General features: G+C 43.9%; 7 protein-coding genes and 1 pseudogene across 10 annotated transcripts; 4 read left to right on the top strand and 4 right to left on the bottom strand.

The window, feature by feature from the left end:
- Positions 1-54332: 54332 nt before the first annotated feature.
- Positions 54333-55865, top strand: LOC117189619 (DNA methyltransferase 1-associated protein 1-like). Its single transcript, XM_033394736.1, has 4 exons — positions 54333-54522; positions 54583-54972; positions 55035-55624; positions 55680-55865. The coding sequence occupies exons 1-4, from the start codon at positions 54422-54424 to the stop codon at positions 55781-55783; spliced, it is 1185 nt and encodes a 394-aa protein (XP_033250627.1). The 5' UTR covers positions 54333-54421; the 3' UTR covers positions 55784-55865.
- Positions 55866-55913: 48 nt separating this feature from the next.
- Positions 55914-82100, top strand: LOC108158840 (protein slit). 2 transcript variants are annotated; one of them, XM_017291560.2, is made up of 6 exons: positions 55914-57034; positions 78891-79296; positions 79368-80555; positions 80622-80768; positions 80835-80920; positions 80982-82100. In XM_017291560.2, exons 1-6 carry the CDS (start codon positions 57018-57020, stop codon positions 81583-81585), a joined length of 2448 nt encoding a protein of 815 aa, XP_017147049.2. In that variant the 5' UTR covers positions 55914-57017; the 3' UTR covers positions 81586-82100. The 2 variants fall into 2 exon arrangements, with proteins under 2 accessions (XP_017147049.2, XP_033250625.1); XM_033394734.1 differs by lacking the exon at positions 55914-57034 and adding an exon at positions 59445-60794.
- LOC117189620 (lysozyme-like) lies at positions 70929-76277 on the bottom strand. Of its 3 annotated transcripts, XM_033394739.1 has the most exons (4): positions 76158-76277; positions 75702-75813; positions 71293-71445; positions 70929-71229 (listed from the first exon to the last, which is right to left on the bottom strand). In XM_033394739.1, exons 1-4 carry the CDS (start codon positions 76185-76187, stop codon positions 71033-71035), a joined length of 492 nt encoding a protein of 163 aa, XP_033250630.1. In that variant the 5' UTR covers positions 76188-76277; the 3' UTR covers positions 70929-71032. The 3 variants fall into 3 exon arrangements, with proteins under 3 accessions (XP_033250630.1, XP_033250629.1, XP_033250628.1); XM_033394738.1 differs by lacking the exons at positions 75702-75813; positions 76158-76277 and adding an exon at positions 75483-75518; XM_033394737.1 differs by lacking the exons at positions 75702-75813; positions 76158-76277 and adding an exon at positions 74490-74583.
- Positions 77400-78498, bottom strand: LOC108158845 (lysozyme). The gene is made up of 4 exons (XM_017291566.2): positions 77983-78498; positions 77840-77928; positions 77693-77756; positions 77400-77634 (listed from the first exon to the last, which is right to left on the bottom strand). The coding sequence occupies exons 1-4, from the start codon at positions 78134-78136 to the stop codon at positions 77501-77503; spliced, it is 441 nt and encodes a 146-aa protein (XP_017147055.2). The 5' UTR covers positions 78137-78498; the 3' UTR covers positions 77400-77500.
- Positions 82101-83458: 1358 nt separating the features above from the next.
- On the bottom strand, positions 83459-85831 carry LOC117189618 (annotated as a pseudogene).
- A 5799-nt stretch (positions 85832-91630) lies between these two features.
- LOC117189617 (maternal protein exuperantia-1) lies at positions 91631-94674 on the bottom strand. Its single transcript, XM_033394735.1, has 5 exons — positions 94515-94674; positions 94037-94190; positions 93797-93949; positions 92545-93742; positions 91631-92243 (listed from the first exon to the last, which is right to left on the bottom strand). The coding sequence occupies exons 2-4, from the start codon at positions 94175-94177 to the stop codon at positions 92573-92575; spliced, it is 1464 nt and encodes a 487-aa protein (XP_033250626.1). The 5' UTR covers positions 94178-94190; positions 94515-94674; the 3' UTR covers positions 91631-92243; positions 92545-92572.
- A 5584-nt stretch (positions 94675-100258) lies between these two features.
- LOC117189621 (MIP18 family protein galla-1-like) lies at positions 100259-101920 on the top strand. Its single transcript, XM_033394740.1, has 4 exons — positions 100259-100581; positions 100632-100743; positions 100813-100924; positions 100995-101920. The coding sequence occupies exons 1-4, from the start codon at positions 100304-100306 to the stop codon at positions 101090-101092; spliced, it is 600 nt and encodes a 199-aa protein (XP_033250631.1). The 5' UTR covers positions 100259-100303; the 3' UTR covers positions 101093-101920.
- A 1268-nt stretch (positions 101921-103188) lies between these two features.
- On the top strand, positions 103189-105000 carry LOC117191320. The gene is made up of 2 exons (XM_033396221.1): positions 103189-104501; positions 104572-105000. Exons 1-2 carry the CDS (start codon positions 103419-103421, stop codon positions 104599-104601), a joined length of 1113 nt encoding a protein of 370 aa, XP_033252112.1. The 5' UTR covers positions 103189-103418; the 3' UTR covers positions 104602-105000.
- The last annotated feature ends 38167 nt before the right edge of the window (positions 105001-143167 follow it).

Raw genomic sequence — 143167 nt, 5'->3', positions numbered from 1 at the left:
GTCAAGGGTGCGTTGGAATATTGCCGGTGCATTTTTAAGTCCAAAGGGGAGACGTGTGAATTCGTATTTACCGTTGTTGATGGAGAATGCAGTTTTTTCGATATCAGATTTTTTTAATAGAATTTGATGGAAACCACTTTTAAGATCTAGTACTGAAAAGAACTTGTTGTTTCCTAGTTGTGCTAAAACTTCATTTATATTTGGAATGGGATATTTATCGGCAACAGTAACTAAATTTAGTTTCCTGTAGTCGATAACTACTCTGAATTTTTATACCCGATACTCAAAATGAGTATTGGGGTATATTAGATTTGTGGTAAAAGTGGATGTGTGTAACGTCCAGAAGGAAACGTTTCCGACCCCATAAAGTATATATATTCTTGATCAGCATCAATAGCCGAGTCGATTGAGCCAAGTCTGTCTGTCGTCCGTCTGTCCGTCCGTCCGTCTGTCCGTCTGTCCGTCCCCTTCAGCGCCTAGTGCTCAAAGACTATAAGAGCGAGAGCAACGATGTTTTGGATCCAGACTTCTGTGATATGTCACTGCTACAAGAATATTTCAAAACTTTGCCCTGCCCACTTCCGCCCCCACAAAGGGCGAAAATCTGTGGCATCCACAATTTCGACGATACGAGAAAACTAAAAACGCAGAATCGTAGAGGATGACTATATCTTATAGAGTGCAAAATCTGAACCAGATCGTATAATTATTATAGCCAGAATCAAGAAAACAATTTCATTCTTTCTCGTTCTGTCTCTCTCTAACACACAGGTTTCATGGTCGGTTTTGCCAATTGCAAATAATGAGTTCAAGGATCTCAGAACCTATAAGAGCGAGAGCAACCAAATTTGGTATCCACACTCCTGTGATATCGGACCTTTACCATTTTGTGTCAAAATTTCGCCACACCCCCTTCCGCCCCCGCAAAGGACGAAAATCTGAGGCATCCACAAATCTCAGAGACTATTAAGGCTAGAGTAACCAAATTTGGTACACACACTCCTTTAAGATGTCACTATAAAACGTTTATCTCAGAATTTCGCCCCACCCCCTTCCGCCCCCACAAAGGACGAACATCTGTTTCGTCCACAATATTACAGATTCGAGAAAACTAAAAACACAGAATCATAGATAATGATTCTATCTATCAGATTGCTGAATCTGGATCAGATCAGATCATTTTTATAGCCAAGAGGAACAAATCAACACGCTCAGACTGATTTTCTGTCTCTCTCGCACGCACTCTTTGTCGTGTCGTTCAATATTAGCGGTGTCTGCCGGAGGAGAGCCATACTGACTTAGTATCGGATATAACTGTAGAGTTGCGGTGTCCACTGCAACTCACAACGTTCCCCCTCGTTATTATTGAGACCGACGGCTGCAAGTTTTTGCAGTTTTCGCGAACGTACTAAACTTTTTGCTGTGTTGTTCACTAGTCAGGTCCCTGCTCGGGCGCCAAAATAAAAGATTATTTTGATTCTGTTCACTTTAGCGAAGTGCTTTTATTGAATATCAGAATGTGACTGCTTAAATCTAGAATTATAATTCTTAAAGAAACCTATCGATGAACGCGGCAGAGGAACTTCGGCAGAGGCCGAATTGTTGGGGTCTTCAGAATTATTGTAGGCGGCGGCGTCAGTGGCGACAGCGGAGTTGCAGTTATTGACCGGCAATTATTGGGGGTGAAGAACAGCGGAGTCATCAGAAATGCATTGTCGACATTATCGCAGTCGCGACGTCGAAGACGGGGTGGGGGCGATGGTTTCTCGTGAAGTGCTGACTTGAAGTGGAGCGCATAAGCACTTCCAGAAATACAATGTTTCGGTTCTTGTTTCAGGCAGGAAATGGTTTTTACTTTTTGTGTAAATTGTGACAGATTTCTTGCGCATTGTTATTACAATTGGGTAATAAACTATTGGGCAAGAATTTTTATACTTTTTTCTGTTTTAATTGGAAATAAGAGTATTGAACTCTTAGGGTGTTAACTTATATGTATATAATATATAATATATCCATATTATTTCAGCGGCGGTGAAGATGAAAATACCCAACGAGCCAGCAGAAAAAGTGATTCGGAAGGCTATTCACAATATTAAGAATAGCTATTCTCAAAAGGGCGCAAGGGACAAAAAATACAAAGCTCTGGCATCCTTAGACAATAATTAAAAATAATTTTTAATAAATAAAACTAATTGGAAAAATAAACAATTGAATGTATTACTTTTTTATATTAAATGCATGAATTTTCGGGAAAAATCATCACCTAAAAAAAGCATGATTTTTGGGTAAAAATCATCGCTTATTATGTGCATGATCTTTAGGCAAAAATCATGCACGTACTCTTCCAAAAATGTTCTCCATCGTTTTATTCTCGCGTTTCCATTCCAATCGCTCATGGAATGGGTTAAGGGTTGGTGGTCGGTGTAAATTTTTACCTTTGCTCCCCCATAGAGATAATTTCTCAAAGACTTCAATGACCATATTATTGCTAGCATTTCTTTTTCGTTTGCTGCATAATTTTCTTCGGCTTTCGAAAGGGTTCGGGAAATGAAGGATATTGGTTTGTCATTTTGAGCAAGAACTGCTCCTAATGCGAAATTTGAGGCATCTGTTGTGAGTTGAAACTCTTTATTGAAATCTGGGTATTGTAAAATGACTTCTGTCGAAATGAGGGTGTTCTTGAGTTTTTTGAAAGATCAATTGCCTCTGGGTTGAGGTGAATGATTTTTTTGCTCGAATTGTTTTTAGATACGCGACCATCTTCCCCTCTTAATAATGAGGTAAGTGGTTTGGCTAGCATTGCATAGTCCTTTATGAATCTTCTATAGTAACCGGACAATCCTAGGAAGGATCTGAGACCCTTTAATGTTTTCGGACAAGGATACTTGGAAATGGCTTCCACCTTTGCAGGATTGGTTTCTATGCCTCTATCGGAAATAATAAATCCTAAAAATTCTACTTTATTTTTAAAGAACTCGCATTTGTCGAGTTGGCATTTAATATTGGCTTGTTCAAGGGTATCGAATATGGTCGCGAGATTGTAAGCATGTGTTTTTTCATCTTTCCCAAAAATAATTATGTCGTCAATATAAATATAGCAGATTTCACCAATATGTGGTCGTAGGATATCGTCAAGGGTGCGTTGGAATATTGCCGGTGCATTTTTAAGTCCAAAGGGGAGACGTGTGAATTCGTATTTACCGTTGTTGATGGAGAATGCAGTTTTTTCGATATCAGATTTTTTTAATAGAATTTGATGGAAACCACTTTTAAGATCTAGTACTGAAAATAACTTGTTGTTTCCTAGTTGTGCTAAAACTTCATTTATATTTGGAATGGGATATTTATCGGCAACAGTAACTAAATTTAGTTTCCTGTAGTCGATAACTAATCTGAATTTTTTCTTTTGAGAGGCATCCATTTTTTTCGGAACCAGCCATACGGGGGAATTGTACGGGGACCTAGATGGTCTAATTATCCCGTCATCTAGTAGTTCTTTTATTTGTTTCTTTACTTCTGTTTTGGATCCCACTGGTAGGGGGTAACATCGTGAATAAACTGGAGTATCAGAGGTGGTGCGGATATCTGCTTTAATGTTTGTGGTGTAAGTAAGTTTTCTGTTTGGATCTGCGAACAAATTAGAGTGTGTTTTAAAGAGGTTTTCAAGGGTTAGTTTTTGTGTTTCTGTTAGATGTTCTGTCCTATTGAATATGACATTCACTGCTTCCATGAATTTTTCCTTTATCGGAATAACATGACCATTGTTTATTGTTAGTGTTCGTTTTTTTATGTCAATGACTGCTCCTAATTCTTAGAGTTAGTCATTTCCTAGTATGGCGTCAAATGATTTTAAGGTGGGTAACAGAAAGAATTTTACATTAATATTAGGGATATTGAAAAGGTTTGCAATTTTATGGTGTGTTATTTTTATGCTACCACTAACGGTGATAGCGTTAAAAGGTTTTTGGTTTAAAATTCGGTTATTAACATGTTGGGGTTGAATATAGCTTTTATTAGAGCCGCTATCTACTAAGATTTTTAAGGTCTGTCCACTCCTCAATCTACACTCTATATAGGGTAGTGAGGAGTTTTTATACCCGATACTCAAAATGAGTATTGGGGTATATTAGATTTGTGGTAAAAGTGGATGTGTGTAACGTCCAGAAGGAATCGTTTCCGACCCCATAAAGTATATATATGCTTGATCAGCATCAATAGCCGAGTCGATTGAGCCCTGTCTGTCCGCCCGTCTGTCCGTCCCCTTCAGCGCGTAGTGCTCAAAGACTATAAGAGCTAGAGCAACGATGTTTTGTATCCAGACTTCTGTGATATGTCACTGCTACAAAAATATTTCAAAACTTCGCCCCGCCCACTTCCGCCCCCACAAAGGACGAAAATCTGTGTCATCCACAATTTTAAAGCTATGAGAAAACCAAAAACGCAGAATCGTAGAGAATGACCATATCTTTTAGACTGCAGAATCTGAATGGGATCGTATTATTATTATAGCCAGCATCCAGAAAACAATTTCATTTTTTCTCGCCCTGTCTCTCTCTAACACACACGTAGCATAGGCGGCTTTGCTTAGAGTAAAACATTAGCGCCTAGATCTCAGAGACTATAAAAGCTAGAGCAACCAAATTTGGTATCCAGACTCCTAATATATCGTACCGAGACGAGTTTGTTTCAAAATTTCGCCACACCCCCTTCCGCCCCGCAAAGGACGAAAATCTGTGGATATTCACAAATCTCGAAGACTATTAACGCTAGAGTAACCAAATTTAGTATCCGCACTCCTGTTAGATCTCACTATAAAACGTATTTCTCAAAATTTCGCCCCACCCCCTTCCGCTTACACAAAGGACGAAAATCTGTTGCATCCACAATATTGCACATTCGAGAAAACTAAAAACGCAGAATCATAGATAATGACCATATCTATCAGATTGCTGAATCTGGATCAGATCAGATCATTTTTATAGCCAATAGGAACAAATCAATTTGCAGTGGCTACGCAGCGCCCGACGTCACGCTCAGACTGATTTTCTGTCTCTCTCGCACGCACTCTTTGTCGTGTCGTTTAATATTAGCGGCGTCTGCCGGAGGAGAGCCATACTGACTTAGTATCGGGTATAACCGTAGAGTTGCGGTGTCCGCAGCAACTCACAACGTTCCCCCTCGTTTATTATAAAAAATGTAAGTCACTTAGTTGTTCGAGATTCGAGTCGTTATTGTCTGTATCTGGTTCTTGAGCATACTCCTCAAGGGTTTGTTAAAAGTCATTTTCGTTTTCATACTCATCTTTCAGTTGTTCGTATTCAGCCAAAGTTGCGTAATTTATTGCATCAGGCGAAGAGTTCGTTTGAGTTTCGTCGGTTTCGCCAGTTTGGATATTGAATTGTCTTTGTCTTTTTATACCCGATACTCAAAATGAGTATAAACGCCACGTTGGGCGCCAGTTGTAACGATCCGTTCTTTTCCCGTCTGATGCAGCTGGGCTGGCTCAGCGGTCGGTAGGCTCGCTGCAACAATATTTGTATGTTGCCCCGACGACAAGTAAGAAGGCACGGGTTGGGTCTTGTACTGGTATGCTTATAGGCTTTGTTGGTATCTTAAGTCTATCTTACGCTATTCCGACTCCGGTGCTGGTTCTCCTCTGGGTTCTCCTCTGTGGTTCGATGAGCGTGTCGCTCCCTGGGCCCTCCACGGCGTCGCCGAGCGTGGCACCGCCGGCTCTACTGACTGGGGCTAGCGATTCATGGCACGTGGCCCAAATCCGCCTCTCAGTCAGGCGCCTGACGCGTTCGCTCTCACTCGACTCACTTGGCTTTTCGGCCCGAGGGTGCCTCACTCCTGGTGGGATGCGCGTCAAGCGTGGCACCGTTGGTTCAAGGGATTGGGGTCTTTGGCTCTTGGCTGCACGCTCGAGTCCGCCTCTCAATCCTCACACAACGCGTTCGCTTTCTAAAGTTCTTTTCCCTTCGCTTGGTCTCACTCTTGTGGTTCACTATTCACTTCACTCTTGCTAGCTCCGTTTGCTGACTGTTCCCGTTCCTGGTCGCGGCCCTCCTCTTATAGGCTCGCTTCTGCGTCGGTGCCGCCGATGCCGCCTGGCGCTAACGGCACTTTCCGCCATGCGGTGCCCGGATTTTTCCATCGGCGTTCCTTCATTCCCTTGTCGCTTTCCAACGGGACCTGGCTGGTGGCGTGATCGCATGACCATATTTGGTCATACGCTGGGCCACTGCCGGCCCGATCCCGTCATCCCGCTGCTCTCTCTCCAGGGGTCCTCCGGATATCCCCGGATAACGGCCGTTAGCGCTTAACCCTATACTGCCCCCTACGTGTGGGAATAACTTTCCTCACACTTCCCCCTATCTTTTATTGGCGGAAAACCCCGGTTTTCCGCGTCCCAGGTTTGGGATGCTTCAACAACCCCACGCGACCGGCGCGCGCGTGCTTTGTTCTCGACCCGGGTGCCCCCTGGCGCCCTCTTTCGGCCTCACGCCTTGCGGTGTTGCCGTATCTCTCCGATGATCGCGATCGATTCGATTCCCCTTATCGATAGTTCGCATAGGAGCTTCTTTTGCCCCGCCCGATATAGGGTACGGTCGCTATTCTGACCTACTCGATATGACACAGCGTTGCCCTTACGCTCCACTCGATACAGCGTAGGGTCGTTTTTGTGATCTACTCGATATGTCGCAGCGTGCGTATTCTACTTCCGGATCGCGAATTCCTCAATGGACTGGAAACGTACTATTTTCTCGCGATGCCGGGTGTTTTCTTTGTTTATCTTGTGCGCGTCTGGTTTTCCCTACTACCCTTCGCTGGCGCGCATGCCTTCCGCCGACCCACTGGATGCTTCGGGTAAGTTTTCCTCCCGCTTTGACGCCTTCCGCCGCCTTCATACAAGCTTCACCGAGATCCCGCTGTTCCTCTGCTGCAAGGTAAGACTATGTTTTTTTTTTTTTTTTTTTAAAACACCCCTTTTTTGGTTTTTTTTTTCTTTTACTTGTTCTTGTTTTCAGTTACTTTTTTTCCCATTCTTCTTCTCTACTCTTCTTTTCTCCTCAATACCTAGCCCGGAATACCTCCTGCCGATCGGTGGACACCAATAGCCGGTACCGGACGCCCCCGTCGTTGACCAGACGCTTCACCCTCCTTGCGGTTGGCGCGAGAGAGCGCGTGACGACAGCCGGCCACTCCTCGCGTTTGACGGACCGCCACCGTGAGTTGTCCGCCGACCTCGTCTGGGGCCACGATGCCTGGCGCTGGAGCTCGGGCCGGCGCGCCTCCGCCCGCTCCCCTGGGCACGACGCCTGTCGGCCCAGCTTCGGACGCTCGCCCTGGACCTCTCCCTTGGCTCAGGTGAATGTTGTTCCGCGGCCTCGTCCTTCTTCGACACCTGTGGCCGTGCCCGCCGCCTCGGGTCCCGCTCGTCACTGGCGCGTGGTGCCTCCTCCCACAGTCGAACCTCCCTCGCCTCTTGCCCGGGCTGCTGGGGCGCGGGCCCAGAGGCCCACGATATGTGCAGCGTTTGCACGTGCCACATCATGCCGTCTCGTACCGCGGAGCGCACCTCCTGCGAGACGAACGGCCCGATGGCGGCTCCCTGTGGCCCGTGCCAGTGCTGCTGCTGCTGTTGATGCTGATGCTGCTGATGCTGCTGCTGCTGACGCTGCTGCTGCTGCTGCTGCTGCTGCTGACCCCCTTGACCGCGCGCGTTGTCAGCCGGCGGCCGACGCTGGAACAGCTCTTCCTCTGCCCCCGGTGACGGTGGGGCCTCCTCATCGCTGGAGATTACCGCCTGCCGCGCCATCCGCTCGCGTCGCCCTTGCCTTCTCCGCTTCCGCACGCAGACGCGCCATCTCCCTTTGCTCCGCTGCGTCGATCCGGCTAATACACCGACATTGGTGCGCGACGTCCCGTTTGTGGCGCTCCGCCTCCGCTTCTTGCGCCGCCTTTTCAGCCTCCTGCGTGGCCTTCAGCCTCTTTGCCAGCGTCAAGGCGTCCTCCCATACACGCCGTTGCCTCCGCTCCTCCGCCGCCGCGGCCAGCGCGAACCGCCGGTGCCATTCCGCGAGGCGTCGTGCCTCAGCGGCCGCGTTGTTTTCCGCGATGTCGGCCTGTGTTGCCTGCGGCTCTTTGACCGCGGTTTCGGTCGGCGTTGTCTGCGGCTCTTTGACCGCGGTTTCGGTCGGCGTTGGCTGCGGCTCCTCGACCTGTGGGCCTGTCGGCCGCTGATCCCCTCGCCGCGCCGTCGACCTCCCAGTTGTGCGTGCCGACGACTCCTCTTCCTTGGCCGTACGCCCCCTCCTTCCTCCCTCAGGCCGCTCCTCGCGCTTGCTGGGGTGGGGCTTCTCGCGCTTGCCGGTGCGGGACTCCTCGCGTCTGCTGGTCCGGTGCTCCTCGCGCTTGCCGGTGTGGGGCTCCTCGCGCTTGCTGGTGCGGGGCCCTCGCGCTTGATGGTGCGGGGCTCCTCGCGTCTGCTGGTCCAGGGCTCCTCGCGCTTGGTGTGGGGCTCCTCGCGTCTGCTGGTCCGGGGCTCGCCTCGCGTGCGCGTTTTCTCCGTGGCGCCGGCTCCCAGCTCACCAATTCTAGGTCACTTTCCGCCTCGGTGTACCCCGGCGATACCACGGGGGACACCGTCGGTCCGATGGATCCCGCGGTTCACACTAGCGGTGAGGCCAACAACTGTAGCTCCGGGGACCTACTCCTACTCGCCCTACGTTGGTAATATGCTAAATCTGAAAATCTGTTGCATCCACAATATTAAGGATACGAGAAAACTAAAAACGCAGAATCATAGATAATGATCATATCTATCAGATTGCTGAATCTGGATCAGATCAGATCATTTTTATAGCCAAAAGGAACAAATCAACACGCTCAGACTGATTTTCTGTCTCTCTCGCACGCACTCTTTGTCGTGTCGTTCAATATTAGCGGCGTCTGCCGGAGGAGAGCCATACTGACTTAGTATCGGGTATAACTGTAGAGTTGCGGTGTCCGCTGCAACTCACAACGTTCCCCCTCGTTTCTATTAAATTTTGAGTTGTTGGGGGTCGTTTTCCTGCTTGAAAATGCGGACGATTCATATAGTTGACATATCTAGTATGGAGATTTGGATCTATCTCCATTGGTTCTGGTTTTGGCATTGGCTTTGGTGGGATCGGACGATTCGGAATGTTATTCTGAGGGAATTGTTGACAAGGATAACTCTGTGTAACTTGAGGTGTTTGGTAATTATAGTTTTGTCTGGGAGGAATTGAAGGTTTATATTGATTATACTGGTGGTACTGAAGAGGTTGCCTAAAGTTATTATAGTTGATATTTGATCGGGGTGCTGGAATTGGTTTTTGGTTTGATTCCTTAAATCCAATAGTGGGTGCTTTGGCGTTAGCATAATTGGAACGATAGTTCTGGTTTTCTAATTTTAAACAAAGGTGTAGAGCTGATGGGAGGTCTCTAATGCTTTATCGCTGTATAGTTTGGTCATTAATTGTTCTGCTTCCCTTCCTAATTCCATGCAACCTATTTTATTTAGAATCAGTGACATTTGGTGATAAACGACTTGATGATAATCTTCCACTGACTGTTGATTTCCCTGCACTAGCATGGTCATCTGGTACTCTAATGTACTCAGGTCTCTCTTGTCACCATAGTGTAGGGTTAAACATTTGGAAATAGCATTCCAATTAAGAGGAATGTTGTATGATTCTAATGCCGTATCGGCATTTCCGACAATCTTGTATCGAATGACTTGGAGGATCGCGACGTACTTTCGGGTTCCTACTATGTCTGCAAAGTCATCTAGAATCCTATCTACTCCCTTCTTCCAGGAACTAAATTCGTTTAAGCTTCCCGAAAATTCCCGAATACTTTTCACTAAGTCTGGGATTTTGTCGTAGTCACTCGCATTGTGAGGAAGTGCAGGGCTTACTTCTTGATGAGGGTTAGGGTTAGGTGAGGCTCGTTCGAATAAAGTGTTCACTAAATTGGTTACCAAGGATGTAATTTCTTGCCTACTCATATGTGTACCAGCATTGGGGTCTTGAACCAGAACGGCAGGTCTGATTTGGTTATTAGGATTTGCCATTATGTGCAAGTATTAAGTATTTGTAAGATATGAATATGGTTTTTGAAATATGTGAATAGGTATTTTGTTTGTTTTAGCTTTCGTAGGTTTGGGTTTTTATTTTCTTTTTCCCTTTGGGGTTTTTGTTTCCCGTTTTATAATTTTTTGTATTGCGCGGAAAATTTATTTTTTTAATTGTTTCACTTTTGTGAATTTTTTTCTTCACTTTATTTTATTTTCACTTGAAAAAAATGTTTTTTTGTTTTCCTTTTGGCTATAAAAATGATCTGATCTGATCCAGATTCAGCAATCTGATAGATATGATCATTATCTATGATTCTGCGTTTTTAGTTTTCTCGTATCCTTAATATTGTGGATGCAACAGATTTTCAGATTTAGCATATTACCAACGTAGGGCGAGTAGGAGTAGGTCCCCGGAGCTACAGTTGTTGGCCTCACCGCTAGTGTGAACCGCGGGATCCATCGGACCGACGGTGTCCCCCGTGGTATCGCCGGGGTACACCGAGGCGGAAAGTGACCTAGAATTGGTGAGCTGGGAGCCGGCGCCACGGAGAAAACGCGCACGCGAGGAGCCCCGGACCAGCAGACGCGAGGAGCCCCACACCAAGCGCGAGGAGCCCCGGACCAGCAGACGCGAGGAGCCCCGCACCAGCAAGCGCGAGGGGCCCCGCACCAGCAAGCGCGAGGAGCCCCACACCGGCAAGCGCGAGGAGCACCGGACCAGCAGACGCGAGGAGTCCCGCACCGGCAAGCGCGAGGAGCCCCGGACCAGCAGGCGCGAGGAGCCCCGGACCAGCAAGCACGAAGAGCCCCGCACCGGCAAGCGCGAGAAGCCCCACCCCAGCAAGCGCGAGGAGCGGCCTGAGGGAGGAAGGAGGGGGCGTACGGCCAAGGAAGAGGAGTCGTCGGCACGCACAACTGGGAGGTCGACGGCGCGGCGAGGGGATCAGCGGCCGACAGGCCCACAGGTCGAGGAGCCGCAGCCAACGCCGACCGAAACCGCGGTCAAAGAGCCGCAGACAACGCCGACCGAAACCGCGGTCAAAGAGCCGCAGGCAACACAGGCCGACATCGCGGAAAACAACGCGGCCGCTGAGGCACGACGCCTCGCGGAATGGCACCGGCGGTTCGCGCTGGCCGCGGCGGCGGAGGAGCGGAGGCAACGGCGTGTATGGGAGGACGCCTTGACGCTGGCAAAGAGGCTGAAGGCCACGCAGGAGGCTGAAAAGGCGGCGCAAGAAGCGGAGGCGGAGCGCCACAAACGGGACGTCGCGCACCAATGGCGGTGTATTAGCCGGATCGACGCAGCGGAGCAAAGGGAGATGGCGCGTCTGCGTGCGGAACCGGAGAAGGCAAGGGCGACGCGGGCGGAGGGCGCGGCAGGCGGTAATCTCCAGCGATGAGGAGGAGGCGGAGTGCCCACCAGCGCCGAAGGCGGCTCGAGTCCAGTCGCCCGAAGAGGAGTGGCAGGAGAGGCTACGACGAGCCGAGGTGGAGGAGGAAGAGCTCTGACAGGCACCCTTTGAACACGTCGAGTCCGAGGAGGAGCCACGGCCGCAGGCCCCACCGTCACCGGGGGCAGAGGAAGAGCTGTTCCAGCGTCGGCCGCCGGCTGACAACGCGCGCGGTCAAGGGGGTCAGCAGCAGCAGCATCAGCAGCAGCAGCGTCAGCAGCAGCAGCATCAGCAGCATCAGCATCAGCAGCAGCAGCAGCACTGGCACGGGCCACAGGGAGCCGCCATCGGGCCGTTCGTCTCGCAGGAGGTGCGCTCCGCGGTACGAGACGGCTTGATGTGGCACGTGCAAACGCTGCACATATCGTGGGCCTCTGGGCCCGCGCCCCAGCAGCCCGGGCAAGAGGCGAGGGAGGCTCGACTGTGGGAGGAGGCACCACGCGCCAGTGACGAGCGGGACCCGAGGCGGCGGGCACGGCCACAGGTGTCGAAGAAGGACGAGGCCGCGGAACAACATTCACCTGAGCCAAGGGAGAGGTCCAGGGCGAGCGTCCGAAGCTGGGCCGACAGGCGTCGTGCCCAGGGGAGCGGGCGGAGGCGCGCCGGCCCGAGCTCCAGCGCCAGGCATCGTGGCCCCAGACGAGGTCGGCGGACAACTCACGGTGGCGGTCCGTCAAACGCGAGGAGTGGCCGGCCGTCGTCACGCGCTCTCTCGCGCCAACCGCAAGGAGGGTGAAGCGTCTGGTCAACGACGGGGGCGTCCGGGACCGGCTATTGGTGTCCACCGATCGGCAGGAGGTATTCCGGGCTAGGTATTGAGGAGAAAAGAAGAGTAGAGAAGAAGAATGGGAAAAAAAGTAACTGAAAACAAGAACAAGTAAAAGAAAAAAAAAACCAAAAAAAGGGGTGTTTTAAAAAAAACAAAAAAAAAACATAGTCTTACCTTTTTTTTTTTTTTTTTCATGTGGAAAATTTGTATTTTATTGTAAACAAGTTTACTGCTACCTTTCGTGGCAACTTAATCTAGTTTTACATTTAATGGAAAAACAATTGATCACAGGAGATACATACTTAAACTTAATGTTACATATATGGAGTAGGTACATACATTATTTAGAATATTTACAAAAAGTTAATGACATGTTATAGGAGGGATCTAGTAGGGAGATCCAGTGGATGACTCCTTTTGAGTCTTCTTTTCCTTGGCGGGTTAATTAGACGTCTGGCTAGCGCATTAGGGTGACCACCAAGTCGTTGCAAGTACCTTGCTGCATGTAATTGTATAACATCGCCCACTTTGGGAAGCTTTAGGTCCCTCTCGATGGCGCTGGTTTGTATGTACCATGGAGCATTGCATATTCGTCGTAGAATTTTTGACTGAGCAACTCTAATTTTATTTAAGTTGGTTTTTGCCGCGATGCCGTAAACTTGAAGTGCGTATTTCCATATGGGGCTGAGGATGGACTTGAATATCGTGACTTTGCTGTACAGCGATAGCTTATTTCTTGGTGCAAGTAGCCACGCCATCTTTCCCGCTTTCGCCATCACAGACTGTCGAACCATGGTAGTATGGGTTTTGAAATTTAGTGACCTGTCGAGTACAACACCCAGGTATTTGTACGAGCTCTTGTGCGTAAGTGTGGAGCCCAGCATATTAATGCCTCCGCAAGAAAGTGTTCTCGTAGCAAAAGTAACATTAGCACATTTGCTGCTGTTGATGCCTATGTTCCATTTCTGAGCCCAGACCTCAAAGCTGCTCACATATTGTTGCAGAGCTTCCGTAGCTAGATTTATGCTTGGACTTCTGGTCAGCACTGCAGTGTCATCCGCGTAGGTTGCTATCAACACATCGTCCTCGTCCAACCCAGTTATTACCCTTGAGGAAGGCATATCGGCTGTATATAGGGTGTAGTCTTACCTTGCAGCAGAGGAACAGCGGGGAATCGGTGAAGCTTGTATGAAGGCGGCGGAAGGCGTCAAAGCGGGAGGAAAACCTACCCGAAGCATCCAGAGGGCCGGCGGAAGGCATGCGCGCCAGCGAAGGGTAGTAGGGAAAACCAGACGCGCACAAGATAAACAAAGAAAACACCCGGCCTCGCGAGAAAATAGTACGTTTCCAGTCCATTGAGGAATTCGCGATCCGGAAGTAGAATACGCACGCTGCGACATATCGAGTAGATCACAAAAACGACCCTACGCTGTATCGAGTGGAGCGTAAGGGCAACGCTGTGTCATATCGAGTAGGTCAGAATAGCGACCGTACCCTATATCGGGCGGGGCAAAAGAAGCTCCTATGCGAACTATCGATAAGGGGGAATCGAATCGATCGCGCTCATCGGAGAGATACGGCAACACCGCAAGGCGTGAGGCCGAAAGAGGGCGCCAGGGGGCACTCGGGTCGAGAACAAAGCACGCGCGCGCCGGTCGCGTGGGGTTGTTGAAGCATCCCAAACCTGGGACGCGGAAAACCGGGGTTTTCCGCCAATAAAAGATAGGGGGAAGTGTGAGGAAAGGTATTCCCACACGTAGGGGGCAGTATAGGGTTAAGCGCTAACGGCCGTTATCCGGGGATATCCGGAGGACCCCTGGAGAGAGAGCAGCGGGATGACGGGATCGGGCCGGCAGTGGCCCAGCGTATGACCAAATATGGTCATGCGATCACGCCACCAGCCAGGTCCCGTTGGAAAGCGACAAGGGAATGAAGGAACGCCGATGGAAAAATACGGGCACCGCATGGCGGAAAGTGCCGTTAGCGCCAGGCGGCATCGGCGGCACCGACGCAGAAGCGAGCCTATAAGAGGAGGGCCGCGACCAGGAACGGGAACAGTCAGCAAACGGAGCTAGCAAGAGTGAAGTGAATAGTGAACCACAAGAGTGAGACCAAGCGAAGGGAAAAGAACTTTAGAAAGCGAACGCGTTTTGTGAGGATTGAGAGGCGGACTCGAGCGTGCAGCCAAGAGCCAAAGACCCCAATCCCTTGAACCAACGGTGCCACGCTTGACGCGCATCCCACCAGGAGTGAGGCACCCTCGGGCCGAAAAGCCAAGTGAGTCGAGTGAGAGCGAACGCGTCAGGCGCCTGACTGAGAGGCGGATTTGGGCCACGTGCCATGAATCGCTAGCCCCAGTCAGTAGAGCCGGCGGTGCCACGCTCGGCGACGCCGTGGAGGGCCCAGGGAGCGACACGCTCATCGAACCACAGAGGAGAACCCAGAGGAGAACCAGCACCGGAGTCGGAATAGCGTAAGATAGACTTAAGATACCAACAAAGCATATTAGCATACCAGTACAAGACCCAACCCGTGCCTTCTTACTTGTCGTCGGGGCAACATACAAATATTGCTGCAGCGAGCCTACCGACCGCTGAGCCAGCCCAGCTGCATCAGACGGGAAAAGAACGGATCGTTACAACTGGCGCCCAACGTGGCGTTTATACTCATTTTGAGTATCGGGTATAAAAAGACAAAGACAATTCAATATCCAAACTGGCGAAACCGACGAAACTCAAACGAACTCTTCGCCTGATGCAATAAATTACGCAACTTTGGCTGAATACGAACAACTGAAAGATGAGTATGAAAACGAAAATGACTTTTAACAAACCCTTGAGGAGTATGCTCAAGAACCAGATACAGACAATAACGACTCGAATCTCGAACAACTAAGTGACTTACATTTTTTATAATAAACGAGGGGGAACGTTGTGAGTTGCTGCGGACACCGCAACTCTACGGTTATACCCGATACTAAGTCAGTATGGCTCTCCTCCGGCAGACGCCGCTAATATTAAACGACACGACAAAGAGTGCGTGCGAGAGAGACAGAAAATCAGTCTGAGCGTGACGTCGGGCGCTGCGTAGCCACTGCAAATTGATTTGTTCCTATTGGCTATAAAAATGATCTGATCTGATCCAGATTCAGCAATCTGATAGATATGGTCATTATCTATGATTCTGCGAATGTGCAATATTGTGGATGCAACAGATTTTCGTCCTTTGTGTGGGCGGAAGGGGGTGGGGCGAAATTTTGAGAAATACGTTTTATAGTGAGATCTAACAGGAGTGCGGATACTAAATTTGGTTACTCTAGCGTTAATAGTCTTCGAGATTTGTGAATATCCACAGATTTTCATCCTTTGCGGGGGCGGAAGGGGGTGTGGCGAAATTTTGAAACAAACTCGTCTCGGTACGATATATTAGGAGTCTGGATACCAAATTTGGTTGCTCTAGCTTTTATAGTCTCTGAGATCTAGGCGCTAATGTTTTACTCTAAGCAAAGCCGCCTATGCTACGTGTGTGTTAGAGAGAGACAGGGCGAGAAAAAATGAAATTGTTTTCTGGATGCTGGCTATAATAATAATACGATCCCATTCAGATTCTGCAGTCTAAAAGATATGGTCATTCTCTACGATTCTGCGTTTTTGGTTTTCTCATAGCTTTAAAATTGTGGATGCCACAGATTTTCGTCCTTTGGGCGGAAGTAGGCGGGGCGAAGTTTTGAAATATTTTTGTAGCAGTGACATATCACAGAAGTCTGGATACAAAACATCGTTGCTCTAGCTCTTATAGTCTTTGAGCACTAGGCGCTGAAGGGGACGGACAGACGGACAGACAGACAGGGCTCAATCGACTCGGCTATTGATGCTGATCAAGCATATATATACTTTATGGGGTCGGAAACGATTCCTTCTGGACGTTACACACATCCACTTTTACCACAAATCTAATATACCCCAATACTCATTTTGAGTATCGGGTATAATAAATGAAGTTTTACAACTAGGAAACAACAAGCTCTTTTCAGTACTAGATCTTAAAAGTGGTTTCCATCAAATTCTATTAAAACGAGAGGGAACGTTGTGAGTTGCTGCGGACACCGCAACTCTACATTTATACCCGATACTAAGTCAGTATGGCTCTCCTCCAGCAGACGCCGCTAATATTAAACGACACGACAAAGAGTGCGTGCGAGAGAGACAGAAAATCAGTCTGAGCGTGACGTCGGGCGCTGCGTAGCCACTGCAAATTGATTTGTTCCTATTGGCTATAAAAATGATCTGATCTGATCCAGATTCAGCAATCTGATAGATATGGTCATTATCTATGATTCTGCGAGGAGTGGCCGGCCGTCGTCACGCGCTCTCTCGCGCCAACCGCAAGGAGGGTGAAGCGTCTGGTCAACGACGGGGGCGTCCGGTACCGGCTATTGGTGTCCACCGATCGGCAGGAGGTATTCCGGGCTAGGTATTGAGGAGAAAAGAAGAGTAGAGAAGAAGAATGGGAAAAAAAGTAACTGAAAACAAGAACAAGTAAAAGAAAAAAAAAACCAAAAAAAGGGGTGTTTTAAAAAAAAAAAAAAAAAACATAGTCTTACCTTTTTTTTTTTTTTTCATGTGGAAAATTTGTATTTTATTGTAAACAAGTTTACTGCTACCTTTCGTGGCAACTTAATCTAGTTTTACATTTAATGGAAAAACAATTGATCACAGGAGATACATACTTAAACTTAATGTTACATATATGGAGTAGGTACATACATTATTTAGAATATTTACAAAAAGTTAATGAGATGTTATAGGAGGGATCTAGTAGGGAGATCCAGTGGATGACTCCTTTTGAGTCTTCTTTTCCTTGGCGGGTTAATTAGACGTCTGGCTAGCGCATTAGGGTGACCACCAAGTCGTTGCAAGTACCTTGCTGCATGTAATTGTATAACATCGCCCACTTTGGGAACCTTTAGGTCCCTCTCGATGTCGCTGTTTCGTATGTACCATGGAGCATTGCATATTCGTCGTAGAATTTTTGACTGAGCAACTCTAATTTTATTTAAGTTGGTTTTTGACGCGATGCCGTAAACTTGAAGTGCGTATTTCCATATGGGGCTGAGGATGGACTTGAATATCGTGACTTTGCTGTACAGCGATAGCTTATTTCTTGGTGCAAGTAGCCACGCCATCTTTCCCGCTTTCGCCATCACAGACTGTCGAACCATGGTAGTATGGGTTTTGAAATTTAGTGACCTGTCGAGTACAACACCCAGGTATTTGTACGAGCTCTTGTGCGTAAGTGTGGAGCCCAACATATTAATGCCTCCGCAAGAAAGTGTTCTCGTAGCAAAAGTAACATTAGCACATTTGCTGCTGTTGATGCCTATGTTCCATTTCTGAGCCCAGACCTCAAGGCTGCTCACATATTGTTGCAGAGCTTCCGTAGCTAGATTTATGCTTGGACTTCTGGTCAGCACTGCAGTGTCATCCGCGTAGGTTGCTATCAACACATCGTCCTCGTCCAACCCAGTTATTACCCTTGAGGAAGGCATATCGGCTGTATATAGGGTGTAGTCTTACCTTGCAGCAGAGGAACAGCGGGGAATCGGTGAAGCTTGTATGAAGGCGGCGGAAGGCGTCAAAGCGGGAGGAAAACTTACCCGAAGCATCCAGAGGGCCGGCGGAAGGCATGCGCGCCAGCGAAGGGTAGTAGGGAAAACCAGACGCGCACAAGATAAACAAAGAAAACACCCGGCCTCGCGAGAAAATAGTACGTTTCCAGTCCATTGAGGAATTCGCGATCCGGAAGTAGAATACGCACGCTGCGACATATCGAGTAGATCACAAAAACGACCCTACGCTGTATCGAGTGGAGCGTAAGGGCAACGCTGTGTCATATCGAGTAGGTCAGAATAGCGACCGTACCCTATATCGGGCGGGTCAAAAGAAGCTCCTATGCGAACTATCGATAAGGGGGAATCGAATCGATCGCGCTCATCGGAGAGATACGGCAACACCGCAAGGCGTGAGGCCGAAAGAGGGCGCCAGGGGGCACCCGGGTCGAGAACAAAGCACGCGCGCGCCGGTCGCGTGGGGTTGTTGAAGCATCCCAAACCTGGGACGCGGAAAACCGGGGTTTTCCGCCAATAAAAGATAGGGGAAGTGTGAGGAAAGGTATTCCCACACGTAGGGGGCAGTATAGGGTTAAGCGCTAACGGCCGTTATCCGGGGATATCCGGAGGACCCCTGGAGAGAGAGCAGCGGGATGACGGGATCGGGCCGGCAGTGGCCCAGCGTATGACCAAATATGGTCATGCGATCACGCCACCAGCCAGGTCCCGTTGGAAAGCGACAAGGGAATGAAGGAACGCCGATGGAAAAATACGAGCACCGCATGGCGGAAAGTGCCGTTAGCGCCAGGCGGCATCGGCGGCACCGACGCAGAAGCGAGCCTATAAGAGGAGGACCGCGACCAGGAACGGGAACAGTCAGCAAACGGAGCTAGCAAGAGTGAAGTGAATAGTGAACCACAAGAGTGAGACCAAGCGAAGGGAAAAGAACTTTAGAAAGCGAACGCGTTGTGTGAGGATTGAGAGGCGGACTCGAGCGTGCAGACAAGAGCCAAAGACCCCAATCCCTTGAACCAACGGTGCCACGCTTGACGCGCATCCCACCAGGAGTGAGGCACCCTCGGGCCGAAAAGCCAAGTGAGTCGAGTGAGAGCGAACGCGTCAGGCGCCTGACTGAGAGGCGGATTTGGGCCACGTGCCATGAATCGCTAGCCCCAGTCAGTAGAGCCGGCGGTGCCACGCTCGGCGACGCCGTGGAGGGCCCAGGGAGCGACACGCTCATCGAACCACAGAGGAGAACCCAGAGGAGAACCAGCACCGGAGTCGGAATAGCGTAAGATAGACTTAAGATACCAACAAAGCATATTAGCATACCAGTACAAGACCCAACCCGTGCCTTCTTACTTGTCGTCGGGGCAACATACAAATATTGTTGCAGCGAGCCTACCGACCGCTGAGCCAGCCCAGCTGCATCAGACGGGAAAAGAACGGATCGTTACAACTGGCGCCCAACGTGGCGTTTATACTCATTTTGAGTATCGGGTATAAAAAGACAAAGACAATTCAATATCCAAACTGGCGAAACCGACGAAACTCAAACGAACTCTTCGCCTGATGCAATAAATTACGCAACTTTGGCTGAATACGAACAACTGAAAGAGGAGTATGAAAACGAAAATGACTTTTAACAAACCCTTGAGGAGTATGCTCAAGAACCAGATACAGACAATAACGACTCGAATCTCGAACAACTAAGTGACTTACATTTTTTATAATAAACGAGGGGGAACGTTGTGAGTTGCTGCGGACACCGCAACTCTACATTTATACCCGATACTAAGTCAGTATGGCTCTCCTCCGGCAGACGCCGCTAATATTAAACGACACGACAAAGAGTGCGTGCGAGAGAGACAGAAAATCAGTCTAGCCACTGCAAATTGATTTGTTCCTATTGGCTATAAAAATGATCTGATCTGATCCAGATTCAGCAATCTGATAGATATGGTCATTATCTATGATTCTGCGAATGTGCAATATTGTGGATGCAACAGTTTTTCGTCCTTTGTGTGGGCGGAAGGGGGTGGGGCGAAATTTTGAGAAATACGTTTTATAGTGAGATCTAACAGGAGTGCGGATACCAAATTTGGTTACTCTAGCCTTAATAGTCTCTGAGATTTTTGAATATCCCCAGACTTTCGTCCTTTGCGGGGGTGGAAGGGGGTGTGGCGAAATTTTGAAACAAACTCGTCTCGGTCCGATATATTAGGAGTGTGGATACCAAATTTGGTTGCTCTAGCTTTTGTAGTCTCTGAGATCTAGGCGGTAATGTTTGACTCTAAGCAAAGCCGCCTATGCTACGTGTGTGTTAGAGAGAGACAGGGCGAGAAAAAATTAAATTGTTTTCTTGATGCTGCCTATAATAATAATACGATCAAATTCAGATTCCGCAGTCTTAAAGATATGGTCATTCTCTACAATTCTACGTTTTTGGTTTTCTCATATCTTTAAAATTGTGGATGCCACAGATTTTCGTCCTTTGTGGAGGCGGAAGTGGGCGGGGCGAAGTTTTGAAATATTTTTGTAGCAGTGAAATATCACAGAAGTCTGGATCCAAAACATCGTTGCTCTAGCTCTTATAGTCTTTGAGCACTAGGCGCTGAAGGGGACGGACCGACGGACAGACGGACGGACGGACAGACAGACAGGGCTCAATCGACTCGGCTATTGATGCTGATCAAGAATATATATACTTTATGGGGTCGAAAACAATTCCTTCTGGACGTTACACACATCCACTTTTACCACAAATCTAATATACCCCAATACTCATTTTGAGTATCGGGTATAAAAACTCCTCACTACCCTATATAGAGTGTAGATTGAGGAGTGGACAGACCTTAAAAATCTTAGTAGATAGCGGCTCTAATAAAAGCTATATTCAACCCCAACATGTTAATAACCGAATTTTAAACCAAAAACCTTTTAACGCTATCACCGTTAGTGGTAGCATAAAAATAACACACCATAAAATTGCAAACCTTTTCAAAATCCCTAATATTAATGTAAAATTCTTTCTGTTACCCACCTTAAAATCATTTGACGCCATACTAGGAAATGACTACCTCAAAGAATTAGGAGCAGTCATTGACATAAAAAAACGAACACTAACAATAAACAATGGTCATGTTATTCCGATAAAGGAAAAATTCATGGAAGCAGTGAATGTCATATTCAATAGGACAGAACATCTAACAGAAACACAAAAACTAACCCTTGAAAACCTCTTTAAAACACACTCTAATTTGTTCGCAGATCCAAACAGAAAACTTACTTACACCACAAACATTAAAGCAGATATCCGCACCACCTCTGATACTCCAGTTTATTCACGATGTTACCCCCTACCAGTGGGATCCAAAACTGAAGTAAAGAAACAAATAAAAGAACTACTAGATGACGGGATAATTAGACCATCTAGGTCCCCGTACTATTCCCCCGTATGGCTGGTTCCGAAAAAAATGGATGCCTCTCAAAAGAAAAAATTCAGAGTAGTTATCGACTACAGGAAACTAAATTTAGTTACTGTTGCCGATAAATATCCCATTCCAAATATAAATGAAGTTTTAGCACAACTAGGAAACAACAAGTTCTTTTCAGTACTAGATCTTAAAAGTGGTTTCCATCAAATTCTATTAAAAAAATCTGATATCGAAAAAACTGCATTCTCCATCAACAACGGTAAATACGATTTCACACGTCTCCCCTTTGGACTTAAAAATGCACCGGCAATATTCCAACGCACCCTTGACGATATCCTACGACCACATATTGGTGAAATCTGCTATATTTATATTGACGACATAATTATTTTTGGGAAAGATGAAAAAACACATGCTAACAATCTCGCGACCATATTCGATACCCTTGAACAAGCCAATATTAAATGCCAACTCGACAAATGCGAGTTCTTTAAAAATAAAGTAGAATTTTTAGGATTTATTATTTCCGATAGAGGCATAGAAACCAATCCTGCAAAGGTGGAAGCCATTTCCAAGTATCCTTGTCCGAAAACATTAAAGGATCTCAGATCCTTCCTAGGATTGTCCGGTTACTATAGAAGATTCATAAAGGACTATGCAATGCTAGCCAAACCACTTACCTCATTATTAAGAGGGGAAGATGGTCGCGTATCTAAAAACAATTCGAGCAAAAAAATCATTCACCTCAACCCAGAGGCAATGGATCTTTCAAAAAACTCAAGAACACCCTCATTTCGACAGAAGTCATTTTACAATACCCAGATTTCAATAAAGAGTTTCAACTCACAACAGATGCCTCAAATTTCGCATTAGGAGCAGTTCTTGCTCAAAATGACAAACCAATATCCTTCATTTCCCGAACCCTTTCGAAAGCCGAAGAAAATTATGCAGCAAACGAAAAAGAAATGCTAGCAATAATATGGTCATTGAAGTCTTTGAGAAATTATCTCTATGGGGAGCAAAGGTAAAAATGTACACCGACCACCAACCCTTAACCCATTCCATGAGCGATTGGAATGGAAACGCGAGAATAAAACGATGGAGAACATTTTTGGAAGAGTACGTGCATGATTTTTGCCTAAAGATCATGCACATAATAAGCGATGATTTTTACCCAAAAATCATGCTTTTTTTAGGTGATGATTTTTCACGAAAAATCATGCATTTAATATAAAAAAGTAATACATTCAATTGTTTATTTTTCCAATTAGTTTTATTTATTAAAAATTATTATTAATTATTGTCTAAGGATGCCAGAGCTTTGTATTTTTTGTCCCTTGCGCCCTTTTAATATTGTGAATAGCCTTCCGAATCACTTTTTCTGCTGGCTCGTTGGGTATTTTCATCTTCACCGCCGCTGAAATAATATGGATATATTATATATTATATACATATAAGTTAACACCCTAAGAGTTCAATACTCTTATTTCCAATTAAAACAGAAAAAAGTATAAAAATTCTTGCCCAATAGTTTATTACGCAATTGTAATAACAATGCGCAAGAATTCTGTCACAATTTACACAAAAAGTAAAAACCATTTCCTGCCTAAAACAAGAACCGAAACATTGTATTTCTGGAAGTGCTTATGCGCTCCACTTCAAGTCAGCACTTCACGAGAAACCATCGCCCCCACCCCGTCTTCGACGTCGCGACTGCGATAATGTCGACAATGCATTTCTGATGACTCCGCTGTTCTTCACCCCCAATAATTGCCGGTCAATAACTGCAACTCCGCTGTCGCCACTGACGCCGCCGCCTACAATAATTCTGAAGACCCCAACTATTCGGCCTCTGCCGAAGTTCCTCTGCCGCGTTCATCGATAGGTTTCTTTAAGAATTATAATTCTAGATTTAAGCAGTCACATTCTGATATTCAATAAAAGCACTTCGCTAAAGTGAACAGAATCAAAATAATCTTTTATTTTGTCCTTCGAATAAGGATAAAATTAACTGGCGCCCGAGCAGGGACCTGACTAGTGAACAACACAGCAAAAAGTTTAGTAGGTTCGCGAAAACTGCAAAAACTTGCAGCCGTCGGTCTCAATAATAACGAGGGGGAACGTTGTGAGTTGCAGCGGACACCGCAACTCTACAGTTATACCCGATACTAAGTCAGTATGGCTCTCCTCCGGCAGACGCCGCTAATATTGAACGACACGACAAAGAGTGCGTGCGAGAGAGACAGAAAATCAGTCTGAGCGTGTTGATTTGTTCCTTTTGGCTATAAAAATGATCTGATCTGATCCAGATTCAGCAATCTGATAGATATGATCATTATCTATGATTCTGCGTTTTTAGTTTTCTCGAATCTGTAATATTGTGGATGAAACAGATGTTCGTCCTTTGTGGGGGCGGAAGGGGGTGGAGCGAAATTCTGAGATAAACGTTTTATAGTGACATCTTAAAGGAGTGTGTGTACCAAATTTGGTTACTCTAGCCTTAATAGTCTCTGAGATTTGTGGATGCCTCAGATTTTCGTCCTTTGCGGGGGCGGAAGGGCTCTTATAGGTTCTGAGATCTTTGAACTCATATTTTGCAATTGGCAAAACCGACCATGAAACCTGTGTGTTAGAGAGAGACAGAACGAGAAAGAATGAAATTGTTTTCTTGATTCTGGCTATAATAATTATACGATCTGGTTCAGATTTTGCACTCTATAAGATATAGTCATCTTCTACGATTCTGCGTTTTTAGTTTTCTCATATCTTTAAAATTGTGGATGCCACAGATTTTCGCCCTTTGTGGGGGCGGAAGTGGGCGGGGCAAAGTTTTGAAATATTCTTGTAGCAGTGAAATATCACAGAAGTCTGGATCCAAAACATCGTTGCTCTAGCTCTTATAGTCTTTGAGCACTAGGCGCTGAAGGGGACGGACAGACGGACAGACGGACGGACCGACAGACAGACAGGGCTCAATCGACTCGGCTATTGATGCTGATCAAGAATATATATACTTTATGGGGTCGGAAACAATTCCTTCTGGACGTTACACACATCCACTTTTACCACAAATCTAATATACCCCAATACTCATTTTGAGTATCGGGTATAAAAACTCCTCACTACCCTATATAGAGTGTAGATTGAGGAGTGGACAGACCTTAAAAATCTTAGTAGATAGCGGCTCTAATAAAAGCTATATTCAACCCCAACATGTTAATAACCGAATTTTAAACCAAAAACCTTTTAACGCTATCACCGTTAGTGGTAGCATAAAAATAACACACCATAAAATTGCAAACCTTTTCAAAATCCCTAATATTAATGTAAAATTCTTTCTGTTACCCACCTTAAAATCATTTGACGCCATACTAGGAAATGACTACCTCAAAGAATTAGGAGCAGTCATTGACATAAAAAAACGAACACTAACAATAAACAATGGTCATGTTATTCCGATAAAGGAAAAATTCATGGAAGCAGTGAATGTCATATTCAATAGGACAGAACATCTAACAGAAACACAAAAACTAACCCTTGAAAACCTCTTTAAAACACACTCTAATTTGTTCGCAGATCCAAACAGAAAACTTACTTACACCACAAACATTAAAGCAGATATCCGCACCACCTCTGATACTCCAGTTTATTCACGATGTTACCCCCTACCAGTGGGATCCAAAACAGAAGTAAAGAAACAAATAAAAGAACTACTAGATGACGGGATAATTAGACCATCTAGGTCCCCGTACTATTCCCCCGTATGGCTGGTTCCGAAAAAAATGGATGCCTCTCAAAAGAAAAAATTCAGAGTAGTTATCGACTACAGGAAACTAAATTTAGTTACTGTTGCCGATAAATATCCCATTCCAAATATAAATGAAGTTTTAGCACAACTAGGAAACAACAAGTTCTTTTCAGTACTAGATCTTAAAAGTGGTTTCCATCAAATTCTATTAAAAAAATCTGATATCGAAAATACTGCATTCTCCATCAACAACGGTAAATACGAATTCACACGTCTCCCCTTTGGACTTAAAAATGCACCGGCAATATTCCAACGCACCCTCGACGATATCCTACGACCACATATTGGTGAAATCTGCTATATTTATATTGACGACATAATTATTTTTGGGAAAGATGAAAAAACACATGCTAACAATCTCGCGACCATATTCGATACCCTTGAACAAGCCAATATTAAATGCCAACTCGACAAATGCAAGTTCTTTAAAAATAAAGTAGAATTTTTAGGATTTATTATTTCCGATAGAGGCATAGAAACCAATCCTGCAAAGGTAGAAGCCATTTCCAAGTATCCTTGTCCGAAAACATTAAAGGATCTCAGATCCTTCTTAGGATTGTCCGGTTACTATAGAAGATTCATAAAGGACTATGCAATGCTAGCCAAACCACTTACCTCATTATTAAGAGGGGAAGATGGTCGCGTATCTAAAAACAATTCGAGCAAAAAAATCATTCACCTCAACCCAGAGGCAATGGATCTTTCAAAAAACTCAAGAACACCCTCATTTCGACAGAAGTCATTTTACAATACCCAGATTTCAATAAAGAGTTTCAACTCACAACAGATGCCTCAAATTTCGCATTAGAAGCAGTTCTTGCTCAAAATGACAAACCAATATCCTTCATTTCCCGAACCCTTTCGAAAGCCGAAGAAAATTATGCAGCAAACGAAAAAGAAATGCTAGCAATAATATGGTCATTGAAGTCCGACCACCAACCCTTAACCCATTCCATGAGCGATTGGAATGGAAACGCGAGAATAAAACGATGGAGAACATTTTTGGAAGAGTACGTGCATGATTTTTGCCTAAAGATCATGCACATAATAAGCGATGATTTTTAGCCAAAAATCATGCTTTTTTTAGGAGATGATTTTTCCCGAAAAATCATGCATTTAATATAAACGAGGGGGAACGTTGTGAGTTGCTGCGGAGACCGCAACTCTACAGTTATACCCCGATACTAAGTCAGTATGGCTCTCCTCCGGCAGACGCCGCTAATATTAAACGACACGACTAGGAGTGCGTGCGAGAGAGACAGAAAATCAGTCTGAGCGTGACGTCGGGGGCTGCGTAGCGAGTGCACATTGATTTGTTCCTTTTGGCTATAAGATCTGATCTGATCCAGATTCAGCAATCTGATAGATATGATCATTATCTATGATTCTGCGTTTTTAGTTTTCTCGAATGTGCAATATTGTGGATGCAACAGATTTTCGTCCTTTGTGGGGGCGGAAAAGGGTGGGTCGAAATTCTGAGATATACGTTTTATAGTGAGATCTAACAGAAGTGCGGATACCAAATTTGGTTACTCTAGCCTTAATAGTCTCTGAGATTTGTGGATGCCCCAGATTTTCGTCCTTTGCGGGGGCGGAAGGGGGTGTGGCGAAATTTGGACACGAAACGGTCAAGGTCCGATATCACAGGAGTGTGGATACCAAATTTGGTTGCTCTGGCTCTTATAGGTTCTGAGATCCTTGAACTCATATTTTGCAATTGGCAAAACCGACCATGAAACCTGTGTGTTAGAGAGAGACAGACCAAGAAAGAATGAAATTGTTTTCTTGATTCTGGCTATAATAATTAAACGATCTGGTTGAGATCTTCCATTCTAAACCATATAGTCATCCTCTACGATTCTGCGTTTTTGGTTTTATCGTATATATTTCAAAATGTGGATGCCACAGATTTTCGTCCTTTGTGGGGGCGGAAGTAGGCGGGGGGAAGTTTTGAAATATTTTTGTAGCAGTGACATATCACAGAAGTCTGGATCCAAAACATCGTTGCTCTAGCTCTTATAGTCTTTGAGCACTAGGCGCTGAAGGGGACGGACGGACGGACGGACGGACGGACGGACGGACAGACGGACAGACAGACAGGGCTCAATCGACTCGGCTATTGATGCTGATCAAGAATATATATACTTTATGGGGTCGGAAACGATTCCTTCTGGACGTCACACACATCCACTTTTACCACAAATCTAATATACCCCAATACTCATTTTGAGTATCGGGTACAAAAAGTAATACATTCAATTGTTTATTTTTCCAATTAGTTTTATTTATTAAAAATTATTATTAATTATTGTATAAGGATGCCAGAGCTTTGTATTTTTTGTCCCTTGCGCCCTTTTGAAAATAGCTATTCTTAATATTGTGAATAGCCTTCCGAATCACTTTTTCTGCTGGCTCGTTGGGTATTTTCATCTTCACCGCCGCTGAAATAATATGGATATATTATATATTATATACATATAAGTTAACACCCTAAGAGTTCAATACTCTTATTTCCAATTAAAACAGAAAAAAGTATAAAAATTCTTGCCCAATAGTTTATTACGCAATTGTAATAACAATGCGCAAGAATTCTGTCACAATTTACACAAAAAGTAAAAACCATTTCCTGCCTAAAACAAGAACCGAAACATTGTATTTCTGGAAGTGCTTATGCGGTCCACTTCAAGTCAGCACTTCACGAGAAACCATCGCCCCCACCCCGTCTTCGACGTCGCGACTGCGATAATGTCGACAATGCATTTCTGATGACTCCGCTGTTCTTCACCCCCAACATCGACCAGCAACATTGACTTCCTATTGCCGGTCAATAACTGCAACTCCGCTGTCGCCACTGACGCCGCCGCCTACAATAATTCTGAAGACCTCAACAATTCGGCCTCTGCCGAAGTTCCTCTGCCGCGTTCATCGATAGGTTTCTTTAAGAATTATAATTCTAGATTTAAGCAGTCACATTCTGATATTCAATAAAAGCACTTCGCTAAAGTGAACAGAATCAAAATAATCTTTTATTTTGTCCTTCGAATAAGGATAAAATTAACTGGCGCCCGAGCAGGGACCTGACTAGTGAACAACACAGCAAAAAGTTCAGTACGTTCGCGAAAACTGCAAAAACTTGCAGCCGTCGGTCTCAATAATAATTACCGGTGTGACTCACAATATTTCGTAATATTGTCCGGTATAACCCATCGGTGACTCCAATTCCTGAAAGTTCCGTACTCAGGAAAACCAACCAAAAAGGAGCGAAGTCCAGGAACCTTAGTAAGGTGATACCATCATAAAAGGGACCAATTCCGGATCGCCCGTTGGAGGAGCCACATCCAACATGTTAAGGTAAGTAAAACAAAAATAAAACGACGAAAACCAAAAAACATTTTTTTCAAGTGAAAATAAAATAAAGTGAAGAAAAAAATTCACAAAAGTGAAAAAATTAAAAAATAAATTTTCCACGCGATACAAAAAATTATAAAACGGGAAACAAAAACCCCAAAGGGAAAAAGAAAATAAAAACCCAAACCTACGAAAGCTAAAACAAACAAAATACCTTTTCACATATTTCAAAAACCATATTCATATCTTACAAATACTTAATACTTGCACATAATGGCTAATCCTAATAACCTAATCAGACCTGCCGTTCTGGTTCAAGACCCCAATGCTGGTTTAAATATGAGTAGGCAAGAAATTACATCCTTGGTAACCAATTTAGTGAACACTTTATTCGAACGAGCCTCACCTAACCCTAACACCGACTTCCTCAACGCAGTTTATCAAGAAGTAAACCCTGCACTTCCTCACAATGCGAGTGACTACGACAAAATCCCAGACTTAGTGAAAAGTATTCGGGAATTTTCGGGAAGCTTAAACGAATTTAGTTCCTGGAAGAAGGGAGTAGATAGGATTCTAGGGGACTTTGCAGACATAGTAGGAACCCGAAAGTACGTCGCGATCCTCCAAGTCATTCGATACAAGATTGTCGGAAATGCCGATACGGCATTAAAATCATACAACACTCCTCTTAATTGGAATGCTATTTCCAAATGTTTAACCCTACACTATGGTGACAAGAGAGACCTGAGTACATTAGAGTACCAGCTGACCATGCTAGTGCAGGGAAATCAACAGTCAGTGGAAGATTATCATCAAGTCGTTTTTTATTTATTTATTTATTTATTAAATTAACAAATTATCTGTTAATAATGGTGCTTAGTTACTAAAGGCGGAAAAAGATAAGTTAAAAGTTAGCTAAATTTAAATGATTATAAATATTGCGTGCAATTAGTTTAAGAGACAGTTCAGGGGATAGGGTTTGACAGAGGGAGTTATAATTATGGCATAAAACCCTAAAAGGTTCATGATCAGCATAATTAGACCTACATATGGGTAGACGGATAGGCCTAAAAGTACGGGTAGGTCTAGATGGAACGGCCAAGTCAATCTGACCCAAGAGAGTTTGGGAGTCAACAGTCCCAAGAAGGAGCTTGTGCACGAACATTACGCCATTGCATATTCTGCGATGGTGCAACGACGGCAGGTCAATAAGATTTAGCCTAGACCGGTAGGGTGGCAAGATTCTACCCGAGTCCCAGTTAAAGTTCCGAAGGGCAAAAATTAAAAATTGCTTTTGCACGGATTCAATAACAGCCTGCTGCTCTTTATACTGCGGGCTCCACACACAAGAACAATACTCCAATATAGGACGTACTAACGAGATGTACAGTTGTTTCGTAACGTACGGGTCGTCAAACTCCTTGGACCAACGCTTGATGAACGCTAAAACACCCTTAGCTTTATTTACAGTTGCAGCTATATGGGTGTTGAAACACATCTTATGATCAAAAAGGACTCCGAGGTCATTTGAACTCGAAATTCGCTCAAGGACATGATTTCCTAGAACATAAGAGACAAAATGAGGAGCGCGACGGTAAAATGTCATAAGTTTGCATTTGGAAAGGTTCAGAAAAAGAAGATTAGTTGAACACCACAATAGTAGTTCACTTAGATCAAGTTGAAGGCGTGTGTGTAAATACCAATCAGAGTAAGAAAGACAGATTTTGACATCATCAGCATACATTAGTGTAGTAGAGTATGTTATAACTTGAGGAAGGTCGTTCACAAATAAAATAAACAGAAGCGGGCCCAGATGACTTCCCTGTGGCACACCTGAAGTAACATTAACAGTATTTGACAACACGTTAGAAAACAAAACACGTTGAGTACGGTTAGAGAGATAGGACAAAATCCAATCTAGAAGATTCGTTGGGAACCCTAATAAAGAGAGCTTTTGAATAAGCAGAGCATGGTTCACAAAATCGAATGCCTTGCTGAAGTCCGTAAAAACTACATCCGTCTGCAAACCAATTTGAAAACCACGGTGGATTAGGTTAGAAAACTCAAGAAGGTTAGTCGATGTTGAACGATGTCTGAAAAAACCGTGTTGCGACGGAGATATCAAGCTGCAACAAAGATGTTGCAGTTGCCGGGTGACCAGGAACTCAAGAAGCTTCGGGATGGCGGAAAGCTTTGCGATACCACGATAGTTTTCAATGTTTGATCTTGAACCTTTTTTGTGAAGCGGAATGATGTAGGACTCATTCCAAATTATCACCAAATGTCACTGATTCTAAATAAAATAGGTTGCATGGAATTAGGAAGGGAAGCAGAACAATTAATGACCAAACTGTACCGCGATAAAGCATTAGATACTTTTGTCAGAGGACTACGAGGAGATCTTCCTCGACTCCTGGGTATGAAAGAACCAGCAGACCTCCCATCAGCTCTACACCTTTGTTTAAAATTAGAAAACCAGAACTATCGTTCCAATTATGCTAACGCCAAAGCACCCACTATTGGATTTAGGGGATCAAACCAAAAACCAATTCCAGCACCCCGATCAAATATCAACTATAATAACTTTAGGCAACCTCTTCAGTACCACCAGTATAATCAATATAAACCTTCAATTCCTCCCAGACAAAACTATAATTACCAAACACCTCAAGTTACACAGAGTTATCCCCGTCAACAATTCCCTCAGAATAACATTCCGAATCGTCCGATCGCAACAAAGCCAATGCCAAAACCAGAACCAATGGAGATAGATCCAAGTCTCCATACTAGAAATGTCAACTATATGAATCGTCCGCATTTTCAAGCAGGAAAACGATCCCCAACAACTCAAAATGTAATAGAAACGAGGGGGAACGTTGTGAGTTGCAGCGGACACCGCAACTCTACAGTTATACCCGATACTAAGTCAGTATGGCTCTCCTCCGGCAGACGCCGCTAATATTGAACGACACGACAAAGAGTGCGTGCGAGAGAGACAGAAAATCAGTCTGAGCGTGACGTCGGGGGCTGCGTAGCCAGTGCAAATTCATTTGTTCCTTTTGGCTATAAAAATGATCTGATCTGATCCAGATTCAGCAATCTGATAGATATGATCATTATCTATGATTCTGCGCTTTTAGTTTTCTTTTATCCTCAATATTGTGGATGCAACAGATTTTCGTCCTTCGTGGGGCGGAAGGGGGTGGGGCGAAATTTTGAGATATACGTTTTAAAGTGAGATCTAACAGGAGTGCGGATACCAAATTTGGTTATTCTAGCCTTAATAGTCTCTGAGATTTGTGAATATCCCCAGATTTTCATCCATTGCGGGGGCGGAAGGGGGTGTGGCTTAATTTTGAAACAAACTCGTCTCGGTCCGATATATAAGGAGTGTGGATACCAAATTTGGTTGCTCTAGCTTTTATAGTCTCTGAGATCTAGGCGCTAATGTTTTACTCTAAGCAAGGCCGGCTATGCTACGTGTGTGTTAGAGAGAGACAGGGCGAGAAAAAATGAAATTGTTTTCTTGATGCTGGCTATAATAAAAATACGATCTTATTCAAATTCTGCAGTCTAAAAGATATGGTCATTCTCTACGATTCTGCGTTTTTGGTTTTCTCGTATCTTTAAAATTGTGGATGCCACAGATTTTCGTCCTTTGTGGGGGCGGAAGTGGGCAGGGCGAAGTTTTGAAATATTTTTGTAGCAGTGACATATCACAGAAGTCTGGATCCAAAACATCGTTGCTCTAGCTCTTATAGTCTTTGAGCACTAGCCGCTGAAGGGGACGGACAGACGGACGGAAGGACGGACGGACGGACGGACGGACGGACGGACAGACAGACAGACAGGGCTTAATCGACTCGGCTATTGATGCTGATCAAGAATATATATACTTTATGGGGTCGGAAACGATTCCTTCTGGACGTTACACACATCCACTTTTACCACAAATCTAATATACCCCAATACTCATTTTGAGTATCGGGTATAATAAATGAAGTTTTACAACTAGGAAACAACAAGCTCTTTTCAGTACTAGATCTTAAAAGTGGTTTCCATCAAATTCTATTAAAACGAGAGGGAACGTTGTGAGTTGCTGCGGACACCGCAACTCTACATTTATACCCGATACTAAGTCAGTATGGCTCTCCTCCAGCAGACGCCGCTAATATTTAACGACACGACAAAGAGTGCGTGCGAAAGAGACAGAAAATCAGTCTGAGCGTGACGTCGGGCGCTGCGTAAAAACTGCAAATTGATTTGTTCCTATTGGCTATAAAAATGATCCGATCTGATCCAGATTCAGGAATGTGATAATGTTAATTGTCTCTGAGATTTGTGAATATTCCCAGATTTTCGTCCATTGTGGGGCGGAAGGGGGTGTGGCGAAATTTTAAAATAAACTCGTCTCGGTCCGATATATTAGGAGTATGGATGTAGGAAACGAAGGAAAGAGAGAGACACGAAGCGGTCGTGTTTTCGTCGTGTCGTCGGGATAGAGCAGTAATCGGCTCTGAGAGAGCCGATAGCAAGAGAGAGAGATCAGTCAGTTGTCAGTTCAGCCACGCATCAGACGTACACGCATATAATTAGTCCCAAACATACTTGTAAAACTTGGAGCTGTTATAATTTTAAGTCCAACATACTTATCAAATAAATGTTACTCGTTGCTATCAAGCAACTTAAACTACTACAAATTGGGGGCTCGTCCGAAAATAAGCCCAAGACAACAACATTTGCAAGTGAGATTTGTGCGTGTATTTGGAAATTTTGGCGAACACGAGACTGGTGACACAAGAGATCGGTCGCGGTGCGAAATTGAATTGCAGTCTGGCCTATAAGTGCAAGAGAGACACTTGTCGAAGAAGGCGCATTAGTGTAAGCAGGCATTCAAGAGAGCTGAAGCGACAAAACGACGGCAGACGGCAGCAAACACAGCAAGAATCAAAACCTTCGTTGTTGTTGTTGTGCATTGCGTCTGAGAGGCTAGAGCTACAAGGAGACAAGCGGCACAGAGACGACAATCTGAGCGCGTTCGTTCCAAAGAGAGCAGAAGCGACAAAACGACGGCGGACGGCAGCAAACACAGCAAGAATCAAAACCTTCGTTGTTGTTGTTGTGCATTGCGTCTGAGAGGCTAGAGCAACAAGGAGACAAGCGGCACAGAGACGACAATCTGAGCGCGTTCGTTCCAAAGGAAGCAGAAGCGACAAAACGACGGCAGCAAACAGCAAGAATCAAAGAACATTGATTGTTGTTGTGTTGCACTGCGTCGGACGGAGACTACAACTACAAGAAGAGACAAGCAGCAAGGAGACGACCATTTTGTAACAGCAGAAGCAGCGACGATTCGGGAAGCGACAACGAGTTAACGGCGAACAGCGAGAGCAAGGCAAGGCAACAAAGAGAGGACGGCAACAGCGACATCGACAGGCAAGCGAGATCTGGATGTGGTGGTGTGTGTGCGTCAAATTTGGAGTCTGGAAAGTTCTGCGCAGAAGCGAGAGTTAACAAGGGTAAACCCATAGTAAGGTGAGCGTTAACAGAGAAGCGATCGTTAACAGTGACGACTTTAAAGGCGTTTTCGGAGTCCATGTTAACTGGAAAATTGTTAACAGGCCAGCAGTAATAAGGTTGTTTAAGTTGATTTAATTACATTTTCTTAGATATAAGCTAATATCAATTATTTTGTATTTAAATCGTCACGATGCAAGTTGAAGAGATAATGACACTGAGAGTCGCAGATTTGCGAGAGAAGTTAAGAGAGCTTGCGTTGCACACGTCTGTTCCAAAGCGCGATTTGCAAGATAGACTATTAATACATCACGGCTTTCCAGTTGAGAATGAAGAAGAGTCAGAGGATGAGTCCGTAGTAACAGCAGTTGATGATACCGTAGCAGTTCAACCAGGTACGCGACAGGCAGAGTATAAATCTTGGTTTACGCTAAAAGACGTGGAAGGTAGTGTGTCACAATTTTCTGGTTCTAATAACCCCGACATCAATCAATGGATAGAGGAATTAGAAGAATGCGCAGCTACTGTTCAATGGAGTCAATTACAATTATTCATTTATGCCAAGCAGTTGTTAGTTGGTGCAGCAAAATCTTTCGCTCGTAGTTTGCGTGATATTCGTAACTGGAATTCGTTGAAGGCAGCTCTGTTGGATGAGTTTAGTGTTAAACTGTCGTCCGTAGAAGTACATAGAATGTTGCAAAAGCGCCAGCAGAAAAAAAGAGAGTCGTTGCATGAGTTTTTGTATGCGTTAATGGAGATAGCCAAGCCAATTAAACTAGATGATGAGAGTTTAATCGAATATTTTGTGGATGGTATACCAGACGCTAGGGCAAGTAAGGCAATGCTGTACCAAGCTAGAAACTTAAAGGAGCTTAAATTTCAGATCGATGTTTACCAGAAAGCTAGAGGCGGATCCAAGCCGATGAGTAAGAATTGGCCGCTGAGTAATAAAAGTGAGAGTTCGGTGAAAGGGTCGATGGCAGAGAATTTTAGGAAATGTTTTAAGTGTGGAGACAAATCGCATTTGAGGAAAGATTGTCCCAAAAATGATTTTTGTTGTTTCAAATGTGGCCAACCAGGACACCGTGCTGCAAGCTGTAATGTCAAGGTCGAAACCAGACAAGAAAAGAGATCGAATACGAACATTATTCGAGATAAGGAAGTCGTTGATAAGCCGTCAGGTATTTTCACTCCATCAGGTTTGGAATTAAAGGATATTAAGTACGCGAATTTGGTATTCCAAGGTTTGATTGATACTGGAGCAGATTTGTGTTTAATTCGCAGGAGGGTATTTTTGAAATTTGGAAATCTTGAACTGATCGGCCAGGAGAAATTTTTAACAGGTATTGGAGATAGTCAAGTTGTAACTTTTGGTAGCTTTTCGATACCAGTGAAAATCGATGAGATTGAAATGGAGGTAGAATTTCATGTCATTCCAGACGAGGATATTGGTTTTCAAGCCATTTTAGGAAGGACTATTCTGGATCATGTGGACATGCAAGTTTCTAAGACAGGAACAAGATTTGTTAGTAGAGTTTGTGGCGAGGATAAAGATAAGAAACTTGATCAGGTAGCATCGTCCTCATGCGTGGAATTGTTTAATGAATATAAAGGCATTTGCATGTCAAGTATTGACGAAGTTGAGAAGGAGTTTTCAATTGATGTTGGTCATCTCAGTGAAGCACATGCTAGAGAGGTTAGGGGTATGGTAGGAAAGTACCAACCTCAGAGAAATGTAGATGCGCCGATAAAAATGAAAATTGTATTAGTGGATGAGATACCAGTTTTCCAGCATCCGAGACGATTACCGTTGTGTGAACAGGAAATCGTGGACAAGCAAGTGGAAGAGTGGCTGGCTCAGAAGATTATAAAGCCAAGTACATCGGAGTATGCATCACCAGTAGTGTTGGTACCCAAAAAGAACGGTAGCAAGAGACTATGCTGTGATTACCGAAAGCTGAATGAGAAAATAGTTCGCGATAACTTTCCAATGTCACATATGGATACAGTGTTGGAGAAACTGCAGGGTGCAAAGTATTTCACCACGTTGGATTTAACGAATGGTTTTTTCCATGTGCCTGTATAAGTCGAGTCTCAAAAATATACGTCTTTTGTGACTCAGAATGGTCAGTTCGAATTTTTATATGTACCATTTGGAATTTCAAATTCTCCAGCGGTGTTTACCAGATTTATAATGGCTGTGTTGAGAGATTTGGTAAGGAATAATGAAGCAGCAGTCTATATGGATGACGTTATTATTTGTAGTCAAGATATAGAAGAGGGTTTGTTAAAGTTGAGAAAAGTATTGAAGATAGCGGAAATGAATGGGCTACGTATAAATTGGAGAAAGTGTCAGCTGATACGACAAAAGGTTAATTTTCTGGGGTATATAATAGAAAAGAATACGATAAGACCAAGTGATGAGAAGACGAGGGCAGTCGAAAAGTTCCCAGTGCCAGTTGATAAAAAAGCAGTGCAGCGTTTAATAGGATTGACTTCTTATTTCCGAAAGTTTATTGAGGGTTATGCTGTTATTGCAAAACGATTGACAGATCTGCTGCGGAAGGATGTTAAATTTGAATTTAAGGAGATACATCAGGTTGCGTTTGAACAACTAAAGGTAGCATTGATTAGTAGACCTGTTTTAGAAATGTACAACCCGAAGTTGGAGACAGAAATCCATACTGATGCATCAAAATGGGGGTATGGAGCTGTGTTACTGCAAAAGAGTTTGGAAGACAGCCAATTCCATCCAGTTCAATATATGAGCCGTAGGACTAAGCCATGTGAAGAGAAATATCCTGCTTATGACCTTGAGGTTCTGGCAATTATCGAAGCTTTAGCGAAATGGCGTGTATACGTTTTGGGTATAAAGTTCAAAATTGTCACAGACTGTAATGCATTTACAATGACGATCAAAAAGAAAGACGTTCCTTTGAGAGTAGCACGTTGGGCCATGTACCTACAAGATTTTAATTATGTTATAGAACATCGCTCAGGAACGAAGATGAGGCACGTTGACGCGTTGAGTCGTGTATCTTGTTTTATGGTGACCGAAAGTATAGCTCATCGTTTGAAAGAAGCTCAGCTAACCGACGATTGGGTTAAGGCTGTTAAAAGTATTGTGGAGGACAAGGAATATGAGGATTATTATATTCAGAATCAGATTTTGTTTAAGGATCCGGATAAGGAGCTTATCGTAGTACCAGCTCAGTTGGAAAATGAGATTATATCAATAGCACATAAGCAAGGACATTTTTCAGTTAAAAAGACACAAGATATCATTGAAAAGTCGTATTATATTCCGAAGTTAAAAGACAAAGTATGGCGCGTAATAAATAGTTGTGTCGAGTGTATCATTGTCAATGACAAGACAGGAAAACGTGAGGGTTATTTGCAACCAATAGACAAGGGTGATAGGCCGTTACAAACGTATCACATTGATCACGTTGGACCTATGGAAATGACTAAAAAACAGTACAATTATATACTGGTTGTCGTTGATGGATTTTCTAAGTTTGTTTGGTTATATTCTACACGTAGTACAGGCGTTGAAGAGGTCGTTAGTGGACTAGTTTTGGTAATCCGAACAGAATAGTGACGGATAGGGGTGCAGCGTTTATGTCCAATTTGTTTCGTGAATATTGTGAGAGAGAGAAAATACAGCATTTAATGATTGCCACAGGCGTTCCACGTGGGAATGGTCAAGTCGAAAGGATGCACAAGATAGTGGTGCCTATGTTGTCGAAATTGTGTCAGGGTAATTCCGGTAGTTGGTATAAGCATCTAGGAAAAGTACAGCAAATGATCAACAGTGTTGAGCCGCGAAGTACCAAGGTAACACCTTTCAAGATATTGACTGGGCTAGACATGCGTATAGGAATGGATCCAAAAATAAAAGAAATATTGGAAGAATCACTTATCGAAGAGTTGAACAAGGACCGCGAAAAAATTAGAAAGGAAGAAGTTGAAAACATTGCACGGTTACAGCAGGAAAACAAGAAGAGTTTTGACTTAAAAAGGAAACTAGATAGACAGTATGAGGTTAATGAGCTAGTAGCTATCAAGCGTACTCAGTATGGTACTGGATTAAAGCTAAAAGGAAAGTATCTATGGCCGTATAAGGTGGTTAGGGTAAAGAATCATGGAAGGTACGAAGTCGAGAAGATTGGGGATACTGAGGGTCCCTATAAGACCTCTACAGTTTCAGAATATATGAAACCTTGGCTAGACCCATCCGAGGCGAATGGTCCGTCAGGACAGCCGAATGTAGGAAACGAAGGAAAGAGAGAGACACGAAGCGGTCGTGTTTTCGTCGTGTCGTCGGGATAGAGCAGTAATCGGCTCTGAGAGAGCCGATAGCAAGAGAGAGGGATAGTCAGTTGTCAGTTCAGCCACGCATCAGACGTACACGCATATAATTATTCACAAACATACTTGTAAAACTTGGAGCTGTTATAATTTTAAGTCCAACATACTTATCAAATAAATGTTACTCGTTGCCATCAAGCAACTTAAACTACTACAAATTGGGGGCTCGTCCGAAAATAAGCCCAAGACAACAACATTTGCAAGTGAGATTTGTGCGTGTATTTGGAAATTTTGGCGAACACGAGACTGGTGACACAAGAGATCGGTCGCGGTGCGAAATCGAATTGCATTCTGGCCTATAAGTGCGAGAGAGACACTTGTCGAAGAAGGCGCATTAGTGTAAGCAGGCATTCAAGAGAGCTGAAGCGACAAAACGACGGCAGACGGCAGCAAACACAGCAAGAATCAAAGCCTTCGTTGTTGTTGTTGTGCATTGCGTCTGAGAGGCTAGAGCTACAAGGAGACAAGCGGCACAGAGACGACAATCTGAGCGCGTTCGTTCCAAAGAGAGCAGAAGCGACAAAACGACGGCGGACGGCAGCAAACACAGCAAGAATCAAAACCTTCGTTGTTGTTGTTGTGCATTGCGTCTGAGAGGCTAGAGCTACAAGGAGACAAGCGGCACAGAGACGACAATCTGAGCGCGTTCGTTCCAAAGAGAGCAGAAGCGACAAAACGACGGCAGACGGCAGCAAACACAGCAAGAATCAAAACCTTTGTTCGGAGCAGAACCCAGCCGATTAGCTGCTTGCCAAATAGCACCTAATTCTTGGCCCTCAGCCGCTTATTTTGTTTGTTACTTATGTCTATGTCACTCATTTGTTTGTTAAAGCTTTGCGCTTGCTTGCCCTGCTAAACGCTCTCTGCCAGCTCGCTCTTCGCTATCTCCGCTTTGCGTCTGCCTACCGACGTCGGCCGAGCGAAGCTGCGCTTAGCGATCGGAGCGGCAATGTAAAGGGCAGGCAAGCCACACTTGCAATTTGGATGTCACGCATTAAAGAACATATCGTAATTTTATTTCTGCGCCGAGTTTTGTTTAATTCGAAATAATTAGTCGGCCGATTGGGGATAAAAAACATTATCTCCACATAAAATTTGGTGACCCCGACGTGATCTCTGAGTTGCAGTGTCAATTAATAATCATTCGCGATCGACATTCGTTAGCCCTAGCAAATTTTCGGCGGTTAAGCACAATTCGGTGCTAAAACACACTTACATACACCTACATACACGCATTGCTGGCTATTAATTTCTCTGTCGCGACAATTCGGTCAGTGCAGTGCGGTAGGCAGTGCAGCGAACTCACTAATACACACAAGCGGAGTACAAAGCGGAATCGGACAGCTCGCACAGCCGCACAGCTAAAGGCATTAGCTGTAATCCCTTTGCTTTCGGTTCCCACGTTTATACGTATACAGGGTGTCTTTTTCGGTCGTGCTGAGTGACTCTTTTAAAACCTCAACATGGCAGCACCTGAGCCTACCAATGTCGCGAACGCAGCAATGCCGAGTGATGTAGATTTCTACAAGCACAAGGCCGAGTCCATCGCGCGCCAACTAAAGGCCATGGATCGCTTTCTCACCAAGGAAGAGCTTGCCGAGTTAGATGAGGCAGAACTTCAAGCTCGCTTAGAGCAAATCGAGCGAATGAATGCGGATTTCGATGCCGCTCAAACGAGCCTTGAAAGGCTGGATTTCCTGCAGTTAGCCCATGATGCCCGGCTGGACTTTTCGAATGTTTATGTCAAGGTTAGGTCCAGGCTGTCGCGGGAGTTGATGGCTGCTCGCACGGTAAATGTTGCCAATTCAACGGCTCGGCATACTCTCGAGGGGAATTCGTCGTTGTTCGCCTATAATAGTATAGGCCGTTCTCGAATGCCCGAGTTGCAGCTTCCGCGATTCGGGGGAACTACATGGATTGGCCAGAATTCCACTCGATGTTCTCGACAATGGTGCACAAAGACCATCGTATACCAATCATCGAAAAATTCCAATATCTTCGTGGATGTCTAGATGGTGCTGCGCTGGATACGATTCGTTCCTTGGAACTTTCTGAGGAGAATTACGACAAGGCGTTGAATTTGCTAATGTTGCGATTCGATAATAAACTGTTACATTTTCAGGCACACGTCAAGGCTATTTTCGGGCTGCAAGGGGTGGAGAAGGGCTCAGCTATCGGCTTGCGCGCGCTCAGCGACAAAATCAATTCGCACTTGCGTGCACTTCAGACCTTGGCGACCCCGCAGGAGATTTCGGATGGGTTGCTGATCTTCATCATAGGCACGAAACTGGACCACAAAACAAAGGAGAAATGGGAAGAGAACTTGCCGACGTCAGGATTGCCTCGGTGGTCAAGCATGGCCTCATTTTTGGAAGCGAGATGTCGGATGCTGGAGAATTTGGGATCAGCCATGGCAACAAGTCCTAGTCAACAGGTGGGAGAAGACAATCCTGTCACCCTTATCACCTCCAGTAACGACCATCCTAACCCCATATGTAACCATTGCAATTCCTCCGAGCATTACATATCTAGATGTCAGGCATTCCTGAATCTCTCTGCGTTTGAACGATACAAAGAAGCAAAGAAGAGCCGCTTGTGTTTGAACTGCCTCAACAAAGGCCATGAATTGCAGAGGTGCAGGTCAGGACTTTGCAGGCATTGCCAGGCCAAACATCACACGCTACTCCACATTCCATCGGGAACTGGTGCTTCATCTTCCTCTTCACCGGCCGAGGAATCGATCCAGCAAGAGGCCGCGACTGTGCTTCTAGCAAGCGGGTGTTCTAGCCCTCCCCCCTCGATCCAGAAATCTCAGCCTAGCCAGAACGTGTTGCTACCTACTGCCCTCGTCCATGTAACAGATCGTTATGGAGCACTTATCCCATGTCGTGCCATTTTGGATTCTGCATCACAGGCAAACTTTGTAACATCTAGACTGGCTGATCAGTTGCAGTTGGATCATCGCTCGTCTTATGTTCACATCTCTGGAATCGGAGATTCCATTCTACCTTCGAGCAAGTCTGTACATATAGTTGTACAATCCCAGGACGCAAGCTATCGAGCTTCCTTCGCTGCAATTGTCACCAACTCAATTACGGAAATGCAGCCTAACTTCGGCGTAGACGCAAAGGATTGGCCAATGCCGAATAATCTAAAACTAGCTGATCCTAATTTCTCCAAGCCCCAACGTATCGATCTGTTGATAGGTTCTGGTTTGTTCTTCGATTTAATGTGCGTCGGACAGATTCGACTATCAGCCCAATTGCCAACATTGCAGGAGACTAAACTTGGTTGGATAGTATCAGGAAGCATTGATAGCTCGGAGAATAAGCGTGCAGCTTTAGCCGCTTTTGAAAATTCCTCGTGCATCTCTATTGACGATTTTCGACCCACAACGCTGGAGTACCAAAACTTAGAGCAGCAATGCAGGAAGCAGCTGCTCGAGTGCCAGGTGCAAGTGGAAAAACTGCGATCGGAGAATCAGGAACTGCAGCGCGAACTTTTCCATATATTAAAAACCTACATATCCACGCTAAATGAAATTCAACTTTCAACAATTTCTACATTGCCAAATTTCCTGCCATTCTATGCAATTACAGAGGTTCCCGATGATCAAGACGTAATCACGACAAGCCGCCTTCGTAAAGAAGCGCCGATTGCTGCGTTCGACGATCATCCCAGCGTAGCCGCCAGCTGCGCCCAAGCAAGCATCTTCAAGAGGGCCGTTGGAAAAATAGCGGTTCTGCCCCTTCAGGATGGATCTGTTGAAAGCCTTTGCCTTCCAACGGGGGGTGAATGTTCGGAGCAGAACCCAGCCGATTAGCTGCTTGCCAAATAGCACCTAATTCTTGGCCCTCAGCCGCTTATTTTGTTTGTTACTTATGTCTATGTCACTCATTTGTTTGTTAAAGCTTTGCGCTTGCTTGCCCTGCTAAACGCTCTCTGCCAGCTCGCTCTTCGCTATCTCCGCTTTGCGTCTGCCTACCGACGTCGGCCGAGCGAAGCTGCGCTTAGCGATCGGAGCGGCAATGTAAAGGGCAGGCAAGCCACACTTGCAATTTGGATGTCACGCATTAAAGAACATATCGTAATTTTATTTCTGCGCCGAGTTTTGTTTAATTCGAAATAATTAGTCGGCCGATTGGGGATAAAAAACATTATCTCCACAACCTTCGTTGTTGTTGTTGTGCATTGCGTCTGAGAGGCTAGAGCTACAAGGAGACAAGCGGCACAGAGACGACAATCTGAGTGCGTTCGTTCCAAAGGAAGCAGAAGCGACAAAACGACGGCAGCAAACAGCAAGAATCAAAGAACATTGATTGTTGTTGTGTTGCACTGCGTCGGACGGAGACTACAACTACAAGAAGAGACAAGCAGCAAGGAGACGATCATTTTGTAACAGCAGAAGCAGCGACGATTCGGGAAGCGACAACGAGTTAACGGCGAACAGCGAGAGCAAGGCAAGGCAACAAAGAGAGGACGGCAACAGCGACATCGACAGGCAAGCGAGATCTGGATGTGGTGGTGTGTGTGCGTCAAATTTGGAGTCTGGAAAGTTCTGCGCAGAAGCGAGAGTTAACAAGGGTAAACCCATAGTAAGGTGAGCGTTAACAGAGAAGCGATCGTTAACAGTGACGACTTTAAAGGCGTTTTCGGAGTCCATGTTAACTGGAAAATTGTTAACAGGCCAGCAGTAATAAGGTTGTTTAAGTTGATTTAATTACATTTTCTTAGATATAAGCTAATATCAATTATTTTGTATTTAAATCGTCACGATGCAAGTTGAAGAGATAATGACACTGAGAGTCGCAGATTTGCGAGAGAAGTTAAGAGAGCTTGCGTTGCAGACGACGGGACGAAAGCGCGATTTGCAAGATAGACTATTAATACATCACGGCTTTCCAGTTGAGAATGAAGAAGAGTCAGAGGATGAGTCCGTAGTAACAGCAGTTGATGATACCGTAGCAGTTCAACCAGGTACGCGACAGGCAGAGTATAAATCTTGGTTTACGCTAAAAGACGTGGAAGGTAGTGTGTCACAATTTTCTGGTTCTAATAACCCCGACATCAATCAATGGATAGAGGAATTAGAAGAATGCGCAGCTACTGTTCAATGGAGTCAATTACAATTATTCATTTATGCCAAGCAGTTGTTAGTTGGTGCAGCAAAATCTTTCGCTCGTAGTTTGCGTGATATTCGTAACTGGAATTCGTTGAAGGCAGCTCTGTTGGATGAGTTTAGTGTTAAACTGTCGTCCGTAGAAGTACATAGAATGTTGCAAAAGCGCCAGCAGAAAAAAAGAGAGTCGTTGCATGAGTTTTTGTATGCGTTAATGGAGATAGCCAAGCCAATTAAACTAGATGATGAGAGTTTAATCGAATATTTTGTGGATGGTATACCAGACGCTAGGGCAAGTAAGGCAATGCTGTACCAAGCTAGAAACTTAAAGGAGCTTAAATTTCAGATCGATGTTTACCAGAAAGCTAGAGGCGGATCCAAGCCGATGAGTAAGAATTGGCCGCTGAGTAATAAAAGTGAGAGTTCGGTGAAAGGGTCGATGGCAGAGAATTTTAGGAAATGTTTTAAGTGTGGAGACAAATCGCATTTGAGGAAAGATTGTCCCAAAAATGATTTTTGTTGTTTCAAATGTGGCCAACCAGGACACCGTGCTGCAAGCTGTAATGTCAAGGTCGAAACCAGACAAGAAAAGAGATCGAATACGAACATTATTCGAGATAAGGAAGTCGTTGATAAGCCGTCAGGTATTTTCACTCCATCAGGTTTGGAATTAAAGGATATTAAGTACGCGAATTTGGTATTCCAAGGTTTGATTGATACTGGAGCAGATTTGTGTTTAATTCGCAGGAGGGTATTTTTGAAATTTGGAAATCTTGAACTGATCGGCCAGGAGAAATTTTTAACAGGTATTGGAGATAGTCAAGTTGTAACTTTTGGTAGCTTTTCGATACCAGTGAAAATCGATGAGATTGAAATGGAGGTAGAATTTCATGTCATTCCAGACGAGGATATTGGTTTTCAAGCCATTTTAGGAAGGACTATTCTGGATCATGTGGACATGCAAGTTTCTAAGACAGGAACAAGATTTGTTAGTAGAGTTTGTGGCGAGGATAAAGATAAGAAACTTGATCAGGTAGCATCGTCCTCATGCGTGGAATTGTTTAATGAATATAAAGGCATTTGCATGTCAAGTATTGACGAAGCTGAGAAGGAGTTTTCAATTGATGTTGGTCATCTCAGTGAAGCACATGCTAGAGAGGTTAGGGGTATGGTAGGAAAGTACCAACCTCAGAGAAATGTAGATGCGCCGATAAAAATGAAAATTGTATTAGTGGATGAGATACCAGTTTTCCAGCATCCGAGACGATTACCGTTGTGTGAACAGGAAATCGTGGACAAGCAAGTGGAAGAGTGGCTGGCTCAGAAGATTATAAAGCCAAGTACAACGGAGTATGCATCACCAGTAGTGTTGGTACCCAAAAAGAACGGTAGCAAGAGACTATGCTGTGATTACCGAAAGCTGAATGAGAAAATAGTTCGCGATAACTTTCCAATGTCACATATGGATACAGTGTTGGAGAAACTGCAGGGTGCAAAGTATTTCACCACGTTGGATTTAACGAATGGTTTTTTCCATATGCCGGTATAAGTCGAGTCTCAAAAATATACGTCTTTTGTGACTCAGAATGGTCAGTTCGAATTTTTATATGTACCATTTGGAATTTCAAATTCTCCAGCGGTGTTTACCAGATTTATAATGGCTGTGTTGAGAGATTTGGTAAAGAATAATGAAGCAGCAGTCTATATGGATGACGTTATTATTTGTAGTCAAGATATAGAAGAGGGTTTGTTAAAATTGAGAAAAGTATTGAAGATAGCGGAAATGAATGGGCTACGTATAAATTGGAGAAAGTGTCAGCTGATACGACAAAAGGTTAATTTTCTGGGGTATATAATAGAAAAGAATAAGATAAGACCAAGTGATGAGAAGACGAGGGCAGTCGAAAAGTTCCCAGTGCCAGTTGATAAAAAAGCAGTGCAGCGTTTAATAGGATTGACTTCTTATTTCCGAAAGTTTATTGAGGGTTATGCTATTATTGCAAAACCATTGACAGATCTGCTGCGGAAGGATGTTAAATTTGAATTTAAGGAGATACATCAGGTTGCGTTTGAACAACTAAAGGTAGCATTGATTAGTAGACCTGTTTTAGAAATGTACAACCCGAAGTTGGAGACAGAAATCCATACTGATGCATCAAAATGGGGGTATGGAGCCGTGTTACTGCAAAAGAGTTTGGAAGACAGCCAATTCCATCCAGTTCAATATATGAGCCGTAGGACTAAGCCATGTGAAGAGAAATATCCTGCTTATGACCTTGAGGTTCTGGCAATTATCGAAGCTTTAGCGAAATGGCGTGTATACGTTTTGGGTATAAAGTTCAAAATTGTCACAGATTGTAATGCATTTACAATGACGATCAAAAAGAAAGACGTTCCTTTGAGAGTAGCACGTTGGGCCATGTACCTACAAGATTTTAATTATGTTATAGAACATCGCTCAGGAACGAAGATGAGGCACGTTGACGCGTTGAGTCGTGTATCTTGTTTTATGGTGACCGAAAGTATAGCTCATCGTTTGAAAGAAGCTCATCTAACCGACAATTGGGTTAAGGCTGTTAAAAGTATTGTGGAGGACAAGGAATATGAGGATTATTATATTCAGAATCAGATTTTGTTTAAGGATCCGGATAAGGAGCTTATCGTAGTACCAGCTCAGTTGGAAAATGAGATTATATCAATAGCACATAAGCAAGGACCTTTTTCAGTTAAAAAGACACAAGATATCATTGAAAAGTCGTATTATATTCCGAAGTTAAAAGACAAAGTATGGCGCGTAATAATGGTGTAATGGTGCCTTTGTTGTCGAAATTGTGTCAGGGTAATTCCGGTAGTTGGTATAAGCATCTAGGAAAAGTACAGCAAATGATCAACAGTGTTGAGCCGCGAAGTACCAAGGTAACACCTTTCAAGATATTGACTGGGCTAGACATGCGTATAGGAATGGATCCAAAAATAAAAGAAATATTGGAAGAATCACTTATCGAAGAGTTAAACAAGGACCGCGAAAAAATTAGACAGGAAGTAGTTGAAAACATTGCACGGTTACAGCAGGAAAACAAGAAGAGTTTTGACTTAAAAAGGAAACTAGATAGACAGTATGAGGTTAATGAGCTAGTAGCTATCAAGCGTACTCAGTATGGTACTGGATTAAAGCTAAAAGGAAAGTTACTAGGGCCGTATAAGGTGGTTAGGGTAAAGAATCATGGAAGGTACGAAGTCGAGAAGATTGGGGATACTGAGGGTCCCTATAAGACCTCTACAGTTTCAGAATATATGAAACCTTGGCTAGACCCATCCGAGGCGAATGGTCCGTCAGGACAGCCGAATGTAGGAAACGAAGGAAAGAGAGAGACACGAAGCGGTCGTGTTTTCGTCGTGTCGTCGGGATAGAGCAGTAATCGGCTCTGAGAGAGCCGATAGCAAGAGAGAGAGATCAGTCAGTTGTCAGTTCAGCCACGCATCAGACGTACACGCATATAATTAGTCACAAACATACTTGTAAAACTTGGAGCTGTTATAATTTTAAGTCCAACATACTTATCAAATAAATGTTACTCGTTGCCATCAAGCAACTTAAACTACTACAAATATACCAAATTTGGTTGCTCTACCTTTTATAGTCTCTGAGATCTAGGCGCTAATGTTTTACTCTAAGCAAAGCCGGCTATACTACGTGTGTGTTAGAGAGAGACAGGGCGAGAAAAAATGAAATTGTTTTCTTAATGCTGGCTCTAATAATAATACGATCCAATTCAGATTCTGTAGTTTAAAAGATATAGTCATTCTCTACGATTCTGCGTTTTTGGTTTTCTCGTATCGTTAAAATTTTGGATGCCACAGATTTTCCTCCTTTGTGGGGGCGGAAGTGGGCGGGGCGAAGTTTTGAAATATTTTTGTAGCAGTGACATATCACAGAAGTCTGGATCCAAAACATCGTTGCTCTAGCTCTTATAGTCTTTGAGCGCTAGGCGCTGAAGGGGACGGACAGACGGACGGACGGACAGACGGACAGACGGACAGACGGACGGACGGACAGACGGACAGACAGACATGGCTCAATCGACTCGGCTATTGATGCTGATCAAGAATATATATACTTTATGGGGTCGGAAACGATTCCTTCTGGACGTTACACACATCCACTTTTACCACAAATCTAATATACCCCAATACTCATTTTGAGTATCGGGTATAAAAATCTGATATCGAAAAAACTGCATTCTCCATCAACAACGGTAAATACGAATTCACACGTCTCCCCTTTGGACTTAAAAATGCACCGGCAATATTCCAACGCACCCTTGACGATATCCTACGACCACATATTGGTGAAATCTGCTATATTTATATTGACGACATAATGAAAAAACACATGCTAACAATCTCGCGACCATATTCGATACCCTTGAACAAGCCAATATTAAATGCCAACTCGACAAATGCGAGTTCTTTAAAAATAAAGTAGAATTTTTAGGATTTATTATTTCCGATAGAGGCATAGAAACCAATCCTGCAAAGGTGGAAGCCATTTCCAAGTATCCTTGTCCGAAAACATTAAAGGATCTCAGATCCTTCCTAGGATTGTCCGGTTACTATAGAAGATTCATAAAGGACTATGCAATGCTAGCCAAACCACTTACCTCATTATTAAGAGGGGAAGATGGTCGCGTATCTAAAAACAATTCGAGCAAAAAAATCATTCACCTCAACCCAGAGGCAATGGATCTTTCAAAAAACTCAAGAACACCCTCATTTCGACAGAAGTCATTTTACAATACCCAGATTTCAATAAAGAGTTTCAACTCACAACAGATGCCTCAAATTTCGCATTAGAAGCAGTTCTTGCTCAAAATGACAAACCAATATCCTTCATTTCCCGAACCCTTTCGAAAGCCGAAGAAAATTATGCAGCAAACGAAAAAGAAATGCTAGCAATAATATGGTCATTGAAGTCTTTGAGAAATTATCTCTATGGGGGAGCAAAGGTAAAAATTTACACCGACCAACAACCCTTAACCCATTCCATGAGCGATTGGAATGGAAACGCGAGAATAAAACGATGGAGAACATTTTTGGAAGAGTACGACTATCAGCTAATCTACAAACCAGAAAAAGCCAATGTAGTAGCTAACTCTTTGTCCAGAATCAAGGATATAAACTCCATCACGACACAACATAGTAGCCAAAGGTATGGAAATACCAATAAATGCTTTTAAAAACCAAATCTTTATTATTCCAGGAAACGAAAATAATTACAAATTTAGTATACCATTTCCAACATTTCATCGACATGAAATTACACAAAACACATTCACCGAAGCTGATTTATTACAAACATTAAAAAAATACCTTAACCCCTCCGTTATTAATGGAATTCAAACAACCGAACATATTATGGGACAAATCCAAAAAATATACACATCAAATTTCTTCCAATACAAAGTTAGATTCACACAAAGTAGAGTAGAAGATCTAAGTAACGAAAGCCAACAAGAAGAAGAGATCTTAAAAGTTCACAACAGGGCCCACAGGAATGCCGTAGAAAATCAAAAACAACTCATCAAAAAATTATATTTTCCAAAAATGAAACAGAAAATTTCCACTATAGTAAAGCAGTGTCAGATTTGTAAGGAAGTAAAATACGACAGACATTATTCCACAGAAAGAAATTTAGTTTTGACAGCAATAGACAAATTTTCCAAATTAGCCCAAGGAAGAATCATCAAATCCAAATCCATCGAAGATATAAAACCATCACTGCATGATATTCTGTTTTATTTCGGCGTACCTAAAAATGTAGTAATTGACAATGAAAAATCCTTAAATTCAGCTTCCATAACGTTTATGATGAAAGACCAATTGGGAATTCAGATATTTACAGCTCCACCCTACAAAAGCTCAGTAAATGGACAGGTAGAAAGATTCCATTCAACCCTCTCAGAAATAATGCGGTGTTTAAAAAGTAAAGGAATCTATAGCACATTTCAAGAATTACTGAATCAGGCCATTTACGAGTACAATTTCTCGATACACTCAGTAACCAACAGAAAACCGTTAGAAGTATTCTTTGGTAAAAACGTAACAACAAATCCTGACCAATAGGAAATAAGCCGACAAAATAATATTGACAAACTTAAAAACAAACAGGACTCGGATTTAAAAAATCACAACAAGAAAAAAAAACCAATAATACTATACTCAGTATAGTTTGGTTTTTTTCTTGCTGTGATTTTTTAAATCCGAGTCCTGTTTGTTTTAAGTTTGTCAATATTATTTTGTCGGCTTAGAAAAAAAAACCAATAATACTATACTCAGTATAGTTTGGTTTTTTTCTTGCTGTGATTTTTTAAATCCGAGTCCTGTTTGTTTTTAAGTTTGTCAATATTATTTTGTCGGCTAGGATCAAAATTGTCTCCAAGATTTAAAAAAGAAACAGTAAAAGAAGACAATAACACTACAATTAAAACTGTGTCAGGAAAAATTGTTCACAAAAGTAACATAAAAAGTTAATAACTGTTCGATATTCATAGGTCCATGTCCATGTCCGTATTAAAATGACTAAAGGTTATATTATTTGAAATAACTACACCCAAAACTAAAAGATTTATCCGATTGCGGGTTCCATCCGATTATAGCACCACGAATCGGAAAATACCCGAAAATACAATTTTTTTACGATATTCTTCATTCTCTTCCAGATTGATAACACCATTACTCCTCCTACAATTAGTAGTTGGATCTATCGAAATAACCAACTATACCGATAGCCATGTTTTAACCATTCATACTAAAACAAGCAAACTAAACTCAGAACATACAAAACTAATTCATGTCATAGATTTAACACTAATAAAACAAACTCTAGACCAAACTCTTTGGTACATAGAAAAAGACCTAAAAAATAATGATTTTTATAATACCTTGGACCATGAAATAAACCAAACTTACCTTATATTAAATACACTTACACCCACTCGACACAGTAGATCTATAGATATGATCGGCACGGCATGGAAATATATAGCCGGAAGTCCCGATCATGATGACCTAAATATGATCCAAAATAATCTTAATGATATAATTTCAAATTATAATAAACAAATAGTAATAAATACACAATTTGAGAAACGAATAAACAAACTCACAGAAATAAACAATAGACTCTTGAATACAATAAAAACGAGGGGGAACGTTGTGAGTTGCTGCGGACACCGCAACTCTACAGTTATACCCGATACTAAGTCAGTATGGCTCTCCTCCGGCAGACGCAGCTAATATTAATCGACACGACAAAGAGTGCGTGCGAGACGGACAGAAAATCAGTCTGAGCGTGACGTCGGGCGCTGCGAAGCCAGTGCAAATTGATTTGTTCCTTTTGGCTATAAAAATTATCTGATCTGGTCCAGATTCAGCAATCTGATAGATATGGTCATTATCTATGATTCTGCGAATGTGCAATATTGTGGATGCAACAGATTTTCGTCCTTTGTGTAAGCGGAAGGGGGTGGGGCGAAATTCTGAGATATACGTTTTATAGTGAGATCTAACAGAAGTGCGGATACCAAATTTGGTTACTCTAGCCTTAATAGTCTCTGAGATTTGTGGATGCCCCAGATTTTCGTCCTTTGCGGGGGCGGAAGGGGGTGTGGCGAAATTTGGACACAAAACGGTCAAGGTCCGATATCACAGGAGTGTGGATACCAAATTTGGTTGCTCTGGCTCTTATAGGTTCTGAGATCCTTGAACTCATATTTTGCAATTGGCAAAACCGACCATGAAACCTGTGTGTTAGAGAGAGACAGAGCGAGAAAGAATGAAATTGTTTTCTTGATTCTGGCTATAATAATTATACGATCTGGTTGAGATTTTACACTCTAGAACATATAGTCATCCTCTACGATTCTGCGTTTTTGGTTTTATCGTATCTTTAAAAATGTGGATGCCACAGATTTTCGTCCTTTGTGGGGGCGGAAGTGGGCGGGGCGAGTTTTGAAATATTTTTGTAGCAGTGACATATCACAGAAGTCTGGATCCAAAACATCGTTGCTCTAGCTCTTATAGTCTTTGAGCACTAGGCGCTGAAGGGGACGGACAGACGGACAGACAGACAGGGCTCAATCGACTCGGCTATTGATGCTGATCAAGAATATATATACTTTATGGGGTCGGAAACGATTCCTTCTGGACGTTACACACATCCACTTTTACCACAAATCTAATATACCCCAATAATCATTTTGAGTATCGGGTATAAAAAAGACAATTCATTCAGCAACGAAATAGCCATTAGTCTACAAATTCAAACCCGACTTATAAAAGAAGAACTAATCAATGTAAAATATGCAATTCAATGGGCAAAAATAAATATAGTAAACCCATTCCATCTTAACGAAAACGAAATAGAGATAATTAAAGAAAACTTTAAGGAAATACTAACCCCACTCAATTCAATAGAAGAAATGCTTGAGTTTGCAGACGTCTCAATTTTATATAATAAAAACACATTACTCTATATTATTAAGATCCCTAAGTTAGAAAAAGAAACATATAAAGATATCATTATTCGACCGGTCGTCCGAAAAAACCTCATTGTTAATTTACCTTTCAAAGAAATATTTATTAATGAATTGAACACTTACGGAATTAATAAACCATGTAAAGACTACAATAACGTAAAAATTTGCAAAACAAATAATGTAATCAACTTAAACCACGATAACTGTATTAGTAGATTTATGATAGCGAAAGATTCCTCGTGTAACTACAGCAATGCAGAACACATCGAACCTATAGAAGAAATAGATTCCGACTCACTCCTCCTAAATAACTTCAACGGAACAATAAAATGGCCAAACGGCTATGAAAAACTAAGGGGCACGTACTTACTAAAGTACTGGAACGATACAATAAACATTAACGAAAAGAAATTTACAAACATTCACAAAACTATAACCAAACCACAAACTCCAATGATACAAGTAGGCCCATTGCAAGAAAAACGCATAAAAATACTTTCTCTCAAAGCACTCGATGAACTTCACATCAACAATACGAAACACTTAAACTTCCTTCAAACTCACTCCTCAATAAATAGTATGACTCTTATTACGCTATTTACAATTGCAATAATACTGATCATAATATCACATGTGTGTCGAAAACCACAAAAAGTGATACTCAACATTCCTCCAGAAATACCAGACATCAAAATCAAAACCGATACAAAGATACCAACAAACACAAACCAAAATCTTGAATTTAATAACATACCATATTTCTAAAAATTCATTTGAGGACAAATGAAATAAGAGGGGAAGAGTTAACACCCTAAGAGTTCAATACTCTTATTTCCAATTAAAACAGAAAAAAGTATAAAAATTCTTGCCCAATAGTTTATTACCCAATTGTAATAACAATGCGCAAGAATTCTGTCACAATTTACACAAAAAGTAAAAACCATTTCCTGCCTAAAACAAGAACCGAAACATTGTATTTCTGGAAGTGATTATGCGCTCCACTTCCAAGTCAGCACTTCACGAGAAACCATCGCCTCCACCCCGTCTTCGACGTCGCGACTGCGATAATGTCGACAATGCATTTCTGATGACTCCGCTGTTCTTCACCCCCAACATCGACCAGCAACATTGACTTCCTATTGCCGGTCAATAACTGCAACTCCGCTGTCGCCACTGACGCCGCCGCCTACAATAATTCTGAAGACCCCAACAATTCGGCCTCTGCCGAAGTTCCTCTGCCGCGTTCATCGATAGGTTTCTTTAAGAATTATAATTCTAGATTTAAGTAGTCACATTCTGATATTCAATAAAAGCACTTCGCTAAAGTGAACAGAATCAAAATAATCTTTTATTTTGTCCTTCGAATAAGGATAAAATTAACTTATATGTACAATTACTATTAATTTGGTTCGATTGAGCACAGTTTTTTTCACAAATTTGACTTTTTATACAATTGAGATTTTCTTTATTTACCACGCGCGCACACATATTATTAATTATTTAAACACTGCACTTACCTGATAATAATCAAATTCACAGCACTTTTGCTTCGTTTGCGCACAATTTGACGATTGCAAATAGTAAATGCAAAGCGAAGAAAGAAAAAGAGTTCTGTCGACGCAGGCGCAAAGAAGACGAAAAGTTAAAACAAAGTTCTCTGCCATGATGCAATTATACAAGGTGGTCTCGTCGGCAAAAGTTAGTCCCTTAACGTATGCTAGCAATAAGTGCGAGTGAAGGGCACATAGTATAGTGAGTGTGAGTGAGACGGTATATGTTGATGTTGATTAACCCTTAACAGGCCCGTGGGTTTTAAAATTTTAAAATAAAATGATTTTACTGATATATTAATATTTAAATTTTATGCAGCCATTAATAATTTTTCTTCAACATTTTTAGTTATATTAAAATGTTCTTTTACATAATATATAAAGATTACTTCTAATTCTGTGGTATTTTTTTTTATGCTTTTATAATTTTGTTGTTGTCGGGACATAAGGGCTAAGAATATATCAAAAAATTCGTCCGTGAACAACCTTCATCATCAACAAGCAAGCATGCACTGACGATAAAGGACAACACGAACGAACTTCGGCTCCCGACGAGACCACCTTGTATAATTGCATCATGAATTGCATCATGAACTGGCACATCTATATACTGTATGGTTAGTGATAGAACTTGAATTCGTCGGTATATTGACGGTATATTTTTTAAGTGAGACGGTATATTTTGTTGTTTACATTTAGAATAAGATGGCGACTTCGGTGCTTTGCTAAAAATATTTCCAGTTCTTTGCAGACTGGAGCTGTCTAATTAAAGTAAATTAAAGTAACAAATAAAGAGGAAACATGTCGGCCGACGTGCGTGATATTCTGGATATGGAGCGTGCCAATACGCCCGAAGTAACAAAGGATTCCTTCCTTGCAACAAAGAAGCGCAACTTCGAACGGTAAGCTGTAATTTTGTTAAAGTTCAGGTGAATATTTTTAACAATAACTATATTTACCAGCACCAAACATGCCTCCCGGCGTCCCGAGGGCATGCACCGCGAGGTGTTTGCCCTGCTCTATACAGACAAGAAAGATGCCCCGCCATTGCTGCCCACAGACACGGCCCTGGGCATTGGAGGCGGCTACAAGCAGACGAAGGCACGTCTGGGGATGAAGAAGGTGCGCAAGTGGGAGTGGGCGCCATTTGCCAACCCGGCGCGCACCGATGCAGCTGCCTTTCACCACTGGAAAAGGGTCAGCGATGATTCTGGAGAGTATCCCTTTGCCATGTTCAATGTACAGCTGGAGATCCCCTCCTACACTATGACGGAGTACAACGCGCATTTAAGAAACAACATAACCAACTGGAGTAAGGTGCAGACGGATCACCTGTTTGACTTATCAAGACGGTAAATAATTGGAATTGACCATTAGAATATCGCATTGTTTCATTGACTAAGTCCTGCCACAGCTTTGATCTTCGCTTTATTGTGATGGCGGATCGCTGGAACCGCCAGCAGCACGGGGACAAAACTGTGGAGGATCTCAAGGAGCGGTATTACGAGGTCGTTGCGCTACTAGCCAAGGCGAAGAATCAAACCATCGAGAAGAGAGTATATTCGTATGATCCGGAGCACGAACGGCGCCGCAAGGAGCAGCTCAAAAAACTATTTAAGCGCACCACCCTGCAGGTGGAGGAGGAGCAGATGCTCATCAATGAGATGAAGAAGATCGAGGCTCGCAAGAAGGAGCGTGAGCGCAAAACACAAGATCTACAGAAACTCATCTCGCAGGCGGATCCGCAGAATGAGCATGCCTCGAGCACGCCCAGCACTCGCAAATACGAAAAGAAACTGCACAAAAAGAAGGTCAACCACCAACCGCGGCCCTCGAAGGTGGACTCGGTGGTGAATACAATCGAAATAGGCAGCAGCGGCATCAAGTTTGCCGATCTGCGTGGGTCAGGGGTCTCCTTGCGTTCGCAGAAGATGAAGTTGCCTGCCAACATTGGCCAGCGTAAAGTTAAAGCTCTCGAACAGGCCATACAGGAGTTCAAAGTTGGTAAGTTGAGTAACTGGGACTGTCTTACATTCGCTAATTGGACTGTTCTTTACAGATCCCGCGCCACCACCCACTGAGGATATATGCACATCCTTTAACGAGCTGCGTTCCGACATGGTGTTGCTTTGTAGCAGCTTTGTTGCGGCACATTCAATGTGAAAATCAAATAGCCCACGGCCAGCGATGGTCATGCCAGATGCCATGTCGAGTGTGAGAACTTTTTCCGCTGCGTGATTTATTTTCCATCCAGCATTTCTTTGCAGCCCGACTACGACGGCCAGTTGGCTAGTTAGTGGCCAGTATTTGGGTTAAGCCTGCAGTCGAATGCGGCTCTGGGCCGCGATCTTTGGCAAGCGAAAAATGATAATTAAGTTCAACCGCGTAGATACGTACTCTTACAATTCCAAGCCTGCCCACACAGTAACACACTGCAGGCGGAGGCGGCTCATTCAATGACTCAGCCGAAGTCCAATACGACAGCGAACAGACCAGAGAGCGGACCAGTATTTGTGAATGAATCGACCGAATGCGAAGGCAAACACCCATACAGATGCACAGCCAGCCAACGCATACGAAATCATTCTGGCGGCGGCTCGAGCTGCCTTACCTGAGCGTATGCCGCTCAGTCAAGTTTCAGACGTGGTCGGGTCCAGTTCGTGGCAGTTGATTATTGCGTTTGCTCTCCTCCGTCTCTGTGTATGTGCAGCTTGTTGTCGCATGCAGCAAACGTTCGTCTCAAGCGGCAAATGTGAAAAATGCAAATTTGACAATACCTGAAGAACGGTCGTCGCCAGTTGTCAGTGGAGTTAAGATTGCGAGTGGCACACAGCCTACCTGACCCGTCATCAGCGTCATCGTCTTTGCCGCGTCATCATCCCTCAAAACTATTGGAATCCTGGCGAGGGGCAAGACAAACATCAACAGCGTCGGATTCGCATCCGTTTCCGGTTCTTTCAGTTGACTACTATTTTACTTGCACTTCGAGTCGGTCGCTCGGTTGTTTTTCATGAATGAAATTTTAATTTCGACTGTGCCCGCGAGTGTGCGTGTGTGTGTGTGAGCCTTCTGTCCAGCTCCAGCGGTGTCAACTGGCGTCCCATTCCTTCCATTTATTGCCGCTGCCGCTGCCGCCGTTGTCGCATTCTAAATACGTTCTGGAGCAGAAGGCAGAAGACAGCCGCGTTGTGTGTGTGTGTGTGTGTACCAGGGTGCCCAGTGCCAGTGCCAGTGACAGTGACAGTGCCTGTGCCAGGTAGAGGCCAGGTTAATGCGGTTTATTGTTCTATGAACGTTGCCAGCGCTCGCCTGCCTGCTCTCTGTTTAAGTTTCGCACGCTGATAAAGACCCGCTCCACACCATCTCCGGACTTTGCCAGCAACCAGAAAGCAGCAAGATGTGGCCCAAGCTAAGGTGAGTAGAAGGTCTGGGCTAATTTAATGCCACAAAAGGCAAATAAAAGTACGCCCACAACGATTTATGCCGTAGAAATCAAGGTCTGACAACCTTGGAACGGCATATGCAAAGATATGGCGATTTCTGTAGCCTCTTCGTGTGCCAGAGAACTTAGCGGCTTTTAATCTAATATTAACACTCTAATTGACTGCTATTCGGTTTAGGCATAATCAGAGTCAGTCTCAATTCCGCCGTCGCCCGAAGGCCGCTACGCTTTGGAAATTATAATGGTTTTCCTATAAAGATTTCGATCAACTTGAAGTCATCTCTTCCGTTGCGTTTGTTTCATCTTTCGTTATGTTTCACGGGCTAATATCTTCCAAATTTACATGCAACAACGGATGGGGGAAGGGAGTGGAGTTTCCTTAACCCTTAACAGATGAGTTACAAAAGATATGGAAGGGGTGGCGAGATGCATCACACAAAGTAAACCCACACACGGAGGCCGTGGCTCGGGCTCTCTTCTGCTCGGTTTTACGCGCAATTAGCGCTTTTCGTTGCGTTTCCTTCTCTCTACACCCGAATATGTCTTCTCCCTATTTTCTATAACTTATCATTTTCACAGCAGGCAGCTCCGGATCTTTCTACTTGGGTTGCAGCTGAAGAAAATCTTTGTATTTTCATTTCATTTTCGAACGCCTACAACAACAATGAAAGCGGAAAAAAGATTTTTATACCCGATACTCAAAATGAGTATTGGGGTATATTAGATTTGTGGTAAAAGTGGATGTGTGTAACGTCCAGAAGGAATCGTTTCCGACCCCATAAAGTATATATATTCTTGAGCAGCATCAATAGCCGAGTCGATTGAGCCATGTCTGTCTGTCCGTCTGTCCGTCCGTCCGTCTGTCCGTCTGACCGTCTGTCCGTCCCCTTCAGCGCCTAGTGCTCAAAGACTATAAGAGCTAGAGCAACGATGTTTTGTATCCAAACTTCTGTGATATGTCACTGCTACAAAAATATTTCAAAACTTCGCCCCGCCCACTTCCGCCCCCACAAAGGACGAAAATCTGTGGCATCCACATTTTTAAAGATACGATAAAACCAAAAACGCAGAATCGTAGAGGATGACTATATGTTTTAGAATGTAAGATCTCAACCAGATCGTATAATTATTATAGCCAGAATCAAGAAAACAATTTCATTCTTTCTCGCTCTGTCTCTCTCTAACACACAGGTTTCATGGTCGGTTTTGCCAATTGCAAAATATGAGTATAAGGAGCTCAGACCCTATAAGAGCGACAGCACCCAAATTTGGTATCCACACTCCTGTGATATCGGACCTTGACCGTTTCGTGTCCAAATTTCGCCACACCCCCTTCCGCCCCCGCAAAGGACGAAAATCTGGGGCATCCACAAATCTCAGAGACTATTAAGGCTAGAGTAACCAAATTTGGTATCCGCACTTCTGTTAGATCTCACTATAAAACGTATATCTCAGAATTTCGCCCCACCCCCTTCCGCCCCCACAAAAGACGAAAATCTGTCGCATCCACAATATTGCACATTCGAGAAAACTAAAAACGCAGAATCATAGATAATGACCATATCTATCAGATTGCTGAATCTTGATCAGATCAGATCATTTTTATAGCCAATAGGAACAAATCAATTTGCAGTGGCTACGCAGCGCCCGACGTCACGCTCAGACTGATTTTCTGTCTCTCTCGCACGCACTCTTTGTCGTGTCGTTCAATATTAGCGGCGTCTGCCGGAGGAGAGCCATACTGACTTAGTATCGGGTATAACCGTAGAGTTGCGGTGTCCGCAGCAACTCACAACGTGCAAATTGATTTGTTCCTTTTGGCTATAAAAATGATCTGATCTGATCCAGATTCAGCAATCTGATAGATATGATCATTACCTATGATTCTGCGTTTTTAGTTTTCTCGTATCCTCAATATTGTGGATGCAACAGATTTTCGTCCTTTGTGGGGGCGGAAGTGGGCGGGGCGAAGTTTTGAAATATTTTTGTAGCAGTGACATATCACAGAAGTCTGGATCCAAAACATCGTTGCTCTAGCTATTATAGTCTTTGAGCACTAGGCGCTAATAGGGACGGACAGACGGACGGACGGACAGACAGACATGGTTTTGAAGTTTTGAAATATTTTTGTAGCAGTGACATATCACAGAAGTCTGGATCCAAAACATCGTTGCTCTAGCTATTATAGTCTTTGAGCACTAGGCGCTAATAGGGACGGACAGACGGACGGACGGACAGACAGACATGGCTCGATCGACTCGGCTATTGATGCTGATCAAGAATATATATACTTTATGGGGTCGGAAACGATTCCTTCTGGACGTTACACACATCCACTTTTACCACAAATCTAATATACCCCAATATTCATTTTGAGTATCGGGTATAATAAAAATACATTTGTGCCACTTAATTGGTTACTTCGTAGCTGGTGTCTGTTGCTGTTGCTGCTGCTGGCGCTGTCTCTGGTGCTTGGGTCTTAACTGTTGGCTGGTTGCTCCTCAACAAGTTGCCAAATTTGGCAATGGGAGCGCAACAGCGGCAGCAACCAAGAGATAGATGCCTGCTGCCCACTTACTTTTGTGCCCAAAGTGTGTCGTCGTCGTAGAGGTAATAATGAAGTTAACAGTCAGATGATCTCCCCCGAAGATGATTCTAAACCGAAACTAAACACTGCCTCGAGGAATGAACATGCCAGGGGTTTCTCTTGGTATCCCCACCATATGATCTGTGTGGATTTCTGGCAGTGCACATAAGGTATCTAGCCATTCACTTAGCATACTCCTCCGCAGCATCCCAGCATCTGAGCAGCCGCAGCCACAGCCGAAGCAGTTGACGCTGTTGCTCTTTGCTGTCTCTGGCATTTGCATTTGTGTGTGGGTTGTGGAGTGGTGTGGGCTCGACGATTGACTATAATTGTGTGTATATCTGTGTGGCATGTCGTATGTTGTCGCATAATATCTTTAATTTAGTTCATTTTCAGACCCATTTCCGTGCCCTGGCTCCAGTCAGCTTTCTTTTTGTTCAATATTTTCCTACCGATTCAATTTTTGACTGCCGAACAGCGATTTCCATTTGATTGGATCTCGCTTTAAGGGATTCTGGAATAATATCGCGAGGAAATAGAACATCAAACCAATTATTCTCAGATCAAAGAATACATAAAGATTCATCTTTTACCGTTTGAGATGACTGTTACGAATGCTAGTTCAATGTTTGTAATTCTTTGTATTCTTTAACCTTGAGGAATCCTGTATTCTGCTGCAAAGTTCATTCCAAACCCAGTTTCTAACTCAATCTTCCTTTCCTCCCTGCTCGCTCCTGAGTTCTCCCTGGACTCCCTTCTAGTCTCAAATTGTTGGTAAAATTGTCACCGCAACTGCAAATCACTGGGCTGACAAACTTGTTTTTCCTCCAAACAAAAACCAGCGATAAAATAACAGCCACAACAAGTCAAGTCGGAGAAATAAAATTAGTGAGTATTATTTTTCGAGAGTGGGCCGAGAGACAAGTCAGCGGAAGTGTGTGGGTGGCGGCTGACTGTCGTCTCTGCCGAGGCTCGGGCTGTTTGCTGCCAGTGTCTTTGCTGTTTGAATGGGATTTGGCTTTGGCGCTTTTGTTTCTTTTCAGGTTTTTCTGTTGGGCAAATTACTTTTTAATGGAACGCTCACGTAGGCAGCTGCTCGGGCAAGCACCGGCACTCGAACAATTAACCAAATCGGAGACAAAACCGTAAGTGACGGCAATTGCTGCAAATCGAACTTCTGTCAGGGGCTCTTTGTTAGTCTGCGGACCAGAGGCCGCTCTTAAATCTGCTTATGTTCGGTCCGCACATGTGTGGCTCTGAGATGAACAGTTGGCTTATCCCATTGCATACGATCCGTTCCCCCTGGGGCAAGGTAAACAAACCATTATTTGGTGGAACGGTCTTAAGCCGGATTTTGTTCGCCTGCATTTTAAGTTTATTCACCAAATCTTGCATTTTACGAGCTCCTCTGAGTCAGTCCGAGCTCCGAAGCATGAATGAACCAGGTCCAGGTCCAGGTTGTGTTTAATTTAAATTAAATTGGATTTTCGTTGCCCGGAATCTGTGTTTTGTCTGCCATTTGCATATGAATATGGCCGACGGCAGCCGCCGCGAACAACTAAAAGCAATTTGAGGCTCTGAATTTATGAGCATCCACATCGACCGTCTCCTTCTGTAGCTCATTTCACTTGCCCTAAGGGGCGTGTATTTTGTAGACATATATTCTGAAAATCAAGTGGCATAATGAACAATATCATCTTTCACTTGTCAGCAAGTAAATACCAGACCAAGGTGGCTCCAAAACGTTTAATTAATTAAATTATTGATAATATGAGTATATTATTAAGATAAATCAACAAAAATTAATTTCTTTTGTTTCGCTAATTACCAAATATATTAAGGGGTTAAATTTAATGATCGTTAAACCTCAGCTAAAGGTTATAGGGTTTATTAAAACTTCTGTCTTTACGAATATCACTTTATGCATTATGATTGAATATATGATGGATTAATCTTTTTACTCGTAATCATATGTACATACATATTTATATAGAAATACAATATTGACATTGCTCTGTATTCAGACAAGGATCAGCATCCGCTTCCGTCTTACCTCCAGACACAAGCAAATGCGTCCCGTCATTCACACATGGAATTCTCACAGGGCTCAAGGGAAGGGGAACTGGTACCTGGCCCAGGATGGGCCACACAATTAAATCCCTTTTGCCTCTGTTTCCTGTCGCCTTTTGTCTCCTTTTTAATTTTTTTTTTGGCATGCTAAATACCCACGCCAGACCACAATTGTGGCTGCTTTTGCTTTTGCTGTTGCTGTTGTATCTGTGGCTACTTCAATTTCGAAAGCAGCTGCTTCGGTTTTTTTCGCTCTTGTGTGCAACACGTCTGTGGTTGCCACTTGCGTGACATTTCGACCTTTTGCTGGCTTTTGCAGCAAACTTTTACTATTTTCATGCTAGGCATAAATTTCATCTGCCACACAGAGCCGAGCCAGCCACGACACACATCCAAGAGCCACGACGCATTTCGTTGCGCTTTCAACGCGCGAACCATGCCACACAGCAGGTTGATATTCAATATGGCGCATAAGACCACCAAACTATCAAACTACCAAACAAACTACCGAAAGATATAGCAAATTGGTAATTTCGCCTTTAACCTATGCAACATGCTGCTGTCATTATGATTAGCAACATGCTGCCCAATTGGCTACTGCTGCTGCTGTTTTTGTTGCAATTCATGACATTCGCTGGCGGTTACTTTAAAAAAGATAAGTAATATAAAAAACATTCCAGCTGAACTTTAATTAATGCTGTATTTCGGACAGAAATGTATGGTTCTTCTCTGCTTGGATAACACTTTCTTCCTAGTAAGAAATCTGTGGGATCTGCCTGAAAATCTCTATGAAGAATAGCTTATTTTCTGGATACAAGCATTTAAACCAAGCAAGCATAGGCGGCTTTGCTTAGAGTAAAACATTAGCGCCTAGATCTCAGAGACTACAAAAGCTAGAGCAACCAAATTTGGTATCCACACTTCTAATATATCGGACCGAGACGAGTTTGTTTCAAAATTTCGCCACACCCCCTTCCGCCCCCGCAAAGGACGAAAATCTGGGGATATTCAAAAATCTCAGAGACTATTAAGGCTAGAGTAACCAAATTTGGTATCCGCACTCCTGTTAGATCTTACTATAAAACGTGTATCTCAAAATTTGAACCCCACCCCCTTCCGCCCACACAAAGGACGAAAATCTGTTGCATCCACAATATTGCACATTCGAGAAAACTAAAAACGCAGAATCATAGATAATGACCATATCTATCAGATTGCTGAATCTGGATCAGATCAGATCATTTTTATAGCCAATAGGAACAAATCAATTTGCAGTGGCTACGCAGCGCCCGACGTCACGCTCAGACTGATTTTCTGTCTCTCTCGCACGCACTCTTTGTCGTGTCGTTCAATATTAGCGGCGTCTGCCGGAGGAGAGCCATCCTGACTAAGTATCGGGTATAACTGTAGAGTTGCGGTGTCCGCAGCAACTCACAACGTTCCCCCTCGTTTTGTTTGGTTGCTCGTTCATTGGTTGCCAAAGAAGGCAGCCAACAAAAAACGCGTTTTAAATTGTTCAATGGCTTATCGCATGTTTTGACCATTTGGGGAGCGCAAAAAAGTTGGGCTTAGAAAACCAAACAGCAGAAAAACAGAAAAAAAGTAAAAAGTAATAATATATTTAGCTGGCTTGTGTGCCAGTTTAAGTTTTAACTTATGTGAAAAATAAATAAGAAAATAAAAACACTTTTTACACGATTTGTTTATAGCAGCGAGTGATTGCATTTTGGAATTTCATTTTTCAATCAGTTTCGTATTTTTTGTATTTTGCGGCAAGTTTGCAGAGTCAGCTGCACACACATTCACGCCCATTTTGTGGCATCATTATCATATCTTTGTATCTTTTGGTCTTCATCTGCGAGTTTGCATCGGCCCCAGCATCATCATCAGGCAGCAAAATCTCTTCTCTTCGTTTCGGTCCGTTCCACAGAAAACGTTCCAATGCCGTTACCAACACAACTCGATCCATTTTCAACCATTTGGCTCACACGGATACACATGTGCACTAACACACGGATGCGTGCGAGAAGGTTTATTTCCGTTGACGTGCCTTAATTCCAGTAAGTTTCGGCTGGCCTGTCTCCGGCTGACGATGATAATGATGATGGCGCTTGAACTGTGCGCCTACACACCAGCGCGTGAAACATCCAACAGACATAACACAGAGCGCTGGGCAGTGGGTAGGTAGCAGTTGGAGGAGTCCATCAGCTGGGGGAACTGGACTGGAGGCAGTCAAAGATAGAACCAAATTTGACTGAAAGAAAGAAGCATTATTAGAAGCTTTAGAAGACAAAATCGGTCCAAACTTCCCAACCATTCATTGTACTATATTTTTGTAGCAATATATTTGGGAAAATGTTTAAGAATTTCTTATTCGCGATGAATTAAGACATGTTTTGTTTTAAGAGAGTTTTTTAGAGAGTCTGTGCCCATTTTTCAGGAGTAGAAGAGCATCCCGAAAGAGCATTCGAGCTGGCTGATTTCTGCTCAGATGAATAATCAACCTAAACTGGCGTCTCCAGTCTGCACACTGAGAGGAGGTGTCGTCGATGGCTCCGACTCTGCTCGGTTTTGTTTGGGGCTCAGAACCGACTGGTTGTGGATTGATTAGCAAGTCTGTGGCAAGTTTTAAGCCAAACAAACAGCCACCAAGGAGTCGGCTAGTTGGCCAAACTATTTTCTGAAATGTGATTGAGTGTGCTTCCCATCTGGCTGAGACAGCGGCTGGGTCCGACCCGACCCCGTTCCGACTCCGAGGGCATGCGAGGAGATCCTGTGAGGTGTGAGGCGTGGCATTTTATGCATAATTAGCCACGGTGTGGAGAGGGGCAGGGCGGAAATTAGAGGCACTGAAACGTTGCGAGCTGTCCGTCCCCTTCAGCGCCTAGTGCTCAAAGACTATAAGAGCTAGAGCAACGATGTTTTGGACGCAGACTTCTATGATATGTCACTGCTACAAAAATATTTCAAAACTTCGCCCCGCCCACTTCCGCCCCCACAAAAGAGGAAAATCTGTGGCATCCACAATTTTAAAGATATGAGAAAACCAAAAACGCAGAATCGTAGAGAATGACCATATCTTTTAGACTGCAGAATTTGAATTGGATCGTATTATTATTATAGCCAGCATCAAGAAAACAATTTCATTTTTTCTCTCTCTAACACACACGTAGCATAGGCGGCTTTGCTTAGAGTAAAACATTAGCGCCTAGATCTCAGAGACTACAAAAGCTAGAGCAACCAAATTTGGTATCCACACTCCTAATATATCGGACCGAGACGAGTTTGTTTCAAAATTTCGCCACACCCCCTTCCCCCCCCGCAAAGGACGAAAATCTGGGGATATTCAAAAATCTCAGAGACTATAAAGGCTAGAGTAACCAAATTTGGTATCCGCACTCCTGTTAGATCTTACTATAAAACGTGTATCTCAAAATTTGAACCCCACCCCCTTCCGCCCACACAAAGGACGCTATGTATTAGCTCGGTCAAACTTTTCAGTTCTTAATGCTCAATGCTATAAGAACTACCTATCTCGATGCAGGATACGTTTTTCTCAGGACCCTAAACAGTTTTACAGCTTCGTAAACAGTAAGCGTAGAACGTCCGCACACCCATCCTCGCTATCATTTTGTAATACGTCGGCAAATAATGATCAGGCAATTGCCGATCTTTTTGCCCAATTCTTCCAAACCACCTATTCTGAGGAAAGCTACTCTGGTCATCCGTACCCATACGGTTTACCGAGGTCGAACGGCATTTTCAGTCCCTTGTTAACTGAATGTTCCCTACTTCATGATCTTCGACTAGTTAAGCCGGTGTTTTCACCGGGTCCAGACGGGGTTCCAGGTTGTGTACTCAGGTACTGCGCCGAGGCTCTGTGTGGACCTTTGCTTAAACTATTCACCCTATCCATTGATTCTTCTTGCTTCCCCCCGATCTGGAAGGAATCGTTTATAATTCCTCTCCATAAAAAAGGTAGCAAGTCTGATGCAAAAAATTATAGAGGTATAGCAAAGTTATCCGCTATTCCTAAAATGTTTGAGAGGGTTTTAACTCCGCACTTGCAACATCTCTGCAAGTCACTTATATCTCCAACTCAGCATGGATTTATAAGGCGGCGATCAACCACCACGAACTTGTTAAAGTTTACCTCTTTCATTATTAAAGGCTTTCAAGGTAACTTACAGACGGATGTTATTTACACCGACTTTAGTAAAGCATTCGACTCTGTAAACCATTCCCTTTTAGCGCATAAACTTGACCTTTTAGGGTTTCCGCCCAACCTCCTGAGATGGATTTCTAGCTATCTTTGTTCTAGGTCTCAAAGAGTCCTCTTCAAAAACTCCCTCTCTTTCCCAGTAAAGGTTTCTTCGGGAGTACCACAAGGCAGCCATCTAGGCCCCTTACTCTTCACACTCTTTATTAATGACTTACCTTCAGTATTAACATACTCTCGAGTACTTATGTATGCGGATGATGTTAAACTCTGTGTCCAGTACAAGGACATTTCATTTCATTCTCGCTTGCAATCCGATCTCAATAACTTTCAGTCATGGTGTTGTGCAAACTTGTTACACCTTAATGCCTCGAAATGCAAAGTTATGATATTTCATCGTTCTAGCCCTTTGTTGGCTCCCTACACCCTATTTGGTGGTTCTCTTGAGAGAATTACCCTGGTGGATGATCTGGGTGTTATGTTAGACCCCAAGTTAAAGTTTTCCGAACACATTTCTACCATGGTAAATAAGGCCATGGGCGTGCTTGGGTTTATAAAGAGGTGGTCAAAGGAATTTGACGACCCCTATATAACAAAGACTCTCTATACCTCGCTTGTTCGTCCGATCTTAGAATACGGCTCCTGTGTATGGTGCCCTCAGTACAAAGTACACCAGGACCGTATAGAATCTCAGTACAGAAAAACTTTTTACTCTTTGCTCTGCGGGGCCTTAACTGGGATGCGGGTGTAAGACTCCCATCTTACTCTAGTAGACTACTATTATTAAACCTCCCATCCTTAGTTAACCGTAGAAAAATGCTTGGTGTTATATTTATGCACAACTTGATCAGGGGTGACATAGACAGCCCTGATCTGTTGAGCCACATAAACTTCACGATTCCTATTAGACTGACTAGAAATTTTATACCGTTGTTCCTTCCACTTTGTAGATCGAATTATTCCTTGCATGAACCGTTTAGGGTCTTATGCTCGGATTATAATTCCCTCTACCATATTATATCCACCACTAATTCTCTTCCTCTAATTAAATTATTAATCCTTACACACCTTTCTATTAATTAGTAACTGTAGTGGTATTTGTACTTTGATTGCATGCTTAGTTTCTTAGTAAGTTTAGTACTAATTTTCCTCGAATGTTAGTCTAATAGCTATCTTTCTTGCATGTTCGCGTTTGGTTCGGCTACGCACCGCGCGTCATGCGGCAGCGCCCCTCGGTCGGTTGGGCGGGAAGAGGGCTGTGTTTTGCCTGGGATCCGCGCGTGAGAGCCTTCTGCTGGTGTCACACGGGCCACTTGACGGTGCAGTAACTGCATCGCCTCTTGAAAGATGCAGTCATTGCATGTCAACGTCCACAAATAAATCTGTTGCATCCACAATATTGCACATTCGAGAAAACTAAAAACGCAGAATCATAGATAATGACCATATCTATCAGATTGCTGAATCTGGATCAGATCAGATCATTTTTATAGCCAATAGGAACAAATCAATTTGCAGTGGCTACGCAGCGCCCGACGTCACGCTCAGACTGATTTTCTGTCTCTCTCGCACGCGCTCTTTGTCGTGTCGTTCAATATTAGCGGCGTCTGCCGGAGGAGAGCCATACTGACTAAGTATCGGGTATAACTGTAGAGTTGCGGTGTCCGCAGCAACTCACAACGTTCCCCCTCGTTTTGTTTGGTTGCTCGTTCATTGGTTGCCAAAGAAGGCAGCCAACAAAAAACGCGTTTTAAATTGTTCAATGGCTTATCGCATGTTTTGGCCATTTGGGGAGCGCAAAAAAGTTGGGCTTAGAAAACGAAACAGCAGAAAAACAGAAAAAAAGTAAAAAGTAATAATATATTTAGCTGGCTTGTGTGCCAGTTTAAGTTTTAACTTATGTGAAAAATAAATAAGAAAATAAAAACACTTTTTACACGATTTGTTTATAGCAGCGAGTGATTGCATTTTGGAATTTCATTTTTCAATCAGTTTCGTATTTTTTGTATTTTGCGGCAAGTTTGCAGAGTCAGCTGCACACACATTCACGCCCATTTTGTGGCATCATTATCATATCTTTGTATCTTTTGGTCTTCATCTGCGAGTTTGCATCGGCCCCAGCATCATCATCAGGCAGCAAAATCTCTTCTCTTCGTTTCGGTCCGTTCCACAGAAAACGTTCCAATGCCGTTACCAACACAACTCGATCCATTTTCAACCATTTGGCTCACACGGATACACATGTGCACTAACACACGGATGCGTGCGAGAAGGTTTATTTCCGTTGACGTGCCTTAATTCCAGTCAGTTTCGGCTGGCCTGGCTCCGGCTGACGATGATAATGATGATGGCGCTTGAACTGTGCGCCTACACACCAGCGCGTGAAACATCCAACAGACACAACACAGAGCGCTGGGCGGTGGGTAGGTAGCAGTTGGAGGAGTCCATCAGCTGGGGGAACTGGACTGGAGGCAGTCAAAGATAGAACCAAATTTGACTGAAAGAAAGAAGCATTATTAGAAGCTTTAGAAGACAAAATCGGTCCAAACTTCCCAACCATTCATTGTACTATATTTTTGTAGCAATATATTTGAGAAAATCTTTAAGAATTTCTTATTCGCGCTGAATTAAGACATGTTTTGTCTTAAGAGAGTTTTTTAGAGAGTTTGTGCCCATTTTTCAGGAGTAGAAGAGCATCCCGAAAGAGCATTCGAAATACGTTCCCAGTCGTAGCTCCGGTGTGTGGGAGCTGGCTGATTTCTGCTCAGATGAATAATCAACCTAAACTGGCGTCTCCAGTCTGCACACTGAGAGGAGGTGTCGTCGATGGCTCCGACTCTGCTCGGTTTTGTTTGGGGCTCAGACCCGACTGGTTGTGGATTGATTAGCAAGTCTGTGGCAAGTTTTAAGCCAAACAAACAGCCACCAAGGAGTCGGCTAGTTGGCCAAACTATTTTCTGAAATGTGATTGAGTGTGCTTCCCATCTGGCTGAGTCAGCGGCTGGGTCCGACCCGACCCCGTTCCGACTCCGAGGGCATGCGAGGAGATCCTGTGAGGTGTGAGGCGTGGCATTTTATGCATAATTAGCCACGGTGTGGAGAGGGGCAGGGCGGAAATTAGAGGCACTGAAACGTTGCGAGCCGTTGACCAGTTAGCGTGACAGGGGAGGAGTCGGGTGGCCAGCGTATGAGCTGCATTTTTTAACAATTTTTATACCCGATACTCAAAAAGAGTATTGGGGTATATTAGATTTGTGGTAAAAGTGGATGTGTGTAACGTCCAGAAGGAATCGTTTCCGACCCCATAAAGTATATATATTCTTGATCAGCATCAATAGCCGAGTCGATTGAGCCCTGTCTGTCTGTCCGTCCGTCCGTCTGACCGTCTGACCGTCCCCTTCAGCGCCTAGTGCTCAAAGACTATAAGAGCTAGAGCAACGATGTTTTGGATCCAGACTTCTGTGATATGTCACTGCTACAAAAATATTTCAAAACTTCGCCCCGCCCACTTCCGCCCCCACAAAGGACGAAAATCTGTGGCATCCACAATTTTAAAGATATGAGAAAACCAAAAACGTAGAGTTGTAGAGAATGACCATATCTTTAAGACTGCGGAATCTGAATTGGATCGTATTATTATTATAGCCAGCATCAAGAAACAATTTCATTTTTTCTCGCCCTGTCTCTCTCTAACACACACGTAGCATAGGCGGCTTTGCTTAGAGTAAAACATTAGCGCCTAGATCTCAGAGACTACAAAAGCTAGAGCAACCAAATCTGGTATCCACACTGCTAATATATCGGACCGAGACGAGTTTGTTTCAAAATTTCGCCACACCCCCTTCCGCCCCCGCAAAGGACGAAAATCTGGGGATATTCAAAAATCTCAGAGACTATTAAGGCTAGAGTAACCAAATTTGGTATCCGCACTCCTGTTAGATCTTACTATAAAACGTGTATCTCAAAATTTCGCCCCACCCCCTTCCGCCCACACAAAGGACGAAAATCTGTTGCATCCACAATATTGCACATTCGAGAAAACTAAAAACGCAGAATCATGACCATATCTATCAGATTGCTGAATCTGGATCAGATCAGATCGTTTTTATAGCCAATAGGAACAAATCAATTTGCAGTGGCTACGCAGCGCCTGACGTCACGCTCAGACTGATTTTCTGTCTCTCTCGCACGCACTCTTTGTCGTGTCGTTTAATATTAGCGGCGTCTACCGCCATACTGACTTAGTATCGGGTATAACCGTAGAGTTGCGGTGTCCGCAGCAACTCACAACGTTCCCCCTCGTTATGGTTGAGGATGTTGGCAGACCCCTGTGCCTCTGTCCCTGACCCTGCCTCTGCCCCTGCAGGCAATGGTCAACGCAGCACTTGTCTGTTCTACCAAGAACTGATTTATTTTGACCACGTACATATGCAAAGCGCATTCTAATGGAACCGGGCAGCGGGAGCTAGGCAGCCCGGACAGCCCGGACAGCCAGGGCCAGTGCTTCATCTTGGCCATGTTTGGCCATTGTCTCGTACAATTTGTATTGTAGTTACGCTCTGATTTTTGAGCTTCCACCTGTTACCATTGCTCTGCGCGCTACGCTTCCCTGATCCGATCCGATGCGATGCCCTGCGGTGCGTTATAGAACACACACACCACTCGCTCAATTGTTGTCCGGCAAACGGAAATGCCGCCTTTGTTGAGCGGAAATGCAAAATGATATTGTTCTCTGTGCATTCTCTGTACCAAGAAGTCTGTATGATTGACTTTGAATGGGAATCGAGTTGCAACATGTTGCACCGCAGCTATCAATTACATGCCCCCATGCCCACTGAAGGTCTTATTCTCAATCTTGGTCTGGGCCTTCGCTCAGCCTCTGCATTGTCAGGCCCAGTTGTCGATGGTCGCCCACTTGTGGACACAGAAAAGGGCCCCCTTTATCCACATATCGCAACCCCGTGTGTGTCTGTGGGCATGCAACAAATGCGGAGTGAACAAGCAATTATGCAAAATTTATATACATTAGTACTTTGTACATATACTAGTATCTGGAGAGGTCTATGCATGTATTATATGTATAGGAGTAAGTCATCAGCCTGAGATGTAGAAGAAACTGCGGGGTGTGCGCAGGGGCGACAGGCTACGTAGATTGCAGGCCACACGCAGATTGGGCAGATTCTGAGGATTCCGACAGAAGCGATCCCATCTCTTCCAGTACTTGAAGCACTCGCGCTCCTGGATCATTTTGGCACAGGCAATGTCATCGCCTATATCGTCGTTGGAGAAGTCTAAAAAGATAACAGAATGTGGTTGATACAGTATCAATAGAGAGTGGTGAGCATTTAAATTACCTTCACATTTCATATTGCATTGCCCGCCTTTGCGTCCCTCGGCGCAGTAGTCCTTGCTGTTGATCTGGAAAAGGCCATAGTTCTTGCTGTCGTTCTCCTTGCGCGTTATCTTGCTGGTGTCCAGGTTGCTCTCGTGCTCCACGAGGCAAATCCCTGCGGGAGAAATCTGATACCAATTTGTTTTGCAAATAATAGTATATATATAAATAAATAATAAAATAAAATGGAATACGCTGTGGTCTGTGCCAAAAAAAGCTGTAAGAAGCAGATCACCCACGATCAGCCGAATGTCCCCTGCTGGCTCTGCGACAGCGTAGTGCACGCAAAATGCGCTGGATTTTCTGGCCTCGTGAGTGATGCTATAGCCAAACGTAATGGCTTGCATTACAGTTGCGAGGCATGCCGTGCGGTGGAGAAAGACATGGTGGCTTTCATGAGGCAGACGCGGAGTGGCTTTAAGGAGCTGACCGTTGGTTTTAAAAACCAATACGATCGGCTCATAGCCATGGAGGCTCAGTTTAGCGGTTTAAAACTGCTGAATGAGTCTCCGAGGCGCAAAAAGGTCACTCCGCGGGATCTGCAATTGCCAACCGTCACTCAGCCGTGCGCCGCCGAAAAACTGACTCCGACCACTCCAAGTGTGCAGCAGTTGATCTCGTTTGCCACTCCAAGGGCAACGACAGCTGCTGGCGATGCAGATTCGGTAGCCGCCTCGGAGAATGTGCAGCCAAGTACGTCTGCAGCGTCCGTGTCCGTGGTGTCCGCAAGTTCGCTAGTTGTCCCGTCTATCCCGATCCCACCAGTAAATAGACGTTCCGGACCTCCGGATATTGCCACCACAGGTACTAGGCCTGTGGTGACTAAACCACTGGTGGGAGTCCCACCAAAACGACAAGTTTTTGTTTCACGGCTGGCCCCTGACCTCACATCTAATGATGTAATTGCTTTTATTCAAAGCAAAATAAAAGCCGTGGGTTTAAAGGTGGAGAATTTTAAGTTCTCTTATGCCAGGGAGATAGCCTCGTTTAAGATAAGCATCTCCCCAACTCAATTTGACACCATTTGCTCCGCCAAATTTTGGCCGGAGCATTTGGTGGTGAAGGAGTTTAAGGCTAAGAAGAAGAATAGGCCCCCCATATCCCTTCCAAACCTTTCCAGTGTGCCACCCTCAACCTCAACCTCAACTTCCTCTTCCTCAACTTCCCGTCTTGCTTCCACCTTTCCAAAAAACTAACTTCTCTTTTAGTAACCTATCAGAATGTAAGAGGTTTGCGTAGTAAGCTCAGCATTCTTTTCCGGGATAGTGTTGCATTTGCTTCCCACGTTATTGTGTTTACTGAAACCTGGTTAAAGCCGGACATTCTTAGTTCCGAGGTTTTGGCAGGTCGGTACACAACTTTTAGAAAGGACCGTTCGTCTCGACGGGCAGGGGGGTTCTAATTGCAGTGGACTCTTACTTCACGTCGGAACACTTCACAGTCCAAGTTCAACAGGAACTGGAATTCCTGTGTGTAAAACTGATTCTTCCCGCTTTCGTTATATTCATTACTTGCTCGTATATCCCACCTTCTTCGGATATTTCAATTTATGAGCAGCACTTGTCCGCTTTAACCGCTGTTTCTTCCTCGCTATCTGATAAAGATCGTATGATAGTTCTTGGTGACTTCAACTTGCCAGGAACTGTTTGGTCTTCGGTAAACGAGTCTAGTATCCTAGTGCCCATGTCACGACATGACTTTGTTGACGGCTTGCTTGACCTATCCCTGTCTCAAGTCAACCATGTGAAAAATTCCTTGGGTCGATTGCTTGATCTGTGCTTTGTATCGGATCCGACCATAGTGTTGTTAACCCGAGCCCTTCCGCTCACTATACCTGAAGACGCCTACCACCCTACTTTCGAGGTGTCGCTAGATATAGGACCAACTGTATTGGATCGGTCGAGTAGGCTGCCCGAACGTGTCCGCTGCTTTCGTAAAGCCGAGTTTGCGAAGCTTAATAACCTCATTAGGGATTTTGATTGGTCCGCTTTGTACTTGTGCACTGATATCATAAAAGGCACAAACATTTTTTACAATGCTCTTGGCACATTTTTCGATTCTTGTGTCCCGCTTTCTTGTCCGACTAGATCTGGAAAACCCCTTGGTTTACCAAAGAGTTATCCAGTCTAAAAAACTTAAAATCAAGACTTTATAAAAAATTTCAAGAAGTGGGTTCTCCTACTTCTCACTCTCGCTATGTATTAGCTCGGTCAAACTTTTCAGTTCTTAATGCTCAATGCTATAAGAACCACCTATCTCGATGCAGGATACGTTTTTCTCAGGACCCTAAACAGTTTTACAGCTTCGTAAACAGTAAGAGTAGAACGTCCGCACGCCCATCCTCGCTATCATTTTGTAATACGTCGGCAAATAATGATCAGGCAATTGCCGATCTTTTTGCCCAATTCTTCCAAACCACCTATTCTGAGGAAAGCTACTCTGGTCATCCGTACCCATACGGTTTACCGAGGTCGAGCGGCATTTTCAGTCCCTTGTTAAATGAATGTTCCATACTTCATGATCTTCGACTAGTTAAGCCGGTGTTTTCACCGGGTCCAGACGGGGTTCCAGGTTGTGTACTCAGGTACTGCGCCGAGGCTCTGTGTGGACCTTTGCTTAAACTATTCACCCTATCCATTGATTCTTCTTGCTTCCCCCCGATCTGGAAGGAATCGTTTATAATTCCTCACCATAAAAAAGGTAGCAAGTCTGATGCAAAAAATTATAGAGGTATAGCAAAGTTATCCGCTATTCCTAAAATGTTTGAGAAGGTTTTAACTCCGCACTTGCAACATCTCTGCAAGTCACTTATATCTCCAACTCAGCATGGATTTATAAGGCGGCGATCAACCACCACGAACTTGTTAAAGTTTACCTCTTTCATTATTAAAGGCTTTCAAGGTAACTTACAGACGGATGTTATTTACACCGACTTTAGTAAAGCATTCGACTCTGTAAACCATTCCCTTTTAGCGCATAAACTTGACCTTTTAGGGTTTCCGCCCAACCTCCTGAGATGGATTTCTAGCTATCTTTGTTCTAGGTCTCAAAGAGTCCTCTTCAAAAACTCCCTCTCTTTCCCAGTAAAGGTTTCTTCGGGAGTACCACAAGGCAGCCATCTAGGCCCCTTACTCTTCACACTCTTTATTAATGACTTACCTTCAGTATTAACATGCTCTCGAGTTCTTATGTTTGCGGATGATGTTAAACTCTGTGTCCAGTACAAGGACATTTCATTTCATTCTCGCTTGCAATCCGATCTCAATAACTTTCAGTCATGGTGTTGTGCAAACTTGTTACACCTTAATGCCTCGAAATGCAAAGTTATGATATTTCATCGTTCTAGCCCTTTGTTGGCTCCCTACACCCTATTTGGTGGTTCTCTTGAGAGAATTACCCTGGTGGATGATCTGGGTGTTATGTTAGACCCCAAGTTAAAGTTTTCCGAACACATTTCTACCATGGTAAATAAGGCCATGGGCGTGCTTGGGTTTATAAAGAGGTGGTCAAAGGAATTTGACGACCCCTATATAACAAAGACTCTCTATACCTCGCTTGTTCGTCCGATCTTAGAATACGGCTCCTGTGTATGGTGCCCTCAGTACAAAGTACACCAGGACCGTATAGAATCAGTACAGAAAAACTTTTTACTCTTTGCTCTGCGGGGCCTTAACTGGGATGCGGGTGTAAGACTCCCTACTAGACTACTCTAGTAGACTACTATTAGTAAACCTCCCATCCTTAGTTAACCGTAGAAAAATGCTTGGTGTGATATTTATGCACAACTTGATCAGGGGTGACATAGACAGCCCTGATCTGTTGAGCCGCATAAACTTCACGATTCCTATTAGACTGACTAGAAATTTTATACCGTTGTTCCTTCCACTTTGTAGATCGAATTATTCCTTGCATGAACCGTTTAGGGTCTTATGCTCGGATTATAATTCCCTCTACCATATTATATCCACCACTAATTCTCTTCCTCTTATTAAATTATTAATCCTTACACACCTTTCTATTAATTAGTAACTGTAGTGGTATTTGAACTTTGATTGCATGCTTAGTTTCTTAGTAAGTTTAGTACTAATTTTCCTCGAATGTTAGTCTAATAGCTATCTTTCTTGCATGTTCGCGTTTGGTTCGGCTACGCACCGCGCGTCATGCGGCAGCGCCCCTCGGTCGGTTGGGCGGGAAGAGGGCTGTGTTTTGCCTGGGATCCGCGCGTAACAGCCTTCTGCTGGTGTCACACGGGCCACTTGACGGTGCAGTAACTGCATCGCCTCTTGAAAGATGCAGTCATTGCATGTCAACGTCCACTAAAGAAATACAGGTCAATTGGCGTTAACTAAAATAAGGATTCCAACCACTTACAATTGGAGAAGAAAGTCTTGTCAAAGCTGTAGTTTTCCACCAGCACGCGGGTGAGTTCACAGCGCAGGACCAGCACGGGCATCAGACACAGGCAAAAATGTTTCATCTTCAACTGAAAAAATGCGACATTATCGCAGCAGGTAGAAGGTACAAAGTATTTGGCGAACTGTTCGGCACACTTTGATAGGTCTGGTGTATTGGCTTTATAATAATTTATGGGCATACTTAATTAGTCAGACTCACACGCCTAGTTTCTCGAACTTGGTTGCATAATTTCCAGTTTTTCCATATGCACTATTTCTCTATGTGGTTTAAAAGGGGACATCTATGGAGTAAATGATAATCTTAGAAACAACTCTAATAGCTTTTTGGATGCTAATCATAAATGACCACACAAATTGATGCCTTTGTTTACTTCCATATAGTTCCTTCTCATTGTATTATCAAACCTAATACCTGTCGATGTGCTAATCCGTCTTCCGTCATAGGACTTTCGATTCCGATTCGTAACTATCTCCCTATCTATTTATCTCTGTACGATCCATCTTTTTGTTTCTCCTAGAACCTTCTCAAGGTGCCAAAAAGTATACAACCTACGGCACTACAATGTAGTTGAAATTTTAGAATAGAAATAACGATACCGAAACAACTTGGGTGACTGCAATTTTGTATTTTAATACGACGAAAAAAAAGGAGTGCGTGCGTTCGATTTCATGGCTTTTTCTCGACTTTTTTCATATATTAAAACATTTTCTTCTGTGCCTACCTTACCTACGGTGGCAAAGCGGGGCGAATTCGCCAAGAGCGAGAGAGCGAACTTTTATTGCGCTCCCACTTTGCCCTAGCCTACCTTACCCTAGACTTCATGAAATACTATCCTAATAACAATTATTATTATCCAAATGGCGCTACAGTAGTGACTGGATAGATCAGTACACGCACGTACACGCTTCACTTTTGTTTGATTTGCATACTCGGATCAGCAAAGAATGGGAACGAGAACGGACTTGAGTGACTTCTCCCGACAGACACTTCAGGCAGAGCAGAGCAAACTGTTTGTTTACTTCATGTTGTTAGTGAACGCAGAACAGAACAACAGGAAACGAGTGTTTCGCGGAGTATCTGTATCTACGAGTATAATTATAAACTGCTGTGCGCGAGTATCCGTATCTTCTTACCGCGTTTCGTGGGCTTCGTATGCGATGGCGTGCTTTACAATCTCATTTCCACACGTCGCTAGGTCGCTTGCTCGCTCGCTGCCAGGTGCGACGCTGCTGACTCGAGCTGAAGTACTAAAATCGAAAGCCCAACGCGAATTCGAGTATTTCTCAGATACATTGGCGCTTAGGAAATTCTCTCCCCAAACGCCGATCTCTCTCCACCGATCGTACCGATTGTCGGGCCCTCCCTCTCTCAGCGCCAACGTTCTCCGTTTTGGGTGATTAAGCTGATAAGGCACTTGCACATTGAACGTAATGATATGCTTGACTGCCTCCCCGTGGACTTGTGGTCTGAGGAATGGGATTCATCCCATTTGAGGTGGATCCGTCTGTACTTTGGGTACTTTGGGTACTGTCTTATCAGTCGAATAAAACAAAGTTCAAAAAAGATTAAGTCAAGTATCAGCTCGATGCGAGCTGATAGTGGCGATAATTGCACATTTCGCAGAATGAATACATTATCGTACGGGCATTATGGTTTAAGCTGTTTATTAATTAGTCGCTAGAGTAATAGTAGAGTACGTTTAAGGCTAGAGAGCAGATCGGGGAAATTGTGGGCAAGTCTGGGGGCAGCCCGTCCTAGCAGCGGGAGACGTCGGGCAACGTGCGCCCACGACATTTGCTCATCCAACCGGGCCAGGCCTGGAAGCCGTGGCGATTGAAGATCTGCATGGCACAGCGAGAATCATCTGAGATCTCATCGTTCAGGAACTCTGTAATACAAATCTCTCATACTCTCACCGTCTGGGCGCGCGTGGGCGGACGACTCACCTTCGCATTTGATGTTGCAGATGCCACCGCGACGACCTTTGCGACACCAGTTTTTGCTGTTGATCTGTTGATTTGTGGTTTGGTTTGGATGAGTATGAGTATGAGCTGCTCATAGACATGCTACAGAGAGTGGATGAGATAACCCACCTGAAAGAGTCCATAGCTGACGCTCTGGTTGGGCAGCTGCATGGACTTGGACGTGCTGCGTCCGCTCTCCGACTCCACAAGGCAAACCCCTAGCAAATACAGATCTCGGTTAAATCAACGCTTTGTCTGGGCCTACCACTCACAATTGGACAGATAGCTCCTCGGAAAGTCGTGGCGCAACAGCTCTTTGGCCAGCTGGCAGCGTGTCAGCAGCTTTGCCTCCGTCTCCGACTGCGTCAGCAGCAACAGATTGAAGACCAGGACCAGGGCACCACTCTTGTGCATCTGATTGGCCATGGATATGGGGATATAATGAGAGTGAGAGTGAGAGTAGACTGTCCAAATGTTGTAGGGGGGACCACTGCTAATCCTGTATGTGGGGCTTTGTGGCGCTTCCTTCCGCGGCAACTGCGAGCACTGGGCACTTTGCTGCGGAATTATTTCTATTGCACTGGATGCGTAGCGACCGAATTCTGGGTTTTTAAAGCCTCGCACGCAACTTAAGTGTGTCACTGCGGGGCGCAACAAGACGTGACGATACGCTTGGTGTGGTGGCCTGTTCGGTGAGATGCCAAATATATTGGGGGTACTCGCCTCGCCGTTGACTGAAATTGACGCGAAATAAAAATATCTATCATGAAAATTTCTAAACTCACCGCAAAGGATTGGACGTCTATTGGGAGGCAGAAAATGCGTGAAATTTGAAATTTTGCATTGAGTTCTGCAACTCGTAAAGACCACAGATTATCTCACAGTGCATAAATCGCTCGAGTTTTGATTGCGTTAAGCTCTAAATTGGCAAATTGTCTTGCAGAGATCAGCTCGGATGCAGGCACAATACAGGCACAAATTCCAGCGTGAGACGCACCACCGCCGCCGCCACTGGCCGCTGGACACAAACGGGTGCCACACTGTATGTGTCTCAGAGTGTCAGTGGCGGTGGCGCTGCTTGACCTAAAAACGCACAATCTGCCGTTCTGTTGTTGTATCCAAGTGTTTTGCTTTCAATAATACAATAATTTCCATGAAAATTTTTCCATTTGCATTGCAGCCTATTTGTGATGATATGTCTGGTCTCTGTGCTGACAGAGGCCAATGAACTCAAGGATCTGCTTGAGGATACCACCACCGCAGCGGCTTCGATCACCAGCACCAGCGTCCCCGCGCCATCTACGAGCACCGCAACCACACCCACTGCCTATGTGGTGTCGGCGGCTGCCGTGCCCGTAACCACCACCACCATTACCGGGAAATCCAAGTCCGCCGTGAAGTACTTCAACAAGAGTACGCCCAAGAAGAGGAAGGCCGAGCAGGTTTCCTCGCTGCCGCTGCCCGTGGACGATGGCCTCATGGAATGGAAGTGTCCCACCATAACGGGCTCCCGGAACGCGGAACTCGAGTGCGGCTGCGACTTGCCCCACACCCTGAGATGCAACATAGATCTGCACGGACTACTGGTGAGAATCCACTGCGGATGCCTTGTTGGACCTCTCTTAACTTTTAACCCTTGACTCGATTCCGTTTACAGCTGCTGGCGGATAGGCTGCGCACCTCCCCGTACTCCATATCGCTGCTTGACTGCTCCTTGCGCAACGTGACCTTTCTGAGCGACGCGAAGATCTTCAACGGTGTCTCTCTGCATGGCCTGGTCATCTCCTCGGGGGAGATCAAGCGAGTACACAAGTCCACCTTCTTGGGCATTAAGGGCCCCCTGAAGGCCTTAGGGCTCCCCGGAAACGCTCTGCTTAGCGTGCCCTGGAACGCCTTGTCAACGCTGGGAGCCCTCAACCGCTTGGATTTGGCCACCAACAAAATTAAGGCCTTGGGAACGGCCGACTTTGTGGGCTTGACCAATCTGGTCTACTTGGAGCTCAGTAACAATCAGATCTCGAGCATATCGCAGCGCACTTTCAGCAATCTGAGGAAGTTGGAGGTGCTTAAATTGGGCGGCAATCGCCTGGGCGACTATGCTCAGAGCCTGCGATACTTGAGCCAGTGCCTGAGCTTGCGGCAACTCGACCTTACGGCCAACAATCTGAATGGTCCGCTCAGCGCGCAGACACTGGCTGGGATGCGGAACCTGGAGAGCCTGAACCTCAATCGGAACATGATCAAGAGCATTCAGAACAAGGCGTTGGCCAACTTCTCTCGTCTCGTGAGCCTCTCGCTGCGCCACAATCAAATTGATGTCCTCCAGGACCACGCCTTCTACGGACTGGGCGCTCTGGATAGCTTGGATCTGAGCTACAATGGCATTGTGGCCATCTCCAGTTCCTCGCTGCAGCATCTGAGTCGCTTGACAGTCTTGGACCTAACGCATAACTTCCTGCGCGCCCTTACCTCGGATCTGATAGCTCCGCTGCCTTCGTTGAGGGAGCTGCGACTGGCCGGGAACGACATCTCGATTGTGGCTAGGAACGCCATGGATGGAGCTCGCGAGTTGCAGAGCCTCCAGATGCAGGACAATCCGCTCTCCTGCGACTGCAGCATTCGTCCCTTCGCCGAGTGGCTGCAGGTATCCCAGCTCCATTCCAGCCTCACTGCCTCCTGTGTGACGCCGCCGCGCCTTGAGGGGGCTCCGCTGCTTCAGGTGCCCGTGGAGACGCTCAGCTGCGACATGGACAATGTGGAGAAGGACAATGCCAACATTATGCAGCATCTGGAGACCTTCGCGAAACCAAATCAGACGTCGTCCATCAGGGATTTGTCAGAGGAGGTCAGAGGAACAAATGGAGAAGAGTGCGCTAAATGTGCAGATAAATATGACCGTTTCCTTCCGCAGATTATTCTACACGATCTGCACTATTCGGCGGACTATGGGCTGATCCTTACCTGGCTGCTGAATCTCAGCAAGAAGGATTACATGTGCGATGCTATCTTTGTCTACAAGGAGGAGAACATTAATGAGATACTTATCGACAACTCTCCGGTAAGTGCAAGCAAATCTACTATTCTGATGGCCCCTGCTTAAAGCCGCATTCCACTCACATTGCAGATCCACTGCGAGAGCAAGGTGGTAAATGGCCAGAACACGGTTAGCGTTATCGTTCCCGACAGCTCCTCCCTGGACATAGGAGAAAGGTAAGCAATTGTCTTTTTCCAATGTGCCTGATCCACTCACGGCTCCCCCCTTCCCGCGCAGCTACCGATTCTGTCTGGTGATGGTCCAAGAGCAGAATCCCAAGCCGGACCTGAACATTGGATGCTCCAACATCACACAGCTGCAGCTGAGCAGTCCGGGCTCCATCCCCGTGTCGCGCCAGTACCAGCGACGCCCCTACTCCACGACCAACGAGCTGAAGCCCGACTCCCATGAGCAGGATGTCAGCGAGGACTATCAGCACAACCAGCGCCAGTTCAACACCGTTGCGGGCAGCCAGCAGCAGCAGACGCATCCTCAACAGCAGTCCACGCTGCTGCACAGCTACACTGTCATAGATTCCCTCAACAAGAGCTTCCTACCCGGCCTGGGTCTGGGCGTCCTGGTCACTTCCGTGCTCGTCCTCATCTGGGGTACCACGCGTCTCCGGCAGTCGGGCGGTGTCAAAGGCAGCGGCATCGGCGCGGACAGGAGCAATGGCAGCGTCGGCAGCAACAGCAACAGCATACAAAACAACAACAACAATAGTCGACCGGGCACTCCGACGGCGACCACCTGCTATGCCGCCTCAGATCACATAGCTCGCCTCGCCGACGCGGAGAGCGGAACACGCTACCTCAAGCTGCAGGCCACAACGAGCCTGTGAGGAGAGGAGGCAGCAGTCCCAGCACACCCACTCAATAAAACATGTGATAGTACAGCAGAAACTGTACCGACTTGCGTAGTTGCATAGGATAGGCCGTAGCCCTAAGGACCCACTGCACTAATCCAAATACTTGGCCCAACACTAACCCACTCGTGCCATAAGCTAATCGATACACAATCCAGAACCCCATGCAACTTGACAGCTCCGGTCCGAGTAAAAGTGGTAGTGCCAATATGTTACAAAAAATGCATTACAAAAATTAAATTCAACAAAGAAATTAATATGTAATGGTACTACCTACTATTGTTTTTACCGCCACTGTGCAAGTAGCCCCCTAGCGCCCATCTAGAATTAGTGTTAGCTAAGGGTACGCCTCCTTAAAGTTAGGAACGGAACCATAAGTCATGACCCTCTTAGTCGTAAGGCTTTAATAATTTATTAACCAATTTCAAGGCACACAAAACCGAGCATGCAAACCATTGTGGAAAGAGAAATAAAAGCCAATTGCAATCGAAGTAGCGTTCATAAGGTCAGTTGGGCCAATTCCGTGGTGGTCTATTATTAGGTGGGACATTACCAAATAGCCGCATAATGCTAAGTGGGCTGTTAACCTTATAGCCATGACGTCACGGTCACATAATCTGCCCCCTCGACACAAACTATGCGTATTTGGAGGCGAACTCTCCGCTAAATTAGTTCATTAAATGGAAATGAGCTCATAGCTCATACATCATCCCAAGGGAAACTGCGCCATGTAATGGGCGAGATGATAATCCAAATATGTATACCACCCAGGGTACCCTGCTTGTCAAACGTTAGCGCTAGTTTATCGACCTAATCGGTTTTTTGAATGCTTATTCGGGAATCAAAGCTGGCCAAAATTGAACTGGACTTCATGTGTCTACGCCCAGGCTCTCGGCTCTCGCCCTCAGTCGGGAGTGTGCCTCCCACTGCAGACTGGCTCCGCTCTGTTGTGGCCAGCCGCTGATATGGCGACGGTGGCGGTCCCGCCTTTCATGCTTGCTGGCTGACTGTGTGAATTGTTAGTTGTTCAGTGCCAGTCCGTCAGGCGACTACAATGACCACTCCACTAGACGACGCCGCCAACGTGACAGCATTTATCGATTTTGGATATACACTTTAGAGAGCTTGGTTCCAAGGAAATGTTCCAGCTCGGGACCTCGCTGGGCACCCACACAGTACGGCCTCCACAGAAAACCTGCAGCGGTACTCGCATCGCTCGCAGCGCACTGTTGAACGTGCCTATCCCACAGATGCCGTCATTAATCCGGCCTACATGCACGATGAGGATTATGTGATCAATGGTAAGCCAGCAGAGTGTGTGGTGTCCGTCTGGGGTAATCGTTTTTCTTGTCCTTCCATCAATTTTCAGCGCCGCCACCGACGTACGAGGAGGTTATTCGCCAACCACAGGTTTACCCACAGGTTCGCCACAATAATCACAAGATAAGCGATGCTAATATTTAGACAACAGGGATACTTAGCTAAGAATTGATTTGTACATACTGGTAGTTTGTCATTGTCAGCTGTGATTTACAGATAGATTTTGGTTGATCTTTATTTTAGTTGCACCTAAGCGAAACAAAATCAATTCGATTGATTGAACTTAGGTGGCCTGCGCCCTCTTGCACTGCGAATAACATTAATTACACCACTCATAGTACATAGTTTTACATAGAAAAATGTATAAATGATTCTACAGAAGTATGATTAATAATTATGGTTATGGTTATGATTAATGATTAATGGTTAATGGTTACAAACAAACAGTCAGTCCAAGTAAATAAATTAAGAATGGCGAATGATAAATAAAAAGTGTACAAAAATAGAACGTAAACGTTTCCTTTCTTCATTTTGGCTAAATTAAGTCGCTAAATTCGATATACGTACAGACCAACATACACATGGCTAAAGGCTGTAAATATAGTTGATACATAAACGTATTTGTGTTCGTTCCAACATGGCTCAGAATACTCTCGAGTATACTATACACAGCTATAATGACTAAGTAATTGGGGTGGGGTATTGCTCCCTTTGGCTATCTACGGTAGCACTTTGTGCACGCTGTGCATTTGGATGAACGCCTCCAGTTGCATGGGTATCAGACCCTTGAAGTTCAGCCTGAGGGTGGCTATTGTGCGGGCCGTCAGACACTTGAGGCTGGTGTGGGCGTTCTGATGACCGTGCAGTAGGTTGGCCAAGGTAGCTACAAGGCGGAGGACATGGTTAGTGGATGATGCACTGATGATGAAGTGACGCACTTACCCAGGCCAGTCTTGCATGCCGCGGCCGCTGTCTGTCCCGCGGCATTAACTGCATCCAAGTGGGCTCCTGCCTCCACGAACAGCTGGAGAATGCGTGCCATCTCGCCACTTTGGACACCAGTATGTGCAGAGGCGTGTTGCGAGCTGCATCCACGGCCACCACAGAGGCCCCGCAGTGGACCAACACCAGGGCAGTGGCATAGCACGGGAACCTATTGGCGGAGAGTGGTGACTGTACCCATAGTCGCAGCTGGAGCTACCCACTTCGTGGCTTACCTGCACATCTCATTCGTGTAGAACTCATCCACAGGCATCACACCATTGACAGCGATGTGCAGCAGAGTCTGCCCATCGTTGAGACGAGTGTCGTTCTGTATGAACTTGCGGACCACAAGGAAGAGTTGTTGGATATGCTCTTCGTTGATGTCCTGGTCCTTCTTGCGTCGCGCCAGCTAAGTAACAATCTTGATTAAATACAGAGCTGTAATGCAGTTCTGGTTGTTCTGGTCCTGCAGCAGACTGGCACACGTATTTGGCTTCGCTTGGCGTATCTTGAACTTGTTGTTCTCTATCTCCTGCTGGCACTTGGTCAGCACGGGCAGAACGTGGTCGAGGGTGAGGCGGTGATTATCCGCGCGCAGAAACTGGGCAAACAGTTGGGCGAAGCGCAGCAGATCGCGATCCACAGAGACCTGGAAAGGGATGGATAGATTTGCAAATCAATTTAAATACTTAAGTGAGTGGTCTCCATTTCTACTTACATTGTTACGCATGCGGAGATCGATGGCATAATTCCACAGCACATGGCACTGGTCGAAGCGACCATGGTCCGCCATCACAGCTCCACGGTAGACAATGGCCAGAGGGACGTCCGGATTGTTGCGTCCCAGAATGCGCTCTCGTATGGCCAGCGACTCCATGTGTATGGAGTGGTGGTTCAGCTTGATGGCGTTCAGCTCGGGCAGGTTCTCGGTCTCAAACCAACTGTCATAGGCGGGCACTGGCGGCTGAACCTTCTTGCGGATCACGCCACGGGGATCGCTATAACGTAGCTGCATGGCCCGCAGCAGATATCTGTAGGCCCGATTGATGTCGTACTTGGTCTTGTCATTGGCATAAGTGGCCCCGAGTAGTTCCAATGCTGTGATCTGCTCGTCGACGCTCATCCGATCCGGCCGCTGTGTGAAGGCCTCGACGACATCGTCATTCAGCCGCTCGGCTGCTTGCAGGGCGGGTGTTATGCCGATTTCATTCTTCTTTAATGTGGCTCCATGATCCAGCAAAACCAGCACCACATCCAGGTTGCTTCTCTCGGCCGCATAGTGCAGAGCAGTAGCTCCGCACAACGCCTGATCGTTGGGACGCGAACCGTTCTGCAGTAACGTTTTCACGACTAGATGGTGCCCCTTGTAGGCGGCAATCATCAATGTATTGTTGTTGAACAGATTTGTGGCATTTACATCGGCTCCGTGCTCTATAAGGAACTGGACAATGTCCAGGCGTCCTAAAATGGGATGGAAATATATGAATAAAGCTCAGAGAAGCACTAGTTCGTAGCACTACCTTCGTAGCAGGCAGCTCTCAAGGGCTGTAAAAATTACAAGCCAGCGCCATATGAATGCAGGGAAAATAGCATCCAGGCTGGCCAAAGTCCAAGCACAAGGCGATTCGCCGATGACAATTGCGTATTGGCCTTGCATTTAGAGAGCATTTGGGTCAAGAAACTGCTAGCTGCGGGGGTCGGCACTGTCGTTAGCTCCACGCCAGAAGCTCGGTCCTGGCCAGGCGGACTCGTACCAGCGTTTCCGTGTGCTGCAACAATGTTATAGAGAGTGATGTTTGTGAGCTCAGCCCCAAGCGATGGAGGAGGAAATCTATTACCGATACAGCTCCGCGTTCATGGCCTGGAATCTAATTTTTAACAGGCAGCTGCCGAGGCATTGAAGGTCCTGCTAGGCCGGACGAACGCCGAAAAAATTCGATAAAACTTCGCCAGTGAAACGAGCTCTCGATTCCCAACCCTAAGTTAGCATATGAAAGATACACTCGTAAAGGGAAGGCTCAGGGCCAGACCCATTGGTCTTTGGGGGTTGAATCAAAAGGGAGAGAGCCGACCGCCTGCGCACGAGCCCTCGGCCCAAACAGCTGTTCCCGGAGAGAGGTCCTTGCATACCATCCAGGGGTTTGTTTACCGCCCGCAGCTGTTTCCCTGCATACCACAATCATCGAAAAAGAGGAAGAGTAAGCCGCTGCATAAATTCGACTTTTGAACGCAAAATTCAACCGTATTTCAGACTCCATAAAGATTAGACCTACGTTGCATTATTTATGGGATTGGATTTGTGTTCGATTAGATTACGGCGCAGCAGAGCCAATCTCCCGATCAGATCCCCTCTCTCCTGCCAAGAGGTGTGCACAAAATTTGGTTAGTAAACAAATTAATAAACGCACATTTCAGGAAACCGAAAATTATTCGATTTGGCGCCAGGCCAAATTCGTGTCCAGAGAGGTACCGAGTGGTCCCTTGTCCGCACCCCCCTACACCCAGCCATGAGTAATTGGTCAAAGATGGTTTTTCGAGTGCCTGTTTCCATCAGATATTTCAATGTGACAGTGACTGTGCAGGCCTTAAATAGAGTTTAGTGTGCGCGAATCGATCATTAAGTTTGCAAATTAACAGAATTTCTGTTTACTTGTCTTTTTGGCAGGAATTAAAGTTATAAACGAGTACGGTGAATGTCCATTAAGCAAGGCATATGCTACACAAATGTTTTTTTTTAATAAAGATTTGTATATGTATGTATATCTGTGGATGGTACATTATAACTTTGGAAGCGAAACAAAGTTTACTTTTTCCTATTTATCGAGTGCCTACTGTATATTGGAAAGAGCATATAGAGCTTTTCTCATTCCCGTTCTTTCTCTCTCACACTTTCCCATACACAATGACAAACCAAGTAAATACCCAAAAACCAGCAATGGATCGTATAAAATGCGCTTTATGCGGCAGCAGACATCAAGTTTACATATAAACCAAATACGTATACATATAGCAATGATTTTCATTAATGACGCAGTAGTAAACACAGGCAGCGCGCAGCTCGTTTCCATGCCTTTTCTTTTGTGTCTCTGCTTTGGTGAGTTTACCGCTCGTTTTCTGCACTTCGTTGGAGCATCTGCTTTGAATTATTGCCGCTGCAGCTGATTGTCTGGCTCGCTCTGCTGTCTGCTCTCCTACTTTACCTGCGATCTCACTCCGTTCTCTTATTATTCGTGCACAGTGATTCTACTGCTGTCAATAATGGCAATCGTTTGTAGTGCAAAGAAATGTGAATTCGGTGGTGTTATCATTGGTGATTCATTTCTTAGCTGCTGGCTGTGCGACAATTTTGCCCACATAAAATGTGCTGGTGGTGGAAATTTTGGCCGGCTGAATGATCTGATCTCGAAACGCATGGGCCTGTCTTGGTCATGTCTGGCTTGTCGGGAGATTGAGGCCGAAATGCGCACATTTATGAGACAGACTCGAACTGGGTTTCTGGATGTTCTGATACAATTTGTGGCTCTCAACGAGAAATTTCTTGCCCTTGAATCACAGTTTCTTGGGCTCAAACTCTTGAGCGAATCGCCTAGACGGAAAATTCCGCATAATGATACCAATCTCTTGCAACCTAATCCGATTGGTACGCCTGCCTCCCACCTTCATCCATCGGAAGCATTTCCGTGTAGGCATGCCACGCCGTTGTCTGTAAATCCGCCAACGGTGGCTCCGGAGTTCTTTACACCGAGCAATGTGCTTCCTTCGAGCACCCAACTCCCCAACAGCATCAATCCCATCCCTGCAGTTTCTGTGGCCGTCACTTCTGACGCGGTGAGTGCTCCTAGTGCGGGTGTGCTGGTTGCTGACGACGTCTTGCCAATTCCTGCTCCAATTCCTGCTCCAATTCCTGCTGCAATTCCTACTCCAATTCCTGCTACAGCCATTGCTGCCAATTCCTCTGCCCTTGTACCGAGATCTCTTTTAGGTGTGGCTCCACCATCTCGATCTCGCTCGGGACTTCAACTTAAAGCAGTGGTCCCTCGGAAAGCAATATTTGTTTCTCGTCTTATTCCTGAGGCTACAACGGAGGATGTTAAACAACATCTTGCCACTAAACTTAACACTTCGCCTGTTGATATAGTTGTGACTAAATTTTCATTTAAACATAAGCGCAACATATCATCATTTAAAATTCTTCTCCCTGATTCTTTACTATCCTGTTCTCTAGAACCGTCAATATGGCCTGAGCATACAATTGTGCATGAGTTCCTTCTCAAAGATTCGAACTCGAATCCAAGAATTACCGAACATGCTCCAAAAAACTAATGTACTATTTTTCCATGCACTATCAGAACGTTCGCAGTTTGCTGGGAAAGTTGCGTCAAATTCATACTAATAGCGCGTCCTTTGATTTCGATGCCATCGCGTTTACCGAAACCTGGCTTAACTCCTCTGTCAATGATCACGAAATTTTCATTGATAGTTACACTATTTATAGAATGGACCGCCCATCTTTTGCAGGTGGGGTTCTGATTGCAGTTAAATCTGTTTTCTCATCTGAGTTATTCCCATTCAATAACATTCATGGAATTGAATTTGTTGCAGTCAAAGTTCGTGTTGGCTCCGCATTTTTCTATTTAACCTGCTCTTACATTCCTCCCAGGTCTGATGCTGAGCTTTACTTACACCACCTTTCAGCAATTAATAATGTTGTTTCTACATTAGGGTGCAATGATCGAATTATTGTCATGGGGGACTTTAACCTCCCATTTCTTTCTTGGCTGCCTTGTAATGACGCTAACCTGTTGTTTCCCAATTGCCATAATGACTTTATCAATGGGCTAACGGATATTTCCCTTGTCCAAATTAATGCCGTTAAAAACATTAGGGACAGACTTCTTGACCTCGTTTTTGTTAACGATGGTTCTCTTACTACTGTATCTAGAGCAAGCCCAATATCTCTCCCTGAAGATCCTTACCATCCAACTTTGTTGATATCACTGGAGTGTACACAATCTGGAGGTGCTGACAGTTCCATGGCTCCTTGTCACATAAAGTGTTTTCGCAAAACAAACTTTATTGATTTAGATCTACATCTCTCGCGTGTTGATTGGTCGTTTCTTTATTCATTACCGAACATAGATGCAACTGTTAACTCGTTTTATAGTTCTATTTACTCCGCCCTTAATACGTTTGTTCCAGATATCACTGTACCTGTATCGTCCAAGCCTCCCTGGTTCTCCAAGTATTTGTCATACTTAAAAAATAATAAATCCCGGCTCTATAAAAAGTACCAGAAGTCGGGCTCCACGTTGGCCTTAGCTCTATACTCCTCCGCTCGCTCTCTGTTCCTTGCCGTCAATAGTCAGTGTTATAATCATTACCTTTCACAATGTAGTAGTAATTTTCGTAGTGATCCTAAAAAATTCTATTCGTTCGTTAATTCTAAGCGCAAGTCAAACGTTTTTCCTCCGTCCCTTCATTACCAGAACAAAACAGAAGCTTCTGCTGTTGGTATTGCAAATTTATTCGCTAACTTTTTCCAAACAACGTACTCGTCTCATATTTACAACGCATCCACTCCGTATCCGTACCAGCTACCTCAAGCTAACAGTATTTTTCTGCCCTTTTTCGAGGAAAGCGTTGTTCTTGAAGGTTTGTCATCTATGGACATATCGTTTTCTGCGGGTCCAGATAAGGTACCAAGTTGCATCTTAAAACACTGTGCCCAGTCCCTTTGCAAGCCCTTGACCTTTCTCTTCAACCTCTCCTTGGAACAGTCTTGTCTCCCAGTAATTTGGAATGAGTCCTACATCATTCCGCTTCACAAAAAAGGTTCAAGATCAAACATTGAAAACTATCGTGGTATCGCAAAGCTTTCCGCCATCCCGAAGCTTCTTGAGTTCCTGGTCACCCGGCAACTGCAACATCTTTGTTGCAGCTTGATATCTCCGTCGCAACACGGTTTTTTCAGACATCGTTCAACATCGACTAACCTTCTTGAGTTTTCTAACCTAATCCACCGTGGTTTTCAAATTGGTTTGCAGACGGATGTAGTTTTTACGGACTTCAGCAAGGCATTCGATTCTGTGAACCATGCTCTGCTTATTCAAAAGCTCTCCTTATTAGGGTTCCCAACGAATCTTCTAGATTGGATTTTGTCCTATCTCTCTAACCGTACTCAACGTGTTTTGTTTTCTAACGTGTTGTCAAATACTGTTAATGTTACTTCAGGTGTGCCACAGGGAAGTCATCTGGGCCCGCTTCTGTTTATTTTATTTGTGAACGACCTTCCTCAAGTTATAACATACTCTACTACACTAATGTATGCTGATGATGTCAAAATCTGTCTTTCTTACTCTGATTGGTATTTGCACACACGCCTTCAACTTGATCTAAGTGAACTACTATTGTGGTGTTCAACTAATCTTCTTTTTCTGAACCTTTCCAAATGCAAACTTATGACATTTTACCGTCGCGCTCCTCATTTTGTCTCATATGTTCTAGGAAATCATGTCCTTGAGCGAATTTCGAGTTCAAATGACCTCGGAGTCCTTTTTGATCATAAGATGTGTTTCAACACCCATATAGCTGCAACTGTAAATAAAGCTAAGGGTGTTTTAGCGTTCATCAAGCGTTGGTCCAAGGAGTTTGACGACCCGTACGTTACGAAACAATTGTACATCTCGTTAGTACGTCCTATATTGGAGTATTGTTCTTGTGTGTGGAGCCCGCAGTATAAAGAGCAGCAGGCTGTTATTGAATCCGTGCAAAAGCAATTTTTAATTTTTGCCCTTCGGAACTTTAACTGGGACTCGGGTAGAATCTTGCCACCCTACCGGTCTAGGCTAAATCTTATTGACCTGCCGTCGTTGCACCATCGCAGAATATGCAATGGCGTAATGTTCGTGCACAAGCTCCTTCTTGGGACTGTTGACTCCCAAACTCTCTTGGGTCAGATTGACTTGGCCGTTCCATCCAGACCTACCCGTACTTTTAGGCCTATCCGTCTACCCATATGTAGGTCTAATTATGCTGATCATGAACCTTTTAGGGTTTTATGCCATAATTATAACTCCCTCTGTCTAACCCTATCCCCTGAACTGTCTCTTAAACTAATTGCATGCAATATTTATAATCATTTAAATTTAGCTAACTTTTAACTTATCTTTTTCTGCCTTTAGTAACTAAGTACCATTATTAACAGATAATTTGTTAATTTAATAAATAAATAAATAAATAAATAAAAACACTGCTGCACCTGCCACACCATAGGGTACGGTACTCACTGTATTGACCAGGTATGTCTGCACCGCCTTGCTGTTGGCGGTGTTGAGAGCATCCACGAATCTCATCATCTGGCTGCTCCGGGCGGCCAGGTAAAGAGTGTTCAGCTGCTGTAGCTTGAAGTGTTCCTCATGAGGGAACTTTTCGCGCAGCATGCCGTGGGCCATGTTAAAGTACTCAAAGTCAAGTGGATAGCCATTGTAGAACGATGTATTCTCCTCCTGAAGCTCTTCCGGATCGACTTCCATTTAAAACCTTCACAAAAATAAATACCAAGAGGAACTGAACACTAGCAAACGGAAATAAATGCAACGATCGCCAGCGAATCATATGGTTCTTTCGTTACACTATAATTAATCGTTTATTCATACATTTCTTTGGAAAAATGAAATACACCTTGAAATATTTTGACATGTTTGAGCAGGTGATTTGAGCTTGAAGCTTCCTTCTTTTTCTTCATTCTTAGTTGATTTGATTATGTGTGTGTTTGCAGTAGGGCATGTGTGAGTGTGGTTTTTTTTGTGTGTACTTAAGCTTTCAAGTGGAATTTTAAACATTGGGCCAGGGACCTGATAGGGGTTCCTTAACTATTAGTGTGCTTTCGTCAACCTGCCCAATGCAAAATTTTAATCGAGGCGTTTATTGGGATCATATTTTTCCAATAGCCCTCCGACAGTAGTTGTACATCGTATTTTTTGGAAAACTATGTCTAAACGCAACGATTTGTACGCACCAATGTGTCGATATTTCGTGTGGGGTAGCGTGGGCACAGCACTTCGCTTTGGGCGCACATCCAAGTTACAATAATTGTTTTAAAACGTCTCGATTAAGCACTTCTCGACAGCAAGCTCCAGCCGCGAGTGTTTTGTACAACATTCAATTCTTAGTCTTCACGGGCCTCGTTGTGATGTGTGTTTACACTTAAATTTTGACATTGTTTCTAATCTGTTGGTCTTGCAAAGGGAAAAGTTCGTAGTGTCATAATTTTTCCATACTTCGTCCTTATCTTCTATTCAATGGGGTTTTAGTGTCCGTTTCATTGGTGGCTACAATTTTGATATTTTCATAAGAATTCGTTTGGTAGAATAGTGGAATAAGAGTAAGCACTGGCAGCTACGCTACTGCTGAAAGATCACGTTTCGATTCATTCTCTTTCTTTATGTACAAATCCAATGGTATAATACAAGCATGGGCAATTCATAAAATTAATCAACAATCTACAACGTACCCGATAAGGTTTTCTCGACTTGGGATAGCTTTGCTAATGCACTATATAATAATATTCTACCAAAGCACTACTAGCGCAAAGTTAGGCAAAAAAAAAAACAAAAATAAAAACTTAATTACTTGCACTGTAGCCCCTCTCCTGGGAGCTTTAGTTGGCCACTGTCGCCACTGGCGACTGTGGTGGTAATGATTCCGGGGCCGCTGTGTTCAGTGTCTCAGCCTTCTTGGGTCCCTTAGCACTGCCAAAGCTGTGGCGAGTGTTGCGTTTGCGATGAGGACGTCCGCCAGTCTTGCCGGGCGAGGGCGACTTGGTGGAGGAGTCCGGCACTGGGGCACTGAGTCCGTCGCTCTGGGACTTGTCGCCACCAGCACCGAATTCAGTGCTGGTAGAACGGGAGCTAATGGCTCCATTCTTCGATGATGCTGCACCGTTGGCCCGAACGCGACGACGAGGGCCATTGCCATTGGGCTTGAAACTCGGCTTGATAGTCGCCTTGCTTGGGTCGAAGAAGCTGTCCAGAAGCTCCACCAGCTCGGTCTTTTCCTCGGTCTTCAGGGTATCAATATCGGTCAGAGCCAGTTCCAAACCCTCCTTGCGCTTCTCGGTCCAAATGGCTTTTAGAGACTCCAAAGTAAAGCCATTTTCAGCCAGCACGATGCGGAACTTTACAGCACGAACACGATGGTACAGAGTGGTGCGGAAATAGTTCAAGAATACTGGACGGAACGAGTTTTGGCGGCCCATGTTCTCGTTCTGGGTTTGCAGCTCCATGACGTCCGAGCTGAGAAGTTTGGCGAATGGTTTCACGGCATTGAACAGGTTAACCAATGCCTCCGAAGACTCTGGCTCGGATGTGCGGTCAGAGTTGGTCAACTGCAGGGCCACTTCGTAGATCATCTTGGCCCGCACATTGGCACTCCCCTCGAAAAAGTAATGCTCCTGATTCATTCCATTCTTGTGGCACTTATCGTTGCTGCTGCCGTTTCTGTTGACATTCTCAGGTTCATTCTCCTTGTTGGCATCATTCGACTTGGCCAAGAGCAACGAAAGCTTGCGTAGACCACAGTTCTTGATATTAGCATCGCCAAGAGAGGCCTTGGCCATATTGATAGTGTTGACAAAAGACTTCACCGTCCGATTGAATCTTTCAATCAGACCGTACTTCTTGAGCGCCTCCAATACCATGTAGGGTATGAATTTACGCTCCTCGTGATAGATCATAACGATGCCATCAATGCTGGGCTGTTTGGCGACCAGCATCTCAAGCCAGTTGAGAAAGTCCATGAGGGCAGCAACCTCCGATTTAGACTTGATAATCTGAGAAAAAAGCTAGAATTAGCGGACATAACGGGAGTGTAGGTATGAATGTACCTTGTAGGTCTGCATCGACTTCAGCATGCGATAAAAGCCGATCGAAATCACACGAATTTGATGACGCTGACGAGCGGCTGGATTCAGATTCATATACGGCATGATGTACTGCTGGAAGTTGTCCTTTGGAGTGTAGGCAGCCAACTGGACAATCTGAAAAATGGGCAAAGGGGAGACGTAGAGGAAAGTTAGGTTAGGTCCGACCCAGAGGGTCAAAGCCCCTTCCGACACAATACCAACCTCATCAATCAGACGTCGTCCAGTGGTGTCTACATCAACACCAACCAGGATGTAGTTCCCTGCCGGCAGCTCATCCTTCATGTCCACGCACTGATCGGCCGCGGCAATGGTAACACAATCTTCAGAAATTTCGGCAACCATTTTGAAAAAATATCTGAGAAGCACCAGGAAATTCGAAAAAATAAAATTAGCAACCGAGTAGGCGTACTGTTTTAACACAAAACTAAAATTTTCTAAACAAAGTAAATTTTTTTCTCAAAAAAAAAAAAATAAAATCGCGAACCGCTGAGCAGCGTTTTGGCTGCGGAATGTCTGACGGTTTGCAAAAAACTGCCTGCACTGCTCTACACCGCGGAGTGGAAATATGTACAAAGCTACGGTTTATTTCCAGTCTAGGTTCACTTCAAGCGCCATCTTTTTTTCTCTTCCCTGCCTTCTCGCGCACTTTATCACTATCTTCAAACACTTTTCGGCATACCTTTTATTTTGAATTTCTCTCCGCGTTTTTTTTTCGACCGGTTCTTTCGCGTTTTACGAACTTTATACCCTTTTTTTTTAAAAGGCAAAAGCAAAATGCTTTTTTCCGACGAGCTCTTACAAAAAAGAAACAATCCGTACGACAAACTAAAACGTAATGAATTTTTGTCTGGATTTTTCCGGTAGGTCGAAAATGGCCTGAGTTTGATCGAAATCAAGGCCTACTTTATGAGTGATTTGGTGTTAAGTACGATGGGCCGAATAGGTTTCGACTTTCCACAGCGTTGTGCGCACAGTGGGATAATTCTAGAGTCGCAATAATAATATAACTGGCCTCTGAAGTTGAATGCGCCGGCAAAGAAGAACGCAATGATAATTGCCAACACACCGCAATGGCCCAACAAATTTCTAAATCTGCATAAACATATTTGAACACGTTTATGTGCTTTAAATACAACTTTATTTTGTAATAGAAAAAGAGCGGGCTTTTCGGATATGTTTATCGTTTGCCATTTATCGGCGAAATCTTTTTGAGAGCGCTGCCACCCAGTTGGAATAAGGTGTCGTGACCCTATTGAAAGTCTGTGCAGCCCTGGACTTTACACAAACAAAAATCAGCTGGTGCAGTGACAATTAAATAATAGTAAACAAAAAGTTGCAAAAAACGTTGTTCAACACTGGTATGGCGCGTACCTAAAATTGTTTGCGGAAGGAAAAAATTAACATATTTCAAGACGTTCGCTGATAGTTTTAATCAAAAAGACTTTTTCCGAAGCTTCTGGGGGTGCCTCACACGCCTACGAAGACGGCGCGAAGAAATTCCCAAAGCTTAATCAATTAAGTCGAAAAACCTGGAATTTACTGCATGGCGTCCCGGAATAACTCTTAAAACGGCTCTTGGAACTCCGTCTGGACCCTGAGAAGCATGGCAAGCATAGGAAAGACAAGGATGGCCACGGAGAAGGCGACGGGAGTTAAAATTTGCATGGAAACGCTGAAAAAAAGGGAAGGAGAAGCTAAATCCGCCATGCGGGTAGGAGTAAAGATGGCGGCAAAAACGGCTCCGCAGCTTTTGGCTTCTAAACTGCTGTGCAAGAAACCAAACTTGTCGACGAACGTGTCGACAAACATGTCCACGAACACGACAACAAGCATGACATCAAACATTTCTACGACGAAAGAGAGAGAGAAGACTGACGCGGTTTGGTGGCTTCCGTGAGTACGAAAAACGGAAGTAACCGCAAAATCATCGTTAACAAGTATTATGAGGGGCATAAAGGCCCATACATTGTTTGTATCGACAAAATGAGTGCGAATAATGCCAGAATTGCTATAAACCAGTTTGATCTATCCGATCTGCTGCTGAAACAGGGCATTAGCGATATCGAGGAGGTTGCTAGAATGGGCTATGGCAGGTGCAAGATTGTGTGCGGGTCGGCGGGAATATGCAAACGGGCTAGTGGAAAAGAGTGTTTTCGCTGCTCAAGGGTACTCAACCCGAATCTTTAGGCACTTCGTCCAAAAAGCAGGGTTAATTTTTGGGTTCCCCGTGCACTACTCGGAGGAACAGCTAGCGGAGCTTGTAACCTCGGATATCCCAATTGAGGAGATAGTTCGGATTACGCGAAGGGATAGAGCATCGGGGGAACGTGTACCTACTGGCAGGGTGAAACTCTGGTTCAGAGGAGAGCAGTTACCAACCAAAATCAATTTTCTATATTCTAAAGTAGAAGTGAAACCTTTTGTTCAGCTTATTCAATGTTTCAGGTGTTTTAGGTTTGGCCATCTGGCGCAACATTGCAAGAGTGGAGCGAAATGTTTCAAATGCGGACAAGATCGCAGCAAAGATATTATCTGCTCAGGGCTGGTCTGTGCTAACTGCAAGGGGGAACATGCTGCCACCCACCCGCAGTGTGAGGCCAGGAAAAAAGCGTACGCCATTCAAAAGTGTATGACACTGGAAAACCTAACTAGAGCTGAGGTCAAGGCTAGATATCCGATCCTTTTTGATAGAACTTCCCCCAACCTAAGGGATCAAGGGGAATTTCCTAGACCCAGTTGGCAATCTAACCGCTCTTAGAGTCCGCCAGGGAAATTCATTCTGTCACCTCTTTCGCGGAAGTGACCAAATCCAATATGGTTGCCGCCCGGAACGCAGAGGCGGCCAAGGCAGCAGCCAACATGGCAGAGTGGAAGAACTCAATAAACTCAGACTGCGTCCAAATGAGCGAGAAATTTGTTAGATCTTCATCCGTGGCATCTTCTCTGGCCCAGGATAAGCTAAACGCACTAGGAGCCAAACTCACAGCGTTCCTGATTGATCCAAACAACATCATTAAAGGGGATTCTTTAGCAAATAAATTTATTAAGGAAATTAGAGAATTTGTCAATGCTTCCAACGCAGAACTAGATAGGCGTCAGATTGCCCAAGGGATGGCAGTTGGTTCTCAAAACATCCAACAATGAAGATTCTTCAGCTAAATATTCAAAGTCTGACACACAACAACAACAAACAGCTACTCTCAATGTTCCTAGACCAGAACGCAATAGATATTGCCATCCTCTCAGAGATTTGGGTGTTGAACAACGCGGACTGCAGCATTTTAGACTATAACTTTTTCTGCATGCCCAGAGAGGACGGCTACGGCGGGGTTGGCATCTACGTCAGGAAAAACATTCAATTCAGCATTTTAAAAATAGAGAACGACTTGGAAATTTTAGGAATAAAAACATTAAACCTCAAGAGCAATTTCAATATTTTTAGCATATATGCACCGCCATCAACAACAGTTTCACAGTTTAAATCGGGCACAAAAAAGCTTTTCGAATTCGCGGCTTCGCTTGACATACCCTCAATAGTGGGCGGGGACTTCAACGCTAGGTCTTCTATCTGGGGAAGTCCGATCTGTGATCGCAATGGTCGCAGCATTGAGAATTCCACCCGGGAGGCCGGATTTATCTGCCTAAACGACGGTTCGCCAACCTTCTCCAGGAGCCCATCTCAATTCTCCGTTCTTGACCTTTCTTTTTCGAACTACAGAAATGGAACTATTAACTGGCAAGTCCTCAAAACAAAAATTACGAACAGCAACCACTTCCCAATTGTATTATCAGTGCAAGGCCTAAATGCCCCCTCCAAGGCAAGAAGATCCTTCACAACAGAATAGCCCGGATTCTGGGTGCAAGTGATTTCTCAAATCTGGAGGAGCTCAATGAAAAAGTGAAATCCCTGACCTTAAAAAACACGGTCACATTCCCACGCAAGAACAAGTACGTTGCTAAGAAATGGTGGAACGAGGAAACGGAAAAACTTTTTCGCGTGAGAAACGCTTGCAGGCAAAAATTCTACCTCACCAAAAAATTGGCTGATGCCAGAGCAACCTTAGAAGCTGACAAAAATCTACAAAATCACGTAAAAAATCTTCGAAAGCGCAACTTTTCCAAGTTTATAGAAGAGGTCTCCTCATCTCCCTCTATGTGGAGCAGGGTGAAGAACATCGAAAAATACGGTCAAATCAAAAATGTAGGGAACAAATGGACGAACGAAGATGACAAAAACTTTCTCAATATGGTTAAAGTAACCCCATCCACGTCAAACAGTAGGCCCCCTAAGAAAATTCCTGCCCCTTTGTAAGGACCAGACGACCCGGAACCCCTGGAACTGGAAGAATTCCTGGCCTTCCTAAAAACCAGGAACCCCAATTCGGCTAGAGGCCCTGATGGCATCTCGTTCAGGATGCTTCAAAAGCTACCAAGTGGGAAAAACAAGACATTTTTGAAATTATAAATAAAGTATGGCTGAGTGGCGTCATCCCTGAAGTCTGGCGCAGGATAAAAGTGGTACCCATCCCCAAGAAGAATGCAGACCCTACTTCCTTCCAAAACCATAGGCCGATTTGTTTGATTAACACGCTGTTTAAATCCATAGAGGGGTTGATAAAGTTGAAGTTGGACGAGCACATAGCAAACTGTGACCAGCTGCCGGTCAGGTCCTATGCCTTAAGGAGAAACAGGTCCACGGCTCTTTGCATCAACGACCTTATCAACAAAGTTCTGGCGCTGAAGGCGAGGGGTTGTCAGGTTGTCGCAGCTTGCTGGATCTCCAGCTTCCTTAACAGACGAATTCTCATAAAGGGCAAAAGCGAGGTAGAGGTGAACAGAGGTGTTAGCCAGGGTAGCTGTCTCAGCCCAACCCTTTTTAACCTTTACACAGCCGAACTACATGATATTAACAGTCATAACTGCTTACTGTTTCAGTATGCTGATGACTTTTTCATAGTTTGTTTTCATAAAGACGTATCCATTGCGAAAGGTGTTCTGGAAGACAGTATAGATAAGTTCGAAGAAAAATGCAATAGGCTAAACCTGTCATTCAATCCGGTGAAGTCTAAGTGATTTACTTCAACAATCGTAGAGCTGCGCTAAATATCTCGCATCAAGGAGTTGAGATCAGACAAGTAGAGCAGATCAAATACCTAGGCAGGACTATCTCAGCAAACAACTCAGCCTCTGGTCACATTGATCTGGCCATCTCGGAATCGAACAGAAACTGTGCGTTTCTCAGTGGGTGTCACTATGGTATCAGCCCCAAAAGAGGGCTTATATTTTACAAGGCATTTGTCAGAAGTAGGCTAGAGTACGCGTGCTCATCATTCTGCAACCTGTCCAAATCTGCCTTGGCCAAAATCAAATCCCACTGCACCCATCACCTCAGAAAGTCGCTGGGTCTGATAATCTGCACTCTCGTTCCTATCATATATCACATGGCAGGAGAACTTCCCCCGGACTACAGGATGAGATTCCTGGCGGCGAAAGAGTTGGTTAAGGTGTTTGCATTTAATCTCCCAGCAAGTGAAACAGTGTCAGCAAATAGGGATTTAAACACGGGCTACGCTAAGGCATATCGGGAGTTTGGCAGCATAATAGATAGAGTTGAGGTTTTCGAGAACACAGCTTCATTTTGCACTAAAATTAGCTCCGACTTAGAATTTTTCAAGGGTTCTGCACCCAACAAGCACGCTATAGACCAGGCAGGTATCATGCTGCTCCTCGGGGAAAAGAAGGATCAGCTGACAAAGGGTGGTTTTGAAATCTATTACACGGATGGGTCAGTCGCAGATGGGCATTCCAGCGCCGCTTTCCTGCACGATAGGACAGGTTTTTTAGATAGCTATTACACGCACAAAACCCTTTCCTCGTTGTCCGCCGAGCTCCTTGCTATCGAGAAGGCATGAGACCATGCTATTTTGTACAATTTTCCTCGTGTCGCGCTCCTGACAGACAGCAGAAACGGGGCCCTCATTCTGGCGAAGAACATTCAGGATAACTCTATCGCCTACAAAATCAGAGAAAAGATCCAACAAAATCCACATCTAAGAACTGTAGAGGTTCACTACATTCCCGGACACGCTACCAAACAAACGCTGCGTACCAAACACTAATTGACTTCATCGACGAAATTGATGTAAAGCTATAAACAGTACTCCAACATCTTCTATTCTTTGACTTGGCAATTTCCACCTTCAAAAGGCGGGCGGCCAAATAATCCCACGCTACTCACGGGTAGTTTGGTAACTTAAATCCTAAAAAAAAAAAAAAAAAAAAAGTTTGGAAAAGGAGGGTTTGACCACAATTATGCTACACTGAGTAGACACACACACACACCCCAACCACACACACATAGCACTCGCAGACAGTGGCAGCCGTTGTGATTCGTAACAGATAAAAACATTTGTTGCCGATAAGAGAGCCTCCCAATTTAGGTGCCAAAGAGCGACACGGTGTACAAATATGCTGTCTTACATCAAACGCAAGCTCTCCGAGTCCGACGGCGGTTCTAGCGTCGTACCCGTGACGTCCTCGTGTGGCGGAGGCGTCAGAAGTAGCAGGAGCAGCAGCAGCACTACCAACAGCAGCAACAGCTCTAGCGGCCGCACATCGGCGGACGATTTAGTGCGCAAAACGAGTCAGATGTCGATGGATAATGAAGCGATTGCCTACGGCGAGGACGCACTGCTGCAAGATCTTGGCTACAAGAACGCCACGGACCTGCAAGAGACCATCTACGGTTCGCGAACTTTTACATTTTCCCCTAGAATTATGTAATTCCGTTGCGTCTTTTGTTGCGCGGCATACGCGATCCCGAGAAGCCCTGCACTCTGGAGGATCTGAATGTGATCTACGAGGACGGTATATTCGTCCTGCCCCCCACACGCTCGAATGTATCTGTTGTAGGTTACGCACGCCTCGTTGTCTGCTCGAATGTGATCTAATCTCTGAATTGCTTGCTATTACGCTAGGTACGCATCGAATTCAACCTGACGGTGCCGCACTGCTCCCTGGCTCCCTGGCCGCACAACATTAAGCTGGACATTTACATCAAAAAAGGAGCTCATCAAACGGAAGACGAAAGTGAGATTGTCCTTCAATGGATCATTAGGGGGTTTCCACTAATTTGTCTATTTTCCCCTGCTTCGAACAGTCAACAAGCAAATCAATGACAAGGAGCGCATTGCTGCGGCCATGGAGAACACCAATCTTCGTCATTTGGTCGAAAACTGCATCAAGGATGAGGAGTAGCTCGGCGTCGCGACTTACTTTTTAAATACCCATTTTCGTAGGGAGACTTTTGTGTTTAGGGTTAAGTCTAGCAATAAGGTGCCTCTTGGACTGTGTGCATTAAAGCCCCATAGATCTGTTAATCAGCGAAAAGTCGATCGGCGTAGCTCATTTCTGTTTTCCCCATTGTTTACCGATAAGCGCAGAAAGCACATTTCCATTTCTATTCGAGGCTTCCCCTATCGCTCATTGTTTACGTTCTGTGTGTAGCCGGAACGATATGACCGACCGAAGACGGCAAGACCGTGTGCACACCGCTGTCATGGCGCCGCCGCTGGCTAGTGAATGAAATCATTTTGCGGCACGCTTTACATCGGACAAAAGGCCCGCCATGTTGGGCGTGACAGGCTTAAAGTTATCAGCTCCAGCAGCACTAAAATTTTAGGTGGAGTGGGTGGAATGGAGAAGTGGAGAACAAGCAGAGGGCATACACCTGCGGCTGACACACATTTGATTCTTAACAGACGAGCGACTCTCTGGTTCCCCCTTGAGCGGCTTGTCGCTGCTTCTGCTCCAATTTTCTTTTCCCGGCTTTCCATTTGGTAAATTGCGCTCTCGGCTGCCATGTCTCCCCCTCCCCCAGGCAGTAATAAATATTTAGCAATATCAATTAGATGCTTGCCCTCGCTCTCAAAAGACTTCAAACTAATTTTCAAAGACTTGGCAAAAAACAAGCCATGAAGCAATTAAAACCATTGCCGCTGCAAACTTTTTACCAGCCAATGTGTCGTGGAAGGCAGGTCAGGGTCCTTCCTGGCGGCCCATAGAGACCAAGAAACGCAATAAAAATGAATACGGAGACAAAAGCATATTGCGAATATTACGCCAATTGGCGCCTTTAATCAGAGCGGACCACGACCTAGACACGTTGTGAAAAGCGGTCGATCTTCGACTCCTGTATGCCCTGTGCCTTTCCTCCAGAAAATCGTGCTTCTGGCCGCTTTTACTGTCGGAGAAAGGTCCTGCTGCCCATCACTTTGCATGTTCATTAGAGGGTTGGCCAGGATGTCTTGGTGATACTTTAAGAGCCACGTAGTCTGTAACATCTTCATGTTGACGGTAGTCTCACGACCTACTCGACTACAACAGACCTACGACTATATGGGAGAAAAATACATGATTTATGTGGTTAATTCGTATGCATTTAAGCAGGGCGAACAACTGCAGCAATTCCCTGAGGACCCAGGAACCAGGGTCCAGACCGGCAATTGTCATTTGTACAGCGGTCAAAGTGACCCATTTACCCGTACGTAAGTGGTTCTTGCTTTAGCCTCTTCACCACCGCCTCTACAAGCTTAAGTACATAAGTAGGCAAATGCAATGAGTCCAGGTCCAAGCACCAGCTGCAGAAGAAGGAAGGGGGGCTGCCGCCCGAAGACGGGGTACAGATTGCGGGCACTGAGATTTCCTTCCGATATGCAATGCTGTTAAATTGTATGCCATTATTATGATTGCCACCATGATGGGCCTGTGCAGAACGGGCCGGAACGGAGTGGTGTGGTGGGTGGCGAAGTCCGGCACAGGATGCTGGAGCCACGACATGTTGGGGAGTTGCATTCACGCATTGTAGGGCTCCTACGGGTCTCCCTCATCATCTGCCATGTATTTCATTATGTTCTTGTGCCTCGTACTCTCACCATTACCATCAACGTCTCCTGCACTACTGCCTCACTGTTTCAGTTGCACTAAACCAAAGCGAGGGCATGAACAGTTGTGGGTTGCGAGACGCGTCCATGCAAATGGAACTGAATGATAGGCCATTTTCCAAGCCATTATAAGTTCACAGGGAAAGGTTTTTATTATAAAATTTTCTTCAGGCGAGCAATCACATACATTTGTACATGCTTTATGCTTTAATCATAATTCATACCATAAATATAATTTGAATGGGATTCATAGTGTAGCAAGGTAATAATTAGTGAGGCATTCAACTAGTATTTAAAATAGCATACAGCGCGCATTGGTATTTACCGCACCATCGATACACTCGGTGGGAAATACCAATAGGGAGATATCGGATAAGAAACATCGAGAAGAGAGTGAGTGCACTTTGTAAATGGCGATTGTGAGAGACGGACGCGCAGCTAATAAAAAAGAGTTACATTAAATCACCGGGTTTGTGTTTTTATACCTATACAGTTCACTCACGCACCGATATTGGTCACTACAATTCCCGGGTTAGACGGCCTACAATTTCAGAAGTGGGATACGATCAATCGCCGCCAGTGAAAAATAGCGAAAATTTTTATTATCTCGTCCGTCGAAGACGCCATCGCTGAAAAAAAACATGTCGGACTTGGTCGGCACGGAGGAGTTCTCGGCCGCCCAGCTGCGCGAATGGCTGGAGTCCCTCAATCTACCAAAAGGTGGAAGCAAAGCTGCCATGGCAGCGAGACTTAACGAAATACCAGTAGAGCTGCGGGGACAGGGACCACCGGCAGCCGAAACATGCGAGAACGAGAGGGAAGATGAGGCGGCCGCAGATCAAGACTCGACGAAGAGCGAACGCAAAGAGAAGAACGAAAAAGCACCGCAAGCGCCTGGGCACAACAACAACCATGGCGAATATCGAGCAGAGGTTGAAATGTTAAAACTGCAAATCGAGCTGCTGAAGCTGCAGAGCGAGAGGGAGAAGGAAGGGAGAGGAGAGAACACAACACCAGCCGCCAGCAATGACGCTGGCGTCATGTTGCTAAATGCCGCCAAAGACATGTTGCCAACATATCATGGCAACATTTCTGGAAACAACGATGACGTCACAACTTGGATCGCGCAGTTTAAGGCCGTCGCAAAAGTGAACAAACTGAAGGATGAGAAGCTACTAATGCTGCTAATGTCGAAGCTTAAGGACAAAGCATTGGTGTGGCTGCATTCGAGTCCGGAGCACATGTCGCTGCCAATCGATCAATTGTTGAACGTCATGGAAGACACTTGCCATCACAAGGAAAGCAAACTGTTGCTCCGTCGCAAGTTCGAGTCCCGTTCATGGGCACGTGGCGAGGAGTTCTCGATGTACTTCAACGCCAAAGTGTCGCTGGCATCCCGCATAGTCATTGACGACGAGGAGTTTATTGACGGAGTCATCGAAGGTATCCCAGATGTAGGCCTGCGTAGGCAAGCCCACATGCAGTGCTTTGGCGCTCCATATCAACTACTCAAGGCGTTCGAGAAGATCATGCTGCCAAAGAAGTACGGTTCAACTGAAGGGGCAAACACTGGAGCCTCGCCAACACCCATTCGCTGCTACAACTGCAACTCTTTGGGCCACGTGGCAGGGGAGTGCCGCAAGCCCAAGCGCGAAAGAGGAGCGTGCTACGGATGCGGCAGCATGAGTCACCAGGTGTCACACTGTGACGAAAAGAAGTACAAGGTACATAACGATTATATATACAAATTTAATATATACATTAGCAATTACAATAACAAATGCTTGTCCTTAAATTGCCTCATCGACTCAGGGAGCCCAATAAGTTTTATGAAGTTATCGTGTCTAGAGCACCAGTCGGAAAATAACCTAAATAAAGTGGAAGAGCGCTCACGATTAAATTCGAACGAAATCAAAGAAGATGATTTAAGTTTATATAAGTTTAACAAAGACAAGAAAAACAGAGAAATTGAATTTATTTTGAATAAAAATGCGGATTACGCTTATGTTGGACTAAATAATAGCAAACTTAACATCTTTGGTAAAATACCCAGTTTTGTAATTATTAACAAAAATCGAATCAACTTTGAATTACTAGTAGTGGCAGACGAGTCGATGGGCTATGAGGCTGTGTTAGGTAGGGATTTTATGAATTTATGCAAATTTAAAATTGTAAGTGACATTTGCAAGGAGAAGGAGAGTGAGACAAAAAACGAGTGTGAAACAAAAAATGAGTGTTTAGAAAAAAATGAGTGTTTAGGAGAAAATGAGTGTTTAGAAAAAAATGAGTGTTTAGAAGAAAATGAGTGTTTAGGAGAAAATGAGTGTTTAGAAGAAAATGAGTGTTTAGGAGAAAATGAGTGTTTAGAAAAAAATGAGTGGAAAATAGAGAATGAGTGTTTAGGAGAATATGAATGTGAAGTTAAAGATGAGGGTGATAAAGAGAATAAGCATGAAGTAGAAAGTGGAGGCAAGGTAGAAAATGAGTGTTCTGCAATGGTTGAGTGTCTGGAAGACAGCGATACCTGCGAGAGCGTAAAAACCAATTTCAACGAACTACCAAGCCAGTATCCAGACAAAGAAAACGACTGGGAGTTGAAAGTAGGGACAGATTGTAGCCAAGAACTCGCAGGACGACTTAAATACATGTTTAGGACAGCGTATGTAAACGCAGAAAGACCAAACTTACCACAAACCAAGTGGGAAATGAAGTTGAATTTCGAACACGAAAAACCGTTTCATTGCCCACCTAGAAGACTGTCGTATAGCGAAAAAGCCCAAGTACAGAAAATGATAGACGAATACACAGAAAAAGGTTACATCAGAACCAGTGAGTCAGAATACGTTTCGCCTATAGTACTGGTAAAAAAGAATTCGGGAGAGTTGAGACTGTGCGTCGATTATCGCACACTTAATAAAGGTATGATAAAGGACAATTACCCAACACCTCTGATAGACGACCTACTAGATAAACTGTCAGGGAAAAGACTTTTCACCAAGTTAGACCTGAAGAATGGATACTTCCACGTATTTATGCATAAAGATTCAGTTAAATACACATCGTTCACGACCCCCATGGGACAATACGAATGGTTGAGGATGCCGTTCGGGTTACGAAATGCATCGGCGGTGTTTCAAAGATTCACAAACAACATTTTTGCAGATATGGTAAAGGAAGACAAAGTTATAATATACATGGACGATATTATGGTAGCAACAAAAGATAGTGATAGTCACATGGAAATTTTACAAGAAGTGATGAGACGATTGGTAGAGAATAAACTTGAATTAAGGATTGATAAATGCGAATTCTTACAGTCAGAAGTTAAGTACCTGGGCTATTCCATATCGGGTAACGGAATTAAACCAGATACGAAGGGATTACAGGCAGTAAAAGGGTTCCCAGTCCCCACGAAAACGAACGAAGTGCAGAGTTTCTTAGGGTTATGTTCTTACTTTAGACGGTTCGTAAAAGATTTTTCTACGAAAGCTAAGCCCCTTTATGATTTGGTCAAAAAAGACAGGAAGTTTGAATTCGGTATCGTAGAACTAGAATGTTTCGAACAACTCAAAAGTAATTTGTTGGAAGCACCGATCTTGGCACTTTACAATCCCAGAGATCCGACAGAATTACATTGCGATGCAAGTTCGTTAGGTTTCGGGTCAATTCTAATGCAGAAGAAGGGTGATGGCAGAATGCACCCGGTGTTTTATTTCTCCAAGCGGACAACAATTACCGAAGCAAAATACCACAGCTTTGAACTGGAGACACTAGCGATAATTTATGCACTACAACGGTTTAGAGTATACGTGCAAGGCATACCCTTCAAAATAGTGACAGACTGCAACGCGCTAACTATGACTCTAAACAAAAAAGAACTCAATCCACGCATTGCCCGCTGGGCGTTAGAGTTACAAAATTATGACTACAAGTTAGAACACAGGTCAGGAAGTAGAATGCAACACGTAGATGCGCTAAGCAGAGCCGTTCAGATACTCACGGTAGACACAAACACCTTTGAAGAAAATTTAATTATATGCCAAAACAGAGATAACAAACTGATGGAGCTGAGAGAAACGTTACAGAAATCAGAACACAAACATTATGAGATGAGAAACGGAATAATATACAGGAAAAAAGATAACAATACTATCCTATTCTGCGTACCCGAGGAAATGGAAGGCCACGTACTCTATAAGTACCACGATGAACTAGGGCACGTCGGTATAGACAAGATGACCGACGCTATATCGAAAAGCTACTGGATCTCAAACGTAAGGTATAAAGCCAAGCGACACATTGAAAACTGTCTAAAATGCATAGCGTACTCAGCAAAACACGGAAAAGAGGAAGGGTTTTTACACAACATACCAAAAGGGTCAGGACCATTCGAGGTAGTACATATCGACCATTTCGGGCCAGTCGACAAAGGCAGGGCCAACAAACATGTTTTAGTAGTAATAGACGCGTTCACCAAATTCGTAAGACTTTATACGACCTTTATACGACGTGTTGGCTCCGCATTTTTCTATTTAACCTGCTCTTACATTCCTCCCAGGTCTGATGCTGAGCTTTACTTACACCACCTTTCAGCAATTAATAATGTTGTTTCTACATTAGGGTGCAATGATCGAATTATTGTCATGGGGGACTTTAACCTCCCATTTCTTTCTTGGCTGCCTTGTAATGACGCTAACCTGTTGTTTCCCAATTGCCATAATGACTTTATCAATGGGCTAACGGATATTTCCCTTGTCCAAATTAATGCCGTTAAAAACATTAGGGACAGACTTCTTGACCTCGTTTTTGTTAACGATGGTTCTCTTGCTACTGTATCTAGAGCAAGCCCAATATCTCTCCCTGAAGATCCTTACCATCCAACTTTGTTGATATCACTGGAGTGTACACAATCTGGAGGTGCTGACAGTTCCATGGCTCCTTGTCACATAAAGTGTTTTCGCAAAACAAACTTTATTGATTTAGATCTACATCTCTCGCGTGTTGATTGGTCGTTTCTTTATTCATTACCGAACATAGATGCAACTGTTAACTCGTTTTATAGTTCTATTTACTCCGCCCTTAATACGTTTGTTCCAGATATCACTGTCCCTGTATCGTCCAAGCCTCCCTGGTTCTCCAAGTATTTGTCATACTTAAAAAATAATAAATCCCGGCTCTATAAAAAGTACCAGAAGTCGGGCTCCACGTTGGCCTTAGCTCTATACTCCTCCGCTCGCTCTCTGTTCCTTGCCGTCAATAGTCAGTGTTATAATCATTACCTTTCACAATGTAGTAGTAATTTTCGTAGTGATCCTAAAAAATTCTATTCGTTCGTTAATTCTAAGCGCAAGTCAAACGTTTTTCCTCCGTCCCTTCATTACCAGAACAAAACAGAAGCTTCTGCTGTTGGTATTGCAAATTTATTCGCTAACTTTTTCCAAACAACGTACTCGTCTCATATTTACAACGCATCCACTCCGTATCCGTACCAGCTACCTCAAGCTAACAGTATTTTTCTGCCCTTTTTCGAGGAAAGCGTTGTTCTTGAAGGTTTGTCATCTATGGACATATCGTTTTCTGCGGGTCCAGATAAGGTACCAAGTTGCATCTTAAAACACTGTGCCCAGTCCCTTTGCAAGCCCTTGACCTTTCTCTTCAACCTCTCCTTGGAACAGTCTTGTCTCCCAGTAATTTGGAATGAGTCCTACATCATTCCGCTTCACAAAAAAGGTTCAAGATCAAACATTGAAAACTATCGTGGTATCGCAAAGCTTTCCGCCATCCCGAAGCTTCTTGAGTTCCTGGTCACCCGGCAACTGCAACATCTTTGTTGCAGCTTGATATCTCCGTCGCAACACGGTTTTTTCAGACATCGTTCAACATCGACTAACCTTCTTGAGTTTTCTAACCTAATCCACCGTGGTTTTCAAATTGGTTTGCAGACGGATGTAGTTTTTACGGACTTCAGCAAGGCATTCGATTCTGTGAACCATGCTCTGCTTATTCAAAAGCTCTCCTTATTAGGGTTCCCAACGAATCTTCTAGATTGGATTTTGTCCTATCTCTCTAACCGTACTCAACGTGTTTTGTTTTCTAACGTGTTGTCAAATACTGTTAATGTTACTTCAGGTGTGCCACAGGGAAGTCATCTGGGCCCGCTTCTGTTTATTTTATTTGTGAACGACCTTCCTCAAGTTATAACATACTCTACTACACTAATGTATGCTGATGATGTCAAAATCTGTCTTTCTTACTCTGATTGGTATTTGCACACACGCCTTCAACTTGATCTAAGTGAACTACTATTGTGGTGTTCAACTAATCTTCTTTTTCTGAACCTTTCCAAATGCAAACTTATGACATTTTACCGTCGCGCTCCTCATTTTGTCTCATATGTTCTAGGAAATCATGTCCTTGAGCGAATTTCGAGTTCAAATGACCTCGGAGTCCTTTTTGATCATAAGATGTGTTTCAACACCCATATAGCTGCAACTGTAAATAAAGCTAAGGGTGTTTTAGCGTTCATCAAGCGTTGGTCCAAGGAGTTTGACGACCCGTACGTTACGAAACAATTGTACATCTCGTTAGTACGTCCTATATTGGAGTATTGTTCTTGTGTGTGGAGCCCGCAGTATAAAGAGCAGCAGGCTGTTATTGAATCCGTGCAAAAGCAATTTTTAATTTTTGCCCTTCGGAACTTTAACTGGGACTCGGGTAGAATCTTGCCACCCTACCGGTCTAGGCTAAATCTTATTGACCTGCCGTCGTTGCACCATCGCAGAATATGCAATGGCGTAATGTTCGTGCACAAGCTCCTTCTTGGGACTGTTGACTCCCAAACTCTCTTGGGTCAGATTGACTTGGCCGTTCCATCCAGACCTACCCGTACTTTTAGGCCTATCCGTCTACCCATATGTAGGTCTAATTATGCTGATCATGAACCTTTTAGGGTTTTATGCCATAATTATAACTCCCTCTGTCTAACCCTATCCCCTGAACTGTCTCTTAAACTAATTGCATGCAATATTTATAATCATTTAAATTTAGCTAACTTTTAACTTATCTTTTTCTGCCTTTAGTAACTAAGTACCATTATTAACAGATAATTTGTTAATTTAATAAAAATAAATAAATAAATAAATAAAACCACTAGCACAAAGGAAGCAGTAATTGCAATGAAAGATTATTTCCGAGCTTACAGTAGACCCAGATGCATTGTGTCAGACAGAGGAAGCTGTTTCACGTCAAAAGAGTTTGAAGAATTCTTAGAACAGAGCAATGTTAAACACGTAAAGATAGCAACAGGGTCGCCACAGGCCAACGGGCAGGTAGAAAGGGTGAACAGAAGTTTGGGACCCATGATTGCAAAGCTTGTTGACCCGGAAAAAGGATTACATTGGGATATGGTAGTGGAAACAGTAGAACACGCGATGAACAACACAATTCAAAGAACAATTAATGAACACCCGAGCAGAATGTTGTTTGGGGTCGTACAAAAAGGAAAGGTTTCAGATTTACTAAAAGATCATCTAGACGAACTAACCGAACAGCGGGCAACAAGGGATATAGAAAAGATTAGAGCAGTAGCAGGCACTCATCAGGAAAAAATACAGTCTTATAACAAACAAGCAACAAATTCAAAGCGAAGGGAGCCACACGTGTACGTAGATAATGATCTAGTTATGGTGAGAAATTTCGACACTCATACAGGGGTGTCTAAAAAGCTTATCCCGAAGTTCAAAGGACCTTATAAGATATCAAAGGTGTTAAAAAATGATAGGTATTTGCTAGAAGATGTAGAGGGGTTTCAACAATCAAGGATCCCGTATAAAGGAGTTTGGGCGGTGGCAAATATGAAGCCGTGGATTGAAAATGGTAATAATGCAAATGTCACAGGGAATCAAAATGAAGAAAATGATTGTAACACGTAAACTTAGAATATTAAGAGTAAACCACACCCAACTGTAATAAATCAACCTATCTAGAAACTAAATTAAATGTAAGGAGTTCAGGAGCACTCCGGTCAGGATGGCCGAATTGTAGCAAGGTAATAATTAGTGAGGCATTCAACTAGTATTTAAAATAGCATACAGCGCGCATTGGTATTTACCGCACCATCGATACACTCGGTGGGAAATACCAATAGGGAGATATCGGATAAGAAACATCGAGAAGAGAGTGAGTGCACTTTGTAAATGGCGATTGTGAGAGACGGACGCGCAGCTAATAAAAAAGAGTTACATTAAATCACCGGGTTTGTGTTTTTATACCTATACAGTTCACTCACGCACCGATATTGGTCACTACAATTCCCGGGTTAGACGGCCTACAATAGCTAGTCCAGTTCGAGGGTTATACAATTTTGGTACCGATCAGCAGAATAATAATAAAATTGAAGTAAATTATGGAGCAAAACCTAAGCACACAACCTCACCTAACCTACAACCAAACAAAGCTAAGATTATATCTATAGATCTAAGTATCCTTTTTCAACTAAGCACAAGAAGCTGTGTGAAATATTATTTAATTATTTTATTTTTACCGCATAAGAGTAAATGAGTAAATTTTTGCATTGATTATTATCAATCACAATTAATCCCAGTATCTGATTAGGTCCATCATCTCTGGTCTATTCATAAATACATACATACCAATCCAAGTATGTAGAATATTCCTGTATTTCAATTTCTTATTAGCTGGTAAGCCCTTTCCTGTCGGGTATCGGATCGGGCGAAACAGCCCCCTAGGCCTGTGGAGTTTCTTCACTGTTGGTTTGCTGTTCGTGTCGCTACAAGGCAATCGGTGTAATTGTTCTTTCCATAGAAGCCAGGGCGCTGCTCATCGGGGGCTCTTTGAAACCGGAAGTAACACTCAATGGCGAAATGCCGTCTGGGTGGCCGGGTGGCTGGGCGTTGGCGTCTGACCGACTGCCCGACTGGCTTACACGGCGTATGCGCATCCTCCTGCTTCTGCTCCTTGTCCTCGTCGTAAGCCCTTTTAATTGCTTGTCTCTTTTTAATTTTCAGCTCTTTTGTTATGCCTTCTGCAGTGCTTCCCAGTCCACCTGATATACATTCTCGTATATCCCTCCCTCAACACATACTATACGAGGAGTAAATATATAGTAATTGCATTCGTCTGTGATTCCTTTTATAATCCCTTTCCTGCCTGACGTCGCCTTAAGTTGACATTTTGCACCATTTAGTCCGTCCGGCCGGACAAGAGGTCGCCGCTCTCAGGTCTCCGTGAGGACAGAGCTCAAGTGCCTTTCGTGCTGTCCCCACTTGCTGGCCATTTTCTGCAGCTTACGAACTAATGTCGAATGCACATCAAGTGCCATTGGTGCGTCCGCCGACCAGCTCATTGACCAGAAGACGCTTCCAACTGCAATTAACAAAGGTACCTCTGTCTTTACGGAGACACAATTGTCCGATGTACATACAATACGGACTCGGAATCGGAATGACATTCGATGGCAGCTAAAACGAGTGCAATCAGAGCATAATTGTCTGGGAATAGCTTGCTGGCCATTCCGCTTGCTTTGAAACAAGGGGAGCATGCTCTTTCTTTGGGCGATACACTCGAAAAATGATTAAGATTCTTTCGAAATGGAAACTTCTGAAGGGTCTAATTAATTGGAAATAATAATAGTCGAGGACCTATCCTTACCTTATTACCAATATACTTTGCCTATAAATACACTTTTTCCTTCTTGAAGCTGAACTGGATCCTCGCCTTGAGAAAGTTGAAAGAGAGCGAACGATTTTGTGCCTAGAACTTCATCCCAAGTTCTTTTTATGTAAGGCGACAGACCAATAAGTAATAGAATATGGATGTTATTCCGTTTCAGCGCTCGTTTCAGATATCTGGCTTCACTCGCCATCCCCATCATAGATATTTAAGTAGTGGTGATTATTTTTGTAGATAAGTAAATACTACTTACATTAGTTCTTTGAAGTGTACTTCCATTCCAATTTCAATACAATAGGTCAATGGCATGCATTGAGGTGTATTTAAATAAAAATAATGCAGAACTACAAGTTAAGGCTTATGCTTTTTTTGTTACATAATGGTGCTGCTCACTGTATCATATCAAAGACTATACAATACCAAGATATCGCATGAGGAACAAATGCTTTTTCAATTTTCGTTTGACGCTTCATGGTACGGGCGCGCGGGGCTAGTACTTCAATTCTCTTTTACGCTACCTTCGCCTCCGAAGTGCTACTCGGCTTCGTCAATGCCTCGGTCAGCACGAGCTCGAGCCAACCCAGAAAAATGCTTGTAGTTGTGTATATGTGTGTATGTCCTAGGTCGGCACGGCCATAAACCGGTTTCGCCCGCAGCATATACGGCTTTTAGCTTCACACACAAGCGCACTGAAAGCATGTTAGTGGCTGCGTGCCGAAACCGTAGGGCAGCGTGGTCGCTGATGTCTTTGGCGCGGCACAGTGGGCACTCAGCCGAAATAGTCAAAAAATTGTATGAGTGCTTTAGATAAATTTAATGTACGCATCTAATAGAGAATTTTCCAATCGAATTTTCAAGATAGTTTTAGTTTAGGAGATATAAGCACTCAAAGTTTAATATTTTTTCAGTGTGCAAATATTTATTGACTAACTAACTAATTTAGCAAGCTGAGACGGCCAAAGGTCCCACTGTGCCGCTCCAAAGACATCGGCGATCCGCTGGGCAGCGGGGTCGCGGTAGAGACGAAGTACAGGCGAAAAGGGAATTGAAACCCCGCGCGCTCCCTCGTGCCTTTTGGGTCCTAATGTTCGGACCCGCCATAGAGCAGCTTTTTGGTCGCTCATGCGACATCTTGGTATTGTATAGTCTTTGATCATATATGTACATATCACATACAGTGACGAACTAAATTTTTGGCACAGTAAGCTTTTTAAACTTTCTGGCCACCGTGTGACCCTTTCGATAACGATATATGGTAAAAATAAATTTAGCCAACCAGATCATAGTATCGCTGGAAACCACCGTAGCGCAGAGGAAAATAATCCTGCACTTGCATGTTCGGATGTTCACCCGATTACGGTACGCCGAGTACTACACGAGGCCAACTACCATGCGCGTGTGGCTCGACGAAAACCTTTTATCTCGGAGACTAATAAAAAAAAACGTCTGAACTACGCCAAGGAGTTTATAACTAAGCCCAAAGATTTCTGGCAACAGGTGCTATTTTCCGATGAAAGTAAATTCAATATTTTCAGATCGGATGGATTCCAAACAGTGTGGAGAAAGCCAAATACCGAGTTCGACAATCAAAACATAACTCCAACTGTTAAGCATGGTGGTGGAAGTGTCATGGTGTGGGGTTGCATGTCTGTTGCTGGTGTGGGTGAATTGGTATTTATAGACGGCATAATTGACAAAAATATCTATCTGAATATTTTGAAGGATAACCTAAAAAAAAGTGTCGAAAATCTAAATTTACCAAATTCCTTCACATTTCAGCAAGACAACGACCCCAAGCATTCGGCCCATATAGTCAAAATGTGGCTTACTTACAATACCGCCCATGTTCTGCCACACCCACCACAGTCCCCGGACCTCAATCCAATTGAACATTTGTGGGAGGAATTGGATAGGCGCATTAGAAAGCGGGCTATAAGGACAAAAGCCGACCTAAAACAAGCCTTAATGGAAGAATGGCAAAATATAGGGGAGGAAACTACTAAAAAATCAGCTCGCTTATCGGCCGTCATTAAGGCTAAGGGATTAAACACCAAATATTAAAAAATTTTTACATATGTATCTTATTTTTAAGTTTTTCTTGGGGTGTGCCAATAATTTTGTTCATCGAAATATACCTTATTTTTTAGTTTTTTAATTTGTACTATTACTATGTTTAAGTTTTTGAAATAAGTTTTTTGTTTATGTATAATAAATACTTTAATCTCTTTGTTCAATATACTTTTTACGATTTATTTTCATTCCAAGGGTCACACGGTGGCCAGAAAGTTTAAAAAGCTTACTGTGCCAAAAATTTAGTTCGTCACTGTAGCTACCGGCTCTTCTCTCGTTTGGTTATCTAGAGACATCCTATGTTTTCGTTTAGCATTAGACTTAAAGATTAGATTCTCCTGTCTCTTGAATTTTGTTTGCATTTTGGGTCGCTGCATTCGGCACAGCCGCAAGTTGTCGTTGTCGCCCACAAAAACCATCGACAATAAATTGCAATAAATTATGCAAAAATATGAAATAATATAATATAAATATGCAAATTATACATTATTAAACGTCAGAGCATCTCTATTTCTGGCTATCAATTCTTTTAATCTCGTTTGTAAATAGACACAAGAAGAGATACATATGGACATACGAGTATGTACATATGTAGTCACACTTTTGGATAGGAAAAAATGTTTCGCTCTTCGTTGTAGAGAATTGCAATTTTAATAGGAAATATACGCGACCAAGTCTGGCCGAAAATTAGATCACGGAACTCATGCATCAAGCCTCTGACTCTGAGGATTCCTGTGCTGTTTCCTTCCTTAGCATACAGGGTCAGGCTCTCACTGTTATTCCTCCTGGGCTCTGGTCTAACTTTAATTAACTATAACTAGAGAAGCTGAAGAAGGACCTATCTTTGAATGAAGTCGATCAGAATGAGAGTAGAGCAGAGGGACTCCAAAGGCAAGTCCAAGGGACATAAGCCAAGTTATATTTTGCCAATCAAATCAACATTGACGAGGTGGGGGATATTCAACGCAGAAACCGAAAATATGAACTTTACAGGAGATTAATTGGTTTGTGGAAAAGCAGAGGAGCATTTATTAAATCAAGGATCAGCCCCAATAAATTTTGTATTATTTATTTCATTTAGTTATTGGACTGAAATAGGACAGAACTCCTTTAAATCCATTGTTTGAATTGAGTGCGTTCAACAGTTGACAACTTTGTTAAAGTCTCCTCGTTCTTCCTTCTTCCTCCTTCTCCACTTCTCCATCATTCATTATGCGGTCAACCGCTGGGCTGTAAATATTGTAATACCCTCTGCAAGGGTATGTGATATTATTGTGGCATTTGTATGCCAACTCGAGGCTCGTACACAAGTTCGAGCAAGTTGTTCGGCACACACAGAAAGTTTCATAATAATTTGAGCAACAAATTTGAAATTGTAATGCCGACTCATTAGAAAGTTTTTCATTCGAATTTGTGGCGGCTTCTTCTCTTTCTGATTTGTATGCTTATTCGTTGTTTTTCCTCTTATTTTTTTTGTATTATTATATTTCCACTCTCTCACTCCATGAAATTGCCTGCAATATGGCCATGGCAAAGAACGAGACCATGGAAGAAGTCTACATTCCTCTTTCTCCATCTCTCTGTAGACAGTGTCTGGCTGTCTCTTTCTTTTCTTCTGTCTCTATATATCCATATCTATCTCTGTCTGTGTACAAGTTCTGAAACTGTGCCAGGGTGCTCTACAGTAATCTGGTTTATCGGTTTGTCAAAGTTTCCACATAACGCAAGGCCTGCTTATGAATGGGCCGAGTGCATCTTAAACTTTCGACTGAAACCTTGAATTATTCTTACTGCCGCTTCACTGCCCCATATGCCGCATGCCACATGCCCCTTATACGATATGGCCAAGTTTATCGGGTTACCCGTCTGCCTTAGCAGCTGGACTTTTATTAAATTTAAAGGAAAGCTTTAATAGAAAATTACAAAATTTCTTGTTAATAATGGTCATTGGTCGAATCTGCAGGAAAGTAGTGTTGGATATGGGGAATAATCTTGTGAATATATAAATAGATTCCTTTGCTATACTCATCTTTATTTCCAATCTTACAAATAATTAAAAATGATTATGGGTATCATTTTGCAGACGCATTTCTTTCCAAAGTGATCTCGAAACAATATTTGATTTTTATACCCGATACTTAAAATGAGTATTGGGGTATATTAGATTTGTGGTAAAAGTGGATGTGTGTAACGTCCAGAAGGAATCGTTTCCGACCCCATAAAGTATATATATTCTTGATCAGCATCAATAGCCGAGTCGATTGAGCCATGTCTGTCTGTCCGTCTGTCCGTCCGTCCGCTTGTCCGTCCCCTTCAGTGCCTTGTGCTCAAAGACTATAAGAGCTAGACCAACGATGTTTTGGATCCAGACTTCTGTGATATGTCACTGCTACAAAAATATTTCAAAACTTCGCCCCGCCCCCTTCCGCCCCCACAAAGGACGAAAATCTGTGGCATCCACATTTTCAAAGATAAGATAAAACCAAAAACGCAGAATCGTAGAGGATAACTATATGTTCTAGAGTGTAAAATCTCAACTAGATCGTATAATTATTATAGCCAGAATCAAGAAAACAATTTCATTCTTTCTCGCTCTGTCTCTCTCTAACACATAGGTCTGTTTTGCCAATTGCAAAATATGAGTTCAAGGATCTCAGAACCTATAAGAGCCATAGCAACCAAATTTGGTATCCACACTCCTGTGATATCGGACCTTGACCGTTTCGTGTCCAAATTTCGCCACACCCCCTTCCGCCCCCGCAAAGGACGAAAATCTGGGGCATCCACAAATCTCAGAGACTATTAAGGCTAGAGTAACCAAATTTGGTATCCGCACTTCTGTTAGATCTCACTATAAAACGTATATCTCAGAATTTCGCCCCCCCCCCTTCCGCCACCACAAAGGACGAAAATCTGTTGCATCCACAATATTGCACATTCGAGAAAACTAAAAACGCAAAATCATAGATAATGACCATATCTATTAGATTGCTGAATCTGGATCAGATCGGATCATTTTTGTAGCCAAAAGCAAGAAATCAATTTGCAGTGGCTACGCAGCGCCCGAAGTCACGCTCAGACTGATATCTGTCTCTCTCGCACGCACTCTTTGTCGTGTCGTTTAATATTAGCGGCGTCTGCCGGAGGAGAGCCATACTGACTAAGTATCGGGTATAAATGTAGAGTTGCGGTCTCCGCAGCAACTCCCAACGTTCCCCCTCGTTTTTATTTTTATTATATTTCCATTTAGTTTTAATTTATTTAGTTTAAGGAATCGCAATAGCCAATAAGGATGGCGTAGGGCATAGTGCTCATTGTTTTCCTTTGCTCTGGGATTATTGTCAAATTATGCATATGCAAGTTTTCGATATTTGCCGAAAAAAAAATATAGTATGCTTGTTTGCTTGCCAGGCTTGGCTTTGGCCTTGAAAATGGGATATGGGATTTGGGTTTTGGGTTTTGGGTTTCGGGTTTCCTATTTGCAATGTAGATTCGCTCTGACATGGCTTATGTGTGCTTAATGTGAATAATACTCGTATCCAGCAAACTGTTTGCTTGGCTGTCGAGTCGATTCGAGTCCTCACCGAATGGCAATACGTACTGTTTGAGTTTATTTAAGCGAAATCTATCTGTTCGGGCCAGCCGCTGAAGAATAACCGTAACTTTAACATTATTATTGTATGAGCAGAGAGAGCCGCCTATGTTGTAAAACGTTGACGTTCTGCAGAGCTGCTGCGCTCTCCCGCTAAAGGGGCTCTCTTCGACCGCCACTTCGGCAACTACTTTGATCTGCTGCCGCCACTTCGGCAATCACTTTGATCTAACGCCGTCGTCTATAGTTTAGTTCTATGCTAACCCCTCTGCGCATTGGTTGCATATCGATCTCGCATAAAGTTTATCTGGCAATAGCAAGCAATCGGCTTCCGCTAAGCCACCAAGATTAAATACGAATTATAAAGTTTAACCCGAAATCTCTTTTCATTTTTGAAACACATACATAGGTGCCAAAAAAGCTTGGCATCTCAAATACTATCCTATCCTCAACATTTGTTGAGCAGCGCTGCATTCTGCCCGTTTTCTAGTTAATAAAATTCTAATTAGTTGAAATTGCATCAAAGCTGCAAGGCTTCCATTCCCCATCTGTGAGTGTGTGTATCAGTGCGTTTATGTGTGCTTGTGTACATTGTGTGTCTCTGTGTTGCATGTTGCATGTGTGATTATACCCGATACTCAAAATGAGTATTGGGGTATATTAGATTCCAGAAGGAATCGTTTCCGACCCCATAAAGTATATGTATTCTTGATCAGCATCAATAGCCGAGTCGATTGAGCCATGTCTGTCTGTCCGTCTGTCCGTCCGTCCGTCTGTCCGTCCCCTTCAGCGCCTTGTGCTCAAAGACTATAAGAGCGAGAGCAACGATGTTTTGGATCCAGACTTCTGTGATATGTCACTGCTACAAGAATATTTCAAAACTTTGCCCCGCCGACTTCCGCCCCCACAAAGGGCGAAAATCTGTGGCATCCACAACTTCGACGATACGAGAAAACTAAAAACGCAGAATCGTAGAAGATGACTATATCTTTTAGAGTGCAAAGTCTGAACCAGATCGTATAATTATTATAGCCAGAATCAAGAAAACAATTTCATTCTTTCTCGCTCTGTCTCTCTCTAACACACAGGTTTCATGGTCGGTTTTGCCAATTGCAAAATATGAGTTCAAGGATCTCAGAACCTATAAGAGCCAGAGCAACCAAATTGGGTATGCACACTCCTGTGATATCGGGACCTTGACCGTTTCGTGTCCAAATTTCGCCCCCCCCCCTTCCGCCCCCGCAAAGGACGAAAATCGGAGGCACCCACAAAGCTCAGAGACTATTACGGCTAGAGTAACCAAATTTGGTACACACACTCCTTTAAGATGTCACTATAAAACGTATATCTCAAAATTTCCCCCACCTCCTTCCGCCCCCACAAAGGACGAAAATCTGTTGCATCCACAATATTGCAGATTCGAGAAAACTAAAAACGCAGAATCATAGATAATGACCATATCTATCAGATTGCTGAATCTGGATCAGATCAGATCATTTTTATAGCCAAAAGGAGCAAATCAATTTGCACTGGCTTCGCAGCGCCCGACGTCACGCTCAGACTGATTTTCTGTCTCTCTCGCACGCACTCTTTGTCGTGTCGTTTAATATATGCGGCGTCTGCCGGAGGAGAGCCATACTGACTTAGTATCGGGTATAACTGTAGAGTTGCGGTGTCCGCAGCAACTCACAACGTTCCCCCTCGTTTTAATTACAGAGGTACTCATTAGCATTTTTCGTACTCCTCTGCTTGTTGATTTTCGGTGGCAGACTCTCCACAAAATGCTAATGGATGCTGTGATTGTGAGGAGTTACATCTACAGATGAATCTACGGCAGAACTGGCAGGTAAAGCTTCAGCTCTCCATGTGCTCATCTCTATCGAGGGGCCCCTACCGTGGCCTACCATCATGAAAGTTCAAATAAATAAAATGTTATTGCAAATAGAAGCATTGCGCAATGCAATGGCAGCGGAGGCAGAGGGGAGATACTTTTACAGATCGCATATAAAAAACGAGGGGGAACGTTGTGAGTTGCTGCGGACACCGCAACTCTTCAGTTATACCCGATACTTAGTCAGTATGGCTCTCCTCCGGCAGACGCCGCTAATATTGAACGACCCGACAAAGAGTGCGTCCGAGAGAGACAGAAAATCAGTCTGAGCGTGACGTCGGGCGCTGCGTAGCCACTGCAAATTGATTTGTTCCTATTGGCTATAAAAATGATCTTATCTGATCCAGATTCAGCAATCTGATAGATATGGTCATTATCTATGATTCTGCGTTTTTAGTTTTCTCGAATGTGCAATATTGTGGATGCAACAGATTTTCGTCCTTTGTGTGGGCGGAAGGGGGTGGGGCGAAATTTTGAGATACACGTTTTATAGTAAGATCTAACAGAAGTGCGGATACCAAATTTGGTTACTCTAGCCTTAATAGTCTCTGAGATTTTTGAATATCCCCAGATTTTCGTCCTTTGCGGGGGCGGAAGGGGGTGTGGCGAAATTTTAAAACAAACTCGTCTCGGTCCGATATATTAGGAGTCTGGATACCGAATTTGGTTGCTCTAGCTTTTATAGTCTCTGAGATCTAGGCGCTAATGTTTTACTCTAAGCAAAGCCGCCTATGCTACGTGTGTGTTAGAGAGAGACAGGGCGAGAAAAAATGAAATTGTTTTCTTGATGCTGGCTTTAATAATAATACGATCCAATTCAGCTTCCGCAGTCTTAAAGATATGGTCATTCTCTACAATTCTACGTTGTTGGTTTTCTCATATCTTTAAAATTGTGGATGCCACAGGTTTTCGTTCTTTGTGGGGGCGGAAGTGGGCGGGGCGAAGTTTTGAAATATTTTTGTAGCAGTGACATATCACAGAAGTCTGGATCCAAAACATCGTTGCTCTAGCTCTTATAGTCTTTGAGCACTAGGCGCTGAAGGGGACGGACAGACGGACAGACGGACAGACAGACAGACAGACAGGGCCCAATCGACTCGGCTATTGATGCTGATCAAGAATATATATACTTTATGGGGTCGGAAACGATTCCTTCTGGACGTTACACACATCCACTTTTACCACAAATCTAATATACCCTAATACTCATGTTGAGTATCGGGTATAATTAACAACTTTTTGCTGCGGCTGTTTAGGGTAGAAAGAGAGAGAAAGATGTGCAAAGACGCAGTTGGAGAGAGGGAGACAGAACAAGGGCATAGGATTCTCTAGGGAACTTCTTGGAACTCGTCCCTCTGCCTGTTTGCGTGTGGCACTTTCTGTGGCGCCGCGCCGCTTCTATCTCTATCTCTTTCTGCTCTGTAACGCTATCTCCATCTCTCTCGTCTTAATTGAGTTCTTGAACTTGGCAGCGTCTTGTGTTTGGGCCGTTGTTTACGGCATTACCGACCCGCTTATTACGCCATTGAGTTGCTCAAAATGGCAGCCCCACATGCGACAACTCATGACTAATGCAATTATTGTTGCAGGTGCCGGGATGCTGCAGGAACAGCAACAGGAGGCAGGCAGAGAGCAGTAGCAGTAGCAGCAGTAGCACTTGCTGCTTAATTAACTATTAATGTGTTTCTGTGTGTTTGTGTGTGTGTGTGTGTATGAGCCAGGCTTTGGGCCTCTCTGGGCCAACTCCGTTCGGGCTCTGGTTTGAGCTCCATGAGAAATGGCAAATTCATTTACGCGGCGCTGCATTTTCCACTCGCCACTTAACGGAAAATGTAAAATGAAAGGGTGTTCAGAAGAGAGAAATGGAGAAAGAGAGAGGGTGTGTAAAACACAAACAGAGAAGGAAGGAGAACGAGGCATAGAGAAAGTGGCTGGCATGTACGTGAGGCAACAGCAGCTCTAACAAGTGACAGGCGCCCGAGAACCTCCCTTGAAAGTGCAGTACCGAAAAACGAAATGGAAATGCCTGGAAAATTGCATTTTGAGTGCAAATATTAATTTCAGATGCCGCCACAGCAACACCATGCACCACAAAGGCAGAGGCAACACCACGAGGAGTCCGTCCGCACACATTTCCGAAACGTTTTCGCCGACTGCATAGCTCCTGCATCTCCTGCTGTTTGTGTTGTGTAATTTTGAAAACGTGGCCAACATTTGCTAAAATGCATTCCACAGTGACAAATGCATTGCATATCCTGCAGGCAGCAGCGTCCACCGAGCACTGAGCACTGAGTACCACGATCCTGCTCCTTCACGCGGCACTTAGCGTAATGGTGCAGCTCTGATGCCGATGCCGAGGCTGGACATTTAGGGGCTGAAGTGGGTGTGTCTGTCCTCACATAGCCAGCTCCATCCCTGCGGGTGTGGCACGCATCACCAGCTTAAACGAATTAAAATGAAATGCGTCCCAGCCTGAGTCAAATGCAAGGCTTGACCAAATGGGAGAGCATATGGCAGCAGGAGCAGAAATAGGCGCAAGGACAACTGATACTCACTAGATATCCGACCCACTTCTCAGCCTTCACGTGCATGGTCGAACTGTCTGAGAACCATTGATCTACCAGTAAGAATTTTGACCTGGAGTACATACATATCCTTACTCCCCAGTTGACTCTGCAGTATTGTATCGGTGCTCTTCATTAGAAGGATCCTTTGATCAGTAATCCTGATAATCGATGGTTGTTTTGTTACATCCGTGTATGTGTACATCAATTTGTTAGAGACTCTGTCCTAGAGTCACACATTTGAAATGGGTATATACTCTCCCAGTAACCACTGGTTATATTAATGCCATCCGGATATGCAGATTTCGTGAGCTTCCATTTACTGGCGGAGGATATTCCAATTCCACTCAGATCTGGAACTGTTTCACGTTGATGCCATCAGCAATCCAGATTTCATTAGCTGAACCTTCGCCCAACTTTGGTGCAACCTGCACGCATTTGGTCCATCTGGCAGCATCTTGGCTGGATTCAATTAAAGTTGACTTAAACTACACACAGATTCACACCCACACATGGGTACGAATACATACACATACGCATACACATAAACAGACACAGAAGCAGTCGCACTCCCCATGGTAGACACAAAGTGTCGCTGGGCATACTGCAAATTGCATGTTAGTCGCATTGCCACAGACTTTCCTCCCTAGGACACAGGACAAAACATTTTCACTTTCCAGCACGCTCGATGTTGCGCATACGCAATGTATGCCAGATGTTGCAACAACAGCTGAAGGGGGCCCAAAGAAGGACCAGGAGAGCTGGGGGAAAGCTGTACTCGTTAGACGTTGACACAAAATGTTATTTCGCATCAATTAAATGGATGCGCGGGTCGACCACTTCTGAGGGCGGAAGGAGCTGGGCCAAAGCGGGCGAAACATTATGGGAACTTTTGTGTAAAAGGATATATATGTATACATGTATACACATGTATGTATATACTATGTACATGTGTATTGTCAGTCAATTTGGGAAATTCGGGAACCGCGAAACTTTCTTAGCGCGTTTGCAGCTTGTTGCTGTGTTTATTTTTAGTGAAAGGGAGAAAAACCATGAGGATGAGGAGCAGGGAGGGGATTTACCTATCAGCCTTCCGTTTGTAGTTACGTAACCCCGGCAAAGTCTCGCTGTCTGTGGTAGGAGAAAAGTGGAAAAACGCAATGGCTTCCCAGCATGCGCTTTCAATTTCCGCATTTCGAAATTGTTGGCCAAAATCAAATTCAAATTAGGAAACGATTTCGGCTTCTGTTCCTGGCATCTCCTTCCCATCTCCGTCTATGTTTTTATCTAGTCTCTCTCTTTCCCATCTCCCCTGTATCGCCGCCGCCTCTTTCTATGTTATCCCATTCTCCTACACCTGCTTCCCACGTTGGACCTGCATTGCTTTTTGGGCCCAGACATCCGGCGGATGTGCTTGTCTCAGTTTTTCCGCTGCAAGTGGCTGAAAACTGCTTTAAATTATCAATAAATGGGGCTCCGAAAATGTTGCAGGGAGATTTAACAATCCGCCCGAAGGTCCCCTGAAAGTCAATACGAATGGGTGTTGAAATGGGCGTGGCAGCAGGCAGAGGCTTTGGCTGAGCGGCTGAATCGAATTAGCGTCACTGACTTGTCGCCTTGTCGACTCTGATCGCATTTTGTGCCAAACACGCATGACAGACTGCACTGACAATTTGCCAGCCATGGGGGCTCTGCAGTGGAAGCGGGGCCTAATGCCTAGATTTGTGGCACCATATGCGCCGGAGATAAAATGCAATCGGCCGTTGACTGTCATTGGGGTAATATTCGACAGTACACTGCGAAAAAGGTGCTATAGAGAGATGCTATGAAAAGAATATGAGCACCAAATGATTGGGGGTCTAAAACGCTTCCATGAATCACTTTCAAATTGTAACGATCGTGTAAATTCTGAGCTTGAATTCCATATATTATTCAATATATACATACATATGTATGTAAGTTTCTGATATTAATGTAGGAAACGAAGGAAAGAGAGAGACACGAAGCGGTCGTGTTTTCGTCGTGTCGTCGGGATAGACCAGTAATCGGCTCTGAGAGAGCCGATAGCAAGAGAGAGAGAGATCAGTCAGTTGTCAGTTCAGCCACTCATCAGACGTACAAATTAAATAACTGCGGTAGCGGATTGTGTTTTTAAAAAGTTTTTATTTTACTTCTAACTTCACTGATATAGATTTAAGTAGAGGGTCACAAAGGATTCCGGGCAAAGGGTTTGCGCGATCTTAATTTTTAGCTAAACTTTGCGGTGTCGCTTCTGGATCAAGACTGACTTGAACTTTCTGATCTTTGCATCGTTGATCCCTTTCGGGAATAGTTTTTCTATAAACATTTCAATTGATTTCGCCATCCCGAGTATTGGATTTCGTCATCCAAAGAGAGAACTGTAAAATGCCTAAAGTGCAGTATCTGCAGAAAGCCGGGAGTGAGATTGTTTATGAGAAGCCGGGTGTGGGCAAACATTGGTTTTCCATTTAGGCGAGTGTCAAAGATTGGGATTGCGGCGGGAGCCCTTGAGATTGTACATCTTAAAAATCAATTAGGCGGAGGCCCAAGATTGAAATTGTTTTCGTTTTGGAAAGCCAAAGATTGTTTACAACTCGTATAAGAGCTCAATAGAATTGGGTACGTTAACTCCCCCCATTCTTAAATGTTTCGTCCCGATACATTTTGAAGTTCTGATAGAGCTCTAATTTCTTCTGACAGTATTTGAATGTTGCTTTCCACTATTTCTTCTGACGGTATTCTTATTGATTTAATAAGTACAAATTTGGTTAATTTATAGCCGAAGTAAAATAACATTATCAATATCAAAATGATTAAGAATAATGTTGTTAATGGTAAGGCCGTATTACCTAATGTTATAAGGGGATTTAAAATATTAACATTATCAAAAGAAAATTGCTTATCATTCGATTGTATATAATCAACTAATTCAAAATCGCTATATCTATGATGCGATATATATCTTAGAATTTTACCCTTATCATTTATGTGGGCTATATTATTTATTACAATTGTGTTGTTTAATATAAGGAGATACGATCCTAACAAAGTAGTATTGTCTACGATATTTTTGCCTGAAACTAATATGGCACCATCCTGAATGATGTATATTTCTTTGTTTTTTTCCTTTTTTTTAGTGCAGTTGGCTTTAAAGCCATTAAGTAAATTGGTGAAACAGGTCTTCTTTAAATTTATTTGTGCGTAATTTTTAAAAGTTTCACTTTTAAAATTATTCATTAAATAGTATTTCTCCTTACATTCACAAACTTTTTCACTTATAACTAACATTCCATCATTTTGTGAGATGGCTCTTGCATGGTAAAACTTGCAAATATCTTTAATTTGAGGATATTTTATGTAAATGATTATTAAATCAGCATTTCGAATTATTTTAACCGTTGCAATGTCCAGCAGATCAGAAAGTTCAACAGAATGTTTTTCATGCTTATAAATGTCCTCTATTTCGTTTTTATTTAAAATTTTTGTATTGAAAATGTTTACTTTTAAGAGGGTTATGGTATCAACTAAATTTAGTAGGTCAAAAGTTATTAATTTTAAACGATGCTTTCTCAGTATCGTTTCTTCATTGAAGATGACATTTTTTAATGAATTTGATAGCAATTCAATTTCTTTGAAAAATTTGGAATTTATTACAAATTGTTTATTATTATTTTCAGTTAATTCATTTACTTTATTTTGTATTTTCAAAAAGTCGTCATGATCAGGGCTGCCTGCTATCCATTTCCAAATGGTACCTAATTCATTTATTCCCCTTTCATTCCGTTTTGGAACTAATTCTGAAATCATTAATTTTAATAGACTTAAGTCCATTGATATTTCCCACTCATCGTCTGAATTAATTGCTTTGTTGACATATTTGGATTCTTTATCAATTATCTCTCTATAAAAACTCAAATTAGTAATATGGAAAAGTTCAGCGTATTTTTCATAAGTGTAAACGTCTCTGTCGTCTTTGAGCAATAGATAGTTACTATGCGTATAGTCAATTACTTCCGAAGTCGTCAATATAACAAAAGTCAGTATTAGTATATTCGCATACATTTTCTGGAAAAAAAATATTTAATATTTGATGTTATCTTTATGTATAATTCTGTTTCTATTGTTGATTATAATTTTATTCGGTCGATTTTCCTTAACTACCTGCTTTTTGTATCGGGATTGAAGTTTATTTCTTTCCCCGAATTTCTTTTCATAAACTACTTCTCCTATTTTATAATCTTTTTCTCTTCTATCTTTGTTATGTAGCTTAAGCATTTTGGTCTGAGCTTCCTTAAGTAATATTGGATTATGCTTGTGTTCTATTTTGTTATACAATATGTCATATGGCATTTGATTGGTCGTTGAATGTATCGTCAGGTTATATTTCAGTGCCGCCCTTATTATTATTTCTGAATAATCTGTTAGATTTAGTTCATCCTTGATGCACCGCGCTATTTCTGTTAGTGTGGAATGTACCCTTTCTACCTGACCATTTGAGGTGCTGTGTCTGGGATCAGCATAATAAATAGTTAAGTTACTTCTTTGTATGAATGATCTAAATTGTGCTGAAGTAAAGCTTGGATCGTTGTCAGTCATTAAAGATGTTGCTAACGGAAAGTGTTGCAAAATTTCCATTACCTTATTTTCAATGTTTAATTTACTTTGAATTTCCTTGACCACCAAGTATTTGGAATAAGAATCTATACAAGTTATGAATGTTAGGTTTTGGGCATAGTATATGTCTTAGTGTAATTGATCTCCTTCTTTTGCTGGAATGGGAGCTTCCCCAATTGGAATTTTCACAGGGTGTCTGTCATATTTGTTTTTGTTACATATCTCTCAATTTTTTATATATTCTTTTAATTTTTTGTGCAGGTTTGGCCAATAATACAGCTTAGTTATTTGTTTGTAATTTTCGTCTAGTCCGCTATGGGCTCTGCAATATGTTTCTTCTATAATTATAGCTTTATCTTCTGAATTTACTACATCTTGGAGGAACTTTCTCGTGAAGAGAAATTTATTTATGAAGTTTTCCTTTAGCTTATTTTGGATAAGGTATAAATCTTCTAAAGTGCAGTGTATTCCTGTGGTTAAGTGAGGCTGAATAAATTCTTTTAAAATGATTAGCAGATTGTCTACCGTATCAAATTCAATAATATGTCGGGTATTTTCATAAACTCTTACTAACTCATGAACTGTGAATCTCCCTTGCGCTAATAGTAGCTGCTGTTTAAATTGGTTTAGAGGCTTGCTAGTCTCTTGAATGACGTTTTCAAAACAACTCTCTGCTGAATGCTGAGTATTTATCTCTGATTCTGATTCTGTCTGGTCGACATCACTATCTCTCATATGATTTATTTTAATCCGAGATAAATCGTCCGCTACTACGTTAGTTGAGCCTGGCTTATAAATGATTTTTGGTGTGAAACTTTCTATGAAGTAATACCAACCTTTCATTTCAACATTTGGATTTTTTTGCGACATTCCAAAGTACAATGGTTGGTGATCTATATGTATTTCAATTCCACTCACTCCGTATAAATAATTTCGCCAATTTTTTTTTTTTTTTTTTTTGGGAAACAATGTATCCCAGAAATTTGGTTTCCAATTGAAAGAATTTAGACTTTTCTAGGGAAATTTTCATGTTAGCGTTTTGCAATATCTGTATTATATTGCCATATACCGGTCTATCATGTTCAGTGTTAATCTCTCCTTTTATATCCGTTCTGAACGGTAACTGTAAATTTATATTGGCATGGTCTTCTTCGATGATAGATACCATTTTCTCTCTGAGATTTTCTAAATTGTCCTCTTTGTAGGTTATTGTGTTATACAATTTCATTTTTTTCAATTCAGAATTTGCATAATTTTGAATGTCGGATATTTCTACGACGGCGCGTTCAGGATTTTTGCATCCCAAACTTTTAAATTGTTCATTGTCGGATAATTCAACGACGGCGTGTTCAGGATTCTTTAATCCCAAACTATTCGAACTTTTAGTGTCGGATAATTCTACGACGGCGTGCTCAGGATATTTTAATCCCAAACTATTAAAACTTTGGATGTCGGATAATTCAACAACGGCGGGTTCAGGATATTTGAATCCCAAACTATTGACGGATAATTCTTCGTCGGCGTGCTCAGGATTTTTTGATCCCAAGCTATATAAACTTCCTTCTACCTTTACTGAATCACTTTTCATTTCTTTTTCTTCTTCAAAATATTTTTTTATTATATATTCCTTCAACGGAAGGATGGTTTTTCCTTCTATAAAGGTTAATTTGTTTAAAGAAAGGACCTCGTCATATATTAGTTTCTCCTCATTGTCTTTATGACTTAAAGTCCCCTTTCCTGTATTAGTAAATCTTTTGTATTTCAATTCCACTCACTCCGTATAAATAATTTCGCAAATTTTTTAATGCCCATACAATAGCTAATATTTCCTTTTTATTAGTAGCATATAATTGCTCGGTTTTACTTAAAGTTTTAGAAATAAATGTTATGGGATTCCCATCATGCGACAAAACTGCACCTATTGCTATGTCCGATGCATCTGTGGTTAATGTGAATTTTTTATTGTAATCTGGTTGTACTAATTCAATATGTGCTATTAAACTGTCCTTTAAATTATTAAATGCTCCCATTGCTGGTTCATCCAGCTGTATTAACGTTTTCTTGGATGCCCTTCGTGAAACTTTCCCATTTACTCCACTCAGATATTTTGTTAATGGTTTGGCAATTGTAGCATAATTTCGGACAAATTTTCTGTAATACCCTGTTAGTCCTAAGAAGCTACGTAGCTCTCTGATATTTTTAGGAATTGGATAGTTTTGTATTGTGGAGATTTTGTCTGGATCTGTTTTAATGATATTTTGGGAAACAATGTATCCCAAAAATTTGGTTTCCAATTGAAAGAATTTAGACTTTTCTAGGGAAATTTTCATTTTAGCGTTTTGCAATATCTGTATTATATGAATTAGATCTTTATAATGTTGTTCTATAGTTTTTGAAAATATTATTATATCGTCCATATAGACGTGACAAGTTTTCCCAACTTGTTCTCTAAGTATATCGTCCATTTCTTAAAGTCTATTACTAATCTATGTTTAGGAGTTCCGTCCTCATTTACTCCCTTCTTTGGTACTACTATTACCGGTGAATTATATGGGCTTTTACTAGGTCTGAATATACCTTTATCTAACATTTTACTTATTTCGTTATTAACGAAATCGTTAACCGAAGAAGCGTATGGATACTGCTTTCCATATACCGGTCTATCATGTTCAGTGTTAATCTCTCCTTTTATATCCGTTCTGAACGGTAACTGTAAATTTATATTGGCATGGTCTTCTTCGATGATAGATACCATTTTCTCTCTGAGATTTTCTAAATTGTCCTCTTTGTAGGTTATTGTGTTATACAATTTCATTTTTTTCAATTCAGAATTTGCATAATTTTGAATGTCGGATATTTCTACGACGGGATTCTACGTTCAGGATTTTTGCATCCCAAACTTTTAAATTGTTCATTGTCGGATAATTCAACGACGGCGTGTTCAGTATTCTTTAATCCCAAACTATTCGAACTTTTAGTGTCGGATAATTCTACGATGGCGTGCTCAGGATATTTTAATCCCAAACTATTAAAACTTTGGATGTCGGATAATTCAACGACGGCGGGTTCAGGATATTTGAATCCCAAACTATTGACGGATAATTCTTCGTCAGCGTGCTCAGGATTTTTTGATCCCAAGCTATATAAACTTCCTTCTACCTTTACTGAATCACTTTTCATTTCTTTTTCTTCTTCAAAATATTTTTTTATTATATATTCCTTCAACGGAAGGATGGTTTTTCCTTCTATAAAGGTTAATTTGTTTAAAGAAAGGACCTCGTCATATATTAGTTTCTCCTCATTGTCTTTATAACTTAAAGTCCCCTTTCCTGTATCAATAACAGCTCCGATTTTCTTTAATAGGTTAAATCCTATTAGTAAATCTGCCTCCATTCCATCTATTTCATAAAACACTTGTTTTGTGTTGAAAATAGTTATATTATGGAAATATTTAATTATTGAAAACCCATTCACTGTAGCAACTTTTTTATAAATTGATAATTCTTTTTTATTTTCGTAAATTCCCTTTTTTATACAACAGGAAGTTGCTCCCGTATCTATCAAAACTTTTAATTCTCTGTTTATTTTTTTATCTACTCTTTTTAAGTAGAGCAGACCTACTTCGGGGGCTGATCTAAAAAATGGTCCTCCTTAATGTTATTTATCCGCATTGCTTTATTAGCCGGTTGTTCCGACATTTCGTTTGGCTTTCGTTTCTGCGCCTGATTTTCGTTAGACTGATTATTCGGTACTACGTTTGCCCTAAAATGCTGAGCTTGGTTATAATTGTTATTATTTCGCCTATAATAACCGTTAGTATTCTCCCGATAATTTCTATTATTATTATTTCCCCTGAATTGATTGCTGTTCTGTCGGTTCTTGATTTGTAATGATTCGTCTACATCCATTTGTTCTGGGGCCTGATTTTGTTGTCTATTACCCAAGAAATAGGGTTGTCCCCATGACATGTTATTCCTCTGAAGATCCTGTACCTTTGCCAAGGCATTCGGTAAATCTGGGGGATTCAATGAAAATAGGATTTCTGCAATGCCGCCGTTTAGGCCAGTGACAAAAATGCGTAAGGCATTGTCTCTAATTTTCTTATTTGATTCTTTCGTGATTTCACTGTCCTTTCCGTGAGTCATTATTGTCTTATTTATTAACAAGGTCATTTTCTTGTTAACCTCGTTATAGAAATCTATTATTGAAAGGTTCCCTTGTCGGAGAACGCTTAACTCCTGTTCTATTATGTAAATTGGTCTCTTGTCACTGTAAACAAAGTCAAGTCGTGAAAGTATGGCATCAAAATTTAAAACTGTCCCGTGGTTGGTCAGTGCGTCATGTGCTGGTCCTGTTATTTTGTTTCTCAAAATTGTTAAGGCAATATAATATTGCTTACTTCCTTTCTTATATAACTTCCCTGCAGTTTCTGCAGCTTCCCTCCATCCTACGTATTGGTTTAATCCACCATTGAAAATTGGTAGGGATTCTATTACCTTTAATGTGGTGTCATCTTTTATTGTCTCGTCTATTATTTCTGCCTGATAATCTGATACCTGATCGGATTTAGTTTCTATTGCTCCTGTACTTGTGAAATTTTAAGTGCTATCAATTGTTTGACCAGATCTGCAGTGAGATCGGTCCTTGTTTGTGAGTTAATCATTCTTAGTTTTTCAAAATCTAAAGTTAGTTGATCCACCTTAAATTTTTCTTATATGTTTGTTTTTATAATCTAATATAACCTAATTGAACTTATATATTTATTAATACAACTTTTGCTCACGAACTATCCGGTAGGGGTCGTCCTTCTTAGTTTGGCTGACAGATCTTCGAACGGGCCTTCCTTCTTGATTTGGCTGACAGGTCTTCGAACGGGTCTTCCTTCTTAAATTTCTTTGTTTAACTGGGTCTTCTGGGGGTCTTCCTTCTTTGGTTTAGCTGATAGTTTCACTTTCTTTGTGTTTTGGTTTGGTTGGTTTTGTTTAAAAGCTTTGGTTTTTTTTTGGTTTTTTTGTATTTTTGAATTGTCTTGATTAGCTTTTGTATTTATTTGTATTTTGTATTGTATTTGTATTTGTATTTGTATGGTATATTGTATTTATTTTTGCACACTCTAAGCTCCGGTTTGTTTCCTTTTTATCTCACTTTTTCTTATCTTATATCTCACAGTCACTTCGCGTTTTTATATCTGAAGGATTTATTCCATTAATTAATTGTCCTTCGGGTTTCGGCACGACGCAACACTTTTATTATTCGGTGCTTTTTATACAACGTCGCCCCACGTTGGGCGCCAATTAAATAACTGCGGGAGCGGATTGTGTTTTTAAAAAGTTTTTATTTTACTTCTAACTTCACTGATATAGATTTAAGTAGAGGGTCACAAAGGATTCCGGGCAAAGGGTTTGCGCGATCTTAATTTTTAGCTCGACTTTGCGGTGTCGCTTATGGATCAAGACTGACTTGAACTTTCTGATCTTTGCATCGTTGATCCCTTTCGGGAATAGTTTTTCTATAAACATTTCAATTGATTTCGCCATCCCGAGTATTGGATTTCGTCATCCAAAGAGAGAACTGTAAAATGCCTAAAGTGCAGGATCTGCAGAAAGCCGGGAGTGAGATTGTTTATGAGAAGCCGGGTGTGGGCGAACATTGGTTTTCCATTTAGGCGAGTGTCAAAGATTGTGATTGCGGCGGGAGCCCTTGAGATTGTACATCTTAAAAATCAATTAGGCGGAGGCCCAAGATTGAAATTGTTTTCGTTTTGGAAAGCCAAAGATTGTTTACAACTCGTATAAGAGCTCAATAGAATTGGGTACGTTAACTTACACGCATATAATTAGTCACAAACATACTTGTAAAACTTGGAGCTGTTATAATTTTAAGTCCAACATACTTATCAAATAAATGTTACTCGTTGCCATCAAGCAACTTAAACTACTACAAATTGGGGGCTCGTCCGAAAATAAGCCCAAGACAACAACATTTGCAAGTGAGATTTGTGCGTGTATTTGGAAATTTTGGCGAACACGAGACTGGTGACATAAGAGATCGGTCGCGGTGCGAAATTGAATTGCAGTCTGGCCTATAAGTGCGAGAGAGACACTTGTCGAAGAAGGCGCATTAGTGTGAGCTGAAGCGACAAAACGACGGCAGACGGCAGCAAACACAGCAAGAATCAAAACCTTCGTTGTTGTTGTTGTGCATTGCGTCTGAGAGGCTAGAGCTACAAGGAGACAAGCGGCACAGAGACGACAATCTGAGCGCGTTCGTTCCAAAGAGAGCAGAAGCGACAAAACGACGGCAGACGGCAGCAAACACAGCAAGAATAAAAACCTTCGTTGTTGTTGTTGTGCATTGCGTTTGAGAGGCTAGAGCTACAAGGAGACAAGCGGCACAGAGACGACAATCTGAGCGCGTTCGTTCCAAAGAGAGCAGAAGCAGCGACGATTCGGAAAGCGACAACGAGTTAACGGCGAACAGCGAGAGCAAGGCAAGGCAACAAAGAGAGGACGGCAACAGCGACATCGACAGGCAAGCGAGATCTGGATGTGGTGGTGTGTGTGCGTCACATTTGGAGTCTGGAAAGTTCTGCGCAGAAGCGAGAAGCATCGTCACGATGCAAGTTGAAGAGATAATGACACTGAAAGTCGCACATTTGCGAGAGAGGGCCGTCAGCCATCGGGTGCTACAGGGGGACAAACGGATGACGGGTCGGCTCGCACAACTGTGAACTCGGAACTGAGGCGCAGCCGCTCCGGTTAGTAATACCCGGTGCGGTCTGCGTCTCACACCCCCCCCCCTAGGACACAGAGGGTTGCGAGCGAACCGTCACCCGCCGTAACTGTGCACACCGGTGGAAGTGCGACTATACTCTCCCAGTGAGGGCGGCTGGAAACAGGTCCTAGCACGGTCATGTCTCTGCTAGGATGCTGGCGAATGGTAGTCGGGCGGAGAGAAGAAAACTCTCAGTGAAATTACCCCAATCCTAGGTGACACTGTTATATGCCGAGGGATGCATGGCCGGGGGGTGCCCGGTCGCTAATATGCGGACTCTGGATACCTGCCGACCTCCAGTTTAAATCAGGCTTCCCGGGGCAAGCGGGCTATGCCTCGGGTGACCATCCCCTTTCCGCCTACTCGTGGGAACTACTATGCCAAATAATAAACATATAAAAACCAACAAAGCCGCAAAGGAGCTCGGTACTCCTCTTAAAGTACCGGAGGGACAAGCTCATCCCTCTGCACCAGCGCCTGGGAAACCGGGTCCAAAGAAGACGGGGAGGGAGACTGAGCCGGTCCACCGTCTTCAGGCAGCAGCCGCAGCGAGGGGGGGCCCGAAAAGCCAATCGGGTCCTTCCAAGTCGAGTGGCTCCAAGGGCGAAGCGGATACCGGGGTGGCTGCCAAGCAGAGCGTAATCGCGGCTGGTAAGCGCACCGGGACCGAAGAACCCATGGGAGCCCCGGCGGGCAGCGTCTCTGCACCACGGGGTGGAAAGCCGTCGTACCAGGACAGGAGACGAGCGGCTTTCATCCTGTCCAACGAAGACCCGAACTTCAAGGCGTCAGCCGAAGGAAAGGAGCAGAGGCTGTGGGCCTGCTCAATCCTTCCACTGTTCCAGCCAGCCAAAGCCGGAAAGGGCGCAGCCAAGGCCCCCAACAAGCGGCAACGCTCAGCGGAGGACCCCGCAAATCAGCCAGGCCAAGCCGAGCAAGCCAAGCGGGTGAAGACCCACCTCACGAAACGGTCGTTCGCTGAGGTGGCGAGGGGCAAGACCCTGATCGGTGTCCTGGACAGGGGCGCCGAGGACGGCCATGTCCCTCGCGATAAGTGGCACCTGGTGGAGAACGAGCTCCAGGACCGGTTCCTACTGGAACTGGAGGAGAACGGCGAACCACCGCCAAAGTGTGAGGACGCAGGGTGGCATCAAGGCAAGGTGAAAGCCATCGCCTGCCAAGACGCTCGCTCTGCGGCCCTCTACATGAAGGCGGTGGCGGCCCTAAAAGAGGCCTATCCAGGGGCGAAACTGGAGGCCGTGAAGTGGGAAGATGTCCCTAGTCGCCCGAGAGCCAGAGCGTGGGTCTCGGCTAAGCCTGCAGAGGCTGAGAAGATCCTCAGGTTACTGCAGGTCTGCAACCCCCACCTTCCTACAGCCGATTGGAAGGTGGCAAAGGTGGAGGATATCCAAGGGCAGAGGCGCCAGATTATCCTCGTCCTAAATGAGGAATCCATTGATCTCCTCGCAAAGTCGGACGGTGTAGTGGACTATGGCTACAAGAAGGTCACCATATCCACTTACAAGTCCGATCGCAAGGGCAGGCAAGCGGAGGTCGAGCCAGACCCGGAGCTGCCGTAGATCCCGAAAGAGGGGGCCTCGTGCGAGGAAGACAACCCGGCGTCGGATGCGGCGTCCATGATGTCGGACGATATCTTGGACGACTACGCGTTCGACGAGAGCGACCTAGCCAGAGGTCTCAGCCACATCGTTGTCGGGGAGGAGCCGGAGTCCCCTGACAGCGATCTAGAAGCAACAATGGTGGAGGCGAGCCTCAGGAATGTCGTTGACGCTCCTGCAGATAAACCTCCACCATTGTAAGGCAGCATGCGCTGCTCTACTGCTCCACCTGGCCAAGGGTGGAGCCGACATTGTCCTCATTCAGGAGCCCTGGATCCTCGGAAACAGGGTCTCCGGTCTGAGGACTTCTGACTACAAGCTATATGTAGCTGAAACCGCAGGTAAAATTCGTACCTGCATTCTTGCAAAAAGAGAGTTGCACTTATTTTTGCTCCCAAATTTCAGCAATGAAGACCACACCGCAGTGAGCCTCGAAGGCCAGGAGCGCTCACTGAGGATCTGCTCCGCATACATGGGGCATGAACAACCAGACCCCCCTCCACACGCGCCTCTCCGGGCTCTAATCGCAGACTGCTCGGCCAAGGACATCGGCCTAATTGTGGGGTGCGATGCCAATGCACATCACTGTCAGTGGGGAAGCACTGACACAAACGAAAGGGGTGAGTACCTTTTCAGTTACTTACTGACCACTCAGATGGTCTTACTAAACCGGGGTAGTGATCCCACCTTTATCATTAAAAGCCGCAAGGAGGTCCTGGACCTCACGCTTGCCTCTCATGAGATACCGCGTAACATTGTATCCTGGAGGGCCCTGAAGGAGCACTCCTTCTCGGACCACAGGTACGTGGAAACTGTCTTCTCCTTCTCAGTACCGAAGCCAGTCCGATTCCGGAACATCAGGCGGACAAACTGGACTCGGTACTCTGATTACCTCTGTCGTGTTCTCCCTGAGCCCCCATCTGAGGAGGAGTTCTCCACGGAGGCCACGACTCGTCTTCTTAAGATCTTTACCGACGCCTGCAATAAGGCGCTCGACAAAGCATGCCCCTCTGGCAAGAACAGAGGCCGGAAGAAACCTGAATGGTGGAATCCGAAACTGGGTGAACTCCGGAAAGCCGCCCGGAGGCTCTTCAATAAAGCTAAGGCTGAAAACGTTGAGCAAAACTGGGTCGAATACAAGGCCAGTCTGTCAACCTACAACAAAGAACTTAGAAAAGCCAAACGCGCCTCCTGGCGTAAGTTCTGCAGCGAAATCGAGAGTAACTCAGAAGCCTCACGCTTGCGCAGAGTTCTCTCGAAGACAACACCCACCCTGGGCTACTTGAAGAACACCGACCAGTCGTGGACTACGTCCAGCGAGGAGTCGCTAAATCTTCTCCTAAATACCCACTTCCCTGGCTGCGATGAAAACAGACCCAACTACCTCGCGCCTCCTTCTGTCGCCTCAAATGCCATCTTGAGACTGCTAAGCCAGGAGAACATTTCCTGGGCGATCAGAAGCTTTAAACCCTACAAGTCCGCGGGGCCAGACGGCATTTTCCCTGCCCAACTGATTCACGCGGGACATAAAGCCATTAACTGGCTTAAAATAATTTACGAGGGAATCTTCTCCCACGGGTGCATTCCTGACACCTGGCTTCAGACCAAAGTCGTATTCATACCCAAGGCAGGCAAGCCCTCGCACACTGCCCCAAAAGATTTCAGACCCATAAGTCTATCGTCTTTTCTTCTAAAGGCGATGGAGCGGCTCCTGGGGCTGCATCTAACGGCGTGCATTCCGTCCAGTCTGATCTCAGACTCCCAGCATGCCTATCGGAAGGGAAGATCCACCGAAACGGCCCTACACTCGATCACATCGATCATCGAAGCATCCCTTAATTTTAAGGAGTACACCCTAGTAGCCTTCCTCGACATAGAAGGCGCCTTTAACAACATCCTTCCGACCGCCATCACGGGCGCACTGACGGATCTGGGCGTTGACTCCAGGACGGTGAGCCTGATCGATCAGATGCTACAATGCAGGACGGTTGAGGCATCACTGGGGACGTCAACGTGTACCAGATTTGTCAGCAGAGGCACACCGCACCATAGCATTCTCCGGAAAATTTCCGCAGACATTGTGTGAGTGCATGACAAGTACTCTCACGAAAATGTCGAAATGGACAGACAAATGCGGGTTAGGCGTCAACCCGTCTAAAACGGAACTGGTGCTTTTCACTAGGAAGTACAAAGTTCCGGTACTGATTCCCCCAAGACTATGTGGGGAAACGCTAGTCTTCAGCAACAACGCCAAGTATCTTGGCCTAATCCTCGATAGAAAGCTCGATTGGAAATTGAGCATAGAGGATAGAGTAAAGAAGGCCACAGTGGCCCTCTATACTTGCAGGAAAGCCATCGGACTAAAATGGGGAATGACCCCCTATATAGTTCGGTGGCTCTACACCGCCATCATACGACCAATCATGCTCTATGGAGTGGTGGTATGGTGGCCAGCCTTGGACAGAAGGACATGCCTCAATAAACTCAGCAGAGTTCAACGCATGGCAGAGCTATGCATAACTGGCGGGCTACGCACAACTCCAGGGGAAGCCCTGGATACTGTGCTGGACCTCCTCCCTGTGGATCTCATGGGAAAGAAGGTGGCAACACTTTCCGCCCTCAGAATGAGAGAAGCCAGACTGTGGAAAGCATCCGCGGTTGGGCACTCGGGAATCCTGATGAGACTCCCGCAATTACCAGAGAGGACAGATTACTGTATCCCCAGTGATCACCTCTCGACGCCCTTCCAGGTATCAATCCCATCTAGGGAGGACTGGGAGATGGGCGAACCAGGACCTGCAAATGCGGTCCACTTCTACACTGATGGCTCAAAGCTAGACGGCCGCGTGGGAGGCGGAGTCTACTGCAGCGAGCTGAACATCAGTCATTGCTTCAGGCTCCCGGATCACTGTAGTGTGTTCCAAGCGGAGGTTGTAGCCATCAAGGAGGCCATTTCGATCGTCTCCAAATTACTTCTAGATACGCACTTAGTGTGCGTCTTCTCGGACAGCCAAGCAGCTATCAAAGCTCTAGACTCAACATCGTCGAACTCAGCGACTGTAAATGACTGCCGCAGGTCTCTGCACGAGATCGCAGAGCAGTTAGATCTCTTCCTTATATGGGTCCCCGGCCACAGGGACATCGAGGGGAATGACGCCGCCGACGAGCTAGCCAGGCAGGGTACTACGATTCCTCTCCTATCGGAGAGGGAGCAAGTAGCGATGCCCTTGGCTACGTGCAGGCTCCTCACGCACGAATTGTTCGAGCAAAATGCCAATAGGAGATGGCAGCAAACCGTTTCCTGTAAAGTCTCAAGATTGATATGGCCATATCGATCGAAGAAGCGCTCAGCAGAGCTGTATAAACTCAGCAGAGCACAGTGCTCTGCAGTTACTAGAGCCATTACGGGACACTGGCAGATCGGCACTCACGCCTCTAGACTGTCAATCCCTCATAACGACTTCTGCAGAAGTTGTCGCGACGAGGAGGAGGAGGAATCGGTCCCCCACTTCTTCTGCCACTGCCCAGCCCTTGGAAATCGTCGTCTTCGTATTCTCGGGGCCGCTTTCCTCACGGACATTTCGGACCTGTCCGTAATCAAACCAGGGACCTGGTCCAAATACATCCAAGCCACCGGATGGGACTGCCCTTAACCTGCAGTAGTATGCTCTCACGGTTCGGGCAATGCGAAGGGGCACATGCCCATGCGGCAACACAACGGACATTTTATAGGTCCAAGTGAGCTTGGGGGCGGGAGGCTCTTATCCCCCCCCTCCCGGCTACCGCTTTAACCTAACCTAACCTAACCTTGCGTTGCAGACGACGTGACGAAAGCGCGATTTGCAAGATAGACTATTAACAAAGACTATACAATACCAAGATGTTGTATGAGCGACCAAAAAGCTGTTCTATGGCGGGTCCTAACATTAGGACCCAAAAGGCACGAGGGAGCGCGCGGGGTTTCAATTCCCTTTTCGCCTGTACTTCGTCTCTACCGCGACCCCGCTGCCCAGCGGTTTCGTCTGTTCGGCAACAGCACCGTCGAAGCGGTGGTTGCGGATCGCCGATGTCTTTGGAGCGGCACAGTGGGACCTTTGGCCGTCTCAGCTTGCTAAATTAGTTAGTTAGTCAATAAATATTTGCACACTGAAAAAATATTAAACTTTGAGTGCTTATATCTCCTAAACTAAAACTATCTTGAAAATTCGATTGGAAAATTCTCTATTAGATGCGTACATTAAATTTATCTAAAGCACTCATACAATTTTTTGACTATTTCGGCTGAGTCCCCACTGTGCCGCGCCAAAGACATCAGCGACCACGCTGCCCTACGGTTTCGGCACGCAGCCACTAGCATGCTTTCAGTGCGCTTGTGTGTGAAGCTAAAAGCCGTATATGCTGCGGGCGAAACCGGTTTATGGCCGTGCCGACCTAGGACATACACACATATACACAACTACAATCATACTTCTGGGTTGGCTCGAGCTCGTGCTGACCGAAGCCGAGTAGCACTTCGGAGGCGAAGGTAGCGTAAAGGAGAATTGAAGTACTAGCCCGCGCGCCCGTACCATGAAGCGTCAAACGAAAATTGAAAAAGTATTTGTTCCTCATGCGACATCTTGGTATTGTATAGTCTTTGCTATTAATCAGACCTCGCAAATAACGGTTGACACTTTCGGCGTGTCTGATAAAAACCTCTCATTGACGGACACATTGAGAAAAGGGACTGAAAAGACCCGATCAAATCTGTTTTTGCTCAACTCGCTCTTCGCTCAAGCAAAGACCGATGTCTTCACTTCTCTTTTGTTCCTGTTTTTCACAGAGCATCTTGTCGCGAGTGAACGAACAAAGTGTCTTTTGCGTATGTATGCGTGCTTGTACGTGTGATGCTTATGGCAACGATCAATTTTTGTGAATTATATACGGTTTGACTATTGGAGTTTAAAATGAATCGTGAAAAGCAAAACGAAAATGTTCGTTTGCCAATTTTGCAAATAAATATACATATTACAATACAAAGATGCGGAAAACATGAATAAATAAACATATACCCGAAAACAACTAAAAACACTTTACTCAGACACTTTTTTGGTTCTGCTCATCTAAAGACACTTTTTCTGTGAGCGCTTGACCAAAGTGTCTCTCTAAGTTGTTATTGTGAGACACGATCGTGTGTCGGGCTCAACCGAAAACACGAAACACATAACACAAGCGAAATGACAAAAAGTGTTCTGCCAAAGACATGATGCAATTATACAAGGTGGTCTCGTCGGCAAAAGTTAGTCCCTTAACGTATGCTAGCAATAAGTGCGAGTGAAGGGCACATAGTATAGTGAGTGTGAGTGAGACGGTATATGTTGATGTTGATTAACCCTTAACAGGCCCGTGGGTTTTAAAATTTTAAAATAAAATGATTTTACTGATATATTAATATTAAAATTTTATGCAGCCATTAATAATTTTTCTTCAACATTTTAAGTTATATTAAAATGTTCTTTTACATAATATATAAAGATTAATTCTAATTCTGTGGTATTTTTTATACCCGATACTCAAAATGAGTATTGGGGTATATTAGATTTGTGGTAAAAGTGGATGTGTGTAACGTCCAGAAGGAATCGTTTCCGACCCCATAAAGTATATATATTCTTGATCAGCATCAATAGCCGAGTCGATTGAGCCATGTCTGTCTGTCCGTCTGTCCGTCCGTCCGTCTGTCCGTCCCCTTCAGCGCCTAGTGCTCAAAGACTATAAGAGCTAGAGCAACGATGTTTTGGATCCAGACTTCTGTGATATGTCACTGCTACAAAAATATTTCAAAACTTCGCCCCGCCCACTTCCGCCCCCACAAAGGACGAAAATCTGTGGCATCCACATTTTTAAAGATACGATAAAACCAAAAACGCAGAATCGTAGAGGATGACTATATGTTCTAGAGTGTAAAATCTCAACCAGATCGTATAATTATTATAGCCAGAATCAAAAAACAATTTCATTCTTTCTCGCTCTGTCTCTCTCTAACACACAGGTTTCATGGTCGGCTTTTCCAATTGCAAAATACGAGTTCAAGGATCTCAGAACCTATAAGAGCCAGAGCAACCAAATTTGGTATCCACACTTCTGTGATATCGGACCTTGACCGTTTCGTGTCCAAATTTCGCCACACCCCCTTCCGCCCCCGCAAAGGACGAAAATCTGGGGCATCCACAAATCTCAGAGACTATTAAGGCTAGAGTAACCAAATTTGGTATCCGCACTTCTGTTAGATCTCACTATAAAACGTATAGCTCAGAATTTCGCCCCACCCCCTGCCGCCCCCACAAAGAACGAAAATCTGTTGCATCCACAATATTGCAGATTCGAGAAAACTAAAAACGCAGAATCATAGATAATGACCATATCTATCAGACTGCTGAATCTGGATCAGATCGGATCATTTTTATACCCAAAAGGAACAAATCAATTTGCACTGGCTACGCAGCGCCCGACGTCACGTAATATTAGTTGCGGTGTCCGCAGCAACTCACAACGTTCCCCCTCGTTTTATATGCTTCTATAATTTTGTTGTTGTCGGGACATAAGGGTTAAGAATATATCAAAAAATTCGTCCGTGAACAACCTTCATCATCAACAAGCAAGCATGCACTGACGATAAGGGACAACACGAACGAACTTCGGCTCCCGACGAGACCACCTTGTATAATTGCATCATGGCCAAAGACTATACAATACTATACAATTGTATAGTCTTTGGTTCTGCTCAGTGAGAGACCGTGTCTGCGTGGTCTTTTTCTGTTTTGTCAGTGACGAGACAGCAAAGGGAAAAAGTGTTGACCGTTGTTTGCGAGCAATGCTATTAATACATCACGGCTTTCCAGTTGAGAATGAAGAAGAGTCAGAGAATGAGTCCGTAGTAACAGCAGTGGATGATACCGTAGCCGTTCAACCAGGTACGCGACAGGCAGAGTATATATCTTGGTTTACGCTAAAAGACGTGGAAGGTAGTGTGTCACAATTTTCTGGTTCTAATAACAATAACATCAATCAATGGATAGAGGAATTAGAAGATTGCGCAGCTACCGTTCAATGGAGTCAATTACAATTATTCATTTATGCCAAGCAGTTGTTAGTTGGTGCAGCAAAATCTTTCGCTCGTAGTTTGCGTGATATTCGTAACTGGAATTCGTTGAAGGCAGCTCTGTTGGATGAGTTTAGTGTTAAACTGTCGTCCGTAGAAGTACATAGAATGTTGCAAAAGCGCCAGCAGAAAAAAGGAGAGTCGTTGCATGAGTTTTTGTATGAGTTAATGGAGATAGCCAAGCCAATTAAACTAGATGATGAGAGTTTAATCGAATATTTTGTGGATGGTATACCAGACGCTAGGGCAAGTAAGGCAATGCTGTACCAAGCTAGAAACTTAAAGGAGCTTAAATTTCAGATCGATGTTTACCAGAAAGCTAGAGGCGGATCCAAGCCGATGAGTAAGAATTGGCCGCTGAGTAATAAAAGTGAGAGTTCGGTGAAAGGGTCGATGACAGAGAATTTTAGGAAATGT

This window comes from Drosophila miranda (assembly GCF_003369915.1).
Source record: "Drosophila miranda strain MSH22 chromosome Y unlocalized genomic scaffold, D.miranda_PacBio2.1 Contig_Y1_pilon, whole genome shotgun sequence".
Classification (NCBI taxonomy): domain Eukaryota; kingdom Metazoa; phylum Arthropoda; class Insecta; order Diptera; family Drosophilidae; genus Drosophila; species Drosophila miranda.
This window is presented reverse-complemented; position numbering and strand designations above follow the sequence as displayed.

What these genes read in the sequence shown, in the direction of transcription:
- LOC117189619 (XM_033394736.1), top strand. Translation starts at nt 54,422, where the DNA reads ATGTCGGCCGACGTGCGTGATATTCTGGATATGGAGCGTGCCAATACG. An exon ending in AAGAAGCGCAACTTCGAACG is followed by an intron (nt 54,523 to 54,582) that starts GTAAGCTGTAAT and finishes TATATTTACCAG; the next exon opens with CACCAAACATGCCTCCCGGC. An exon ending in CTGTTTGACTTATCAAGACG is followed by an intron (nt 54,973 to 55,034) that starts GTAAATAATTGG and finishes GTCCTGCCACAG; the next exon opens with CTTTGATCTTCGCTTTATTG.
- LOC108158840 (XM_033394734.1), top strand. Translation starts at nt 60,721, where the DNA reads ATGGAACGCTCACGTAGGCAGCTGCTCGGGCAAGCACCGGCACTCGAA. An exon ending in TCAGGGATTTGTCAGAGGAG is followed by an intron (nt 80,556 to 80,621) that starts GTCAGAGGAACA and finishes TTCCTTCCGCAG; the next exon opens with ATTATTCTACACGATCTGCA. An exon ending in TCCCTGGACATAGGAGAAAG is followed by an intron (nt 80,921 to 80,981) that starts GTAAGCAATTGT and finishes CTTCCCGCGCAG; the next exon opens with CTACCGATTCTGTCTGGTGA.
- LOC117189620 (XM_033394739.1), bottom strand. Translation starts at nt 76,187, where the DNA reads ATGACGGAAGACGGATTAGCACATCGACAG. An exon ending in ACGGATTAGCACATCGACAG is followed by an intron (nt 75,814 to 76,157) that starts GTATTAGGTTTG and finishes GCATTTTTTCAG; the next exon opens with TTGAAGATGAAACATTTTTG. An exon ending in CAAGACTTTCTTCTCCAATT is followed by an intron (nt 71,446 to 75,701) that starts GTAAGTGGTTGG and finishes TTTCTCCCGCAG; the next exon opens with GGATTTGCCTCGTGGAGCAC.
- LOC108158845 (XM_017291566.2), bottom strand. Translation starts at nt 78,136, where the DNA reads ATGGCCAATCAGATGCACAAGAGTGGTGCCCTGGTCCTGGTCTTCAAT. An exon ending in GAGGAGCTATCTGTCCAATT is followed by an intron (nt 77,929 to 77,982) that starts GTGAGTGGTAGG and finishes TGTATTTGCTAG; the next exon opens with GGGTTTGCCTTGTGGAGTCG. An exon ending in CTGCAACATCAAATGCGAAG is followed by an intron (nt 77,635 to 77,692) that starts GTGAGTCGTCCG and finishes TTTGTATTACAG; the next exon opens with AGTTCCTGAACGATGAGATC.
- LOC117189617 (XM_033394735.1), bottom strand. Translation starts at nt 94,177, where the DNA reads ATGGTTGCCGAAATTTCTGAAGATTGTGTTACCATTGCCGCGGCCGAT. An exon ending in GACGACGTCTGATTGATGAG is followed by an intron (nt 93,950 to 94,036) that starts GTTGGTATTGTG and finishes CCCATTTTTCAG; the next exon opens with ATTGTCCAGTTGGCTGCCTA. An exon ending in AGTCGATGCAGACCTACAAG is followed by an intron (nt 93,743 to 93,796) that starts GTACATTCATAC and finishes CTTTTTTCTCAG; the next exon opens with ATTATCAAGTCTAAATCGGA.
- LOC117189621 (XM_033394740.1), top strand. Translation starts at nt 100,304, where the DNA reads ATGCTGTCTTACATCAAACGCAAGCTCTCCGAGTCCGACGGCGGTTCT. An exon ending in CTGCAAGAGACCATCTACGG is followed by an intron (nt 100,582 to 100,631) that starts TTCGCGAACTTT and finishes TCCGTTGCGTCT; the next exon opens with TTTGTTGCGCGGCATACGCG. An exon ending in CACGCTCGAATGTATCTGTT is followed by an intron (nt 100,744 to 100,812) that starts GTAGGTTACGCA and finishes CTATTACGCTAG; the next exon opens with GTACGCATCGAATTCAACCT.
- LOC117191320 (XM_033396221.1), top strand. Translation starts at nt 103,419, where the DNA reads ATGTCGGACTTGGTCGGCACGGAGGAGTTCTCGGCCGCCCAGCTGCGC. An exon ending in GTGACGAAAAGAAGTACAAG is followed by an intron (nt 104,502 to 104,571) that starts GTACATAACGAT and finishes GCTTGTCCTTAA; the next exon opens with ATTGCCTCATCGACTCAGGG.